This window comes from Halichoerus grypus, chromosome 12 (assembly GCF_964656455.1).
Source record: "Halichoerus grypus chromosome 12, mHalGry1.hap1.1, whole genome shotgun sequence".
Taxonomy (NCBI): domain Eukaryota; kingdom Metazoa; phylum Chordata; class Mammalia; order Carnivora; family Phocidae; genus Halichoerus; species Halichoerus grypus.
Window position 1 is genome coordinate 106,247,913 of NC_135723.1, and position 144,179 is coordinate 106,392,091.

The 144,179-nt window shown below is 46.8% G+C and overlaps 1 protein-coding gene across 2 annotated transcripts; it reads right to left on the minus strand.

Annotated features, from left to right (window-relative positions):
- Nucleotides 1–24,269: 24,269 nt before the first annotated feature.
- Nucleotides 24,270–90,673, minus strand: VIPR2 (vasoactive intestinal peptide receptor 2). Of its 2 annotated transcripts, XM_036067118.2 has the most exons (13): nt 90,528–90,669; nt 87,999–88,098; nt 67,050–67,157; nt 62,237–62,334; nt 43,657–43,754; nt 38,132–38,273; nt 33,095–33,245; nt 32,355–32,415; nt 30,811–30,880; nt 30,178–30,269; nt 26,892–27,021; nt 26,777–26,818; nt 24,270–26,059 (listed from the first exon to the last, which is right to left on the minus strand). In XM_036067118.2, exons 1-13 carry the CDS (start codon nt 90,588–90,590, stop codon nt 25,886–25,888), a joined length of 1,329 nt encoding a protein of 442 aa, XP_035923011.1. In that variant the 5' UTR covers nt 90,591–90,669; the 3' UTR covers nt 24,270–25,885. The 2 variants fall into 2 exon arrangements, with proteins under 2 accessions (XP_035923011.1, XP_035923010.2); XM_036067117.2 differs by lacking the exon at nt 24,270–26,059 and having other exon boundaries at nt 26,069–26,818; nt 90,528–90,673.
- Nucleotides 90,674–144,179: the final 53,506 nt, after the last annotated feature.

The following is a 144,179-nucleotide window of genomic DNA, read 5'->3' on the forward strand; positions in this document are numbered from 1 at the left end:
AAACGATCCTATGGAAAGCAAAGATAAACCTCAGAATAGATATATTCCTCAAAGGTTTTGAGAGTATACTGATAAATAAAAACACCATGCCACAGACAGAAAATAATCAGGGAATTAAGAAAGGCTCCTGGAAATCAGAAACATGATTTACAAAATGAAAAAATTCAGTAGAAGTGTCGGGAGATAAAGTAAGGAAACAGCCCAGAAAGTACAACAAAATGACAAACACTTAAAAGAACAATATCTAATTTGTAGGGATTATGGAAAAATAATAGAGAAAGTGAAGGAGAAAAATACCAAAGAAATGTAAGAAAAATGTCCCAGAGTTAAAGGACACAAGTCTCCAGATTAACTGGGCTCTCTGTGTGAATGAAAAAAGCCCCAAGACCAAAAACCAAAGCAAAAACAAAACAAAACAAAACAACAAAAACCCCAAACCTACGCAGAGATTTAACATCATTAAGTTTCCGAGCTCCAAGAGTCAAGAGAAGACCCTAACAAGTCCCAGGGAGTGGAAGGCGGAGGAAAGTATCCAAGGAGGTGAGAGATGGGTTGGTAGCAGACTTCTCAGCCTCATAGCGGCACAGAAGTCGCTGGGACCAGGCTTTGCTAGTTTTAGAAGGAATGGTTCAACCTGGAACAAAGGTAAATCACTGATAAGATGAAATAGCAGTAGTTTTACATACTCATAACCTCAGGTAACGTTTTTTCTGATGTACTCTTTTTCAGAAAGCTACTTGAGGATATAAGCAAAGAAAACAAGGTAGAAAATCCAGAGGAAAGAAGACATGAAATATCCGGCCTGGAGACAGGCCTGACGGCCCACCCGGGTCCTGGGACTCCGAGGGGTGGGCAGGGGCGCCCTGGGGAGGAGATTGGGGGAGGAGAAAAAGCTCCCCGGATTTATCGGACTGCTCAACATAGTGGAGCTTGCAGAGAGAACTATGAATACACAGGCGTGGACAGAGCGAGAGAAAGAAAGGCAACGTCGAAGCCCCCAGCCGCGGAGACTAACCCTAACGCTACTCAGCTCTGTGACGACTCTGATCATGTTCATTAAAGTCACGATTTAACGTCAGTAGGATGTGTACCAAAGCCCAATCTTCTCACCCAAACAGAAAGTCAGTATCCACTATCGGTCAGTCAAGAAGTCCCGTTTGAAGACCATTACCCAGAAACGTGGTAGCTCCTAGGATCCCGGGCGAGGCTTGCCGGTGTCCGCTCCAGGGACCAGCAGAGAAGGGTCTTTCGTTGTGTGTGGTTCACAGCACTATTTGATATTTTTGATCATGTGTGTTTCGTATTGGTCGCCATAACTTGGATGCTATGATCCGTTGTTACTTTGTCTTCGGTTCTGCAAGCCTGGCAGCAGCGTCCACTCACAGTCCGTGGCACCTGAGCCCGCGGTTCCCAGGTGCTGCGGCTGGCCTTTTCCCAAACCTGTGTCCCCGCAGTGGGGAAACCTCAGCTGGCTCTGTGAGCCTGTGGCCTGGGCGCCTTGGACAGGCACCCCTGAGCTCCTGCGTCTCCCGGGAGGACCGTCACAGGGCCTCCACCGCAAAGCAGAGCCCTTTGACCCCAGCACCTGCTTCTCCAGTGAAGCTGCACTTGAACCCCATGCCGACTCAGGCCGCCGCACTCTTGCTCTCTGCTACATCCATTGTCTTGCTCACAGGGAGATGGCCAAGCGCGCCGCCTCGTGCAGCTCCCGGCTGTGTCACTTGCTGACTGGACACTCTTGGGCGAGTTGCCTGCCCTCTCTGACTTTGGTTTCTTTGCTGTAAAATGGGGTAATAACAGCACCTACAGCACAGGCTACGGGATGATGAGTGTCTTTCCTGGTACATAGATGCCCTCGGTGAGTGTCACTGTTGGTGTTGTGGTTCTTGTGGGAGCCTGTGAATGGTAGATCGTGTGCACGTGGCTCCCATCCCCGAAGAGCCTGCAGGCCCTGGGGTCTCACACGGTACAGGACCAGGGAGGGAACAATCCAGATAGAGGCCTTCTGTGTGCAAGGCTCTGTTGGAGTACTGAGTGCCAGAGAGGGCCGTGGGCGGGCAAACTGAGGATGCACAGGCTTTGTCTGGGGAAGCCCTGTGTCCGCTGAGAGGAGGGCAGCGAGGGTGTGCCCCTGGTTCTATTTACAAACATTGCTTGCTGCCTCCCGGGCCTTGCTTCTGCTCTGGGTCTCTGCTTCCGCTCTAAGGTCTTCTAGGGGCTGTGCTGAGATCTTAGCAGCAGCTTACCCTCTTCTTCCCACAACAAACTTTCATCTTGTTTTGGGATGGAAAATTGTTTCATGCCATTCTATATTTTTCTTCACACTATGACTTATGGCACAAGCTCAAAGCTTTGGATCATCTAGACTCTTTACTTTGTGCAGCTCAAGGAAGCTGTTCTCTCTTAAGAAGCCTGCTCTTGTAATAGGAGCCTTGGATTTCAAGACCAAAAGTCTGAGAGAAGATTTGAAAAACTGATTTAGAAACCTAGTTGGCTTTGGTTCTCAGCTTTATGCGAGCTCCCCATCCTCCAACCCTTGGCTAGCAAATCCCATGACTCATTTGGTTGCTGTGGGAAAACAAGAAATTTTCAAGGAAAAATAAGTTCTCTTGGTCATTTTGTCATCTCCCCCCATAGTGAACCTTTGCACTTTTGTAAAGAACCTTTGCTTTCTCCTAGGTACTTCCTCATCCAAGAATATGAGAACATGTCTCTGTTCTGAATCTCCCCCGTCCTGGAATATTCCATCAGACACCCAGGTTATGGCTCTTGGAGGTAAGCCTTGTGTCTGGGTGAAGTTCAAGCTCTCCTCCAGTGGGCAGCGGCCTATGGCCTAGCCTGCAGAAGGCAGGAGCATTTTAGAAGGCAGTGTTCTCATACTGAGTGCATGAGAAACACTTGGGTAGATTCCTAACGATGCAGACTCCCATCTGTGTCCCTCCATTGTGATGTAGTCAGTCTAGGATAGGTCCCAGGAACCCACAGTGTTCTCAGATCCGGCAGGTGAGTCTTATCTTTGACAGACACTAATGTATCTGGGGATGACTGGCCAACCCCAGCAGAGCTTGTCTCTTATGGAGTTTGCAGACAGCAGAGTCCCAGAAGGTGAGACGTGGAGCTAGATATGGATGTAGCCAACAGTGGAGATGAGGTGGGACAGCCTGTCAGGCTGCAGAGCAGGCTGAGTGAAAAGTAGGAAGGGAGGCAGAGATGATGAGGTCACAGTGTGGAGTTCTAGAGCTACCTTTCGGTCCCCACAGCTTCTGTGGGGCTCCTGAGACCTCCTCAATGGCGGATGGCCCACGAGACCCATTTGAGCTCCTGTCACACCTGGCCGGTGGCTGTCGCGGTTGCTTCGGCCCTTAATCTCCTTGTCCTTTCAATAAACCTCTTAATTAGACCCTGAGCAGTTGTTTATTCCTTGCCACTAAGGTAGCTGCTAACTCAGAAGTGGACTGAATCTTCTCCATCAGATCCGGTGTATCAGTTACGAATGCTTTGGCTCCAAGTAACAGAATATAACAACTAGAATCCTTCAAGTTTACTTACCCAGGTAGGTGTATTTATTCACATGGAAAGAAGTCCAGGAGAAGGTGACTGCAGGCCCTGGCTCTGTGATTCGATGATGCAGGGGCCGAATCCCCTTAAGGTTTTCATGATTTCCCCCATGGGATCACAAGTGACTGCCCCAGTGCCCACGTCTTCGGCAGGAAGAGACAAGGTCAAGGGGGTCGGCCTGGTTCAGCATCTCCCATTAGCAGATGTGAAGTCAGGGAAGTTATTCTCAGTGGTGTGGGTGGGCCCCCTCTAATCAGTAGAAAGACCTTAAAGCAAACATTGAGGCTTCCTTAAAGAAGATCTTCCTCAGGATGATAGCACGGATATCTTGCTTTAGTGTCTGGTCTGCTGGCCCAGCCTGTGGATTTTGGACTTGTTGGTCCCCATAATTGCATAAGCTGATTCCTTGGAAGACTCCCTCTGCCAACATAGATGGTAAACACAGCAGGTAAGTAAACGGATACGGTTCTATCTACTGGTTGATTTGTGTTCTGCAGCTACGACCAGAGGATTCACACGTTTCTGACTGTTTTGCCATGATTTAAATGGCCCAAAGCCAGACCTCCTATGGTGATCCTTCTGAAAATCCCAAGACTCAGCTTCAGGCTAAGCCGCCTCCAAGCCTCCAGCCCCACCCTCATTTGCTCACGTGGCCATGGGTTGAGCAAAATGACATACACCAAGTGCTGTAGAAACAGCTCCTGCTCCTCGGAAGCAAGACAGGCCCCCCTTTCTGAGAAACTGCCCTCTGTGGACCAGAGAAGTCAGACCTGGGGGAGAAAGAGCTGAGCTTTTGTCGTCAGTGTTATGAAACGAGCTGTTCCAGAAAGTGCTCTGTAATGCCTTGTTGAGTGATCTCATAACAGTCAATGCAGGCCAAAACCCACTTTAGCAAATTGTCTTATAATTAGTTAATTCTGTGTGATCAAAAAATGATTTATAAACCTTAGAAGAGGGCACACTAATCCCAAAATCAACACCACAAAATCCTAGGAAAAGTACTCAAATAATACTTGAACAGAACAGAAATCACCTACTTCTAGGGCCAAGCTTTCCTGAGATGATAAGCAAATGGGTTTGGATGGAGAGACGATAGATTGCGGTGGGTTGAGCAGACCCCGTCCCCCAGATCAGGAGCGACAGAGTAACTTAACCCCTTTCCTTTGGACTTTGTATGGTTCCCAGAAGGTCTGCTCACATCGGCATTGAGACGCCCTCTTGGGGAAAGTCTGCATCTCCCAGGGGAGAGGTGAACAGGGAGGGAGGAAGCTCGCAGGTGATTCTAATGGACCAGTGTGCAAGGCACCCTTCCAACCGAGGTGCCCAATCCTGGATGCACACTGAAATCCCTGGGGAGCTTTTACAACTTCTGAACCTCAGCCCAACTGCCCGGACCAGAGGAGCGAGCTAATGCCACAGGCCACTGCCTCTTGTCTCTGCTGGCCCTACTCAGCAGGTGGGAGGGGAGCTGTGCTCTGCTTTGAGTCCTCAGGCTGGTGGACAAGCCTCTCTGTGTCTCGATCTCCGTGGGGAATAAGGGGTTAACTCGATGGTCCCTTAGGACCCTCCATGGTAGAATCAATGTAAATTCCTTTCTACTCCTGGAAGATGGTTTTCTTGCTATTACATCCCTGATGATGTTATTGTGGATGTATCAAAATTTATAGTGATAAGTTGATAAATGGTTTTTGGCCTGAGAGCATAATAATTAAAAATGAAAAGTAAATTAGGGAAAGATATTTACTTTTAGATAATAGAATCTGAGCAGTGTTTCTCAACTTGTCCTCTGAAATTTTCATTAAAATTCTGCTTAGAAAGTCATGCCTCTGTCAGTAGGTGGAGTTTAACCCTGATTGGGCTAACCGATCTGGAGTTTTGGCTGTCATGCCATTTCGTCCTTGTGTAGGATCATATGGCTCTCTTGTTCTGGAAACTGTCTTGGGTTTTATTTGCCACAGAAACCTTCCTAACTCTCCTGCCAAATACAGTGTCTGCCAGCCTGTCGAATTCTGAAGGCTCGGTAAAATGAGCCAGGGCACAGCCTGTCAGGGCGTTGCTGGGGCTCAATGTTTGAAGGGGCCGGAAGTCACCATTTATTCACAGACTCCACTGGAGCGTGGATTCCTACCCTTGTTTCCACGAATGGGCTTTAGGGGCTCCACGGTCACTTATGCTGTGCCCCCAAGCTCCCACCTACTTGTCCATTCTTCTGGGGATGCCATGTATAAGTTATGCCTGCCTTGTCTTCATCAGGGATTTCTGTTTCTTACAATGGCAGGTACTGCTGGAAGCGTCCTTGCCCATGACCTTAGAAAGGGGACATGGGTCAGAAGGACGCTGATCCTTCCTGAGTTGGGGCAAGGGTGAGTGGGAAGGTGGGGCAAAGGGAGGTACAAATGCATAAGGAAAACACAAGGAAACTTCAGAAGAATCATCTCTCTTCTTCCTCAGGACTTACACATTTTCTTTTTTCTCCAAACTTAGGGAAAAATCTTTTCCACCCAAATCTTTAAATGTTTCTTTTGCTTCAAATATTAAAATGTATAACTAGTTCAACAAATATTAATGGAGTGTCTACTGTGTGTCAGGAACTCTTATAAATGCCAGGGTAAAGAACAAAGTCCCTGCTCTCATGGACCTCCTATTTGGGTGGGTTTACCAACAAAACACAATTATTTTATGAGTAAACCAAGTAATGAATAAGAGTCATTTTTTTTTTTAAATGAAGATGACAGACTTTCTCCCTCTCTCTTCTTTCCTTGTTTGCTTTCTTTTTTCATTCCCTTTTTCCTCCTTTTAGAAATTGGTTTTAAACCTATAAACTGAACTCTGGGAGAGAACTCTCCTTTAAATCTATGAAGAAAGCTTGAAAAAGCATTGTTTAGCTCTATATCTTCACCAAAGCTGAGGTGCTTTTGAGTCGTCTTGAAGTTTCATGACTTTGGTGGCTGGGCTCCAGTCCTGGGAGGGGATCACGGTGTCCTGGGAAAGGAACAGGCCGGGGAGAAGGCCCTGGGGACTGGGCGGTGTTGGTGGTGTCCCAGCCACTCAGGAGCCACATTTCCTTCTGGAATGATCTGGAGGGAACGGCATCCTCAAGATCTGCTCCTCGTTTGGTTGTGAGGGGTCTTTGAGGAAAACACAAACCAAGGCAGACAAACCCCGCAGTAGAGATGCCCCAACAGGGCTGCGTTTCCCTGAGAACAGCTTATGTCTTGATTTACAGACCGGTGGAGACCGCCACCTTTCCCCGGGAGGCCAGAACGGGCGCCTGGTCCCCGGCACTGACCGTGCCCTCAAGGTCAGATCTCGGCTCGTGGTACCATTGTGGACTCTGGAGGGGTTCAGAGCGGTGGCGCCCCAGGCCTGCATGGGGACCGAACACTTCTGTCCGTCCGCTCTCACCGTCTTCACGTGCGGGGGCGGTAAGCAGTGACCTGTCGCGAAGCAGCGCCTCAGATCTGCTCTTGTACATAGCGGCTCACAGCGGAGCCTCCGGCCCCAGCGCGTTCTCGCTCTTCTCCCGTGCTGTTCTCTGCTTTCTGGGAAGAGGCACACAAGCCCAGACCATCCTCTCTCATGCTCTAAAGGCATGTCGGAGAAGCTAGAATTTACATTTTTTTCAACAAAGATTAATAATCATTAGATGCTTGGGGCGCCTGGGTGGCTCAGTCGGTTAAGCCTCCAACTCCTGATTTCAGTTCAGGTCATGATCTCAGGGCCCTGGGATCGAGCCCCATGTCGGACTCTGTGCTCAGAGTGGAGTCGGCTTGGGATTCTCTCTCCCTCTCCCTCTGCCCCTCCCCGCCTCCCTCTCTTAAAAAAAAAAAAAGTCATTAGATGCTTAAATAGAGAAATAAAGTACCAATTAATTAAGTCTCCGCTCAAAACTGTTTTCCCAGCCTTTCCCATCAGTGAGAAACTGGCCGCACTCTCACACTGTCAGTTAAGTAGGTCAGGCCTGCATAAAACCAACCCAAGCCTGGTACGGCTGCTGTCCCTCCCCACGTGGCTGTCCTCAGCCCTCCTAACCACCAGGCTCAGATTAGCTTTACAAGGAATGCGAGGGAGCCCCAGGGAAAAATAGAGAGGCCCGTAGGCCCAGTGGACAGAAGGGACTGTGCTCAGACGTCCCCTCTGTGAAGCTTTTTGCATGCCGGAGCTGGGGAGGACTGGGGAGTTGACCCTACTAAAACCCCCAGTTTGTGCCCGCAGAAAAAGGCCCTCAGGCACCCACAGTGGGAAACTTCCTCAGAGGCTCAGGGGCCAGCCCTACTTCAGCCAGCGTGTGTCCACGCTCCCTGGGGCTCAGGACGGCCCAACTCCCGGGGCCCCTTCACATCCAGGAGCTGGGTGGGCCCATGACTGAGAGGTGTCGTCCAGTCAGGCACACAAAAACAGTGAAAAATGTCTTTTTCCTCAAAGGACCAATCCCTTCTAAGTCATAAGGCCCCAGCAAATACCCTTGTGCTTTCTGTACACCCCTGTCTCTCACATCCCGAATTCCCAGAGCCTCCCCACCCTGCCTGCTACTCATACACCCTGAGCCTGCTGTTTGTGCTCTTCTCCCCATTCTCCCTGTAGGACTCCTAATCTGTATTTGCTTCATTTCTCCTCCGCTGGACATTGTCTTCCTCCACTGCCCACTGAAGTGTTGGATCGGCCTGGGGTCCCTCTGGGCTGTGCTTGAGGGGAGGGTGGGAGGGGCTGCAGCGACCCACATAGTGATCTTTACCTGGTCACAAATGGGTTCTCTTCAGTCAAGCGGCTGGGCCATCAGAAAGTTGCTTCATAAGCATAAAAATGAGGCAGGTAAGCTGATCCATCACTTTAGATATCTCCCTGCTCCACCCACCACCCTCCCTGCTCCACCCACCATCCCCCTCTCCACTCACCATCCTCCTGCTACGCTCACCATCCTCTTTGCTCCACTCGCCATCCTCCCTGATCCACTCACCATCCTCCCTGCTCCACCACCATCCCCCTCTCCACTCACCATCCTCCTGCTACACTCACCATCCTCTTTGCTCCACTCGCCATCCTCCCTGATCCACTCACCATCCTCCCTGCTCCACTCACCATCTCCCTAGTCATCCTTCCTGCTCCCCTCACCATCCTCCCTGACCCACCCACCATCCTCCCTGCTCCACTCACCATCCTCCCTGCTCCACTCGCCATCCTCCTGGTCATCCTCCCTGTATTACTTCTCATTGTATTAGCCTGTGTACTTTGCCAATATATAAATATGGAGATGTTTTAGTGTCATTTATTTTAGGTGTAACTTTTAAAAGTAGCACATGGTTGGAATTTGGTGTTAGGTACAATCTGAGATTTATCTTCCAACAGTGAAATCACCCTATAAATGATCCAGAATTATATCTGACTTAAACATTGTTCCATCATTTTAATCAAGGCTTGCACACTGCTTTCTTCTTTTGGTGTATGAGTTGTATTTTCTTTCTTTTAATTTCTGTCTTAGAAGCAATATTTACTATATTCAATGTTAACTAGTGAATACTTTTAGTTTTTAAAGGCATGATTTAGCCTGTATTTCCCTAAATAGTAGAGTCAATAGTGAAATGCCGTCTCTTGAATCCCCTCTGTTGAAGATGTGATTTTAGAATGTTCTTTCTCATCTTCATGCATGTGGTCTCCATCTTTATACCTACTGCTCAGCATTTATAGTAATACCTACTCTTTAAATTATTATTGTTATTTTATAGAATCTTATGTGACGCAATTCAATATTGAGGATTTTCTTACATTTGCATTTAACTTTAAAAGCACAGTGTGATTATTTAGGTCGCCTCTATTTCACGTTATTTATTACTGACAGTTTTTTTTAACACCGTCACTTTCTCATTCTTGAAAATTTCCGTTTTTTTCCTTTGTCCAACAGTTGGCATATGTCTTCATATATACAACTGATGAATCAGTGAATACTACATCACAAACTAATGATGTACTGTATGTTGGCTAATTGAAAATAATAAAAAAAAAAAGAAAGAAAAAAAAGTAAGAGTTCCTGGGTGACATCTGAGTTTATATTTGCTGAATATTCATCTTGTCCAGTTCACATATGAAAAGGCTTTGGCTAGGTATAAATCTGACATATAGTTTTGCAAAGAAATACTTCAGGTTCCCCCCCCCAAAAAAAGAACGAACGAAATACCTCAGGCAGGGTAGGCAGTGCTGTATTCTAGAGGAGCTAAGATCCGTAGCAACATTACTCCATCGCAAATGGCAAGAACATCACTTCTGCGCAGTGTGTACATTACATGATAAGAAATTGCCTGTAAGCCAGACTTTTAGAAGTTTTATTTCCATTGTGTTCCTTGTATTTTTTCTTTGTCATCACAATATCGGTGCTAGGGGACCTCCATCTGCCTGCTGGACCCATTCTTGTGCCCCTGATTTGTAGAGCAAATATGGACTGCACTTGCTGCGGTCTGTTCTGATTTGCCTCTTACCAGCCATCTTCCCTGACTGGAATGCAGGTGCTTTGTTCTGTCCGTCTGAGCTCCCAGTGCCCTAAGAACCCTGCCTGGTAAGTAGAAGGCACTTTACACATGTTGGCTGAAAGCAAGGAAGCAGGAATTTCTGAACATGGATGCCTCCAAGAATAGCCACCTTAATATCTTGTGTGTTTCTTTTTAGTATTTTTAATGTGTTTTTATATGAATGAAGGATTTTATATACAATTTAAGTGCTGTTTTTTTTTTTCCCACTTAACCTCTTAAGCATTATTTTTTATCATTAAAAGTTCGCAAACATCCTTGGTCACATGATACCCCAGGAAATGGGCACACTGGAATCTAGCCATTCCTCCCAGTTCCAGCTTGTTCTCCCAGTTCTTGCCATGTGTGCATCTTTGTACATAAATATTTGCTTAAAACCAGGTTTCTTTGCTTAGGATAAGAAGTGAAACTATTTGGTTGAAGTTCACAAACATTTTTGAAGTTATTGCTGTATTTACTGAAATGCTTTCTTGAAATTTTGGACCAGTTTAGTCCTATCAGTAACATTCTAGGTGGAATACTGCTTATTTATCTTTACAAATTATTGTATTGGGAAATAAAAATGCATCACTTTATTTTCTTGTGACGTTGAACAATTTTCACATATTTATTAGGTATTTTCATTTATACTTTGTGGCTTGGCTTTTTAAGTAATCTGCCCACTTATTCATGGATTCTTGGCAGCTTGCTTATTGACTGAACCTTAGGAATATTTACCCCTTTTCATAGTTCTTACAAATATTTTTCTATATTATTATTTGTCTTTTAATTTAGTGTATTGTTTTTTTTTGATATGCAGAACTTTAAAATGTGGTATAAATAAGAACTTTTGTGTGGCAGCAATTTTCTTTGAGATTAGGAAGAACTTTCTCAACCAATGATAGAGGAATTCACCTACATATTCTTTTAGTATTTTTTGGTTTTGATTTTTAGCATATTAACTCCTTCATCCATCTGGGATTCATATTTATCTACAATGTGAAGCACTAGCACATGTTTATTTTTTCTTTTTTGGTTTTAAAAGTGAACTTTGATTTTGTTTTCCTGAAAAGGACCCTCAAGAAGCCCCTGGTGATGCAACGCATCGTCAGCACCTGGCTGGTGAGGAGCCACGCGAAGGCCTCCGCAGCGACCTTTTCCTCCACACCTGTGTGGTTCTGACTTGCACTCCCCGGGGGGCTGGTGGGGCCTGGAGGTGCAATTTATGGTAACATGCAGGAGCAGAGCTGAGCGCCCGGGTGAGGAGGACGTGTGCAGGGACCGGGAGCACATTCCGCCCAGCACAAGGCCACCTGAGGCTCTGTGGTCCAGGCGGCGTTTCTGACTCCTGCGGAACAGTGAGCACCCGTTCTCAGCAACGGGGTAGCTGGACTGCTGGAGGGAAGCCTTATGGTCAGACAGCGTGGCTGGGAAATATGTGCTTTATTTGACATTGGCGCCAACCCAGATCCGTCTGCCATTTGAGAACAGAATGATCTTAACGGAAAGATCCCATCAAAACAAACCTAGGAACTTTTTCTCTGAGGAAGAACTCTGAAATTTCTGGATTATTTTTCATTCCATACTGGTTGCTATAGCAACAAGTATCTTGTGCTAAGGCAGATAGAAGGAGCCAAAGTGACCCGCTTGAAAAAAAGAGTCCCTTTATTTTAAATTACGTTTTTTTCCCTCATAGAATTAAATATTTTCAAATGTATTTCCAAGAAAATAAGCCCAGGGCTTATGTAGTCTTGGCCTAATCAAGTGTGAGCTGCTCACCGATAGCCAGACTGGCCAAAGACCTCTGGTGCCTTTCCCTGATGTAACCATCCTTATGGGACATTTTAATGAAAATCTTGAATCCCTCAGAGCCCCATTTTTCCTCCTTAAGGGCATATGTGAACGTTAATAAATCTGCAGTCATCATTCCTGAACAATGCATGCCAGAGGTCGCCATGCCCTTTCTCTGCAGCTTCTTTGCCTGGTTGCCTTGAGGAAAGATGGGTAATTGCACAGATCCCCCTGGTGCTTTGTGCAGGGGCCCTGCTGGCCTCTCCTACAGTCTGATCTCCCTAAGAGGACGTCTGTCCTTTCATCAGTCATAGCTGCCCAGCCTGTAAAGTCACAGGTGCTGAGGCCACATCCCACAGCCCCGGGGGCACCTGGGCGACTTGTCTTCCAGCACAGGTGCCTTCTCTGCTCACCACCACGTGCAGAACAAGCAGGATCTATGTGCACCATGACTTGAAACATTTGTGAAGAACCGGTTCAAAATTTACTGAGATCTATATTCCCTGGAAAGATCTAATGGGGATAGTCTTTAGGAAGCTTATCACTAAGTAAAGGTTTTCTACCTCTGAGCAGAGGAAAGTGTCCATGCACATTGCACTTCTTTGGGAATAAAAGAAGCAGGAGACCCTTGGCCAGTTTGTTCTTATATGTTCTGAAATATTCACCTCATGAGTTTAAATGGCCCAAGGGGGTGTGTCTGAGAGGCGCTAACTTCCAACTTGGGCCAGATCCCTGTGTACTTCTGGAGGCAGCTTGCTGGCCTCCACCATCACCCGCAAATTATTGTGGGACAAGTTAGCGGGACCTGCTTTCTGCAGTGACTTCTCAGTGCTGAGGATGCAGAGGTGACTGAGACATCATTCCTGTCTCAAGAACTCAGAGCATAGCGGAAAAGGGAGACTAGAACATCACAGTGAAACTTATCCTCAGGTATGAAGGAGGTATGCAGAGGACATCAAGAGGAAGAGCGGCACAGAATAGGGTTAACAACAAACTAGGAAACGTGGAAAAAGGCTTCCCAGGAGGCTCATTCCGACTTCGAGAGCAACCTGACATCTTGTGGAGCAGGTGGAGGAGGGTGTTCTGGCGGGGGCCAGACGGGCCGTGATGGTGCGGGGAGCATTGGCTGGTCTGTGCGCTGGGAGCAGAGGACACATGTGAGCCATTTGCAAAACTCCCATGTTTATGGTGGTGGAGGGCTACTGAAGGCCATAAGAGCTCTGAGGTACATGTCGCTGGAGTGACAACATAATGTCAACTGCATGCTAGAAAGCAATTTCTATGGCCAATTTGGGAAAGGGTTAGTGGTGGGCATGTTTGGCTGAGACCAGTTAGGAGGCTGCTGGTTCAGCCACTTGCCAAATACTGAGGCTACAAAGAGAGGAATGAGGAACAGCGTAAACGAGCCAACAGGGAGAAGGAGGTGGGGTAGCAATGACAAGACACTTGGGTGTATTGGTTGGATGAGGAAGAATTTAGAATGACTCCAAGGCTTCTGGCTCAACAGGACAAGAGGAATAACAGACTGGGGAAGAAGTTGTTGATTTGTTCTTCTCATGAAGTGGAAGTGAGATCATTGATTTTTCTAATTTTCTTTGCTAATATCTATATCTTGTTATAAATTTTCCTCCAAGGATTGCTTTAGTTGCAGCCTACAAATTTTGAAGCATTATGTTTTTGTTTTCATTTAGTTCAAAATATTTTATAATTTTCCTTGTGATTTCTTCTTTCATCTATTTAGACAGATGTGTTGCTCAACTTAATATCTGATGTTTTCTACTTCTTTTTGTTACTGATTTTTAGTTTAATTCCATTGTGGTCAGAGAATCTACTATGTATGGTTTCATTCGTTTGAAATCTATCAAGACTTGCTTTATGGCTTAACAAATGGTCAAGGTTCCATGTGCACTTGAAAAGACATACAGTCTTCAGTTGTTGGGTGAAGTGCTCTGCCTATGTTGATTAGGCCAAGTTGGTTGATATTGTTGAAACTTTCTTTATCCTTATTGATTTTTTTGAAAGTTTGTTCTATCAATTACAGACAGGGAAGTGTGTTAAAATCTCCAGTTATGATTGTGGATTTGTCTATTTCTACTTTTAATTTTGTCCATTCTGCTTCATGCATCTTGAAGCTCATTAGGTATCTGCACATATAGGATTGTTTATGTCTTCTTGACAAATCGACTCTTTATCATTATGAAATGGGAAGAAGATGAGATGCTGAGTGTGGGGTGGGATATCAGGGAGGATATCTGATATACAAGTGGAAATTTGAGTTTGGACCTCAGGAAGAGACACCAAGCTGTATGTGAAGATGTGCCTTCATCTTCATTGTAATCGAGACCACCTGTGTTAGATGGGCTCGCCTTTTCCTTTTCCAGTTTATTTGATCAAAAAGTGGCTGTCTAAATTTCATCCTTGAATATCCTTGCTAGGTGAGTAATTGGATCACATAATTTGTGTTGCATTATTAATGGTTTGCTTGGTAGAGTTAATCATACAGGGACACACAATGGTGAGTATTTCGGGTTGGACCATCCAAGAGAGTTGTCTGGGCAGTAAATGCCTCTCAGATTACACAGGGTGGTTACTTGTTCCTGCTGCTTACTTACAGGTGACTCTTTCCCATAATTCTGATCTTGTTCAAGATCCCTCAGCCTGTATGTGGCTGACTCAGTGTACTTTTCGAAAGATGGATTGGCATGAGGCACCCACGTTCCTCGAGGTACATTTGCCCAGCATGGGCCTCCCATGTCAGAATCTTCATTCAGTAGTCTAAATCACAACTTACTTAACCATCCTTAAATGATCTAATTTTTTATTGTTTTCATTTTTCTGACATTGATATTATAAATAACATCGTAATGACCATTTTTGCACATGAATCATTGTGCACAACTCTGTATATTTAATTAGGGAAAACCCCTAGAGATAAACTTACTAAATGGAATGAACATTTTAAAGTCATATCAGGTTTAATGTTTATAAAAGAAATAAATACAGGATAATAATATGCTGTATGGTATAATAGTTATATTACCTTATGGTAATACTATGATATATAATAAAACCACCAAATATAAAGTTTATAATATCGTACTACATAGTATAACTCTAATCTCACATCATCATCACTGAATAATGCCATTCTTATAGGCAATTAAGGTATCCAGTTTTTTATTTTACTTATGGGGACGTATAACATTTTCCTTATTCTTTTTGTTTTTACAAATTTTTGTTCTTTGATTATTTTTGTTTTTTCTGTTAGTCAATTTCTCAGTGTTGGTATTTTTCTTTTACGTATAAGCTCCTCATGGGGAGATTGACATTCCTTCAATTAAGAAATGAGGAACTGCTAACCCTCAGTTAGCTCTTGCTAAGTATCAGGACTGATTCTAGGGCTTTCCACAGTTAACAAGCCCATCTTCTCAGAAGTCTTGAGCTGGTCACAGGTCCAGCAGTGGGGAGGGGGTTTGGGGCTCACACCCGGGCACTCTGGACCCAGGCTGTGCCGCTCATAGGGCACACGTGTAGGGCCTCGTCGTCCCTTGTGGGAACTGCTGGAACATCTGGCAATCGTGTCTGCTGGAAAGTGCTCATTAAACCCCTCTTTAATTTTTTTTTTTTTTAAGATTTTATTTATTTGCGAGAGAGAGAATGAGAGACAGAGAGCATGAGAGGGAGGAGGGACAGAGGGAGAAGCAGACTCTCCACTGAGCAGGGAGCCCGATGCGGGACTCGATCCCGGGACTCCAGGATCATGACCTGAGCCGAAGGCAGTCGCTTAACCAACTGAGCCACCCAGGCGCCCAAACCCCTCTTTGATCAGCTGCCCCTGGAGGGGGCTGGGCCTTGGGGAGGGCTGAGAGTCAGGGAGGCTGTAGGAGCTCCTCTAACAGCAGGGGGAGTGAATAGGCTCTGGGAACCTGTTAGATTCCCATTCATTTGAGGGACAAGCTGTGCTTGGAGCCCACCTGAGAAAATCCCAGAGCTCCTGGTCAAACTGTTTCCTTTCTGCCTCTGGGTGACTCTGGTTCTCTGGAGTGTGCATCCTGCAGGGTTCATTTAGCTGAAACAGACTCTGCCTGAGGGCCTTTCTGGAAGGGTATGGAAGGACAGAGGGTGCTGCAGGATAGGTTTGGCCAACCCCACAAGAGGATGCTCCTCTGCTTTGTCTTTGGGTGGAGCACCAACAGCTCCCAATGCTGAGGCCATGCACCTTGGATGAACTCTCAGGAACTTTTATTCAGATGAACAAAGAGTCAAAAGCTTCATTTCTCTGGTTCATTTTATAAATCAAGCATTTTTTCAATTTGCTCTTACATATATTTTTGGGTTCCTTTTTTATTATTTATTTATTTATTTATATTTTTATTTTTTTAAAGATTGTATTTATTTATTTGACAGAGAGAACACAAGCAGGGGGAGCAGCAGGCAGAGGGAGTGGGAGAAGCAGGCTCCCCGCCGAGCAGGGAGCCTGATGCGGGGCTCGATCCCAGGACCCTAAGATCATGACCTGAGCTGAAGGCAGACGCTTAACCGACTAAGCCACCCAGGTGCCCCTGGGTTTCTTTCTTTTTTTTTTTAATTTAAATTCAATTAATTAACATTTAGTGTATTATTAGTTTCAGAGGTAGAATTCAGTGATTCATCAGTTGCATATAACACCCAGGGTTCATTACATTATGTGCCCGCCTTAATGTCCACCACCCAGTTACCCCATGCCCCTACCCGCCCCCCTCCAGCACCCTCAGTTTGTTTCTTATGATTAAGAGTCTCTTATGGTTTGTCTCCCTCTCTGATTTTGTCTTGTTTTATTTTTCCGGGGTTTGTTTCTTTTAGTTACCAGAATCATGCTGTATGTATTGTTCTTTGATGTGCTTGTTGATGTTCTCAGCCTAGCACACTCCTTTTATCCTTTATATATTCTACAGAATTAGTGTCACTATTTGGGTTGCTTCATTCTGCTGTTATAATTATGCCCACTTTTATGCACAAACTTGAGCATAGGGGAAGAGTGTCAGTTTGAGTCTTTGCCGATTTGTGGTGAAGGCATTTTGACTTGGCACTGAGCAGGTGGCAGGCAGCGCATGCTGACTCGGGCAGGAGGGAGGGAGGCTGGACTGTGGATTTCTGACTCACAGGCTGATGGCATCATGGGTGATGGGGACGTGGCTGGTTTTGCTCCTGGTCACGAATTTCTTTGACTTTTATTTTTCTGGGAAATTCTATCTCTCCTTCTATTCTGAATGAAAGCCTTGCTGGATAGAGTATTCTTGGCTGTAGATTTTTTCCTTTTAGTGCTTTGAATTTATCATGCTGCTCCCTTCTGGCCTGCAGAGTTTCTGCTGAAAAATCCACTGATAACCTTGTGGGATTTCCCTTGTATGTAACTGCTTTCCTTTCTCTTGCTGCTTTTAAAATTCTCTTTTTATCATTACTTTTGGCCATCTTATTTACTTTGTGTCTTGGTGCAGACGTCTTTGGGTTGGTTTGGTTGGGGGCTTTCTGTGCCTCTTGGATCTGGATTTCTTTCCTTCCCCAGATTCAGGAAGTTTTCAGCTATTATTTTTTCAAATAAATCTTCTGCCCCCTTTTCTCACCCTTCTTCTGGGATCCTTATCATGCGACTGTTATGCTTGACAGTGTCGCTGAGTTCCCTGGGTCTATTCTCATTTCGTGTATTTTTTTCCCTTCTCATCTGCTCAGCTTGTTTACTTTCCATGACTCTGTCTTCCAGGTGGCTGATTCATTCTTCTACTTCCTCTTGTTTGCTATTTATTCCAGGTGGTCTATTTTTATTTTCATTTAGTGAGTTCATTATCTCTAACTGGTTCTTTTTTAGGTCTCCTATCTCTTGGTGGAGGGTCTCGTGGAGGTTCTGCACTCCTTTCTCAATTCTGGCGAGTGTCTTTATGAGCGTTACTTTAAATTCGCTATCAGACATATTACTTATCTCCGTTTCACTTAGGTCTCCTGCTCTGATTTTGTTCTGGTTCTTTCATTTGGGACATATTCCTCTGTCTCCTCATTCTGTCTATTGCTGTGTCTGTTTCTCTGTGTTAGGAAAGTCAGCTATGTCTCCTGCACTTGAAAGTAGTGGCTTTATGAAGAAGAGGTCCTGTAGTGCCCCAGAGTGCAATATCTCCTTTTCACCAGAAAATGTTGCCTCAGGGGGTATCTCCTATGTGTGTGGCTCCAGGGGTGCCCTACCTTTGTGGTGGAGCTGTGTTTGCTTTCAGTCCAGCCTGTGATGGCTCTCTGCTTGTTGTGGGCACAGTCTGGTGCCCGTGGTGTTAGTAGGCCAGTCTGGGGCTGCCTTGGGCTTGCGTTGAGTAAGACCAGGTGTTTGCCAGAGATGAAGTAGCACCAGACTGCAGGCACTTTCCCTGTGTTGTCCCCTGAGAAGCTTTTGTTGGTGGGTGGGGCCTGCAGTCAGACCAGCTGCTTGCCCCCAGCCCACTCCTGGAGTCACAGTCAGACTGGTGTGTGGTTATCTTACCCTCTCCTTGAGCAGGACTCACTTTGGAGTTGTGCTGGCCCTTGTCTGGGCTGCGCACACACTGCCAGGCTTGTGGCACTGCTTTGATGGGATCTTGCCAAGAGCATATTGGAGTGGGTGGATCCGCTTTGTTGTGGCTTCTTGTCTACATTCGGCTGTGGAGAGTCTGTTCTGCCAGTCTTCGGATCACTTTCTGGGTTATTTATGCTGATGTGGGTGTTCTCTAGGGGCAGCACAAGGTGAACCCAGGGTCTTCCTACTCCGCCATCTTCCCAGCAGCCTCTGCTCCCTCTTATATATATATATTTTAAAGATTTTATTTATTTATTTGAAAGAGAGAGAGAGTGAGAGAGGGAACATAAGCAGGGGGAGTGGGAGAGGGAGAAGCAGGCTTCCCGCCGAGCAGGGAGCCCGATGTGGGGCTCGATCCCAGGACCCTGGGATCATGATCTGAGCCGAAGGCAGACGCTAACCCTAACCCTGTATGCTCCAGACCCTAGGGGCATTATTTTCTCTCTCAGTTCCTCTTGCATGGTCCACAGCCCTCCCCATGGGCCGTCTGATGCAGGTCACCTCTGTGCCAGGAAAGCATGCGGGGCTTCCTTCTGAGCTTTCCCCAGGGCTCAGCAGCTTCCTGGAGTGAGGGTCTCCCTTCTGCAGCTGCCCCCAGGGAGTGCTCCCTCGGGTCTGCCAGCCACCCTTCCCAGACAAGAGCAGCAGCCTGCCCCACTGCTCACGGAGGGCTCCTGGGCATCCCTGCTGACCCAGACCTAGATCACCCTCAGGCGGGTGGGAGCTCAGCAATGACATGCAGTGATGTCCTGCATCAGAGGACACCTACCTCGGCTACCTCTGGCAGACCAGCCCACTCACATGCCTTCACAGGGCAAGGGGGTGGTGGAGGGGCTGTGGGCCCCAGTAATGGGTGTGTGAAGGCCCTTGAAATAGGAAGGAGGGCTGTGAGGAGGCCACGGTCTTGCAGGGAAGATGGCTGAGGCCCAGATTATTCAAGAAGTTTACCCCAAACCACCACAAATGTTGGTGTTTCTCCAGAGCAGCCCTGACATTTTTGGAACAGGAATATCATTTGGATCTCACTCTGCTCAAAGGTCTCCAGCAGAGACTCTGAAGAAGCTGAAGCCTGTCCCCCTTCCTAATAGCCTCTGCTGGGTGTTCACATCTAGAGAACTGTCTTGCATGGAGGGAATTCATCCTGGCCTGGGCCCAGAAACAGGAGGGGACGGCATGGGGACCCCAGGAAGACCTTAGCGTGACTGGCCAGTGCGAGGCTGGCTGGGTGGCTGCAGGAGGACAGTGTTTTTATTTACTGCTTTCCTGGCATCCATCCCAAAACAAATTCAAGGCAGCTCGCAATAGCAAGCCCACAGTGGGTGGCTGTGAGCAGGGCCACGGTGGTGCCGGCTCTGGGGGCACATTCGCCTCGAGGCCCGAGCAAAGGGCGTCTGTGGGCTGTGCTGACCCAGGGTGGAACCTGTCCCTCTGTTGTAGGGTCATCATCCGGGTGAGATGCCGACCAGGGAGGCCAGGGAACCAAGGTCCAGGGGGTACCACGAGGATGTGGCGTGGCTTTCCGTGCCATCCCCAATAATCTGCTTTGGCCCAGCTGGGCAAATGTGCTGCGATGTGGACGCGGGACTTGTGTTCCCTTCTTGTGGAATCAACTGGGAATTCCCGATCACAGTGTCCTCGAGGCACCCCTGGACCCAGCCTCATGCTTTTCCTCAACAGCACCCAGCTCGGCCCAGGGGGGCACAGTGCTGCACTCCATCCTCACGGTACTGCTCTTAGACAGTTTGGGCCCAGCCTGCCTTGTGTTTGGGGCATAACTGTCCTGCTCAAATCTCCTCCTTCCTGTGGGCCTTGACCCCCGTTGCTGCCTCTGTCTTGACTTTGCTGTTCCTGACATGGGCCTGGCAATCTGACCTTAACCTTATTTACTAAACCTGGAGGGTAATTCTCAGACAGACCCCTCCCCTCACAGCCCCGCATACCCCTAATGCCCCAAATAGGATTCTGGGGTTTGACTTCCATAAAAACACATTTTGACATTGCTTATGGAAGCCTATTGTGTATCTAGCTTGACAGGTCAGGGAGGGCGGGCACGTCAGGGTCACAGGTTTGAGCTATGGTCTGTTGACCTGGAGAGCACGTGGAGCCCAGAACTGCTCTCTGGGTTTGACTCAGATTCATTCTGGATGGTGTTTCTGTGTTCTGGCCTGGATCTAGTTGAGTAGATTTTTACGCATAGATTTCTTTCTTTTTGGTTCCATAGATCGGTGAAAAGCATATTTAGAATCAGTTTGGTTTGGGGTTGTACAAACTCATGAGATCTCCAGTGTCTCTCCACGTCTCTTATGTTGTAAGTGGGTTTGAGATGCAGTTGAGCCAACATCACAGAGCAGAGGGAGAGGTACCCCCCTCCGAGGCCCTCGGGCACCTTTCTTTCTCAGAAAAACTTCCACAGGACAGGAAAACCGAGGGCTGCTAGTCTGTAAGCCAGAGTAATCCTCTAAAAAGCAATGTATTCATTTTATTCTGAAAGTGTCAGAGTCAACGGCGTGAGCGTGGCGGCCTCTGGCCCACAGTGTGCGTCACTGCCATATGGGCGTCCGGGGACTCCTCCATGATCCCAATGTCACCTCTTAGCAAACTGTGCCACCACGGGTGTGGCTCCCCTTCTCTTGGCCTCGCTAGCCGCTGTCCTCCTCCCTGTCCTGCGCAGACCAAGCTCACAGATGCTCCACGATACTTCTTCTTTCCCCAGCCGTCAATCACCTCCTGAAACGCTACCTTGGCCACGTCATTCCCCAGCTCGAAAACCTCAGAAAGCTCCCAGTCTTCCAAAGAAAGCCCACTTCACCTGCTAAGAGCATTTGGGGTCTGCCTGTCTGACTTCACCTCCTGTTGCCTTCCTTGGCAGGGCTGAGTGCAGCCCCTCAGCAAGCTGCATTAACTACATCCGTCCTATTTTTAAGTCACTCCCTTTTGTAAATTCCACATATCCCCTGTAACCTCATTTAAGGCCTGTCTTTTCCTCAAAACCCTCCTTTCCCTTGCTGAACTCTTGTCTTCTGCAGAGCCATGAGCAGTCACATGGTCAGATGTACAGACGGACAATGGATGTGTGGGTTAGGAGACACAATGCAGACCAGATACACGTACCGATCCACGATCCATGGTTTCATTCCCAGAGAAGTGTGACAAGTGATCAAAAGCACGATCTGTGCATCCAAAGGAATTTTGAGTAGTTGACGTGTTTTCTTACACCACAGAGGCCCCTCGTGGGTTGTGGTAGCTCCCGGTCTGCTTTCTCCCTTGGTTCTTGCTCTCAGCTTGGAGCTGAGCCTGGGCTGTGTCCATCAACCCCACCCAGAGGAAGGCCTCTTCTTCCTTTCTTCCTTCAGGTCCCCCATCTTAAAGCCCCAGAGGCTGTCTGACAGGGAGGGACTCTCTTTGGAGGGAGGGAAGAGAAGGGTGTGGGAAGCCAGTCAAAATCCTTTCCAGAGGGCAACAGAGGACGTAGCCAGGAGTGCTCCCATGCGAACGCATCCTATCCAAGCATCCGTGTGTGTGTGCGCTTCATACATACATACACAAAAACTGGAGTTAATTTTACAGAGATTGTGTCTTATACCTCCAGCTTCCGTAGAGCTAATGATAGATAAGGGCGTTTTCACTGCAGGTGGATAGACTTGGGAGACCACAATCTACCCACGCTATGTAAAAGTCCGTAGAATTATGAGTCACCTTGTAATGAGGCTTTAGTGTAGTGTGTGTTTTCAAATCAGAAAGGGATTGTAATTATTTATGTTATGATTTGAAAATAACAAAATTTGCACATTCTAGATTCATAATTATAATTATTTAAACCATAAAAGCTTGTGTTTCTAAGGTGTCTTGAGTTTGTAGACTGCTCCTTGACTTGATTACTTACAACCTTCAGCACAAGAGAGGATAGGTACAATCCTAAACCTTACAAAGAGAGATGGGTCCTACTTGATCTCATTGTTTTGTAATCATGCTTTACCAGTGTACTTCTCCCTATTGTTTCTTCAGTTTTGGGCGTTGAATATAAGTAGCTTTAATGAAGGTCCTGTGCTGGCTCAGGGGGTCAGTGTTCACGCTACGACCTGCCCCTCAAGGCTTGGTCTAGGACACCCCGAGGCAGGCGGAGGTGGGACTGTTTCCATTATCGAGGAGATCACCTGCCAGCCACCTCTGCCCGCTCCACTTCCCTAGGAAACCTTTAGAGAGGATGAAGGAAGCGAGTGTCTTTCTTTCCATGTTCCAAAGAACACTTTTCTGTATAAAAGATGCCCTAAATCCTTTGTAAGTCCACAAGCTAAGCGGTGCCTCTTTAAGGGCTTGTCAGTTGTGACCCAGATCATGGCGTCTGCTGAGTGTCGTCCCCGTTTCCCAGGAATGAAGAAGTCAGTCTTAAAACTGCAGCAGGACCTGAGTTCAGGTGGGGCGGCTGCCAGGAGGGGCAGGGGGCTGGCCATCTGACCGCGATGTCAGGCTCAGCATTAACTCAGAAGCAGAGAAGAGGTGCTCATGTCCCTCACGCCTCGAGGCAGGCAGACTGGGGCGAGGAAGAGAGGAAATGTCGGTGATGCTGGGGTTGGTGGGTGAGGAGCCATCATGGCCGTGGCGAGTGGGAGCCCTTTCCCAGGGCTGGCACCTGCCCCGCGTTGACTGTGCACGGCTACACCCAGCATGTCCCGTGCTGCGGGCTTATTCTGTGGGAATCCGCGGGCAAATGCACAGCACTCGTGAAACAACTCAAACATTTATCAGTAGGGGTGGATGAGGTGAACCCAGTATATTCGGGGCCATGGACTATCACGCAGTCTTGTTAAAGCACATCTGTAGGTAGATAAGCAAGATTCACACAATCCGTCTTCACTAAAGAAGCAAGTTGCAGAAGCTTCTACACAATATGACCTAATTTCCATGAAGAAGAAGAAAGGGGGGGGGGAGAGGTTTGCATAAACATAGAGGAAAATATTGGGAAGATCAGTTACTCATAATGTTTAGCTCTAGAAGGGACAGGAGAGGATGGAATTGTCGGTAATATTTGCCTATAATATTTGAACTTTTATAACTCCTCTGTATATCTTCTGTAACCTGAAAACCTGAAAAAAGCCACTTAAAAGCCGCGTTTTTTGATAAGAAAGGAGCACGACCACTGTGGAGAGGAGGGGTTGCTCACGCCTCTGCCGTCCCTGCAAGTGTTCCTCCCGTCAGCGTCGGGACCGTGGTCCTCGCGGGGCCCCTCCACCCGCCCGCAGCTGCCCGGGGGCCTGGGGCTGAGGCCGTGCGCCGAGGCTCCTCTCCGCGCTCTGCTCGCAGGAGACTCACCGGAGGCCGGTCCGCCTCTCCACCTCCCGTCTGGCTCTTGAGAGTCTGATTTTCGCAGTGTGCGGTGTTCCTCTTGAAGGGACGCCCTGGGTGAGCATGGAGTGTGTGGGACATCGATTCTATCTGCCTGTGGCACACAGGCTGGGGTCTGCTCGCAGACACACACACACGTGCATGCACACGTGTGTCAGCCCTGCCCGTTAGCAGCTTCTCAGGTTCCGTGGCTGGGGTTGGGCGTGTGCGGGGCCCCCACCCCTCTGGCTGCCGGAGCCGCCTTATGCCACAGCGACCGCTGACCAGGGTGCTCCGAGGAGGATGCCCTGGCGGGCGGCCTACGCGTCCCGGGGAGAGGTGGCTGTTTCCAGTGTCCTTGAAGGCGCCATGAGCCTTCTCCTCTCCCTCCTCCATCCAGCTCCGCTCTACGTGTGGGATTTCCTCTGACGGTGACGGCCCTCCGCTAACAAGTGTGCGTCTGTCCTCGGTTTGAGACCCTAGGACCTCAGGATGTGCAGGCCAGAGTGAATGAACCTACCAGCCTCTGGACAGGAAATCAGGTTTTATTGAAGTGCTTACACACAGTGAGCTGTGGACGTTCCACACACATTTACATTTTAAGACGACATATGTTGACTCTTCCAGCACCTGCTCCTGCTATTAGTAAACATTCACTTTCCCGCCCCCTTCCCTTTCCCAGCAAGACAGCCCAGTCCATGTCTGCTGGACCTTGGCACACGCCGGGAGGAGGATGCACCTCTAACGTCCGAGCACAACCAGGCCCACGTAAACCTGGGTCTGGCTCTCCAGCTGGTCACGTGGATCTGGTTACAGTGGCTCATCTGAGGTGGGGGCCCCGGCTCCAGGTGGCCTCTGGACACAGTCGCTCTGCTGTCCCCATTTATCCAGGCTTTTGTCACCAACGTGAGCTGTCCTGAGCTGCTCTGACCGCCCCAGCTGGCCAGGTCCTGCTCCCTTGTTCTGGCCAGGTTCTAGGATGCCTCAGGAAGAAGACGTCATGGCCTCAGTTTTGGGGGCATCCGTATCATAAAAGGGGTTGAATCGCTGAGTCCAGTGGCTGAGGCAGCTGGACGGGTTTTGGGCAGAACGTCTGTCTGTCTGGTGCTGCAGGGCCAGGCTCGGGACGGGGGTGGGCTCGCTCTTCTCACTGGCTTCCTGCTCCCTCTGCAGGTGCTCAGCCACTCAGACCTAGCTCCCACATCTGCAAACATCAAGGGAACTGGAAACCAGGACTGCTGCTTGCCGATGTTGGACAGAAGCACTCAACACAGTTTTATATTTTGTTAGAATAATTCTCCATTTAAACAGAAATGACTGTAAGATTATTTTCATTGAAAGGAGAATAGGTTTCTGCTCCCCCCAGATAAAATGCCTGGTGTCTTTGTTGCCCTGACGACCAGGTCCTACAAGCTCGGCCACAGGTCACCCAACCCTCTCACCCCTCCTGGGGGAGGAGGCCTGCCGTGGTCTCAGGGGGAGTCTTCAATGGTTGAGAAGCCCTCATAAACGCAGACGCCCTCACGGGGTGACATACCACCCGCTGCCGTTTTCATCTGACACCCTTCTCTTCACTTTTCCTGGTGGACAAGAAGGAAGAGGAAGCCCTGGGGCAGGTGGGGGAAAGCAGGGCACCCAGCAGGGACAGGTTCTGCTGCTCTGTGTCCGTGTCCTGCAGACGAGAGGGCTGGCCTAATCAGGACCAGGCAGGGGGAGGCCCTGCTGGGGGTCATGCAGAGGGAGCGTCCAGCCCCCAGCTCAGGCCTTTGCCCCCTGCCCAGAACTGGCACCGAGATTAGAAAATCCCCTTGTTTTCCTTCCATGGTGGCTGGACCCAAGTTCTGGGCCACTGTACCTCATTTCAGGGACCATTTCTGTCTCCCTATTCACTTTGAAAATGGCCCGTCTACTTGGCCAAACAACATTATGAGCAAAATTACCTACATGCTGGAGTTTAACATGAATCCGACTAAAGTCCCAGTCAGTTAGAAGGTAACCCCAGCTCCACGGATGGGATGAGCGGAGACCAGCTCTAGCGTGTTACCGCTGAGTCACCGCCAGGGCTCTCCCGCTGGGGGAGGCCCGCCTGTGGCTGCCCGCATCCCAAGGGCTCTGGGGAGTCCGTCTGCACCGTGGCCGTGCACTAGATGACCGAGGTCTCTGTCTGCAGGAAGGACGGGGCGCGGGAGCCCCGGTGGAACTGCAGGGCGCTCTCCGAGCCGTTCCTCGAGACGGACAAGCTGCCGAGCCTGTGGTCCCGGCCGCAGGACCGGCTGCGGCACAGGCTGCGCCACTTCCTTTTCAGCTCGCTCTGCACCTGGGGCGAGGGCGAGGCAACGGGGAGGTGGGGGTCAGGCAAACGTGGGAGCTCACAAACAGAAACTTGGGGGCCGGTCGGCGCTGACAGGTCTCTGCGCGACCCCTCTCCTCTGGGGTATCTGTGGCAGAGAAGGTGCGGCCCAAGCAGCGAGCTTGGGGTTTTCGTGAGGCAGGTGGGGAATCGGGACTTGGGAGCCCACTGAAGGAGGTGAAGGAAAGCAGGCTCGGGAAGGGCCTTTGAACTGAGGGAGGGCAGAGGTGCAGGCAGGAGCATCGGGGGCGGGTGGCCACACAAGGCTGGGCAGGTGAAGGCATGTGGGGAATGAGCAGAGCAGGGCAGGGCTCAGAGGGACTCGCGCACGTACATGCGGACAGCTGTGGGCAGGGAGCTCAGGGAGCAGGGTTCCCATCCACGTGCCCGCCCCTCCCCCCTGGGTTCTGAGTGTCCCTATATCCGGGGTCAAGGAGCAAGACAGTGACCATGCAGAGTGGCAGGGTCCTTCTCCACCACCCGGCCGGGGAGCTTTCTTGAGCTGGCCTGTGGGAGGGCGACCGACGATGCTTGGTGTGGAGAGACAGGCTTTGTGAACGGGGCTGGAAGGGACGGCAGGGGGTTTGCCCGGACAGAAGACCTGAGCTCTCCTTCAGGTTGGGGGGCCACATTAGGGAATCCCACAGGAGCCGAATGTCCCCCGAGACGTGACAAAGCACTTACTTCACTGTTGAGAAAACAGTACAGAACCGCCACCACCAGGCCCTGCAAGCGAGAAAGGATCGTCAGAGGCCACTCACCAACTTGGGGGGGAGGGACAGTCCCTTCCCACACGAACCTGAAATGATCCGATGCACAATTCAAACAGGATCTGGTATTTGGAGGAGATGCCAATAGGAAACACGGCAAACACCACGTAGTGAACTCCAAACAGCGGGATGAGCAGCAGTGTGGACTTGGCGAGCCTCCTACAGAAGAGAGAGGGACGCTGAGTGCCGCCAGGGAGCCCGTGGGCTCAGGAGTCTTGCACGCTGGACTCACTGGTCTGAACCTTGTTTCTCACAAGTTTAAGTAAAACCAACCTCCTCCACCCAACGATGGGCAGAATGTGCCAGCATGGTGATAAAAATGACTGGGCCTCACAACGCAGCAAAGCTCTTACAAGACCTCCTGGCGGGTGCCCAGCAGCGACACAGGTCTGAGTGCAGTGTCCCATAACCAGCATTGGCAGGGCAGAGGCAGGCCTGGCTTTCTGATCGCAAGAGCAGACTCAGCAGGGGTGCAGAGCCCTGAGCACCGAGTGGGGCAGCAGGGCAGGCGACCTGGGCTCTGGGTGGCCTGGACCAACCAGGTGTAATTGCTCTGTCCATCAGAGTTACTACCCTCCCTGATCAAAATGCAGATTTTCTGCTCACTGCATTCTATGCTTGAAAGTAAAACAGCCGAGCTCACGTCCCCCTTTCCTGTAGCTGCTCTCCCCACGCCCTGAACAAACACCGTCTCTGTTCTCTGCCTGGTGTTTCTCAAGCTTCAGCGGCACCAGGCCACCTGGAGGTCATGTCAGAAGGCAGATTGCTGGCCCCACCTTCGGACTGCTGGCTCTGTGGGTCTGGGGTGTGTCTATCAGGTTCCTAGAGATGCTGCAGCTGCTGTCTAGGAACCCCACTTTGAGAATCACTGCTGCACATTAGAATCATCCAGGGAACTTCTAAAACTTCTCAGTCCAGCATGCCTCCTCACTCCAATTAAATCAGGTCCCTGTGGGCGGGCGGGACCCGCACTGGTAGCTCTAACATTTTCCTGGGTGATTCCAACGTGCGGCCAGATTTGACCCTCGCAACTCCAGCATGGACGGGAGCATTGGGGTCCCCTGGGGGCTCGTCAAGGAGGAGCTTGGCCCCCAGGCCAAGTCAGGCCACCTGGTGATGTGTGTGCACGTCAAGTCCCCCTAAATGAACATCCGGTAGCCTGTGCAGTGACCCTGCAGCCTCATCCCGAGGGAACCCAGTGAGGAGGCTCCACTCTGCACCTCCCTCACTTTCTCTTGTTCGTTGACCCTACCCAGCGCTTAGTAAAAGTCATGAACTTCTTGACATATTTTTGAGGCACCCGCCTCAAACCTAGCACTCAGAGCCTGGGATGTAAGTTCTAGAAATGTGACCATTTCTCTTGGTTTCCCTCACAACAAAAACCATGTCCTGTGGTGTTTACAACAAGTGGGATGTCCCGTTTCAGGCAATCTGTGCAAACCCCAGGAGTCCAGGCCATTCTGCAGCAGAGCATGACCTGGGCCTCATCAGCAAGGAAGGCCCGTCAGTGAGCATCACACTGCGGGCTGCTCATAGATCCAAACACTTAACCTTACGGGGCATTTCATAGCCCGGCTCAGCGCTAGCCTGGTGAACAGAAGTGGGTTGTGTAGGGAGCTGAGCCCTTTAGTTCAGTGCGAGACAAAGAGTCTGCCTGAATTCCCTTACGTACATCATGCTCACTTCTAGAGAAGAGTTTCTAGTGAGGCTGGGCCTCTGGGACCCTGTTCGGGGGGTTTGTTACGGTTATAAAGACAGTTGCCGAGAAAAGACATCAAGATACAGCCAGAGGGCGGCACCACAGACAGGCTCTGCCTCTTTTGTCATCCTGGAAAAAGAACAGTTTCTATTTTCCTACTTAATTGTTTCTAAAATAAAAGCATATATCTCCAAGACCTACTGAATGAACACTCCCAAAAAACCCAAAGAAAAGGTCAGCATGGAAGCTAAACAAGACTAGCCAAAATCAAACTTGATTTTGAAGAGCAACTGAGAGCAGTCCTGTCCCTGAGCTGCAGGTGCGAGTGGGTCCCAGGGACCAGTCAGGTGCAGTCCTGTCCCTGAGCTGCAGGTGCGAGTGGGCTCAGGGACCAGTCAGGTGCAGTCCTGTCCCTGAGCTGCAGGTGCGAGTGGGCTCAGGGACCAGTCAGGTGCAGTCCTGTCCCTGAGCTGCAGGTGCGAGTGGGCTCAGGGACCAGTACAGATGCTGCTCAAATGGGGTAACATGGCTTTGTCCTTTGTGGTCTGATGTGGAATCCCATCACTAGGTCTGGCCTTCTGTGCAGCCTCCTTGAGTGGACTGGGCAGAAAAAGGGATGCCTTGGGTTTTATGTGGCCTAGGGTGTGGTCAGAAGGATCCGTGCACCAGACTTCCCCACACTTACTGGTGCCGGGACTAAATGTCTTTCAAATATTAACTGTATTAACCCTCCCAGCCTTAGAGATAATGACTACTATTTCCACTTTACGGATGAGGACACTGAGGCCCAGAACAGTGAAGTCACATCACTCAGGCTTCCAGCTGGTGTGTAAGCCCAGCACTGGGCCCCTGGCTATGAGTGATGCTGCCTGTCCAGCTTCCAGGTCCACACCTGGCCATAGTCAGGTCACCTGCCCAGGGTCACACAGCTCCAGGCGGCCGTGATTCCAAACTGGTCTATCTGAACCTGAGGCTCCCACTGGTAGGACCAACTATCCCATGCTAAACTAGTTCTACTTCATAATAAAGTTGTGGGCTTTACTTTTTCTTTATAAATTCTTGACAGAAATTTATAGAATCTTTAAATTCTTTCATAGAGTCTTCAGGTCCTCATTAATGAGCTCGATGATTGTGGCGTGTTACTTAACCTCTGTTCTCTTTCCCACTGAATCGATGTGACGATAACCATCTTCATGTAATCATTCAGCCAATAAACATGAATTATTATTAAGTATAAGGCCTGGCGTTAGGTGCCTGCACGAACCTTGTGGTCCGATGGGGAAAAAAGAATTAAGCATAAAATACAAATAATGTGTGGCCAAGGAGAAGAAGTCAGATTACAAAACAGGCAAGCGGGCAGAGTGCTTCCGTAAGCAAGCCCGCTAGAGGATAACCGTGCTGAAACCAGGGGCGGGGGCTTGGAATGACCACCGTGGCAGCACCCTCCCTTGGAGAAGACACCAGCTGCCTTAGCCACGAGCACAGTCCTGCACCCAAAGGAGGCGAACTTGGGCCTTTGCTGCATGCGCAGACCCACGTCCTCCCTGACCCTAGGTTTCCAGGCCATGGGAGGGTAATGAGGGCAGCTCGGCTCCCAGACCCACACACATACTCACTTATACTGTGACTGGTCATTGCCACCGACATCTGGGGACGTCAACTTCTGCAGTAAAATTCGTATGATACTAATAAAAAGGACAAAATTGACCTGCACAAATAGAGACCACATGTTTGTGTGGGATTTCCCTGCAGGGAGGGGATGTGGCCGGGACGTCTGTGGCTCAGCCCCGCCTGAATCGTCTCTCGTCCCCTCTGTGACAGAAGTGCAGGAGCCCTGCCCAGCCTGCGGCTGCCCCCCAAGTTGGAGCTGACTGTGTCCCCCGACAGCATCGTGTGTCTCAGGGCCCAGGCTACAGGAGCAAGCCAATTCTGAGATGGGAGGTGGACAAATGACAGCGTGATTCAGCTCCGACCCTGTGCGGTGCGTGGCTGTGACTTCCTTGCAGGGTTCCTCCCCGAGCCAGAGAACACGCCTCTCTCCCTCCACCCCTCCCCCTTCACTGAGCCTTCATCCCGACCGGGCCCGAGTCTAGGACTGATGGAAGGAGCTGGGTCGCTGTGTGTGGGTCTTCTCTCAGAAGGCTGAGCAGAACGGGGCTATTTATATTTAATACAGGGAAGTGGGCTCCCTCTCTACCCAAGTGTGCAACCCAATGGATAGCTCATGTTTCAATACAGAAATTACTTACTAGGATAGATATTAAAATTGGTGTCCGTATAACCCACCAGGGAACACTGTGGTCGTTGGTATCCCAACAACTATTGAGAAGAGAGAAGGAAAATCATGTTACCTCTGATTCATCCACAAACCAAGTGCATGAGGGCAAGCTCGCTGCCTCTCAGCCCTACGCGGTCCTGGCAAAACCAGCCGGCCCCTCCCACCGCACGCGCTACACGCCTGGTGTGTTACGTGGCCCCCCCGAGGGCCCGCGAGCGCCGCCGTAAGGGCCGAGGTGCTCCGCACTCACAGATCTGGATGCAACCCGTCCCTATCCAGTGACTTTGTTTCATGTTACTCTTCCTGACAGGACAGTCTGCTAATGGAGAGACGGAGCAAAAGCAGAACTCCAGGCCATGGGAGAAGGGGGAGACCAAGCCCCAGGGAAGGCCCATAACCGGGGAGTTGGTGTAGCTCATGCTCACTCTGGCCAACAGAGGGGAGTTTTTCTCCTGAAAATTAATTTCCTCTCATCTCCTGAATGGTTTGTATTTGTACCTTGAATGAAGGTTTGAAATGTCTTTGGAATAACTGAGGCAGGCACAGCTAGGAATGTCTGTCTGGCAATGTTTTCACTCCTGGTTTCCAGCGTAAGCGCTGTCTCCGGTAGGAAGCTGGGAGAGGGCGCTTGCAATGTCTCCATTATTCGCCCCCCAGTGAGGCTCTGCAGCCCCCCGAGCAAGGGCAGAGACCAACCCTCGCCTCTGAATCCTAGCTGGTTTCGGCAATAGGATGTGGAGCGCTTGGAACCCGCAGGACAGAAAAGAGCCTGCCAGTTGTGCGATCTCAGACGTGCCAGTCCTCGGCCAACCCAGCAGGTGCCCACGGTGCGTGAGCAAGCCGGGCTGAGGCCACAAGAATGCCAGGGGAGTCAGCCCAAGCTGCCAGTGCGCAGAAACACACCCTATGGACTCTCCAGTATGTAAGCCACTGGGTTTAGGGGGTGTGTTACCAGTAGTAGGACCCCGAGAGCCCTTTATGAGGCACAACATTCATGGTGGGAACTTGGTACCTGAGTCTGGGGCCATGATCCAGCTGGTATACATGAAACAGAAGAGCTTTGGACCCTGCTCATGCTGCATTTTAGAGAACTTTGTCAGAGAGCGGTGCTGCTGGCCATTTTAACCTGGTCTTCAACTGGTCACCTCTCTGCACTTGGCCCCAGGCAAACAGTGTTCCCTTTTGTGAACGCTGCTTCCCCCACCTAAGGTGCCGAGCCCCTCTGCCTGGTTTCCCCCAATCCCAGCTCTGCTGTAGGACCTGGTTCAGTTCCCATCCCTCACATGGATCTTCTCCAAATTCTGTCCCCCGCACCAACAGTGGTGAAGTCGGAGGTCTTCTCATATGTGGGGTGTTCTGTGTCACTCTCTGCTCGGCTGCAGCTACAAATGCGAATCTTCCTCGCAACTGGACAGTAAGCTTCTTTCTCGTTTCCGAAGACTTAAGGATGCCAGCAACTTGGGCCAGGATTGCTCGACCTCATTTTAAAGGCAGAGCTATGGACCCAGCACTCACCCTGTGTCTTCTAAGGAGAGTCGGGCTGCAGTCCACGCCCCTGTGCAGACGGTGGGGATACCTGCAGAGAGACACCTGGTTACCACGACCTGCGCTGCTTAACTGGGACAGCACACGGACTCACGTGTGCACCCTCGTTCACCAGGGTCAGCAAGGACAGGGGCTTTCTGATGGAAGGACCCAGTGGAAATGCTTCATAAACACACGGAAGTTTATGCTCATGCCTTACGAAGCACTGAAGATAAACGTGTGCGGGAAAGCTAAAGCTTCACAGGTCTGCAAGGCGTCACCGTGCATTGTGAGTGTTGTTAGCGCAGTGTGGGAGCATGGCAATTACAGTAAGGGGTGCTCCTCACTGTGAACCTGGGGGGCCCACTGCTTACGCCCCTTCCCATTCTGGCTATCGAAGGTCCTGCTAACTGGCGGGGAAGCCCTACTCCTCCATGCCACTTCTTTCTGACTTTCCCACCACAGGGTATGCCCCAGGAACGGGACTTTATAGCAGTTTTAAACCAGGTTCCTGGTTCCTAGAAATATGAGGGTGCTGCCTATAGGAAACTCTAGTCGTGCTAGAAAAGCTCTTCCTAATATGACCGGAAGTGCATCCTACAGGGGTAGGAAAGAATTTTTCTGAGCTGAAAGGTCTGCATTTATAGGTGAGGGGGTGGAAATCAGGGACCTGGAGGGTTGGTGGGGTGGCTGATGGGCATCGGGCATACACAGGGGAGGACAGTCCTTACCCCATCCAATCAGGAGATAGACTGCGAAGCGTCGGCTGGGGGAGAATATGGCCACCAGCAGGGTGTGGAGGTATAGCCCCTCCACCAGGAGCCAGTAGAAGTTTGCCATGATGCAATACTGGAAGAACACGAGGCTCAGCTTGCAGCCAACCTGGAATGTCGGAGACAGAGCAAGAGAACACGGCCCCATTCGGATAAAACAGTTCACCGTGGGCAGAGTAGCTCCAGGACATGAGGCATGCACGTGTTTGTCTGAGGAGCCAAGGACACCAACACAGTGGTGTTGGCTGGAGATGCGCACGGTGTTAAAGTGAGGCCCTTGGCACCCACAGCCTGGGATCAGAACTCACTGGAAGATAAACAGGGGCAGGGGGCAGATGCACACAGCCACCTCTGGGAGCAGCGGGCTGAGGGAACGTGGCGGTGAGCACACCTGCCTGCCCCTCTCCCTGCCCCTCCTCGGTCTGCGTCCTCATCCTCTTCCCACCCCGCTTTCGATTCTCCGTTTGTCCTCGCCGCCCGCTCAGCAAGAGACAGAAAAATAAAGGGCAAAACAAGAGAAACCAGCAAGCACGTTATGTCCCCAGGCATTTTGAAAGAGTTTTCACTGGGAAAAACCAGGTGGGATATAAAACAAATATATTTTAATCTCTCAGACCTTCATATAAACATACCAGGTATTTTAGCCTCTTGAATAAACATGAAACTGAGGCTTTTAATTGGCAAGTGTGTGTAAGTGTGCTGAAAAAGAACAGAACTTCATTTCTATTCTTCTATATCTTTGCTGCCTCCCCCAAAATATGTATGTGTACAGGTAGATATCCATACACACTTACATGTGGATAGATGTACCTTTACATACGTGGATATATTTTTATATGTGTACGTGGATATATGTCTGTAGGTGTGGATATATTTGTATATATGTGGATACACTTATCCACGTGCATGTATTTATACACATGTGTGCACTCCCTCGCGAGCTCCGTCGGACAGAAATGAGAACAGTGCACGGAGACGTGTGTGCAGGGAGGGGTGTGGTGCCCGGGTTGGTCGAACGGTTAAACGCGTGATGTCTCAGCTGCACACTAGGCGATCGTGCCACCATCCAAACTGACGCAGCGGTTGGCCTGGACGATTGCCATGATGTCGTGCTGAATGGGGACGGAAGATGCAGAAACAGCGTGTTGCAGGTGACTCTGTTTTCTTGGTAAAACCGTGAAGCCACCACCCGTGCGTGTCTTTCCAGCTGTCCGTTCCCCACCAGCACCCTGTGAGGACAGGAGGTCTGGGGGGGGACGAGCTCTCTGCTGACCTCCCCTTCTCCGGCCGTGGTTTCAGACTGCATCCCTCGGGGTCGAGAGCACGGAGGGAGGGCCTCCAGGGCCTGCTGCCGCCCAGACGGCACAGCACAGAGACGCAGGCCGATCGCCGAGGGCTGTCCCCTGGGCTGGGGGCCTCCCACCGCTGCACGCAGCCAGAGTCTAGGGCATCAAGCCCTGCCTTCAGCTGGGGCTCCTGCTGAGGGTCGGCTTCCAGGCGGCCACCTGGTTGTTTGTTTTCTCTGGACTAGAATATGCTTTTCCAGGGGTCAGACGAAAGCCAACCAAAGCAGTGCAGAGAAGGATGCCCAGTGTGTACACAGCTGGGCGAGGGTGGGGACCGCAAGTAGGGTGCGGCCCCGTTTGGTGCTACCATCTAATACAAGACACTTGGCTTCGAGGCCCACTCCCTGAAAAGAAGATGGAAGTCTGCGCCCACCTCCAGGCTGTCAGAGGTAAAACTGGGTAACATACCCCACACCCTGCAGAAACAGAAGGTGTTTCCCTAGTCCCTGGAAGACATATGGCGTCTGTAGTGTTGATTAAAAACAAAAACTGGGGCACCTGGGTGGCTCAGTCGTTAAGCGTCTGCCTTCGGCTCAGGTCATGATCCCAGGGTCTTGGGATCGAGCCCCACATCAGGCTCCCTGCTCCACGGGAAGCCTGCTTCTCCCTCTCCCACTCCCCCTGCTTGTGTTCCCTCTCTCGCTGTGTCTCTGTCAAATAAATAAATAAAATCTTAAAAAACAAAAAACAAAAAGCCCAGGATATTTTATTTAAATGTGTGAGAATACCACGAAGCAACGGGCTACGAGACCTCACCATACAGCGAGCGGCAGAGCTGTGTGCCCATGGGAACACCCGCTTGTGCGCCTTCACGTGTCCTGGGTCCGCAGCGGTGCCACATTTGAGGGTGTGGGGCTCCCAAAGCCCCAAACCAGCCGTCCTCCAGGCACAGATCCAGACACAGACGGAATGAAGTCTGATGGTGTGTTCCTGTGTGCATGTGTGTCTGCACACATGTGCTTGTGTTCATGCCTGTGTGTACCTCTGTGATCATGTGTGTGTGAGTTTTGGAGGCATGTGCATGCAGGTGCACACATACACGTAAGCATGTTGACGGGCTCTCACTCACCTCTCTTCTTCCTGACCCTCTGCCATTCTGACCTGGGCTGTGGGCTGGCTTGGCAGCTCGCTGGGCCCAGGACTCTCCATGACGTGCAGGTGCTCAGCCTCCAGCCTAAATCTTTGCCTCTCATCCCCTCCCCAGCCCACCTGCGACAGCAGGCAGTGGCCAGGTCCGAGCTTAGCTTTGGGCTGGGTGCGTCCCTGCTTAGATGTTCTGGCTTCACCGCAGAATTCACGGCTGCCACAGTGTATATCCCCACTCGACCCCTCCCTGGGCTGGGCGGCACTCAGACCCTCAGGGAGTGCTTTGGAAAGCCTGAAGGTAGGTTTTTGAAAATCCCAATTGACCCTACATGTCATTGGGCAGCCAGGAGGAGACACACTGAGCCCAGGACTCACTGCTATGTCCAGAGTATGTGGGAAGAGGGGGCCAGTGGAGGGAGAAGTTTTCTTTTGAAAGGAAATAGACTCTGTCGAGTTCTTGGCCTCTCCAAATGTCTTGAGAAATAGATCCTTGGACCCATTTGGGGGAGATTCCCCCAGTGTTCTGCTTGGGAGAATAATGTTGGCTTGATACCCAGCTGAGAGCAAAAACGTCCAAAAAATGCAACTGCAAGAAAAGATGTTTTCTCTGTTCCTCATGCTGAAGTCTGACTGTCTCTCTGACTAACTTACTCAAAACCTTGCCTTCTCTGGGGACAAGAAGAAGGAAGACCCAGTCCTCCTTCTTTCTCTCCTGCCTCCTTTTCTCCTGCCTTCTGTCCTCATCTTCCTCCTGTCCCCCCACCCTTCTTCCCTCTGTTGGTACACGTCTTGGTGACATCCTGCTGGAGGGGTGCAGCTAGGTCCCTTCCCCTTTGCTCTCATGCCTCTGGGGACTGGGCAGGGGAACGCTGCACCTGCTCCCTCCTTCTCACACTTCAGCCCTCAGACCTGAATCCTCGGGCATTTCCATGCCAGAGTGTGCGGTGCACCTGCAATTTGAACCCTGACCAGAGCCCCATCGAGCCCTTTGAGCTGCCGGGCTTCCCTCAGCTCTGTGTCCTCATTCACAAATGGGCAAATTGCTCTTTTGAAGGTCACTGGGCACTCACCAACAGTGTCCAGCCTGGCACTGGAAGACCCTCAAGAAATGGCTAGGTGGATGGGCAGAGGGGTCGGTGATTTCCAGCATAGGGGCAGGCGGGGCAGGGTAGGCATGGCAGGGAATTTATTCCCCTGGGTCCCTGTCACTCCCCTGCCCCTCAGTGGGGAGCCCGCCAGGTCTTGTCTATGTGGCTGGGAGCATGGCCCTGGGTTGGGTGGCTGGTGTCTGTGGGCCCACCAGGGTCACTAGCCCTTTAACAAGAAGCTAAGGAAGGAGGGCTCCTTTGAGCAGAGTTTTGAGACCCCCGCCCCCCGGAGAAGTGAAAGGAGGTTTCCCAGCAAGAGGAGACCCCAGAGTGGCATTAGGGCTCAGCCCTTGTCACCCACGTGGGACACTCCATCATGGGGCAAGAGCCTCAGGGGCTCTGACTCCCACTTGGGGGTGAGGGTTTGCCAGGTGAAGGATCTTGTGTTACTTTTATTATTACAACAAACTCCTTTTATTAATTCAGTCCAAGTATGTCATGAGTTGATTATCCCCAGAAATCTATTTACCCTACAGGCCTATGGATCAGCTGATGTTCTGTGGTGTCCTAAAACTGAATTAATTCAAATCTGTTCAGCCCAGAGCAACAGTGTCAGCAGATGAATCCATCTGCTTGGACCTTGAGAGGAGAGCGGCCAGCGTCCTGGCTCATTCTGCAGAGAGGAGCCACCCTCGGAAGCTGTGGTCAAATCGAGAGCCCAGATGAACCGGAGCCCAGATGCCCGCCAAGGTCCTGAGGTAGCCTTATGTGGGCGGCAGAGAAAGACTCGGCAGAGCGACCTGCATCTCGGAGGGGCGCGGCCAATGCCCTAAAAGAACTAAGCACTGCAGGCCCACTATCACCACCAACACAGAGGGGTGAAGAACAGCCCAAGTAGCGTCCATCTATAGAAATAATCAGCATGGTTTCTCCTCGTATCAGAGAGCTGGGCCCAACATATTCACAGACATGCAGCTGGGCTCCTGGCAGCTGCTGCAGGGAGCTCATTAGCTGCATAGGTGATTTCCTCCCCGCAATCCATGGAAGCATCTATTACTCATAATCTGGGAGATCTGGGGTGAAGACAATGGCAGTGTGCATCTCCATCCAAGTCAGGATTTTTCAGCCCAGAACTGCTGCTGATCACTTCGGGCAGGGCCCTCGTGTTGCTCTGGCTCTGCCTGGGGGTCAGTGCTCAGGGCCCATGACCTCCCAGCCCCTGGAGGTGCCTGGGACACCATCCCTATCTCACCTGCCAACCTGGGCCTGCTCTGAGCCCCAGCCTCTTGGCCCCTCTGCTTCTCAGGCCTAACCCTTGCCTTTAGCCCTGTGCACTGGCTGTGGGACTTTCCCACAGTGTGAGGTGGGGAGAGAGACAAAGCGCCAGGATGGTAGGAGGGAGGTCTGTGGGGCTGCAGTTCACACGGGCCACCCTCCCCTCAGTGAGAGGACCCTGCTCACAGGGACAGCCTTACCCAGGAGGATGGCTGGTCGGGGCAATGCAGTGCGCCCGAGCTGGAGTATAGCACATCGTCCTTGACCAACACTGAGATGGCTCGGAGGATGAAGGAGAGGAACAGGTTCAAGTGGATGTAGTTCCGGGTGCAATGCAGCTTCCTGTGGTGGAGAGAGGCAGGGATGAGGGGTGGAGGGGTGGGGAGGCAGGGATGAGGGGTGGAGAGATGGGGGAGGCAGGGATGAGGGGTGGGGGAAGGGATGGGGTGAGGTGGGGTGGGGTGGGGGTGGGGGAGGCAGGGATGGGGAGGGGTGAAAGGGGGTGGGGTGGGGGAGGGATGAACACTTCAATAATTGGATTTAATATTAAGGCTTTCTTCTTTTTTAATGGAAGTTTCTATTCCTTACTGTACGTTTAGGATGTTTTCAGTTTTGCATTATGATAACTATCTTTGTAGGTAAACTTTTCATTTATTTCTATCTCCTCAGGTTGCAGTCCTGGAACAGGATTTTAGGATAAGAGTATAAAGCAAACAGTGCTGAGTTCCGAGTCTGCAATGGCATGTGTCCACTTCACAGATGTGAAGACTGAGTATCTTTGCAGCAAATTTCCTGCAAGACCCATGTCAAATGATCTGCCTTTGAACTTAACTTTATGTGATATCTTGCTTCTCTAAAAAGTGCTCAGAACATTTTGTTTCTAATTCACTTGTACCACTTAGATTCTGCTCTGGAGAAAACTTAATCGGTATTTGATTTGACTTTTAATTCAGAGCCATCAGGAAACAAGCTACTCCACACAAGTGAATGCTAGCTCTTTCAGTTTCAATAAAGTTAAAAAATGTTGAAGGACATTAAAACACATTGTAAGGAAGACTTCTACGAGAGGCGACAAAGAAGCAGCTTATCTGACTACCTCCCCCCAGGGGGCCAGCGTGATTTCGGACAGCTGCCTAAGGACCGGGAGAGCGGCCAGAGTGGCCAGGACCCGAAGCACCGAGACCCCGGTAAGAAGAGAGGCCCCAAGACATGCCCTCCCTCCAGCCTCCGCCTCGGTCTCGTCTTTCGAGGCCACTACCTACACAGAGATTAGAAAGAGATTCAGATACTGGCATCTTAAGATATGGACTCCCTTACTCAGATTAGTATATTCAAAATAATTGATGAAGAGGTGGAGAATTTTATTAAAGATGGAATTGATTACAAAAATCAAATGGAAAGTTGAAAACTCAAAAAGAACCCTGAAATTAACAATCAAAATGGCTGCGTCTAATATTAGATACAATAAATGAGAGTATTATGAAATAGAAAATAGATCGGTTGAATACGTATAGACATCAGTAGAGAGAAACAAAATAATGGGAAGTGATGTAGGGTTCGAAGCCAACGGCCAAGAAAGAATTCTCGAGACGTTTTCAGTGCAAAAAAGGTGGTTTTATTAAAGCAGGGGGACAGGACCCGCGGGCAAAAAGAGCTGCACTGGGGTTGTGAGGAGTGGCCCATTATATACTTTCAAGTCAGGAGGGGGTTAGGGACAGCGTAAGTCTCTAAGGAATTTGGAAGCAAGGTTTCCAGGACCTTGAGGAGGCTGGCTGTTGATAGGAAAGGGCCATTTACTACTGTCTAGTCAAACCGTAGTTGTGAGACCCTTCAGATGTGTACGGGTGGGCCATGTGCTTGGAGGATGATTGCCAACACGTATCTTGGGGGGGTAGAGATAAAGGAAGTTTCCAAAGTAATTTCTTTTTAAAAAAATTTTTTAAAAAAATTTTATTATGTTATGTTAGTCCCATACAATACATCATTAGTTTTTGATGTAGTAATTTCTATATGTTAAAGTAGACTCAGGATCCTGGGGGTTGGGCTCAGATTGCCTTTTGCCCTTAGCAAATATTAACATCCAGTCTTCCCTAGAGGAAGGTCACTCTGCCTATTTCAAGGACTTGTCAGTGGGCTGTAGGTGGTAAGGAAATATAATAATTTTTCTTCTGCCTTTGTTTCCCACATCAGGAAGTATAGAAACAGAGTAGGAAATATATGGGGAATGGTGAAAACACTGTTGAACACATGAGAATGGAGTTTCAGAAGGAAAGGAGAGACAATAAGGTAAAAGCAACATTTAGAGAATACTAGCTAAGAATTTTTGGAAACGAATAAAATAATGAGATTAAAGAAATGCCATTAACCTCAAGAAGGACAAATACAAAGCAAACCACATTAAGTCCCATGATAGTGTCACTGCTGAAAACCAAAGACAAGTAAAAATAGCTTCTAAGCACCCCAAGAAAAAAGACACCTTCCTTCAATGAAACAGTGGTGAGATTGGCCGCTGACTTTTTTTTTTTAAAGATTTTATTTATTTATTTGAGAGAGAGAGAGAGAGAGAGAACAAGCTGGGGAGAGAGGCAGAGGGAGAGGGAGAAACAGACTCCCCGCTGAACAGGGAGCCCGATGCGGGGCTCGATCCCAGGACCCTGGGATCATGACCTGAGTCGAAGGCAGATGCTTCACCGACTGAGCCACCCCGGTGTCCTAGGCAGCTAACTTCTAAAAAGAGAAATGATGTTCATTTTTAGTGTGATGAGAGAAAAAACTGCCAACAAAGAATTCAATACTCTCAAAAATATCCTCAAATGAGGCAAAATTAAGATGATTTCATGTGATCAAAAACCACGAGCCCTCATTGTCAGTAGGCCTGTGCTGAAGGAAATCCTACAGGGGGTCTGCTGGCAGAAGGAAGATGACCCCGATGGAGACACAGGAGGAAGGGAGAGCCTCGGGAAAGATAAACACATGGCATCTCCAAGTAACCACTGACTGTAAACGACAACTATAATGCATACGGCCTTAAAATACACTTCGGATTAAAATACATTACAATAACACAAAAGGCATGAGGGGGTAAATGGAATAAAAATGTTGTCTTGAATTGACTGGGAAGTGGTAAAAATAGTGATTGGAGGTTAACTCCTACGAGACAAGGACGTGTGGCAATTTTGGGAGATGCCTAGAAGCAGCAGAACAGAATGTATAACTGACAACCTGAAAGGGGAAAATTGGAATAATAAAAGGAAACATGAGATGAGTGTGAAAGTCTGCCCCTCCCCCCAAGAAGCCGGTGTCTGTCCCCCACGCTGGCCTGTTCCCACTGCTCCTCACGGGGGCTGGGCTCATCTCTCAAACACCTCTGCTCTCTGCTTTCTCCTCCTCACTCTGTGCTGCCCATGTCTTCCCCTGAGTGGAGTCTGGGATTTATGGCGGTCTCTCAGACATGAGCACACACTCATTCCAGTTAGCAAGCAGTCCAACTAAATTATGTTTGCTGAGTTTCTGAGCTATGTTCTTCATCACTCATTGCTCATTGTAAAATCTCACTTCCAAGTATGGATCTACACAGGATGATGGATGTAGCTGAAATTGGGGCTTCCAGAGAAACCACGCTGGAATCTGCTCCTTCCTGGCAGCTGGAAATGGAACACCAGTTCCCGAAGGTGAGACGGTGAACAGAGGTGTGGGCAGCGCCTTTCTGGGCTGTCCTGCTCTAACTGGTAACACGGGGACAGGAACAGCACTGACCTGCGGGAGCTGCCGTAGGGACTAAGTTAATGAACACCTATAAAATGTGCGGTGTGGTATGTGTTGTTAGCAATCTGGGCTTGTGGGGACCGGAGCTGCGATGTCAGGTGCCTGGACATCAAAGACGGTGGCTGCAAGGACTGCCCAGCGAGTCCCACGCAAAACTAGGTGGTGTGTTTGTGATCCAAGTCTACACTGAGATTTGGAGCTGCCTTAAGAGACAAGTTGCTCTGTTTCTCTGTGTGTAAAATAAGAGCGTGGTTAGCTATGGGGCTATTATGGACAGTAGATCCCTCATGATTGTAGAAAGTTGTTTCCTGGGTAGAACTTCCAAGATGACGGAGAAGTTATTTTTAGAATACGGAGTTTGGAATTGACACTTGTAGCATGGGACACGCAAGCACAGCTGATGGACGGAGGCAGGGAGGTTCGAGTCTCTGTGGCCCAGGAGGAAGGCAGACCCACGAACCGTACACCAGCTCCCGGCACTGATCCCAGCAGCCAGGACACACCGACCACGGCAGAAGGACATCCACAGCAGGTGTCACCAGGAGGTGACTAAGGATGTGCGCGTATGGAACATTGTTTGACATTCATGAAACCATTTGAGATTCTCTTATAGATCAACATCCACTTTTGCAATAATTCAAAATGCCCGTAGGCTGGCTAATTAAATATGTCACGCATCGCAAATCCCAGGTAAACTGCCGATGTCAAGAACATGGATTGTTCAATATGGGGGCTCTTGAAAACCAAGCTGTAACTTTTCTAGTTCAAGTTACCCTGTGCCAGCTTACCTCCCTAAAATTTTCCTTTCTTTTTTTTTATCTTCAACAATTTGAAGATTTAAAAATACATAGTAAAATACAGAAGATAGTAGAATAGAATAGATATTAATGTTGCACAAGAGTTTCTATTCTTTTCTTTCCAGAACAAGAATATGATGGACTGTCCCCACGTTTTCCAAAGCATAGCTCTTCCTTACAGCTGCTGACTTACTCTCCCTGAGGATTCCCACCTTCCTGATGGAACTGAGATGCCTGGAAAGTATATTACATTTGATGGGTTTCTCAGCTACAACAGTCTTTACTTGTTTATTTCCAAGTATGGGTCTCCTAATGGATTATCTGTTAGTTTCTGAAATATTCCATTTGTTATATTTTTGTTTTTATCTGAATACCGGCCAACATGTGAAATATATTTGTGTAAAGAGAAATAAGACCTGTGGTGATCAAATCCCTGTTAAAATAAGAGGAATATCAACTGGTTTATTTAGTACTGGGGATATTCAAGTCACAGATTTAGTCCTGAATATACTTATTAGCTCTTCCTAGACAGATGCTTCTGTTCTGAAACCAAAGCCTCTGCCTTTAACCCCAACCAACCAGCTCTATACACTGCATGTCATTAGTTACCAAGAAGACCTACCGGAGCTTCGGGTGGGTGGGAACTCTAACTGCACACCAGGGAAAAAAACAGCAAAATGCAGAGGGCTTCCCACATGCCACATAGCTTCATCAGCACCCACACTTTGTGGATCACAGAGAGGTTCAGTAATTTGTCCAAGGTCACACAGCGACTAAGAGACTGACCCAGGATTTGAATCCAGGCATCCGGCTCCTGCCTTCATACTCTTGAACACATTAGAGTGTCTCTTACCACTCTTAGCACCAACGGGCAAGATCATGTTGCTTCCGTATTTTCAAAGGATTTGCATAATGGCTAAGTATTTAGTGACAGCAGTTGAACTGAATTCTTATAGCCAAAGTCCGTATTATCTCTTTATGTAAGAAATGCAGAGTATTTAAACAAAAATGTAAATATTAGCATCATATTTCACACTAGCATTCTCCAAGGGAGTGTTATTGGTTTAACACAGGGAGAGAGGGCTTGGAGACAGCGAATTTCTTTCCTCTTCTGACGGACCTAGGTGGCTTAAATAGCAGAAATGCTTATTTCTGATACTTACCTGAAGACGCAAAGAATTATGCTTCCGGTTGTAAGGGAAATCAGAGAGACACTGTAGCCCAGCGTGTAAATGGCCTTCACCAGAATGTAGAACGTAATCTACAAGGAGGGAACAAAACAGCTGTGAGGTTTTGGTGGTCAGCACTGGACCAAGCAATGCTTCCTTCACGCGGCCCTCGCTGCCCGTCTCGGGGCACACCAGACAGCGTCAGCCCACCTCCATTCTGAACCCAAACACTTTATTCTCCTCTTTAAACGCCCACCTATTTCCCTAAAATTCATTCTGAGTGACTGTGTGGAGCAGGGAGAGGGATGACCTGGGGGGTCCCCAACTTCGCTGTCTGATCACTATTAAATATGTCATGCATCACAAATCCGAGGTAAATTGCTGATGTCAAGAATATGAAATAAGCTGAAATTTTTCTAAAAAATATTTTCTAAAAATAAGCTGAAACCAGAGGGGGCTTGGGGGGGGGTGCTTCCCATGAGAGAGCCCCAGAAACCACAGGGGACTGCTTTGAAAATATGTCCTGACCTAACTGGGTTTTGCTGCTCTGGACCCCGTGAGGAGTGAGGACCCAGGGGACATTCCGCACTGGCCCTGATTTCTCCATAGCCCTGTTCACACCAGCTTAGTGTAAACTCTAGAGAGGGGATGGTGCCCACCGAGCTGATCCCCAGCCCTGGGGTCAGCCAACAAACACGGGTTCAGGCTGGGGTAGGAGGGACGGCCTTGCTCCTGTAGCTTCGTGGGGCTTGGCAGCGTCCGCAGGTCAGTGGGCCCCTGCAGGCTGGTCTGCACCCATGTCCAGCCCCACTGTTATTCTTTACCGTCAAGTGATGCCCTTTTGAGGAGGGCTTTCCCTCCCTTATTACCCTTATTATGGAGACTCAAGATGGGTAATGACAGATTTCAGAGGTAAACTACAAAATTTGGAAAAAATGAATTTCTAGTTAATATTTAATGATAAAATGAAATTAATTGGATAGCCTCTCAAATAGTTCAGGCAATCAAGGTTAGCATGAAGCTTGATCTGGCAAGCTAATGCATTAATCTGATTTTAGAAGGGTTTTTCCTTGTTAAACCTCAAGGCCCTGTTGTCATTCTTTTTAGCCCAAGAAGAGAGGAGGTGTCATGCTGGCATTCTGAAAACGTCCTTGAAAACTCTAATTTTAAGTCTTTGTCCACATTCTATGTTCTATTCTGAGTGAGACATTATAAATAGGACTGGGGCATCCTGAGCAGCTTTTTACCATTTCTTCTTGTGATCAGAGCTCACGTTAAATAACTGGAAAAGGCAGTATTTCAAACCTACCAAAAGCACAGAAAACAATATATCTATACTTAATGAGTACATATCATGTATCTAATATACCCATCACATGTAATACATACTATACATGTAATGACAGATAGTATCTATAATCAACAATCTCCAACCAGAGGGACAACTGAGCAAGACTGCGGGGAGACCCCCGGGAGCCGCCTCCCTGACGCTGGGACGCTGGCCCCCGGGACACCTCCACAGCGCATGGGCACGACCTTGCACCGCTGCGACCTTTCTGATGAGTTCTCCTCTGCGTGTGGATGGCACGTAACTTTTATCACCCACCAACTGTGTCGTCTCTTGTCCAGTATTGGCGTCACGTGTTTTCAGCCCCTCGGCCTAATTGTATCACCGCTCTAAACAGTCAGTCTTTGCTGGGTTCCCTTGTTTGTTCATTCTTTGATTGTTGCTTCATCCATTCTCGATTCTCAGTTCTTTTTTCTGGCTTCATTTTACCCCTGAAGCCCATTTCCTGGGCATTTTTAATGAGAGTCTGCTGACTGTGGATCCTGTCGGTTTGTTTTCTGACATGTCTCTTTCCCTCGTATTTCCGAGTGGACATTCCTCTTCTCCAGGCCCTGGGAAGGTATCTGCCGCCTGCCCTGCGGCTTGCACGTGCGTGGGCCATCGGCCTCGATCTCTGGCATCTTCTGGCAGCTGTGGGGTTCTCTATGTATGTGGGGTGGTCAGGCTCTCCGAATCGGATTGGTGCCTCCCTCGAGCTGTCACCCACTGCATTTTCTCCGGCCAAGCCTGCAGTCACACTGACCTCCTGCCCCGAGCGGTGCTGTCTCCTGCCCGTCCTTCTCCCTGCTCTTGGAGCCCACACTCCCCATCCCAGAACTCCGGTACCTACGTCTGAGTTCCTGTGTAATGTATCTTCTCGACTTTCATGTTTAGGTCTATTTTTTCCCATATAAGGTCTGGTAAGAGCATCTTGTTCCAGGTTTATATTTTTAATTTCCACTTTTTTTAACATTTCAAATGCACTTATTTGCATTCCATGTTTGATGACTCCATCATCTGAAGTTCTGAGGATGTAATCTGTTTGTCATCTGCTGACTTTCACTCACAGCGGCTTTTTCTTGGTGTGGTCTGTGCATTTGGAATATAAGCTTGTCTTCCGAGTGGACCTATGGGAATTTGTAAGGTCTTGGCAAAGATGCTTCCTTCCAGGAGCACCTGTGTTCACTTCTGCCAGGTACCCCCCCCGCTGCTTCCATTCAGGACGCCTTACATGAGTGTCTCAGCTCAGAGCTGCAATACCACACACAAGACAGAAATGGGAAAACCCAACCTGCAGGAGGGCATGCCCGTGGTGACAGATTTTTAGATTTTCCTCCTGGAAAGCGAAGGCGGGTAAGAACAGTTTCCCTGTCACCTCCATGGCCAGATTTTTGGTCTAGCTCTCAACTCCAGACGCCCAGCACCATCCACACCTGCATGCTCTTCATAATGATCCAGCAGTTGCCCCGGAAACCAGCGGCCCCTGCTGCCTGGCACCTGATTCTCAGCTCTTTTATTGAGATTTTTTTACTTTCTTGAAATCTCAGCTGTGCATTTTAAAGCAACACTGTTATACTTCAGCATTTTTGAGTGATTTGTACTGGGAATTTTTTACCTCCAATTTCTTATAGAAGACTTTCATTTCTTGCTGAACATATTTGGTATTACTGGTTAATTTAATTCTTTCTGTTCAACACATTTACTCAGCACTTAATTGGAACCAGACACTGAGCAAGGTGTCTTGGGAACAGGATGAGTGAGAGAAGGGTCCCACCCACGAGGAACTCACAGACATATTTTCACCACTGGACTGACTGTCCCAGGAGATAATGCATGAGCTAGAAATTGAGATAGGTATAAATTAAAACATTTTTCTCTGTGTTCACTTAAAAAAAAGAATATCCACATTTCAATTTATATTACCTTGCTTAAAGATGGTTTAGATTTTACATTTCTCATGTTTTCAATCATTTAAGAAGGCTTAATCTGGTTATTTGCAAATTGCCTCTGTTAAGGGCTTTTCGAAGCAGAGTACACTCCAGGGCAAGCTAGAAACCTCAACTAAAAGGCAGCACTGGGGAAGTCTTACCAGAACAGAGAGCAAAACAACCACGTAACAGCGGAGCCACGCCAGAACCAAGGCTAACGGCCGCAGAATTACATGCAGTGCTTAACAGGAAGGAAACTTGCTCACAGCCAGCTTTTAAGAGAATGAGGCATATCACAAGAAAACAATCTGGGGTCTTTGCTCAAGGAGGTAGGAGGAACAACTTTTGGGGTTTTTCTGTGTACATCTAATCTCCTGTATCGCTACCTATGTGGACAGAACTGAAGGATAAGAATTACTGTTTAGAACAAGAGCCCTAAAAAACTGTGTGGAGTTCTCCATCTTTGATGCAAGTTTAAATTTATTTTCATTAGAAGTGGCTAAAACCAGCTACGTGGTTTCAAGAACTGCACAGTGGGTCTGCACGGTGCTTTTGTCTCTGGGCTCCAGGACCTTCCCAGCCTCTGCCTCCTGATCCAGCCTCCTTCCCCAGGGTCCCCCACCTGCAGAGACCTGCTTTCTGCTCTTGGTGAGGCCATGGTGTTATGATCCATACCAGTGGTTCTCCCAGTGTGACCCCCAGACCAGCAGTGACAGCATCACTTGGGAACTTGTCCAAATGCAAACTCTCAGACCCACCTGTCCCTGCCTGCCCCAGAACCAGAAGCCTGCAGTGACCTTCAGAGGACCGGCTGATGTGGCTCATTCCAGAACCTCTGGTCTACACCACAGACAGAGTTAAAATGTACACATGACCTTTCCTGTGCTGCTAAAACCCTCCACAGAGCCCTTTTGCTTGTGAGCAAAGCTGTGTGCCACAGCGAGGCAGCTGCGGGCCCCTCCTCGCACTGGGTCCCCTATAACGAGAGGGCAGCCTCCGCTTGCTCCCTTCATTGCTATGAACAGGCTGTGTCTTAGCATTTCCATCCTGATTCTCCTACCCACCGCTCAGCGGTCGTACAGGGGTCCTTCCTCTGGGGACCCGCCCTCCCAGGCTCTGCCGTGCCCTCACCAGGTCACACTGTGGTGGCTGGAGCTCCCTGAGAGCAAGCACCAATCTTGTCCCCTTTTGCACCCAGCCCCCAGTGGGCCGTGGGAACCGGAGACTGCAAAGCTTTAGTTTTCAAATCTCTCCTGACCATGTCATCTGATCTTCAAACTGAGGTGAACCAGGAGGCTAGCATGATGGCCTCTGCCTAGCAGAAAGGGCAGTCACAGCGTAGGGGCGGTGGATGAGTGGGAAAGCACATCCAAGCGTTGGGGGGATCCAGGTTTGGACCCCTGGCGCTGTGTCATGTCTCTGTCTTTTGCCCATAAAACGGGAAAGACAATAGCAACAAAGTTCCTTTTTGTTAAGGACACTTTTACTTAATACTTGTCCAGGAAGCTGACAGTAGAAGGCCCTGACCTTCGGGGCTTCCCCTGAGGTTTCTCACAGGAGTCTCTGGGGGTTACGTCAGGGTGAATGGAGAACTCATTAAACACAGCAGGTAGATAGGCGTGAAGTGACTCAGCTTGGGGACTCCAGGGCAGAGGATGAGGCCATCCTCTCCTTGCCTAGTGGACACAGACTTCTTCCAGAACAAGGTCTCTTGGGGGCTTTGATCGCTCAGATCCTGCTTCTTGCACCTCTTCCCGACTTTCCTAAGACTACAGAGGGGTCAGGCCCACTCAGCTGCAGTTCTGCTCTCTGAAGGCCTCTGTTCACGGGGCATTGATAGGAGAGTAAGGACGAAATGGTATCGCTCCAGGAGAACAGCCTCTAAATTATTAAAACCCTGCCATCCCAAAACAAGAGTGGAACCTAAAAACCCAGCTGCTCGTGGATCTAGCCACTGTGGGTCAATCAAGGGGGTTAACTGACTTTGTTTTTTTCTCCAGTGACTAGATGTAATGGATTTCCTACTCTTAGCTGCAAGCACGGTGCTGGAACCGAACAGCCCGGCCTGATGCAGAGCGAGAGCTGGGGGTCAGGGGGCCTCGTGAGGGACGCGACCGCGTCCGAGGCAGCTGTGCCAGGAAGCTGGTGGAGCTGAGGGCACAGGGCCCTGGCTTGCTGCCCCGGGAGTGCCAGGTGCTTGGCGACTAGGGGGCCTCTCCATTTAAAGAGATCTCAGGTGAAGAGGGCCTCGATGTCTGATGCTTCAGGAACCTGTGATTTCATTTTCCATCAGGAACAAACACTCGCTTTTATATGTAATTTTATATGTATCTTTAATGTTGTATTCTTTCCCCCTTGGACAGTTCCTGCGAAGCACGGCCGTCATAGGTGTGGAGGGAAAACCCCGGCAGGAAAGCCTGGCCAGTGCAGGTATTTTCTCCCAAGCAAAGAAGTCGTGATGCTTTCTTGCACAGAAAGGGTTGTCAATACTCCTCGGGTCCTGAGTGCCACAGCGCAGGGTGACCAAAAGGCCGAGTTCCACACCCCTCAGCCAGAGGACCGGACAACCCTGGGTCCCCTGTGGATGCAGAGCCACGTGTTATGATCACATGTCTGAGGCTGATTTACTTGGACAAGACTTTCATCACCATCATCACAAATCAGGAAGTAAGACAAAACAGTCCAGGAACGCTTCCCCTTTTCAATACTTCTGAGGGGCCTGCATGGCCCCTGAGGCCCTGGAGGGGCGGGTGGTGGGAACCCTCCGCTCTGAGTCACTTCTGAGTTGGGCAGGCAAACTCTATGCTCAGCTTTCAGTTGGTGGCCCTGCCTGGGAGGTGGCAATGTCCCAGACAGAGGCCGGGCTGGTCCTTCTCTGCCAGCCCGTCGCGGGGGACTGCTTCCTGATCCGCGCAGCGAGCCTGTTGGCCAAGGTGACGTCTATACCCTTTTCTCATTTCCATGAATGCACATCTGTACTGGGGCTGCAAGGCAGACAGAGCCCTTCTCAGGGAGCACTGAGGGGCCAGCCGATGTTTTCCAAACAGTGAGTCATAACTAGGGTGACCACACACTCCGATTTGCCCAGGCCGGGCCTGGCTTGCATCTGGTGTCTGGAGTCATTATTAATAGCTCCTCCTTTCTCTCTCAAGAGGCCAGGTTTGGCTGACATATGATACAGTCACCCTATCGTAACCCATTAGTAGGTTATGCAATCAATTTAGTGGGCAGTGACCAACATTTAAAGAAGAGTCGCATAGATAACGTGGTTCTGTGCAATGTTTGTGCTGGGTTGCAGTGTGAAATGGATTTCCAGCTGTGCACTTGAACCAAAGGCATTGAAAGACTGTTGGCTAGACCAGAGACTCCTGACCCAGCCCAGCACAGTCTTAGAGGCTTTCTGGTAAAAGCCGTGCCCACCTATCACCTCTCCCTTCAGCAAACTCAAGAGACAGACACTCAGCTGTGTTCTCCTCTTCTGAACCTACGGATGCCTTCATCACACGCATCACTGTCTGGAAAACAATGGTTTCTCCCAGAACCCTCTTAATAATGATTTACCTGCTCATCAACAAGTAGCCCTTTGCATCAGGGGCAGAAAAAACACCACTGAAGCTCAGATAGCTTCTTCTTAGGATAGGTCCCACTTGAATTAGAAGGCACAGTTCCTGTCCTCAGGGCGTGTAAGGTCCTGTTGGGTGAACAAGACCAAAACACACCTGGAAAACGCACGAGTAAGAGCTAACCTGCATTTCTAACTCCGAATTCAGACTGAATGGCCAAGGCACGAAGAGGTGGGTGGGGGGAGCTGGTAGAGGAGCACTCGGGGCGGGGGAGGAGAACTGTGTTCTCCAGGCTGCAGGGGGTGGGGTGGGGGCCACTGGCCAGGAGGAGCAGGGCATCCAGGCCCCCGAGAGACAACACCAACACTGGAGACACTTCTCCCCGACTCCAGGATGCACACACGCACGCACACACGCGCACGCGGACTCACACAGTCCATCTCCCCGTGTGGCGGCGGGCAAGGGTTGAGGGCTGTGCTTGCTTCACGCTAAAGGACATGCAGGGGTATGATGGCCAGTCCAGGGGCCTTCACTTTGGGGTGGTTTCTGGGGTTGCGGCAGGATTCCAGGAGCCCGTGGACCAGCAGCCCTGTCAGATTACAAGGAGGTGCTTGTTCTCACCATAAAAAGTGGAAGCCTGAGGCTTTCTTTGTTTTATTATTTATTTATTTGTTTAAGATTTATTTATTTGTTGGGGGGGGAGGGGCAGAAGGAGAGAGAGAGAATCCCAAGCAGACTCCCGGCTGAGCACAGAACCTAAGGGTGGGGCTTGATCCCATGACCCCCAAGGGTCAGACGCCTAAGCGACTGCACCACCTAGGTGCCCCAAGGCTTTCTTTGAAACAAATGTGTTAGAGATCGTTAGAAACTACCACCTATTTATGGGGAATGTGGTCCACGATTCCATTTATTTCCCTAGTGCACAGCAAGACATCAAAGCCCCATTCCCAAGACGTACACCTGGTCTCAAGATTCAGGATGAAGCTCACAATCACCCGTTGTAAGTTTCCTCTTGCTAGTTATTGGCAAAATATCTTTTACGACCCAGGTTTCTACTAAAGCCATTCTGCTTAGGGGACTGTAACAATTCTCAAGACAGTGGTGGCGTGTTCTGCAATTTACAAAATGTAACACAAAATTTATTCACTTCTCCCAACAACCTTGGGAAGGAAGCTGACTGAATATTATCACCATGTTCCTATTAACAGACAAGGAACCTGAACCCCAGGAGGGGAGAAGCAAGTTTAAGGACATGGGACCCTCAAATTGTGGAGCCGAGACTCTAGCCTAAACCCCATCGTGTCATCCCCCAGGAGAGACCACAGTTACTCTTTTGTTTTGATTTTTTTTTCTTTAAGAGGAATCAGTTCTGCATGTAAGGAGTTTGGAAGTTGCCACTGAATCCTGGTAACGAATGAAAGTCTGAACAAACTGAAAAACCAACCACTTTTCTTGGATCTGCAAGACAAGGGAGGACATAGGACCCGCGGCTGCCCCACAACCGGAGAGACAGACGGGTGGTCAACGGGAGTCCCTGCTTGCCAGGGCAGAGTCACGAGACTTACTACTGATTCAGCTGCGGCCCTCGAGCCAGCCTGGCATTGGCAGGCAAAGGGCTCAGTGGAACAGAACGGAGCCCGAACAGAGATCCACATAAGTACCGGCACGACATTTGACGACGGAGCAGAGGCAGTTCAGTGGCGGAAGCACAATGTCCTTGTCACATCTACCAGAACCAGTGGGCATCCCCATGCAGAACAGGAATCGAGACTCAGGCTCACAGCTGCACAAACGTTAATGCAGATGGATCACAGATCCGAATGTAGAGCGCAAACCTAGGAAACTCCTGTTAGACGCGGAGGAGAGAACGGAGAAGACCCTGGGTGTGGCGAAGCCTTCGAAGACACAGCACCAGAGACAAGGTCCACGAAAGAAAGAAAAACTAAACTCCTGCTCTGCCATCGACCATGTCAGAGAGTGAGAAGACAAGCGCAGACTGGAGATGCACCTGATGAAGGACTGTCAGTCAAAACACACAAAGAACTCTCAAAACTGAATTGTAAGAGAAGAAACAACCCCATTTAAAAAAAAACAAAACGGGCCAAACACCGTACTAGACACCTCCCCACGGGGAGATGGACTGTGTGAGTCTGCTTGCGCGTGTGTGCGTGCGTGTGTGCATCCTGGAGTCGGGGAGAAGTGTCTCCAGTGTTGGTGTTGTCCCCGAAGAACACGTACAGTGGTAAGTGAGCTCATGGAGAGACCTCCCCGAAGAACACGTACAGTGGTAAGTGAGCTCATGGAGAGACCTCCCCGAAGAACACGTACAGTGGTAAGTGAGCTCATGGAGAGACCTCCCCGAAGAACACGTACAGTGGTAAGTGAGCTCAGGGAGAGACGCTCCACACCTCCCCGAAGAACACGTACAGTGGTAAGTGAGCTCAGGGAGAGACGCTCCACACCTCCCCGAAGAACACGTACAGTGGTAAGTGAGCTCAGGGAGAGACGCTCCACACCTCCCCGAAGAACACGTACAGTGGAAGTGAGCTCAGGGAGAGACGCTCCACACCTCCCCGAAGAACACGTACAGTGGAAGTGAGCTCAGGGAGAGACGCTCCACACCTCCCCGAAGAACACGTACAGTGGTAAGTGAGCTCATGGAGAGACGCTCCACACCTCCCCGAAGAACACGTACAGTGGAAGTGAGCTCAGGGAGAGACGCTCCACACCTCCACACCTCCCCGAAGAACACGTACAGTGGTAAGTGAGCTCATGGAGAGACGCTCCACACCTCCCCGAAGAACACGTACAGTGGTAAGTGAGCTCATGGAGAGACGCTCCACACCTCCCCGAAGAACACGTACAGTGGTAAGTGAGCTCATGGAGAGACGCTCCACACCTCCCCGAAGAACACGTACAGTGGTAAGTGAGCTCAGGGAGAGACGCTCCACACGAGGGCACAGACCGTGGTGCCCTGGAACTGTGTCTGCGCTCCTGGGATCAGCACCCACGGCGCACAGGACAGTGGGCGCTCCCTCTGGCTCAGGCCTACGTCCCGTGAACACACAAGAGCGCGGGCTCATTGCCTTCTGCGTCTGCTTCTCCGGCCAGAAGTGCTGATAACAACCATGCTGTGTGTCACAGCTCGTCGGGGGATTAAATGAGATGGTCCACAGAGAGCTTAGTAAATGCTCTTGGTAAGCGATTTATGTTGCTTGGTTTGATTTTATAATGAAAACCATCTTTATAATGAAAGAGGTTTTAAAGACGATTAATCCAATGACCCAAGTGGTCCTCATTCAGGTGAAGAAATACTTCTCAAGCTTCCTCTGTACACGTGCTGCGTTCACAGAGAAGGTCCGCACACGCTGGAGAGGCGTCTCCTCTTCCCCATCCAGCCCAGACTGGCCCTGCAGTGGAAGGGCAGGGGCCCCGAGCCAGAGGCTCCCGGCGGCTGCTTCTGGGTGGTCAGAGGCACAGCCCCAGCCTGCGGAGGAAGCAGAGGAGCCCTGAGCTGTAACTAAGGGCCTCTCTAGTCGTGATGCTTCACTTTCAGGGTCATGGGGAGACAGGCACGGGTCCCACCTGGAACCATCAGAGACACCTGGGCATTTGGGACAGGTGTTGACTCCACGTGGGGGCTGGGCTCCACAGCTCGGAGGGCACAGGAAGGCGCCGCGGAGAGCTCAGTGCTGACGATCTAGGAGCTGCCGCGTGCGTGTGTGCGTGAGCGTGTGCGTGCATGAGACCAGCACCCCACGCCCTCCTCCTCTCCTCTGTGAAGTCGCCAGCTCTCCTGAGGAAGGAGCAGACACCTGGAAAATGCCTCTTGAGAGCTCCGATGCCCCGTGGAGGGGCGGGTGTGTCCAACTCTGTCTGAGACCCCTATTCTGAATAAAGGCTGCTTTCCCGGAGAAACTCCGCATTGTTATTGCGCTTGGAGCCCGCGGTGATAATGGCAATGTGATTTTGCAGCTTGCTCGCGTGCGGCTGTGGGGTGACATTTTAAGGAGGAGGGGCGCTGGGGGGAGGGGCCGCCCCTTGGTTTAAGTCACTACATGGAACGTTCCTTTGTTGGTGTGGAGGGCTCTGAGGAAAAAAGTGACTTTCTTTTAAAATCCAAATATGGCATTTCTGAGGTAAACAGCCACAGATATTTTGGAGGATTTTATCCACTGAGACCTGAATGTCGTTGTGAGAAACATCAGACTAACCCCAACGGACAGCCGCTTACAGACTCACAGGCCCGTGTTCTTCAGAGACACAGTGTCATGTGAGAGAAAGACTGAGGAATGTTCCAGATTGGAAACCCCTGAAGGGTCACGACAAGGCTGTCCCGGGACCCGGACAGGATTGGGGCCCAGATGGCAGATGGCGTAGCAGCAAAAACGTTACATTTCCTAAACTGGAGGACAGTGCTGAGGCTAGAGAACGTCCTCACTTTTAAAAGACTCACGCTCACGTTTGAAGAGTAAGAGGGAGGGTGCACCACCGGCGATGGGTGGTGACGTGCCCACACACCCACAGCTCCCCGGGGCACAGGCCGCCGGGTGGGACCGCCTGGAGACTCGGCTGGAGACGCGCCGGTCCCCCGCAGCTTCGGAGCATACAGGGCGCCACAGAGACACGGTGTGACGGTTGGGTTTCCTCATTGTTCTGACAAAGTCCAGGGTTAAAAGGCAAATGTAACCGAGAAATGATTTGACAAACTTGGCATAAATTTAAGAGGCTTTTTTTTTAGACTAAAATTAGATTTTATTTGAATACAAAAGTAGTATCTGCTTACTTCTGAGAAAGTCGTAAATATAACAAAGAGATTTTTAAAAGGGAGCACATAGCTATCACGAGGACATCCCCGTTCCGAGGAGCTTCTGTCCTTTGTCAGTGGCTCTCGTGGCTGTGGCCCGCGTCCAGCCACAAATCCCTCAAAGCCCGCCCAGGCGACTGACAGTCAGCAGGGGAACTTTGTCAAAACTTCATCTCCTTTTGCTGGGTCTCTGATAGAGCTCCCTAGTCCCCAGTAAAACAAATATTGCTAGTCTCCATCCTTTCCTCAATTATTTCAATTAGTCCTAAAATTTGTACACCAAATGGAGAAACTAGTCGGACTGCTCGATGAATAGCCTGCCAGAGGACCAGGGCCTTCCCTCCTGTCCCCACCTGAGGGCCTGGCCAGGGCAGCCAGCACTCCAGCCTTGCAGACTGCTGCTGCCTGAGCCCCAAATGCCCGTCTCTGCGGGCAAGGCTGCTCATAGACAAGCCCACGGAAAGCGGGGGATCAGGGAGGTCAGACCCTTCTCAAGAGCCCCATTCTGGGTTGAGACCAGTCTGGTGCTGTTCAAACTTCTGCCAGGGCCCCAGCCTGCAGCCCTGAGTTTTGCCCGATGTGCCCCGTTCTGTGGACACACCCGGTCCTCACCTTTGTTTGACGAGAAACAGAGGCATTGTGCTCACCAGAGCAGGGCCCTGGGCTCATGGTGGAGCCTTCCCACCCCTGTGAGACTCCATGGGTCTCCCTCCCCAGTGACAGTTTTTTCTTTGTATTTCCTTCTTAACTTCTCATCCAGATTCTTCTTTGGCCTTGGAAAGACTCATTCCTTTATTGGGCAAGTATTACACATCATTGTCACAGGTTCAGTTAAAACTAGCATAAAAATAGCTCATAACTGTGCCTGTCTCATGAATCTTCTGAATCATGTCTCTGCTCGTGGTCAGATTTCTGCCTCGCATGAGTCAGCCGGCTCATGCGAGCCCCGGATCTGCCACGGCAGGCTGCGGCGTCGTGTGCTCTGCTCACGGCGTTCTGACCCAGTCTTCCTGCTCATGTTGCCCCCCTCAGCTTAGCTGAGCCGGCGCCTGCCTCGCTGTCCAGCTCCCAGTGTCCCCCACTGCTGATGGGCAGTCCACCTGTGCTGGACTCACATGCCCCTGAAAACCACAGTGGGAAGCTCCCTCCTGCCATCTGATGTGAAACGAAGCAGACACAGCCCTTGGAGCTGGTTCAGAAGCTGGATTAAAAGGGCAACTGTAACAGAAGCAAACACGGGGTGGAGGTGTGCCCGATCTCGGGTTGGTTGGCACGCCTGGAGGCGCACACTTTGCCGCGTTCAGGGCTCTCATCCTGGCTCCACGTCCCACAGCGGCTGCTCAGCACGTCCCTGAGGGACCCCTCCCTGAGCAGTGGGGTAACAGCATGCGCCCTCAGTCCTTGTGAGGACTGAGCGAAATGCCAAAGTGCACCTGACCCAGTTGCCCCACGGACACCAGGGCGGCCGTGATCTTTGTTGTCGGGGTGGGGAATCTTGGGGAGACCACACCAGCGTTTAGGCAGACAGAGTTACTGGTGTGTCTGAAAGCCGAGAGGAGAGTGCAAAAATATTTTTAGGAATATGTCATAATATGGAAGAAATGTGTCCACTTGATGCATGGGGAAGCTGAGATGCCAGACAGTTCTCTTGGTTAAATTTAGCTGAGGCGCTCTTTATTTAAGAACTCTGTTAGCAAATATATAATATAGGAGACACATGGAGTGCACCACCTTGCGTGTCTGCTGCACACGGGATGCCAGCGTGTGGCTGGGGGGCGCCCTCTGGCCGGGCAGAGTGTTCAGCTTTAGGGCAGAGTCACGCATGACGACTGAAGCAAAGCCAAGGTGGGGGGTGCTGCCCTAGGTCCTTCTACATTCATCTGGAAGACTCCTGATACTCAGGAGAAAGGAGGCACCTGTGACCCCATAGAGACCTGTGGCTGCTAAATTTCTAGGCTTTTCCATGTTTCACCAGCTCTCAGCATCCCTGGGAGACGGGTTGGGGCCCTGGCCTGAGGGGGTGCCCCGAACCAGAGCCTCAAAACAGCCTTCGCTGCAGGAAAAACGCCAAGAGACTGCTATGGTCAGGGGAGCCCCGGGGTGGGGGCCAGGCCTGGAGGAATGGACGACCAGGCAGATAACTCCAGGTAGAATGGCTCCTGCTGGCAGTCCCGCCTGAGGCTGAGAACATGACCCTAGGACAGCTTCTTCAGCCCCATGAGTGGGGACACCCACATGTCCCTGGAAGGGTGGGGCACGGGAAAGGACAGAGGGCAGCTCCTGGCGTGACCCTTGTGGGCCCCTGGGAGTGCTCCTTAAATCCTTAATGGGATGAAGCACTTCATGCAATGGTTCAAAGATCAAAGTCCCGAGAGGAAAATGCTCCTATGGCAAGGCACGTGCCCGAGGGTGGTTTTGGTGGGAGAGGGTCATAGACAAGGAAGATTGGACACAGAAACCAGGACCTGGTGACAGAGAGAGTCTGAGCCAAGCCTGGCCAGCTTTACTATCTCACTGTGAGACCCAGAACATAAAGGCCCAGACCACCGCCAAACTGGGCTGCCTTGGTCCAGATTGAGAAGCAGCTTCACCATAGTGGTTCCTGCCATCATCTGAGAGGCCCTCTGGGGTCTTCGGACACTGTTTTCCTTCATGGGACTCCCCATTCCTGAATTTATTTTATCTTTCGATTCCCTTGCTGCATGTAACCAAGCCTGTGGCTTTTGTGGAGGCTAATTTTTTTCTTGAATTTAATTAATTCTGAAACCAACAAAGTTTGCACACACAACACCCAGGGCAGAGTCTGGCTGTGTGAGAGCAGGAAATCCAATTAAAATCATAAAACCAGGAGGATAGTGAGCTGCTGATGAGATGAGGAGTGACATCAGAAGCAGAGTTCGCTGGGCTCATGGCCAGGGTTGCAGCTCCCCTCAGCCGCCCGAGGAGACCCAGCTGGGGCTGCGAACCCTCCGGGCCCTCTGCACGTCTGCCACACCGCGTGGTTCTTGTCTTCCGCAGGATCCCTTAAACAACCAAGTATTCAAAGTATGTGAACAGCAGAAACTGCAAGCAGGAAGAAAAGTTATTCACTTTGGTTTTGTGCCTTCATTCTTTTCGCGTCCACATGTTAAAATATTTTGACTTTCTAATCCATTAGTAGGGAATGTGCATTCATGATATTTGTAGAATCTCTGAAATGTTTAATTAAGAAGACAAATAACTCTTCAAACTGGATGGAAAAGCAGAGACACTGTGCTTCACGAAGGCAGGCTCAGTCACACGGGTTTCCGAGGGCCTGGAAGAGTCTTCCATCAGTTTTCCTGGGAATGCCACCTACGGTGTGGCCCAGGGGAAACGTAAGGAGGAGGGGCCGCCGGCTCTGACTTGTCAAGGGTGCCAACGCTGCCTCGAACGTCAGCTCTCAGCACCTGCCCCCGGCCACACTGAGTTCGTGATAACAGGACAGACTCACAACACCGGGATTCCCAAAAAGCGACTGTGGAATGAATGAATGGGGACGGGCCCACCCTCGAATAGGGACCCACAGCTGGCTCTGGGAGGTCTGGGGACCCTCTGCTTCCACCCACACAGGCGTCTGGGGTACCTCAGACGGTGGAACCGGGGGCGTGTCAGAACCCCACCCCCTCACTGCGGGCCACAGAGGGCCAAGACTGCTCCGGTCGCCGAGGCCTGCCTTCTTGCCTCTGAAACGGCCTGGTGGCACCCATTAGGGTCACCTGGGAGGCAGGTGTCATGTGGCAGGGTGCCCTGAAGCCACTCCTGGAGCCCTGGTCATCGTGAAGAAGGGCAGTCCCCACTCCTGGTCAGCCTGCGGGCTCAGAACAGGGCCTGTGAACACTTCCTGCTCCAGGACAGTCCTGAGGCTTCCGGTGAATTCTGTACCTGTTCAAGGCTTATTCTTAGAAAGCCAATAGGATGGTCTCCTGCTTTGGTCCTATTAAATAGCTGAACAGCAGTTTGGGACTAGTCTAGAACCTGAAATCCACAGGTTATCTTCCTGTGAAGACGTGTTCTGAATTCAGACTCGACCTGAACAGGTCACCGACTTCGGGCCACACCTGGGGGCTCAGCAGACACGATCATGGCATTAAACCTCCGTCTTCCAGCGGGAGCAGCTCAGTGGCTGCCAGAGCCGTCAGTCCCAGTGTTCGGGGCTCTCTACCACCTCGTGTTTCCTGCCCAACAGGCCACTCACGAGAGGCTGACATCTCACGGGGCCTTCTCGCAGAATCCAGTCAGTACAAGAAGAACGACATGAAGTCTCACTGTGCCGTGTAGGACAGCCCCTGACCAGTGTGCGAAGCCCGATGTGGTGAGACTCCAAAACCAGCAGGCTGATCTGGAGCCGAGGAAAGACCAGAGGTAGGAGAGAAGGCAGAGGACCTGAGAGGACATTCTGTGGCATCAGATTCTGAATACGTGTCCCTTTACTGATGCCCTGGGAGCAGCTCTGCATCCGTGCTTCCCTGGTCACAAGCCTGGCTGAGGGTGCAAACGACCCCCAGTGTCCTTCGGGACATGCGGGATGGAGAGCAGCAGCACAGGCTCCCTGGGGGACACCAGGTGCGCACAGGCCCCCGAGCGGTTCCCTGCTGGCCAGAGAGAGCGCAGGCGCCACCCCAGGATTCACTGGCAGCTCAGGTGACCGCACGCCGAGGGGGAAGGTGAATACTTCTGACACAGAGAAGCTGAATCTCAGTGATTGCACAACAGAAACAGAGCTGGGGCCCCGACAACGTCATGTCACACCCGAACCTCAGTGTTTCCCTCTGGAAGGTGGGCTGTCACCAGGACTAAAGAAGACAAGGCGTCGGGGACGTGGGGGATGTTAGTCAAAGTGTAGAAACTTTCAGTTATAAGAGGAATAAGGTCTGTGTCTCACCAAAAAAAATAAGTAAATAAAAGGTAAATATGTGAGGTGATAGATACTTAGCTTGACTGAGGGGATCACTTTACAGTGTAGGTACATACACACGTCAGAACATCACGCTGCATACAGGCATATGCCGTGGACATACTGCGGGCTTGTTCCAGACCACCGCGGGGAAACAAACACGGCCATGAAGGGATTCAAGCGAATTGTTTGGTTTCCTAATGCTTCTAAGAGTTACGTATACACCATCCCGTAGTTTCTGAATGTACAACAGCATTATATCTAAGAAAATGATGTACATACCTTAGTTAAAAAATACTTTGTTGTTAAATAATATTAATCATCATCTGAGCTTTCAGTGAGTCCTATCACTGATCACAGATCATCCTAACAAATATAATAGTCATCAAAATGTTAGAAATATTGTCAGAATTAGCAAAACGTGACACAGAGAGACGAAGTAAGCAAATATCGTTGGAAAACGTCCCCCACAGAGAGTGCAGCATTGCCCCAACGTTCAGTTTGTAAAACACAGTATCCGCCAAGTGTGATCCTGTGATGTACGCCCGTACCTTAAATATAAACAGTGTTTGCATGTCAGTCACACCTCAACAGAAAACGACTGCCTGAGATGATGTTGGTAATTGATGTGGTTCATAGTGTGCACTGGACAGCGCCAGTGATCCCACCACCCACCACCATAATCCTGACAGTTGGCCAGACGCCCTTCAATTAGTGAGAAACTCGCTAAAATGTAAGGTACTTCCTTTTCTAGGGTTTAATAATTTGGTGGCAAAAGAATTGGCTTTATACTATAAATCTTGGTGAGGGGAGCAAAGACAGTCCCTCTATAAAAAAGGAACATGAAAGATGTGTTAATCCCCCAGGAAAATGTATCTGACAGTGACATTCGTACCAGTCTCACTGATGGTGGGGTGGCAGGGCCCAAGGTTGGAGGGAAGTGAGACCAACATGCATGAGTAGCTAGGTATTCCCTAAGGCTCTTTAAAAGGGCCTCAAGTATGTTCCCACACAGCGGGTGTTTGCAGGGGATGGGGGCATGAAACGCATGGTATTCACCTGTCATTAATATGGCATTGGGGGGGTGCCGGGGTGGCTCAGTCGTTAAGCGACTGCCTTTGGCTCAGGTCATGATCCTGGAGTCCCGGGATCGAGTCCCACATTGGGCTCCCTGCTCAGCGGGGAGTCTGCTTCTCTCTCTGACCGTACCCCTTCTTGTGCTCTCGCTCACTCTCTCACTGTCTCTCTCTATCTCAAATAAATAAATAAAATCTTTAAAAAAAATACGGCATTAGGGGGTGAAGGAACGCGGCCCAAGGGGAGGACGGTGACCTGGGTTTCTGGTGGTAAACAAAGTAAAACCACAGTCATACAATGTTGCAGGGTGAACATGTGGGAAAGAACAGCCATCCCAGCCCTGGGGCTGAGCAGAGCTGAGCGGACTTGATTTGACACATCACTTAAACAATCACGTTCCCAGAGAAAGGGCTCATCTTGAGCGCACCTCCGTGGCCTCCTTACAGCACGCGGACCAACACTGCAGCCCTTGCCATAGGCGGAGTCCCCAACACGCCCTGGGCACTGTTGGCCAGGGACATGCTCAGTCTCTCAGTTTGCAAACACGCTCCATCATTAGTCCTGTCTCCTGCTGCTGGCCCACGGCTAAAAACACGGCTGCACGGCTTCTGGACGGCCCGCTTTGCGGCAAAGTCCTAGACAGGCTAAAGAAACCTGTCGGCAGAGTGGATGCTCATTAAAGCTCATTTCAGGCAGGCAGAGCTGTTCAGGCTAACTGAAAGCAGGCAAAGAGAATCAGGCTTCCCTGCCTCCAAAATGACGGAACCACGAAATGAGCCAAACGCGGGGCACAGAACTGAAATAGGGACTCTGCCCAATTTGGCCATCAAGAAGCAGCACTGCTCTTTGCAGGAAAGGACATGTACATAATTCTTGTCGGGCAGCACACGGACGCTGTTTCGCGTGCACTTCCAGAAAAGGGACTAGAAAGTGCGAGAGTCACACGGGGGCCCTTACCTTGCTCTCGTCCTCGGCATCATTATAGCCACAGGCGTCTACGAAATCTGGAAACATCTCTGACCACCCATCACTGGTACAGTTTTTGCTTATGTTTCCTGGAAGATAAGATGTAGGCGTTAGGCTTGCAGGTCCACAGCAGCTGGCCTCGGTGCTGACGAGCAGGCTCGCAGGCGCATGGCCCTCGATGCTTCCTCTCTCTGGTCAGCGAGGAGCGGAGTGCAACCCACTCAGCCACTTCACGGTGTGTGCATTCATCCCCCCGGAAGCTGGGTGGCTCGCGGGAGAGCTTCTGTGTCATGAGGCATGGTGCAGTGGTAACCGTTATAATGGATGGTGGTGTTATTATTAAGGAGCACAATGAAAATTAGCAGACTCGTATTCTGTCCAGGGAGAGAGAGTGATCGCCAAATCCCAACCATTCCAGAGCCTGCTATCCCATTCCATCCTGTTCTGTGCCAGTTCCCTCACTCAGCTGCCCTGGCGCTGCACTGGTCACTGATTGGACGAACAGACTGTGGGTGTAAGATTTAAACTGCATGAAATAAAGGCCGTTTTGATCTTAGAGCACCATTTTTTTTTTGCTCTTAATTATGTAAACGTGTATGTTAAACTCAGGAATGCAATGTTCCCTCTATTTAAAAGAAAGTATCAGGGCGCCTGGGTGGCTCAGTTGGTTGAGCCTCTGACTCTTGGTTTCAGCTCAGATCATGATCTCAGGGTCATGGGATCGAGCCCCGTGTAGGGCTCTGCGCTCAGGGCAGTCTGCTTGAGATTCTCTCCCTCTGCTCCTTCCCCTCACCCGACACACACTCTCTCTCTCGCTAATAAATAAATAAATTAAAAAAAAAAAAAAAAAAGAAAGTGTCCTCAGTAGGTGACCGTACTAGGTGCTGAGTGGTGCTGAGTGACCTAAGGGCAGGGCACTGATCACCTGTGACAGGGCTGGGACTTGCAGGGCAGGCTTTGGGAAGCTCAGGCCTGGGAAGGCACTTCCTGCCCTTGGTGCTGGGAGGCTCAGCAGCGGATCACCCACCAAGCTTCCTCCCTGACTCACAGCCCCTGGGGCTTTCAGAATAGCAGACATTTTCACTCACGTCATCTCTTTTTGCTTTGGGCCAACACTGTGAGGCAGACTTGGTGGGCATTACTGTTTCCATTTTACAGATGAGACTGAGGTTCAGTAACACCCGCAAGGTTCTGTGATGACTGAGTGGCGGAAATAGGTTTTCTCACTCAAAAACCCTTTATGTTTTCTACACGAAGGTGGCCTACGTGATTGATTAATCAGACAAAATCAAGAGCAAGGTGCATTCACATTGAGGTGATAATATGCATAAGCAATTCTTGGCATGCTGCGTGGAGGCAGGTGGGAGGGCCCAGATCCTGAGCTTCTGGCAAGAAAGTGGGGTTAGGGGGCCTCAGCAAAGCCCCTGGCAGCATCATGTGGGCTTGCTCTGCCACTCTCTAACACTGCCGTCCCCTGCGTTTTTCTGATTCCAGGCCCCAAACCTCCTCCTGCTCTAACCCCAGGGGTCCTGGAGGGCGGGGACCACAATGGACAGTGGAGGCAAGACAGAGTCCTGAAAGGGGCAAGGCTCGGGGGAGGTGAGAGAGGGCCGAGGGAGGTGGGGGGGGCTGGGGAGGTGAGAGAGGGGCTTGGGAGGTGAAAGGGGCTGGAGAGGTGAGAGAGGGGGCTGGGGATGTGAAAGGGGTGGCATGGAGGTGAGAGAGGGCTCAGGGAGGTGAGAGAGGGGCTGGGGAGGTGAGAGTAGGCTCAGAGAGGTGAGAGAGGGGCCAGAAAGGTGAGGGGATTAGATGAAGGGGGACCTGGGAGGTGAGTGGAGGGGGGAGGCCTGGGAGGTGAAAACAGGACCAGGGAAGAAAGGATGGGGAGGCCACAGCTTTAGGACTCAGGAGCCTGGGTCCTCTTCTCCCTCCTCTGTGAGTGGGCCTTTTCACCCTGACTCTGTGGGGACCTCCTCCATCTGTGGGACCATCTGCTCTATGGGAACCCTCACCACTTTGTGGGGACCCCCCCAATCTTCGTGAACTCTCTCTGCGGTGGCCCTAAGTTCAGCCGCAGTGCCTGGGGGCCCTCAGCAGAGTGGTGACAGGTGCCTGTCTCCCCTGCTCCCCGAGGCTGACTACAGGCTCCCAGTCCTTCGCTCACGGAGTGTAAGTCTGGGTGTGATTGTTCGGAGGGTCCTCGGCTGTCCGTAGAGGCAGGAAGGGTGGGTGTGCCTGCACGGCACTGTGCCTATCGGGGCGAGGGGGTCCCTGCTCTCCAGACGACCCATCCTTGTGAGCTCCGTGTGCCAGGCTTTGTGTTAGGCAAGCTCTACAACCCTCTGCGGAGGGTCTGACTCCGCTGCCCAGCTCATTTCGGGACTTGCTCTCGTCCTCCCAGGAGAAGTCGGCATGGCCGGAACGCAGAGCCCGGCTGCCTGGCTACGGGGCATGTGCTCTGGACCATTTTGTCCCCGACGCAGGGCACATCCGCCCTCTCTGCTACACTTGAAGGCAGCTGCAGCACCCTGGGGCTTCAGCGCTTCAGAACAAACCTCCCTCCTCTCCCAGCCTGCCCCCGCTCCTTCACTTGATGACCTGTTGCTGTCTCTTTCAGAGGCTCATTCTTGGTGCTGTAACGAGTCCCCACAGCCTTGCTGTCACAATGGAGGCAGAGTCCCTGCCTGCCTGTGGGAGTGGACTTGCACCCCATATCCTAGCACAGCTCAGAGGAGCCTCCCCAGCACGAAGACAGCAGAGACAAGGTGTTGGCTGCCAAGACACCATGCACGGCTATCAGGAGAGCCCCCCAGCTTCCCACCTACTGGAGGTATGAGAACTCAGAAGAGAAAACAACTTTTTATAAAAACACAGACTTATTTCTTGAACATTGGGTCTGTGGGCTGAAATGATCACAAGTCACTCTGTGACCGGGCGCTCCCCACGGGTCACTGTGAGGAGCGACTACCATATCTGTAAAAGCTTTCTGTAAACTGGAACATACCACACAGATTCAAGCCCTACTGGTTCTTAATTGTATTTCAAGACCACCCTTTTATCTCTGCCTCAGAGATAGACAGCCCAGCCTCAGCCCATTGTCATCTGATGCCTGTTGGCCCCGGCCCCAGCCCTACTCAGCCCCCAGCTCTGCATTATGTCCACGTTTCTCTAAGTAATTGCACAAACACTCCAAGCATTCCGTGTGGACAGCAATTTGTCAACAGTCTGTGTAAGGACCTCCTGGCTCACATTTTTGTGACCAGTTAAACAAGTGGATGCATATACATTTCAGGTCATCTAGCTGTGATATACAGACTTAGGGACACTCCAGCAAATTTTCTAGTGGTAGAGATGCTCCCCACAATAACAAGGCAGTGTCATGCTCCCTGCTTGGACAAAAAAAAGCATCAAACATTTAACCCAAGACATCCTGGGAATTCTCATTCCCCAAAGGAGAGGATGCACAGTGATTCCAAGCCGAGCCAGATTCTAAGCTGACCTGGGCACTGTGTGTCCCAGATGGCTCCTGTCTGGTAGAGGCTGGGTGCTCTTGCAGATGGCCCAGGAACCAGAGATCTTGTGTTTGTCAATGTGAAACCCCTGCTGCCCCCAGAAGGATTCAGAGCCAAGCCATCTGATTAGGGGAAGCTTAGGTCTATGCTAGTTCATTTGGGATTTCTGGGAGAATATTATAGCCCAAACCATTTGGTAGAAATGTTATTGATGGGACAGGATATTTTTTAAAGTTCAGATTCTCTAAAATGATTTAGCTTTTCTGAGTTGAAGATGACCAATGACTGAGCATGACTTCAGTCTGCTCAGACTGCTTCATTGACTAAATCACGAAGGAAAACGTCTCACCTTGCAAGTCACAGGGATGAGCAAAACCTGTTTCTTTTGAATCTCCTTTTTTCTCCATCCCAATCTGTGCCACAACATTCTGCTTAAAGTACTTCAACAATTCTAGTTCTCAGAGTTTTTACCCTGTAATGTTTGCTCAAGATGAAAATAAGTTCTCTATAGTACTCCAAAGTAACACGCCTTTCTGATTTCCAGATGTATCTTCTCTTTTCTATTTTTCCAGATAGATTTCTTCATATTATGAAAATCTGGATCATTTACAACAAAACAAAACGAAACAAAACACAACAGAACCGCCTTCTTGGGAACAAGCCAAGAGACGCTGCAGCGTTGTGCAGAGAGCCAGCCGTAGGGCTGGTGGCACCCCCACCCGGCCAGCCCCTTCCGACCCTGGAAACAGAGACTGTGGGTCTTCAGGCCACATGGCGCTAGTTCAGAAGGTGGGGGCTGGGAGCTGGGGAGGGTCAGTCCAATGAGCAAGATGTTTCCTGTGGACGAGAAACTGCTCTGGACTCCAGGAGAGACTGGCTGCTGTCCCTGAGCATCAGGGCTCCTCAAAACCTCTGGGGAATGCTGAGGACTCACGGGCAGCCACACACGGCAGGGAAGCATGGAACCACATTTACGTTCTCGGTGCCTAAAGCCCGCCGCCCCTCGTGGGCATTGCCACCTCCCCCATTTGGGTGCTCAGGCCCCACCTGTCATGTACCAGGCTCATGCGTCCACGCTTGTCTGAGGCCTGCTCTCCCCGGTGTTTGGTTTCAGGTGGCTGACCTGGCAAGAGGCCTCTCGTTCTCCTGCTCCTAAAACCACTCAGCACACGATGGCACAGCTGTTCCTGACTCCCTTAGTAGAGGAAACCAGTGAGCTGCTCCTTGTGGCCTTGATGGGGAATCCAACCCACAGCCTGTGCAGGGGCTTAGATGATGCTGACAGACAGTACCTGGTTTGCTGTAGAAATTGCTGAACACTTTAGGACAGGGCACTGTGACGGTCTCGCCTACGTCCGCAGGGCGCCAACACGTAATGTTGTCCCAGACACCAGTGCAGGCTGGAGGGAGAGAGAAAGTGTAAGAAGGACTAACGCAGCGCGAGGGAAGCACAGGTGTTGCTGCTTGTGGGGACGCCCAGGTTAGCAGGAGCACATCCGTTTAAAAGCTTTGCAGGTAGGGCGCCTGGGTGGCTCAGTCGTTGAGCGTCTGCCTTCGGCTCAGGTCATGGTCCCAGGGTCCTGGGATCGAGCCCCGCATCGGGCTCCCTGCTCCGTGGGAAGCCTGCTTCTCCCTCTCCCACTCCCCCTGCTTGTGTTCCCTCTCGCTGTCTCTCTCTGTCAAATAAATAAATAAAATCTTAAAAAAAAGATTAAAAAAATAAAAGCCTTGCAAGTAGATAGCCCATTACTTAGATAATTATCTTGCAAATTACATTTTTGTGAAACAAGTTTGCACCAACAATATTATTGAGAATATTCTTAGCTTGTGTGTTCATTTTAATCAGGTTTGGAGAAATAACCAGATGTGTGGTGGAAAGTACTTGAGTATTCTAATGTGTACTGTGCACTGTTGAATTTTCATAGAATGGTCAGTTACTCTTCTACTGCTGATATGCATCCCCCAGTGTGATCACATGGGTCCTACTGGGGATTTGTGTAAGTCCTGGAAGCTTAGGGTTCCCAGGATGAATGTATACTTGTGCTTTTAGGGCATCTGACTTCAAGGGTAATTTGCAAATTTAAATATGTGATAAGTTGGCTTGATTTTAACAGTTAAGACGGCATCTAAGTGATGAAATCTTAAGTTACCCTCATGCAGTTATCAGATAACCTAATTTGTATAATGTTATAGCTTAAACCATTTTCCAGATCTCTTACTGGGCCTCAGCAACCACCCACCCTGTGCAAGGTGTACAAACATGCATCCGTCATGCCAGATGAAAGGCAATGACCTCTCAACGTCACACAAACCGTGACTGAATCCACACTTGAACGCAGGGCTTTTTACTACAAGTCCAAGATACTGCTACTCTATTTTGTGACCTCTAAAGTGCTATATTTCATTTAAACTTCAATATTGGAGGAGCAATGTGCTAGCCTAGAGAAGAAAGAGCAAACAACGGGTCTGCTCTCACGAGCCACCGAGTCCTGTGCAGCGACTGCACATGAACACCAATGGAGTCTCCACGGTCCGGTTTGACCACAGGAGTGTTTATTTCAGGAATGCAGATACTTCTGATAAAGTGGCTGTAAGTCAAGTTTTGCAGATGAAAATACTTTCTAAAGGTTTTAAAATAAAAATGAAAATATATTTATTCTAAAAATTCTGTTACATGTCAATAATTAAATGAGTGCATACATTCATACCATATTAACATTCTTACATATTTAAAGAAACATTGCTTTTGAAGAAATATTCAGAAGAAGTCATCGAGTACAAGTGACTGACTAGCTACTCCAGGTGCGTGCCTCGGCTGCAGAGACCAAGCCGGTGAGAGGCCCTGCAATGACTGTCCAATCTCAGCACAGGAGACAGGTGGCTGCTGAGGCTCGGACGAGACCAGCCAGGGCCAGGGTTCCCCACAGAGAGCCACCAAGGGGGCCAGTCAAGGTGTCCAGGTCTCCAGAGAAACAGAGGCGGAGGCTGAGCCTCTCCACCAATGGGGAAGCAGCACATTCTGACCACTGGCCATGGTTTTTGTGAAAGTTCAACTGTCTTCACCACAAAAATGACAATTTCTGCTTTAATAATGAAACCTTAATGGAGACATATTAAATCCATGGGTTCATTTCAGTCAATCTTCACATTACAGCAGGGTTGGATTCAAGTACCTAGAGTCCGACGGATCATCCTTTCAATCGCTGGCAAGCCTTCTCTTTATTTGTGCATTTACTGGAGCCCCACGCGGTGGCTGTGCAGGACTCAGAGGCCACTCAGAGGTTACTCAAGAGTAACCAGCCTTCCTACCTACAGTCCAGTGGGGAGGGCAGTGTGCCCGGCCCAGGGATGCGTGCAGATGAGGGCCAGAGGCTGGTATTGAGGCGTTCACATATGAGGCGAGTCTGAGGCCAGGAAACAGCCAATTAGGAGTCCATAAGCTCCTCTCTTCCACTTCCCAAATCCCACGCAAATGACATCAAGAAGTGTGAAAGGGCAGCAGCCAGAGATGTCAATGAACTTGGACGATAGAAAGCATACGTGTGTGCTTGTGCTAAGGAATGAGGGAGAGCGGAGGGAAACACTGGCAAGCCAGCAGGAGGGCGAGGAGCAAGACAGGCGACGCTTGCCCACTGGAGGGGCTCTGGACCCAGGACACCAAGCACAGGGTGAAGGAAGAGCACCCCGTCAAGTTTGACTTCTGAGCATGGAGACCTCCACCTTTCCTTCCCTTGCCAGGTTTTTCTGGAGGCTGAGCTTACGCCACCTAACCGGAACAGAACCGTGGGAGGCGCCACACCAGCCAGGCGAACTGAGGCAGGGGGATGGAGCACCCAGGAGGAGATGCTCTAAGAGAGAAATAGCACTTTGTGATGAGAGTAATTTGTTGTTCTCGTACAAAGTGTGATGCTTAATTACTGCTAGATATATAGAAAATGAAGGAACAGAAAATGAGGTACTTATTGTTCCAGGAAAAGCATAAAGTTATATAAGAAAGGAAATATTGATTGTTATATGATCAACTGTGGTAAACCAACAATTGTGACATGACTCGGAGGGCAGATCGGAGGAGGGACAGAAGTGTGACAGGCAGGGGCCATTCCTAATAAAAGAACAGTATGAGCAAAGACATTACACTTGGGAGAAAAGTCTAGTTTGAGAAATGGCGAGGAGTCTAGATGGTCTAAGTCAGAGTGGCTCAGGCGAGGCCATCAGGCCTGCATGAGGAACTTATTTTTGTGACGCACTGGCAGAACCCTCGGTATTTAGGATGGTGGTAACGAAGCCCAGAGTCAGTCTGCAAGGAGAAAAATTTGTTCGTATCAATAGACTCTGAAAAGTTACCTGATAAAATTTAGCAACCATTCCCAATTTTCAAAAACTCTAAGCAAGAAAATAATATAATGAGACTGCTTTAACATAACAAAGACCATTTGTTTAAAATAGCAAGTATGATTAGAAATGATTAAACACAGTGTGCAACCAAAGTCAGGAACCTGACTGGACCCTTGCTATCACCACTGTTATTCAACGCAAGTCAGAACTCTTAGCTAAAACAGTAAGTAAAAGAAAATGAACCAAGTGGAATACGTTGATGTAAAACTGAGAAAAAAATCCTAGAACTGCACATTCGAAGACGGCAACCACGAGCTACATGTGACCCTTTCAATTTAAATCTGAACTAATTCAGATTAAATACAACAACAGTTCAGTTCCTCAGTTGCACTAGCCACACGTGGTCTGTGACGATGACAGGACAGCTCAAATACACAACACTTCATGCCTTCAACATCTGTTAATTTAAAACACAAAAGTGTGTATTTATTACTTAAACTTGGAGCACATAGCCAAAGGCTTTCCCTTGAGTATGGACTTGTTGATTGGGCCTCTCGGTGTTTCTCCGGTGCAGACACACCCTGAAGCCTTGCCTCGCGTTCCCACTTTGAGAGTCTGGACGTGTGCTCACAGACTCCCGCCAGGCTAGATTTCCAGAGTGACCCCAGCTGTCATTCTCACCTCCAGCTCAATCGCTGCTCAGCAACTTGCCTCTCTAGTGTTCCCGGAGCACACACCCGCGTTTTCGCAGAGACGGTGCCTTCGGTACTCCATCGGCTGGCATACCACTTGAGGCGGTTGGGTAAGGAACAGATGTAGGAGGCATCGGTGTGTTGCAGCCTCCCAGAGGCTGCAGGAGGAGGTGACAGGTGGGCAGGGAGAGCCCTCAGCGGGAGCCTAGCCAAGCTGCCTGGAGTGAACCTGCCAGTTTCAGGGAAAAGCAAGTACGGGTGCGCACTGTAAACACTACTCTAGACCAAGCGGCTCAGAACACTCAACCTTCTTTGCGTGCTGCACACCTTTCTTAAACTTCACAGCATTGTCGGCGGGAGCACACGCAGGACACTGATGAACAGGGTTCAGGAAAGGCTGCCATTGGAACACGCTCCTGGGAATGTCCCTGAAATATGGGCACAGAGGACAAACTCCAAGGGAGGCCGTTGTAATTCGACCTACCTGAGATCATCTTGACAGAGGGGAGAGCCTCACCAAGTGGGGAGGAATCTGCCATAATTAAAAGGAGACTCATCCCCCTTTACCCAGTTTTCTCTCCAAAGTATTTCCAGGCAAGTCGGGCCTCTCGCAGATGATGCTGCATGTGTTGTTTTTGGGTTTTGTTCTCATTATCTCAATGACATAAACATCGACTAATTTTCAGGCAAAGCGCAACATGAACCTCATTCCTTTCATGTTACACTTTCTCTGGGAAAGAGATTTGTGAATGCTGAGCTTCATCCTCACGGCCCTGACCCTGCACTCCACAGGGAGGCTCTCCAGTCCAGAGCTGGGACCAGAACACGTGCTCATCTCTGCTTGTCACTGGTCTCACCCCAGAAGGCCACCGTCCTCACCGGCCTTCACAGGACCTGAGGTGATATGCTCTCCTCACTTCTGTCTTCCACGTTCAAGATACTTTATGATGAGAGCCCTGCATGGAGCCAAAAGCACGTATCTGAGTCTTCCTCCTCCTTAAGCCTCAATGTGACAGAGATAAATCCCCCCACTTCTGCGTGTGGACAGTGGGGTGACTCTCAGTGCTCGTGTAGCAAACGCCCCGGCTTATGTTTCAGACGAGGCTGTGACCATGCCGCACATATGGATGCTGCCCCTCTGTGTGAGGATCCTGGGGTACTGCAGGCAGTGGCCAGGCCCAGAACCATCGACCTTTCTACCCTTCGAGAAATCCAGTCCCCTACAAATATCAACTCAGAGACAGGCAACTTAGGGAACCCTGGTGGGCCTGGCTCTTAGAGTCGGACTTCGTGGTTCCCACATGCATCGAGCGACAGAGGTGTGTCCCCAAAGCGGGTGCCGGGAAGCACTGAGTAGTGACAGGGAGGGAAGGGACTAACCCTGCCTGTGGAGGAGAAGCTGGGAGACCTGCATTGGGCGGCCTCTCCATCCCGGGCTCCTGGCTCTCCACAGAGTGTGGGGAACGGGCTGCAGGAACAGGGGAGTGGGGAGAGGACAGACAGAAAACTCTAGCACTTAAGTGTCAGGCTGGGCAGTATTTGGCAGCCTCCCTCCACGTTTAAGAGCAAATATTACCAATAGCTTCCTCCATTCAAAAGCTTAATCTAAGTTTAAAGTCACAAGTGGCAAAGCTTCTTCCAGAATCAGACATTGCAGGGAAGCCGATAGAGTGCTCGGGAGGTCCCGCCCAGAGCCGCCTCCGCATGCAAAGGGGCCTTTCTTCCTCCCTGCCCGCTAATGAGGACCCCTCAACCAGGCTTGGTGGGAGGTCAGTGCCTCTCCAAGGGCGGTTCCTGCAGGAAGGTAACAGCCAGAATCCTGAGGAAAGCAGACAGGAGTACAGTCGCACAAGAGGAATTTCCATGGCTGGGTGTGAAGGGTTACCCTTGTCCTGGTTTCCACGAGCCGTACGTGAAACTCAGATTCACCACGTCCGTCTGAGGGACGACGCCCAAGACACAGTTTGATGCATCAAGACAGAGCCCAGCCAGGAGAGCCCCGCACACACTTGCCTCTTCTCCTGACGCAGGTGGCTCGAGAGTTCAGTGGGGGCGTTTTCATGTGAATAAGGAGATGGAAGGGGGTGGACGGGAGACACTGAGAAGTAACTGCTATTTAGTGGCCGGAGGACAAAGTGTAAAGGCCTCCAGTGTGGATCAGCTCAGCTCAACAGGCCTCCTTCAGTCCTTAGTGAAAACACACCACCAAGTCCAAGGACCTTCATTATAGACAGTGACTTCTAATTTACTTTTAATTTTTTAAAACCTTGCTCAAGAAAGACCAGAAAAACAACACATCCAGCTCTGCCCGAGATCTTTCTGATGCATACCCTTTCTGAACCTCAGTTTCTCCTTCTGCAAAGTGGAGGTGATCCCCGTCAGCCACTGAGCAGAAGACGCTGAGATGGTCAGGCAGTGAGCCCGTGAGAGGTGGGGCGGCGCCTCCCGTTCTCCCAAGGATGCCGAAGCGCCTGTCACCTGGGCGCTGAGCTGGGCTCCTGGACTCCTCACCTGATGCTCCTCCTCTGGCCCTCTGTGAACCCAGGAGCTGCACCCAACCAGCCCCCTCAGGTGGGACCATTAAAGAGAAACACATGGTGCCACAGTGTTAATGCTGATCGTGGTCGAGCTGACAGAAATACCACCTCCTATGGGCCAGGCAGCCCACAGCACTTTGGACACAAGAACTCATTTAATCCCCGGGACACCAAAGGCCACTGGTGCGTTTCTCACCAGGACCAGGCCGGCCCAAGAGCCCGATTCCATGGCCTGTGTGTTGCCCCAACCCCTGGCCCACACAGCCTCTGAGGTGACTTAACTGGGGCGGCTGGGGTGCAGAGAGCTGGGCCACCCAGCCTTGGGAACAGCAATCCACCAGGCAGCTTTTGTGCTTGGGGTCCCTGGAAGTGCCAGGCAGGCGGGCTCAGCTCTGACCACACTGGGGCCTCTGCAGGGGCTGCCCCTTTGGGGCTGCTCTCCGGGGGTGAGCCCATCGCAGGTGGAGGGTGGGGGCTCAGCGTCACAGCTGCCCCCGTGGCCTGTATTTTGGTCTGGGGTCACTGGACATCTCCGAATGGGAAATAGCACTCCAACAACAAATGTCCCGATTCGTCATTCCCTTTGCCATTTCCTTCATCAGTCCCTTAAACTAAGCACCAGTGCTCTGCCAGGAGAAAAGGGTAAGAAGTGGGACGATTCACAGGGTCAGCGGGCGATCATTCTTAAAGACAGCAGAGTTTCAGAGTCGGGAAGAAACTTACAGCTCATCTGCGAAACACTCTGCTTTGTGGACGGGAGGTCCTGCCTCCAGAGGCTGCGAGATTGTCTCAGGTCGTGAGACCCTCTGGAAACACGTCCAAGCCCTCGCCGAATCCTGCTGCCATCTGCCTGCTCAGAACTTCTCATTACTTACTGTGACAATAAAAACACCTAATCGAAAAATGTGTTTAAAATTCTACATGTTTTACCAAGTGTGCATTCTTAAGTAACAAAAGTGACATATACCCACTGGACACACGTTTCCACGCTGCATCAGCTCCCGCGAGAGGAGAACAGAGACGTGGCCCCAGCTAACCTCCAGTGCGGCCGGCCGTGCGTGCAGGGAAACCCACAATTCCTACGTTTGTTATTTTGTGTACCAACATGTCTGTGCCAGACCCAATCTGAAAGAGCGCCGTTTCTTCCTGGCTGCCCCCTGGGCAGGTCTCTGTCCCTGGAGGAGATGCACGCTGTGCCCCTCAGGTTTTTGACCACTCTGGGCTCAGGCATAGTCTGGTGTCCCCATCCGACGTGTCTCGTTCCTCTTGGGCTCACGCTGAACCAGCGGCCTGCAGCGGGTGGAGGCTGGGAGGACAGGGTGCACAGGGAGCCTTCCTCAGTGGCTCCGGTGGGGATCTGCCCGTGCTGCCCCCGGGGCTTGGGAGGCTTGGAGCTGACCTCCTCAGAAGCACTGGTGGTCTTCCCACAGGTTCTCTTGGCTGAAACCTCCACCCCCACTTCTCTGTGCAATTGGACAGGGCCTCTGTCTCCCAGTCACAGCCCCCGATCTCCGCGTAGCCCCTGCTCTGCGGGCGGCTCCCAGGCAGAGGACAAGCACAAAGTCAGAGATGAGAGATGTGGTCTTGGCCGGTGCCCTGACGGGAACTGATCTCGGAGGCCCGGAAAACGCCTCTGAGGCAGTTACTACCTTCTGTTTCACATGGCTCACTCATTTTTATTCCTTGAAGACAAGGACCCCCGCTTGACGCTCTGTGTTCTCGTACGAGAAGAATGAACCCAATAAAAACTGAGACAGGAGCAACACAGAGCTGGTGTTCTCACCACGCTGTCGGCCACCAGGAAGGTCTGGATGGTGTGAACTGTATTCTCAGTCCCTTGAATTAAATTAAGAACCAGAGGAGCCCCGACAGGCACAGCTTTGCAACCACCTAGGACTTGTCCGTGGATCCTCTGAGCTCTAAAATTCTAATTTAATGGTCTTTAAAAAAATGAATTATCTTCATTTTGGTCATCAAAGCCATTGATCTATTTCCCATTTCTAGCCCCCCTCCATGCCTGTTATCAAATTAAAGAACTAAAAGCTCAATGGAATGACTCACCAAGTGAGTTGGAAAAAACCCTTTTTACAAGAGCTTTGTCTGTGAGCCCAGCCGTTTGTTCTGACCTGAATCCCCAGACAAGCCGACTCCTGCCCAACCCCTGTCTGCTGGTCCCACAGAGCTGGCCCCAGGGCCATGCTGCAGACAGGCTTCCTGAGGGGACACTGGCTTATCCTTTTTCACCAGGTAGGTGCTCACAAACAGGTGAACACAGGACGACTCTGTGATCAGAGTTCTCCCCTCACTCTAGACGCCAGACACTGGTGGGCACCCAGGATTCAAAAGACCAGACGTGGGCCCTCTGACTTCTCCCAGTGGTGATCAGCACATCTGAAGCAACCCTCTGACCTCGAGGTCTCAGGTCACTATAAGATTTGTCGCGTGTCCTGTTGTCACTTGGGCTACTTGTAATTTCTGCTCTCGGCCCGAAGTCTGCTCTTGGAGCTTTCAGAGAGCAGTTGCCATTACAACTGGCAGCAACTTAAAAATATTCTTAGCCCTACCTTGCTTTGACTTTCTGCTCAGAGACCACCCCAAAATACTACCATTCCTGGACACTCAGGCCATGGTTTCCTGGTGGCCTGAGCTGAGCACACAGCATAAGAAGGACCCCAGGGTCTCTGTTTCCTGAGACATGGATGTCGTCCCCCAGCAGCTACCAGGAGCTACGCAGAGAAGCAGAGAACTGCTGGGCCAGGGTTCTCTGCCTCAGCGTTTACTGTAAACAAGAGTTCCCACTGAAGCCAACAACGCTCTCCAGAAAGCTGCATGGTGATGATGAGCAGGGTCCAGAGGCCCAGCCCCATGGACAGTGAGCACGATCACCGGGAAACCCTCCACTGGACCTGACATCTCCAAAACACACTCACACTCCTAAATTTCCCCGCCAGTCCCTCCCTTGGTTTTGGATTTCGTCTTTGGCTATCTTTGATGCCACCTTTTCGGGTGGCCAATTACAAACGTCCTGTTACTCTAAGTCCTATAGAACCCCAGTCAATCTGAACATGAACAGTGATGATGAAGTCCTATTAGATGAGGGATTCCTTCTTCCTGTTGTTCTAAGGATGCGTATTTACATCTTGTTCTTAAAATATTTACCAGTGAGATAAGGCAAGCTACCTCCATGTTTTCACTGAGCTGGGTATGGTGCCAAATGCTGTTTTAAAAATGCTGCAATCAGGAATGATGAAACGAATGGCTGTTGGCAGAAGCAGAGTGGAAAGGAGCCTTTTGAGGGGAGACACCCAAAGCAAGGACACATCAGAACGAACGCACGTGCTCTTCTCAGAGATGTTAGTGCGGGTGAAAGACAAGCCCATGCCAGAGGGTGTTGCTGGAAGGGTCAGCAAGGCAAGCTGCTAGAACCTGCATGGGGTGTCATGACAACCTAGTTGTCCACGGGGGTGGAAACCAGACAACGCACTGTCCCATCATAAACTGCACTTTCTTCCTGACATAGCATAGCTTGCAGGTGAGATGAGCCAGGCCCTCTTAGCATCCACAGTAACAAGTCATTTCTTCCACCAATGTTTACTGAGCACCTGCTATGCCCCGAGGCTGCACTATCATGGGTCACCCATGCCAGGAGGGCCCTCACCGAGAGCAAGATTAACTACGCCACCAGAGACATCACCCGAGGACCGGCTCTTCCGCATTCCCTTGACTCGTACCCGGGTCCACAAAGCAGGTCAAGCCTCGGGTCCCTGAGATAAACAGTTAAGTAGGCTTGGACCGAGGCCCCGGGACCAGGCTGCTTCCTCAGGGGGCGTGTGAGATACCTGGGCAGCAGCAAGGCCAGGCCCCGCAGCAAACCTCGGAGTCCAGAAACATTTAGGGTGCTACAAGGAATATATTACAAACAATGCCAGGGAACCCCAATATTCTGCCTAATTAGGGTGCTGAATGAAGTAATCCCCGCTCAGTAGCCGGGAGGTGAACCACAACTAAGGTCTGGAAATACCATTTGCTGGGACATTGCCCCTGGCTGGCACTTTGAAAATGGATCACTTGGAAATTTTGCATCTGGAAGCAAGAAAATTTTATTTGGGGTGGCAGTACAGGTGGATTCCATGGGTGAGAGTCATATTCTGGGATCTGAACTCACATTAAGCCAAGACTCAAAATCCAGAATTAATCTCTTTTCAAAAAAGAGGTCCAGTTTGAACCTATATATTAAAAAAAATATGCCAAATCCAGTAACTCCCAAACATGAAAACGTCTTCCAAGTTGAGCCTGAGCAAATCTGATGCCTGTGGGTGGGACTCCTGGCCAGCCCTGCTGCCCAAGGATCGGCTGCCACTCCCTCAAAGGCAGGAGCAACATCCACACCCCTCCTCAGACAGCCGTGCACATGGCTGGCCTCGGGAAGCCTGTGTAGGCCCTAGATCGGCGTCTGTTTAGGAACACTGATGGGTGCACTAAACCGTGTGCAACATGCTTATGCCTTTCACTCACTGAGATGTTTGCTGCCATGACCTTTCATAAACAGCCTCTGTTTCCTCTTTTTTTCTAAAGATTTTATTTCTGTATTTTTTTGGGAGGAATATACGGGTGGGGGGTACAGAGGGGGAGAGAGAGAATCCCAAGCAGACTCTCCGCTGAGTGCGTGGGGCTCAATCTCACCACCCTGAGATCACGACCTGAGCTGAAAGCAAGAGTCGGGCGCTTCACCAACTGAGCCACCCAGGGGCCCCAAAACAGCCTCTGTTTCCTTCAATGTTCAAAGTTCTCAAAACCCTTCGTCCCAATGTCTGTGACAACTTGGGGCCATGGGAACGTCCGTGTGGGGCAGAGTGGCAGGGGTGAATATGCTGGTCAACGCTCAGGGAACCCTGCCATGTTTTTCCCGGGATAATCTTCCATAGATTTATGATCAGGACTTGGGTGACTTCCCGGGATCGCTCCAGGACATGGATCTACCAGTGTTATGATGAGCGTGACAAATCATGCTCATGCATGGCCCAGCTGAGTTTGAGCCCGTGTGTGAGAACCAACGCAAGCACCGAAACGCCTGGTCCTGGGCTTACGTGCCATGGTGCCTCGGGCTCTGTCTGCGACCGGCCCTTGTGGGAGGCCCTCCTAGGCTTGGTGGGGGGCACGGCTGTGAGCAGGGTCTGCGGGACAAGAAGACGGGTGTGGCACAGTCCCCCAGGCCCCAAGAGGGTCCACCAGTCAGTGCCCTGGATCCCGGTTCTAGTGACCCCCCCACCCCTGTCCCCCTAGGAGTGCGGCCTCCTGTGGGTCCCCAGCACAGAGCCCTCTCCATCCTCATCCTGCCCTCCCTGCCCTCCTCTCACTTCAGGGCTAACCTTGGGCTCACCTCCTCCTGCCTGCAGGGCCTTCTGCCGAAAACAGCCCCTCCGCCTCTCCCTCTCCCCGCTCTTGCCTTGTGCTTCCACACACATTCGGTGCTCCCACCCAAAGGTACCTCTTCCTCGGAGAGAAGCCCGCTGCCTGTCTGGCATTGCTCCAGAGCGCTTGCCCACAGCGTCCCGCCACGGGACCTGCTCAGTCACCACCGCCCTGCAGTTTGGCGGCTGGTTGCATTGGTCTGTGGAAACGCTTCTTCTCATCGCCCTCCACAGCAGACATCATCATCTCCCACCTGGGATGTTCCTGAGCGGCTTCTCTGTTCCTGGGGCCACCCTCATTGTTCCTCTCAGAAGCGTCTGTCTCTGGAGCCTTCCTGAAGCACAGCTTGAATCACACACCCCACTTTTCAGAATTCCTCAGTAGGCTCCTTATTCTCAGCAGACCAGGCTGTGGATCAACTCTGCTTTCCTTTCCCTGTTCCCAGCGCCCCCCACCCCGCCCGGCCTAAGGCTCTGTGCACCCAACAGGTGCTTCTCCCCCTTCGCTGCATGTCCAAACCCTGCATCTCCAAGCTCCGGCCCCCCAGTGGAAACAATCCCTCCTCCGGATCCCTGTAGTGTGTTTTGGAGCCAGGAGACTGTCTTGCGGGGATCCTTTAGTGTCCCCGAGCACTGAGCCCAGAGTCTCATAGGACAGAACACAAGTGCTGGGGGGACAGTAGGAAGAACATGCTGCCCTTGTCCCTAGGAGCTACGCAGCCTGGCCTCACCCCCACTGTCCTCTCAAATAGGCCTCTGTCCTCCTGCTACGGGAAGGACGGAGCTGCAAAGAAGTCACGGATTTGAAAGGCTGTGTGACTACTGCCCGGGAGGGGAGGAAGGTGCCTTGTCAGTAGCTCTCGGGCTGCCGGGGCAGTGCTGACTGCAGTCACGGTCCGCGTGACATCCCAGGGGGGTGCAGACGTCTGGGAATGCTCTGCACCACGGATTTACCGTGCCAACTGCGTGGTCTCCACCTGCAGACAAACTGCGGCTGCCTGGGACGGGTCCGTGTTCACACACAGAAAAGCAGAGAACTGACTCGACACCGCCAGGGGTGTGATAACTCAGGCCAGAGGTACAAGGTACCAATCACGGTCCTGTCCTGAAACCTCAAAGCCATTGCTGTAGGCCAGCGGAGAGGAAGTGCTGGTTTCACAAGCGGTACAGTAAACGAGTGGAAATCCTTATCCGAAGAGGTAGCTCAGGCTGCACGTGCTGATGGTTAAAAATGACCCTGCAGGCGAGGTTGGGTACCACAGACGGTGGACTGTCAAAGGAACTTTCCTTCCCTTTGAAGCAGACATTAAAGAGAAGGAAGTCCTTTTCTAAAGCATCTTCTCTCTAAGATACCAAATATGGCTTTGTAAAAAGAGCATTTGAGTAGGAGTCCAGGGACCTGGGCTCTGTCTGCCACCAACTTGGATGAGATACTCGGAATGCTCTCTTGAATGTCTGTACTTTGATGCGTCTTGACAGGGTGGCTGATGATTACTTTCCAGATCAAGACGGAAGGCTCCCCTGCCAAGTGCTCTGTGTACATCTCCCTCCCCTCCACCTCTCAGGGGCACAGCACGCTGGCTGGCTTCCTTCTGCCCTCGGCGCTGTGTGAGGTTCGCACAGTCTGTGCTTCTCAGACAGGTCTGTGCTGGACAGGAAGGGTCCCTCCAGCAGAAGCTTGTGTGCCAAGAAGGTAGGGGCCCCGCGACGGGACCCCCTGCCTAACGTGCATGAAGGCCTGTGTTCATTGTCATGGCAAAAGCAATACCAAGGTGCAAAAGGAGCTGGAAGGGAGACCGCAGGGCTTCGCCAGGTGGGAGCGAGCACAGGACACATGAGACCAAAAGGAAACCAAGACCAAGGTCACTGAGCAGGACCACTGTGCATAAGAAGTTTATAGTAAATTACCACACTACTGGTCACCGATTAGCTTATGATCAAAAAGCACCCATTTTTCTTGGTCATTTTCCTGCCCATCCTGTTTCTGCCTTATCTCTGAGGAAGGATACCCTAAGTCCTCACTGTCGGTTTCTGGTTCCAAGCAAACTGATGTTATTGTATGTTCACATTCTCTGGTTACCCCTCAGAAATCCTACTGTCTCTCGACTCCAAGCCCTGTTATCCCTGCTAACCCACAGCATTGCCACTGGGGACGTGATTCGGGGTTCCCAGGGGGTGATCATGCCCCGACCAACTTCTCTTCACACCTTCCCTCTTGGTATACACTTAATAAAAACATGCTGCAAAAGTTAATGCAAGACAGAATCAGCTGATGCCTCAGCAATGACAACAGCACAGCCTCGTTCTCACTCATTCTACGCTACAAGGCAACCACTCAAAACCAGAGGCTCTGGTTTTGACCACATTTTGAGGCAGTCCCTGGTGCTTGACCCAGAAAACTCTAGAAAGTCTTGCAACGGAACAGCTCCTATCTCCAAGTCCCTGTCAGGAAGGGCTGCAACCTGCCCAAGCAATCAAAAACAGGCAAGACCGAAAGCCAGCAGGAAGGTGAGAGAGGTCATGTGGTAGCGGAACCCATCCTCCACACGGGAGCACCAGCCCCGCGGCCATGGCAGCTGGTGCCCGGCAGCCGGGGGAGCCCAGGAGGAGACCAGGGCTGTGTCTGCCATGCAGTGTGCACGCAGCAGAGGTGCCTGGGGCTCGGAGCCTCCACACGGCGCCCCCCCTGCCAAGGGAGGAGGCCCCAGAGGTGGCAGGCTGGAGAAACTCCGGCCTGTAAACACAGCACAGGAGATCACAAAACATCGGTGGAATGAGAACCTGTGCTGCCAGGGGTCATCTAAAGAAGAAACCCAATTCCCACTAACCCGAAAAGCAGCAGAATGTGCCCCCACTGCGGTGAGAATCCAGAGGGAGGAGGAAACCTGAGCTAAGGAGGGAGCACACAAAGCGAAGCGGCAGAAGCAGTGCAGATCGTCAACCAGCCGCTGAGCTGGGTCTTGGGGTCACCGGCAGCAGAGACTTGGCCGGCCTTAGAAGAAAGGACAGAGGAGCTAACCTGGTCCAAACCAGGGCAGTGTGAGTCCACTTGGAAGTCCCTTCCTGTGATTTAACAGAGTGTCAGGTTACAGCTTTCTTCTTCCAAACAAGATCAGCAATCACCGTGGCTTCTAGGTGTGCAGACGCCCTATCTGCTAGAAATGGATTTCTTGTTTATGATTCCTGGTAGGAGTCTAAACACAAAAATTTAATTCAGGGTAGAATTTTTTTCAGTGAGATTCATTTCCCGTAAAGAGTAAATTTTAAGTCATTACTTTCAGAAAACTTGATAAATAATTATTGGTTATTTAAATATCCAAGGCTACTAGTTGATTTTAAGGAGTTTAGAATTAGGAAAAACCTAGTTACAAAACAAAAGACCCAGTCCTAAGGGAAAAAACACATCAGTCTCTTTAACTTATTGGCCAGAGAGATGTTTGGCCTAGAACAAGGGCCTACTTGCATCAGAGGGAAAGGGAAAGGGAGGAAACAGGCGTCTGGCATCACCCTGACTCAGAAGGGCAGCTGCCTACTCCTTGGCCGTGCCCCTGACTCCCAGCATGGCTCCCTCCAGACCCACATGGATAGAAGACGGTGGGTACTCTGTTTATGCCTCGACTTGCGTGTCCGCTGAGGACCAGGAATAGAAAGCGATCGACACAGCGCTTGCTTTTCAAGAGCTCATGCTCCACAGGGAGAAGGACAATCTCCGAGCAGACGATGCACGCGAAAGCAGGGCTCTGCACGGGCCAAAGTGGCAGAAACAGGCACCCCCGCCTGGTGTGCATCCAAGAAGAGTTCGCAGGAGACACCTTCCCCACTTGATTTTCTGAGAGGGAACCCATTCATGAAACTGTCTAGTTCCCTTTGTGATGAAAAGTGCAGGGAAAGACTGGATGTAAAATGGGATGTAATTACTTTTATTTTATGTGACACAGCAATCACAGAAATAAGAACGCTGTGAAAATGATGTTATTTGGTGATACGATTTCGTGATCAGTGGCTTGAAGTCCATCCTCAAATGCTGGTGAAATATTTTATTCACATAAACAAATGCCGTCACTAGAGCATGGCTTATAAGCTACCTAAAAGCCCAGGAGCCTGGGACAGATAATGAAATATGTTAGAATACTACACAGCTCTTAGCAGAATATTTAAACCAATAAAGAATCGTCTCCAAATATACTGCTGAAGTTAAAAACAAAAAAGAAAGACAAAGTCCAGACCGGAGCATAAGGGCGTACGGTACGTGGCTTCCATTTGTAGGAGAGAAGCGAGGAGCGGGGTGAGTGTGTGTCCTGTGTGTGCATGCCTCATCAGGGGGATAAGGGAGAGGCTGTCTCCAGGGAGGGCGCTGGAGGTCTGCAGTGGGAAATAGCTGTCATTAGATATGTGTTTGAATGGTTTTTCTCCCATGTGCATATATCACTTAATTTTTAATTTTCATTAATGTGTTCAGCAAAAGCTTATTCAATGCCTTCTTAAATGCCAGGTACTGTGTAAGACTCGGGGCTGTGATGGGAGCAAGATGCCATCTCCCCCTTGAGGACCAGCACAACACGGGACTGTGAGCAGTGGCCACAGCCGTCATGCTGTGAGAATCAGAAGGAGCTCAGCCGTGCGGAGAAGCCACTCTGCTGGTGCTGGAGACAGTTCTCTCTGGGCGTGTCTCGGGAAGAGGACGTCTGTGAAAGGGGCTTGTTGGACAGAGACGGTGCTTCCGTCTGGCCTGAGCACAATAAATGAGAGAGCATCGTTCTCCGGAGCAAAAGCTGGGCAGGGGCACCAGCAGCCTCCTTGGGACAGTGGGGGCTCCTCAGCTGTGACATGGACGGCCGTGGGCACTGCATCACGTGGCCGTTCTGCACCGCTCCCGTGGGACTTGGGAAAAGGGAACTATGTGAACATGGCTCCCAAGCTGCCCGTGTGCCAGGAGCAACCAAGTCTGTCTCTGACCCAGGGTCCCACGTCTTTGGCATCTATGAAACTGTGCAAGCTGACTTGTCAGCTTGCAAGGAGGGCAAGTCCAAAGCCCTCACAGCGCTTGACAAGTAGATCCAAGTCAAAGAAAAGGAAGTTTTTTAGTCTAGCCCCTCCCATGGTGCTGGTCCTAAGCTAACATTCGCCACCATACCCCGTCCAGCCGTGCACCTTAATGGGACAGCTCCGAATATGGAGCCATCAAGAAAATACGGGTCCCCCTCTGCTCCGCCCAGACACAGGCCACAGCCCCTCCAGATCTAGGCGTAAATAACACAAAGTCACATAAAAGTTCCTCTCCACTCTGTGCACAGGCAGGAAAACTGGGCAAAGCCTGCGTGGCTGACTCACTCCCTCCCCTCTGCAGGTCAGCGCAGGCTGCCGCTAGGGAACAGTGCCGGATTTTAGCTATGTTTTTAGGCATCGGGGCCTCGGAGCGCCTCATACATCTATTAGTAGGATTAAGTTAGTCTTATCCATGAATCAGCATTAAATGACAAAGCCTAAATACCTCCTAAGCTTTTCTTTCTTATACAGTGAATTCTTTAAAAGCATTTAGAATTGAAATTGTCTTTTGACTGGATTTATGTGTTTGCATTTGCTTTAGATTCAGCACATAATAAAAAGAACTCCTCGTCAGATTTATACGCATTACCTTGCTAAATTGAAAACTAGTTTTTCCTTGTTTCTGTTTTCACACCAACTTCTTAATCCTACAGAATTTAAAAGTATGCACTACAGACCCTCTCGCTTTTAATTTCATGAAGCAAATGTACACTCTCCTCTCATCCGGTCAGAATGCCTTCACTTACTGCTTCTGGTTTACCTCGTCTACAGTATCTTTATTTTGGTAACTTATTACTATTTATATCTCTGGCATTTGAGCCATGCATATTCCAACGAGTAAAAAGGAAAAAAAAGGAATTTAGAACACAAGTTGTCCCTCTTTACAGAAAGCTGAAGGGTGGCCAGGCCTAAACCCAGTCACACTGCCACTTTTCTCCTGAAAGGCGGCTGGCCTGGTAGCAGGCTCTTCCTGTAAGTTGAAAGGTGAAATGAGTCACATGCAGGTATTTTGGCTATAGAGCTAATATTAGTAATAAGAGCCTTCAATATAAGAAAATATCTAGGACTGATACTTGTCATTGCAAGAAAACTGAGTGACATCATTCTCCACCACTCCAAACAAGGAAGATCTTTTACAGCCTTCATCTTAAACTACCATGTTCTTTCTGCTTAAGCTGATGTCAAGGTGAACTAGTGATTCTGAAAGACTCTGCCCTTAGATATTGCCATCCAGCTGTCTGATGTGGGTCACATACAGATCACCCCTGAGAAACTCTGAACCGAGGCAGGAGGTACCTGTGACAGAGACTCTACTGAATATCTAAGATGTCCTGACCCATCTTTGTACTATGAGGTGCTGTCCAATGGTGGGGATAGGCCTGAGTGGTCCAGCCATCCCGGAGAGAGCAATCGGCAGCTCACAGGATCTGCCTGCCTGTCCTGCAGGAGGTCTGCCGGTCTCCTGCAAAACTTTTTTTAAAGAACTAGTTGTGAACTTTTAAGAAATTGGAATATTTTAGGTAAAGTTTGCATTTTGGATATTCTCTGAAAATACAAAGCTGGGCAATTTGGAACCTGCATTTCCTCACGGTAACAGCTGAGGGTTGTAAGGAGACAGTCCCCAACATCCCCACTGCCCCATGTGTCACCCCTGCCCAGCCCCAAGGCCATCAGCTCTCCCATAGGCCTACACCTTATCCTCATGAAGGGTTGGCCAGGGACTAGGGGTGAGACCTGTGCCTTTGGAACAGAGTGAAACTAAAAGGACATTGTTTTGAGTGAACTAATGCTACACTCCATCTATGTGAGGTAACCGGTAATAAAGAATCTTTCATGTATAAAAAAAGCCCCTGATTGTGGTGATCCTAACACCCTATTTCATAATGGCAGAAAACTTAACTTCCCTGAACTCATCCCATTTCTCATCACACAGCACCTGTCAAGTGAGTCACGGGCACAAGGCCCCTCCGCCTTGCGCTGTCCACTCTCCAGCCAAGCCCAGGCCAACTGTGAGGGGATTCCTCTGAGGGAAAGTCATGAGCCATATGCTGTTTTTTAAGTGTTAAGTATTCCTTGTTGCCCACTGAAATAGTGCCAGTGTTCTACTTGTTAACAAAACGTTCTTGATGAATGTGGGAAATAAAGAAGAACAAGAAAGAAGCACGAAGTATTCCAGGAGCTTTTCCCTAAAACATCAGCTGTGAGAGGAGCAAGGGAAGGGGAGAAGCTGTCCAGCTGCAGGCTAGGGACAGGCGCGCTGTCTGTAAGGGATCCACCAACGGTAATAAAACCGAGTACAGCTTGTCTGCTTTTTCTTTATGACCACATGCCAGCAATGTCAATTGCACTCTTCCTCCCTTCCCCATTTTGGGAGCGTCTGTGTGTGTCCACAGCTTGTGGCAGAGGGCCTGGGAAGTATGTCCGGGAGCAGGTGGCAGGAATGGGCAGCGTGAGGTCCCACAGAGCCTATGAATGCCCTTCGGACACTGGAAGATGAAATCCCGTGAAGAAGTGGTTCTGTTCACTGCTGCTCCAGGGGCACAGTTAATGCCAGTGAGTGAACACCACTTGTGGGCAGCCTCAGAGCACGTCAGCGACCTGACCAGCAATGATGGCATGAGGGGTAGAGTTCCCAGTCCCCAGGAGTCTTCGGACGGCCAAGGGTCACCTACTGAGGATGTAGCAGACAGCATGCTGGCCCACCCGTCTCCATGCAGGAGGTCTCGTGGATGGTGCTGCTGGGATCTGGGTTCACTGGCCACTCACCAGACGATTCTAAAGTCTGGCTCCTCTGCATTTATTTTTCCTAAGTCTCTTAATTTTCACTGAAGGTAACAGACCTCAGTGGCCATGAAGATTGTTTGGTCTCAAGGCCCTGGTTGGCAGGACCCGTGTCTCATCTCTCCTCAGAGCTGGCTAATGGTCAGCACATGGCTTTGCATAGGATTGACACTCGGTCCACCTTAGCTGTGGAGCTGATCTACTTCATTTGCCTTTCCCTGGTCAGAGCTCTACCAGACCATTTGGAAGATGCGGTGTGGGGACCGTGTATGCATTACAAAAATCACAGATCTTTAAGGCTGGAGGAATCCTGGGGTCAGAGACGTCATTTTTCAGCTGAGGAAGTGGAGGCTCCACAGGGGACCAGAAAGGACAGGATCCCTATTTCAGTAGCCGTCTGAAGCCCTACTGTCCAGCGTGGGAGCCACTGGGGGCTGCGAGTCCCTGAAACGTGGTGGGTCCACATTGTGATGTTCTGTGAGTGCGAATCAAATGCTGGATTTTTAAGACCCAGTATAAAAAAAATTCAAAATTTCTCATCCATGTTTTATATTGATTACAAGTTGAAATGATAACGATTTGGATATTTTTGGATAAAGTATATTAAAATTAATTTCACTTTTTTTTATTACTTTTTTAATGGGGCAACTAGAATATTAAAAATTATCTATGTGGTTCACATACTATTTCTTCTAGGCAGTGCTGGTCTAGAACAAAGCTTATGTGTGTAACTTCTGGTCTCAAGTCCCTCTGCAGGACAATAAACTGTTTTAACACATAGTCTTACTTTGATTTTAACTTTTGTCTTGAAAATGAATGGAGATGAAAGACAAAAGGTTTTTGCTACTGTTATAATTTGGGTGCTATCACAGAACCTCTGAATTTATAGACTTGTGAATGTGCCTAGCTGGAGTGCATGTGGTCCCAGCATGTGCTCTTTGACCTGGAGAAAATAAAATGAGCAAATTCACTGTATTCACAATAGGTCTGTCTTCAGGAAAACAAAAGTCTCATTTCCCTGTTTGATTTCTGATGTTTCCACCATTATTAACTGGATTAAAATCATCTGTGATGTGACTAAAATTTTTAAGTGCAAGAAATCAGATAAATACTCTTTCCATGGAAAATGGAGTTGCTTTTGCAAAGCATAACAATGCCCATGAAATTATTTTAGTAACTGTTGCTATTATGTCAAACCATGGATATTGTTACTGTTAAGGATAAAAGCTTTCTTTTAAAAGGTTTATTATGGGAAGGATTCCCCGGCCCCCAATATTCATATGAGTTTTACCAGCAGTTCATTAAAAAACAGTGGAAACAGACTTTTTTTTTTGAAAATGCAGGTGACCTTAAAACTCAATTTTTAGAGTGAGGCGTGAGCTATTTGCCTGTCAGCTTATCCAACTGAGACCGCTGTACTCACCAAGCCACTACCTTACCTTTGTATTTTTCTGTTTGAGTCCTTAGAAGCTCTGCACATTTTGTCTCTTCCTCCTGTATTTCCAGATGAAATCGACATTCTGGGTGAACACTGGTCACCTGGTCAAGGTTTAAAAAAATGGAAGTAACTAAAAATTTCACTGTAAGAGGAAAGTTAAACAACACTTCTACAAAACAAAACAAAATAAAACAAAACAAAACAGCTCATGGTTCTAAGCTGTTCCCCAAATAACACTTATTTAAAAGCAATCACCTTCATATTTCTGGCATGGTTATTTAAAAAAAAATTACTTTGTAAAGGACTCATAACACAAATATAAACCTAATAGAAAAATTTTTTTCTGAGCAGGAAAACAACTTACTAACATAATACATTGTATGTTGTTGGTACTAATTTGGCAGCAGTAGAGTTTTTTAATCCAATGATCTTTCAATATTTGAGTCCTCCATTTCATAGCCCTTGATTTAATTAAAGTACATACATGTCTACTCATAAGACTATTTTTAATGACCACATGCTATCCCCAGATGCCAGCGCGCCTCATGTAAGGACAGCCTCTGCACTCACTGAACAGGGCTCTAACAGGATAACTTTTTTTTTTTTAAAGATTTTTATTTATTTATTTGACAGAGAGAGAGACACAGCAAGAGAGGGAACACAAGCAGGGGGAGTGGGAGAGGGAGAAGCAGGCTTCCCACCGAGCAGGGAGCCCAATGCAGGGCTCGATCCCAGGACCCTGGGATCATGACCTGAGCCGAAGGCAGACGCTTAACGACTGAGCCACCCAGGCGCCCCTCTAACAGGATAACTTTATTTGTAGAGCCTGCAGGTCACATCTGAAACTTCAGAATTTCGTGCGAAGATTTTCAAAAAGATTAGAGGGGTAAGTAGGGAGAGGAAGAGAGAGCTGGGTGTTATCACCACGGCTGCCACTAACAAGAGGTGGGTGACTTCCCATCGTGATCTGTCATAGGAACTAAAGTTGTGGCACAGATAGTGATTAGTGTTGCCTATTAATGTGTGCAAAAGACAAAACTGCACATTTCAGTCTTAGAAGAAAATAGTCTCTGATCTCTGTTTTTACGAAAATCCAACATTCTTTTTTTTATTTCTCCCCACCCCAAGTACTCACCCCTCCTGTGTCTGAACAAAATTTTACTTTTCCTGTAAGACTATCATACTACTGGGCATGTTATGGCCACCTGTATTTAATTACCCCACTATCAAAATGCTTAATTAGGACTCTCACCAGGAATAAAGCTCCTAAACAGAATTAAAAGAACTAAACGCTGATACTTTTGCCACATTTACCCTCATTTTAAAAAAGACACCAAGTTCCTCCCCCCAGGCTCATTACTGGACAACCACTAACTGTTAGAAACTCCTGGTTTCAAACAGACTATACTTTTCCTATATGAACAAGTCAATGGTCTTTAAGTTTCAGAATTGGGAAAATTATGTTGACTTAAAAAATGTTTGTCAAGGTATAAAAAGACACTACAGTTCCTGATATTCTTTAATATGCAGAGCAATGACTTACTTTGGGAACTCTTAGAAATCAAAGCTGCATTAGCCAGAATAATGCCTGGTACGTCTAACAAACTAGATCTTTCAAAGCATTAAAATTACCAACAAGGGTCTTCTTAAACCTCCATTCCTCTGAGGGAGGACAGACCTGGTACCCTTCATACCAGGCAAGGGAGTTTCGCAGGTTCTCACGCCCTAAATAACGAGACACGCTCAGCAACGACAACCGCCCTACACAGCTCCGTCCCTCGCTTCACAACCGCAGAGGGGCTGAGTCCGGAGGCCGGTGATGCGGCTGCGGCTCGGGCGAACGAGCAAGCCCGGCTTCGGCGTGGGAGGAGGGCAAGCGACCGGGCTGACGATCTCCTCGCGGACAGGGAAGAACTCCCGGCGCGCGGCCCTTCAACAAAGCCCTGCCGAGCGTGCTCTCTGTCCCCTGCTCTGCAGCAAGGTGGAGGAGGCAGAGTATTCCCGGAAGGAAACTTTCTTCGGCCACGCCGCGTCCCTCCGAAACACACTCAAGCAGATACAAACCAGTGACAAGCACCAGAAGTGGCCGCAGGACTCGGCGACAAGGCGGACTCCGGTTTCTCCCGCAACGCGCAGCCCTGAGCCCTGCGTCTCCCCCGGGCGCCGCGACGGCCCGCACGGCCAGCCTCACGCCTCGGGAAGCGGCGGCCGAAACCAGCTCCTCTTTGACCAGCGTCTTGGAGGAAACTGGATCCTGCTTCTAGCAAACCCAGGGAGGCAGACGGAACCGACACATGCGTGCTCCCTGCCCGGGTCCTAGCTGTGACCCGCTCCCCAGACGGGACCCCGATCCGGACCCCGCTCCCGACCCCGGACCCCCGACTCCGGCGGGCGAGGGTCCCCGGGCCCGCCCCGAGCCCCGCGCCTGGACGCGGGAGGGAAGCGCAGCCCGCGCGAGCCGCGCTCCTCTCCCCGGAGGGAGGACGCGTGTCGGGGTGGAGGGAGGGCGGGGGTCGCGGGACGCACTCACAGGGGCGAGCAGCCAGCCACAGCAGGTCAGCAGCGCGGGCGGCAGCAGCGCGGGCGCCCTCATCGCGGCTCGGCCGATGCCAACATGGGCCGAGCCGCGGGCGCGCACCCCCGGCTCCGGCCCCGCGCCCCCGGCTCCGGCGGTCGGAGCGCCACGCGCCCTGCAGCTGCCGCGGGGCTGCTGGAGCGCGGGGCCAGCCGCCTCGTTCCCCGCCGGCCCTGGGAGCACCCCGTGCCCGCCGGCTCCGCCCCCCGCGCCCGCGGCCCCGCCCCGCGCCCCTTCCTCCCCACGGACCCCGGGTCTCCCTTGGTCTTCCTCCCGGCGCCCCCAGCTCCTCCCCTCCCAGCCCCGCGCGCTCTACCCGCCCCCCTCCCCCGGGCCCCCGGGCTTCCTCCCTCCGACCCGCGTCCCCGCCCGGCGCCCCCTCCCACCGCGTACCACCCCCCTCCAGCCTTACCCCGCGCCTTCCGCGGCTGGAGGAGCGGTGAGGAGACGAGCACAGGTAGGCGAAGGGCTTGCAGTGCCAGCCAGACGCCAAGTGGAGAGGTCAGGGGAAGAGCGACTTGGGAGTGACCCTCTTTGGGAACGGGGAAACAGGGCTCCAGGCGTGAACCTCCATGGGTTAGCACCTACTTATGTCCTACTTGTTAAATAATAAGCTAAAGACGCCCAAGAAAATGTCAAGAAACCCAGTTAGGGTGGGTGTGCTGCCTTCGAAGCCAGTGGGGTTGGGTTGGAGCAACTGAAACTTAAGAAGAAAATTAGAGTGCATTTGGGTGTGGGCAGACTCCCCGTGGCCGGGGGGGTCCTGCCTGAGTCAAGCCAGCAAAGCCATTCTGTCCTCCAGAGTGGCTGCTGCAGAGGGACCTGAGACAGAAATGGGCATTTCCGGAAGCATCCTGTCAGCTCCTAACATCCCAGAGGATTACTTTAGCATTAGAGCTAGTTGCTATCCAGCAAATGGAAAAGCACCTAGAAATGAAAAGTGAAACAGGTAATTTTTGTTGTGGTTTTAACTTTCCGTGTGAAAATAATTTCAAACTTACACAAAAGTTAGAATAAGAAGAGTACAAAGAATACCCTTTTACCCTTTAATTAGATTCAGCTATTAAAGTTTTACCCCATTGGCTTTTTATCATTTGTGTCCTCTCTGACCACCCTTACCCCTCCCCACATGTATCCATTAATATCTATCAGTCATCTATCTATCATCTGTCTACCTGTCTATCATCTATCATTCTGTCTGGTGGGGAGCAGTATTAGAGGCCAAGATCCAGATGCTCTAGGTGGATGCAGTGTGGGGTCTGGAAGCTTATTGACCTTGGGACCAATTTGGTAAAGATTCCTTTTACTCACTATTCAACCCTGGACAAGTCAAGGGACTTCTCTGAGCTATATGTCTATTTGTAAATGAGAATAATGATACCTGCCTTCCACCTCAGAGGGTGGCTGTAAGAATCAAGATCATTGCTGCATGCATACATGTTTTGTTGTTGAGGGCCCACACTCTAAACATTACTACATTGGGTTCAGGACAAGACACAAGCTGTGTTCCCGTGTAGGAGTTCATATCATGGGAAGTAAGTGTGAAGGTAATGAGACGCAGGCTAATGGGAGAAGGAGGAGTTGGCTTCCTCTGGGAGACACTGGAGGAGTAGACACCTACATGTGACAGGTTAAGAAGAATGGTTATGAGTGAGAGATCAAGGATGGAGAGAGGAAGCATCTCAGAAGCACCAAGGAAAAACAAATGTGCTGAGAGCATCAGAGAAATCAAGAAGTATGGCCAATTTGGGAGGCTTGAGAACCTGAAAGATCATCTTGACCCAGTGGAGGACAAAATCAGTATTGTATGAGAGGCAGAATTATATACCCTACAGATGGAATGAATGCACAACAAAATGTTCTTTAATTCTGACTGTTCTTACCTTGTTCCAAATTCCCACTGATGTTGGGATGGGCGGTACTGTCTATTTTGGGTAAATGCCCACTCTCCCAGGAATTTTCCCACTTTCCTTGTGGGGGGGCCTATGTGTTCTCAGGGCTGGAGGAGGGGTTCTTCCGCGGGTGCCTGGTATGGTAGACCAGCGGCCTTGTTTCTGCACCTCTGGCACTGGCCTTGCTTGAGGTGTGGTAGCCCCCGATGGGCTGTGCTGACACCTTGCAAAAGCCTTGGTCCCTGCCTGGCAGTGGTGGGGCCCTTCTGGTCACAGGGCCCCACCACTGCCTCCTGCTCTCGAGAGCGCTTCTGACCACACCTGCCCTAGCACCTGCACCTGCCTATGTTCTGAGGCGTCTGGGAGGGGGCGGGGACTGTGGGACACTGCAGCTGCCCTCCCCACCTCCTGCCGGGACACCCCTTCTGCCAGGACCCCCTTGCACACACAGCACACACTTCCTGGCACTGTTTTTGCCAGTGTCTTCCCTGGGTTTTCCTGGCTCAGCTCTGAGTGGAAGAACCAAATCTCCCGTGGTGGAAGCTGAGCAGATTAGAAGCTCAGAAACCTATTGATTGAGTGAAGGGAAGCCTTAAGGCTTTGTGGTTAGAAGAGAGTGAAATTGCTCAAAACTAAATACTTTCCAAAAGAGAAAAGTAAGCTTTGAATACATGACTCTGAGGTCCTTCTGGTCCTTCTGCCGAGACTAGATGGGTGACTCTGGGGACCACATCTGCTAGGGTGGAGGGTCAGGCCCACATCCCATAAGGCCATTGTTAACTTGTACCTATGAGGAAACTCACTGTTTGCTGTATCCCAATTTATGTGTATTTTAAAAGCCTGGACGTTAGAATTCAATAAAACATCTGCTTTCTCTTCCCTCCTAAAAAAAGCCTGGGGTGTTAGAGAATGCTTTAAGTCATTTGCCCACTCACAGCTGTGTGTTGGGGGGATTAGCAGGTGCTCACAGGAATGCCCTTCGGGACCTGAGCCCTGGCCTTGCACTTCATCCGTAGAGCACATCTCCTGTGGTTGTGTTCTGAGTTCCTACAAGCACACAGCAGCCTGGCCCCTCGGTGCCCGAATACTCAGGGAACCCTGGAGCACAGATGCTCAGTGCATCGTGTCACACAAGACTGCATTAGTTTCCCAGGCTGTGGAGTAGAATTCCTAATATGCGTGTGGCCTACTTCTCAAGATGCTCATAAAGATAAAAATCAAATATGAGCCATGTACATGGATGTGAAGTGCTGCCTTAGGGATGTGCCCCACCCAGCCCCGCTGCCGGCTCCAGCTTCCCGGGTGGACAGATGCATGCAGGCTCTGGCCCCAGGATGGGTCAGTGGCATCTGGGCCGCTAGTATGCCCGTGCCGTTTCTGGCCCTTCCTATTTTCAACCATAACCAACCTATCCAATGAGATGGATTCATTCGAGTAAATTCCCCTTATGCCTGTGACTTTGTAAGACGCTGGCAGTCCTCGGTCCTTTTCCGGTGAGGATCACTTTTCCAGAGAGCAAAGGCCCAGTGCCATGGGATAGCAAAACTCCCAGCTGCTTAATTTAAAAGGTCTCACTACCCTACCCTGCCCTAGCCCAGTCCTGCACCAGGCCCTGAACGTGGGGCCGGGAGCTGTGCACAGCATGGTAGGGTAAGAGTCTCCTCTCCCACAGGCTTGCCTCCACACCCCCTCACCACTGCAGCTTGGGCATCCTCCAGGTCAGAGGGAGGGGGCAGGGAAGAAAGCCCTACTTACTGGCCCAGCACGGGCTGCCTGTGAGGTCCGCAGGCCTCCCCTGCTCCCGCCATGCTCTAGACCCTTCAGCTGTAGCCCTTTGGATGCAAAGGATGCCTCTCAGGATTCCTGCAGCTTCCACAGGTTTCGCTTTGACTGGGATTATCTTTCCTCTCCAGACTGTCCTCCCGAAAGAAAGATTTTGAAGATGGTCCATGGGAGTCGACAGCTGGCTAATGGGAATAAAAACGCACCCTTTGTTTTGCCAAATGGAGGCAGCCAGCCAGATGCAGCCTCACCATCAGACTTCCCAGGCATCAGAGTCACTCCTGCTTCCTTTGGAGGACACAGGCCAAGCTCCCCAAATGGATCTTGAGGTGCTTCAATTGGGTTGAGGGAGGGGAAGCACCCCCTAGCTCCCTGGTGGAGAAGGGCGGCGTTGGGCACAGTGGGGTCTCTCCTCTGAGTCCTGTCCTGCTGGCCTCCTTCTCTAACTCAACTGGGAACAGAGCCTTTGGGGTCACTCCCTTGGCACATCCTCTGTCGATGGCCTAGCACCTCACTTTGAAATGTGGGGTACTTTTCATACCTTTCTGGCCTTTGAGTTTAAATGCTGACATAACTGGCTGAGTCGCCTTTGATGTTCTTTACCTAGCTCTCAGCTGAGCTTGGCCCAGAGGCCTTCAGAAGAATCTGAAGAGGGTCTGTCCCTTGGGAATCCCCCAGAGTAAAGGAAGTCTGGTGGTGGTGTGTAAGATGCATCTGGAAAGATGTGATTTTGTAAACAGAGCATATTCTTTCAAGCAGTTACATGCTCACAGCAGAACTGAGTGGGAAGGATAGAGTTCCCGTGTCCCCTTCACCTTTGCACCCAGTGTTCTTTTTTCCCCTTTAAAATTATTTTTATTGAATCATAAATGTACAATAGCTTCTTAACTCTACACATGCACCTACATTTTTTTAAAGGAAAAATCTTATGTCTTATTATGCCATGATCCTGGCTAATAGCTTTTCAAAACTTTGAGAAAAATCTTTGAAAAGGTTTCACATGTCACCTGAAATATACAAATTTAGCATTATCAAAGAAGGAATGCTTCTACACTCTTACAAAGATCACTAGAAAGAAACAATAATTAAAAAGCTAAGGAACTGTCTCAAAGGCATTTTTTTTTTTTTTTTATAATCCTTCCTCCACAGTAAGGTAATATTATGAATCCAGTCCATTCACAAAATGGCTCTCTGCATCTGCTCTGGTGTCCTCCGTCATATCACTGCATACTTACGCATGACTGAGATAAGAGTTTCCTTCACATTGTTATTTCAGTAACCTGAATCTGTTCTGTTACCTCTGGGCTCTCATCCTCTCCTATGTATACAGTGAAGCCCATACAGATAGGGAGAAGCTCAATATCGGCTTCTCCCTGCATAACCCCACATCTTCCACTGCCTCCAGGACCCTAGTTTCCTCCACCATATGGTCTTCCCATGTTCCTGCTACCACCAAAGCTTCCACTCTTCATTGGACCATCGGTAGAAGGTTGCTGGTTATAATTTCCAAATTCATTGTAATTCCCACTTCCATAATTTCCTCCTCCAAGGTTGTCATAATACACCCAACGTGGGGCTCAAACTCACAACCCCGAGATCAAGAGTCACATGACTGAGCCAGCCAGGTGCCCCGGTTTTCTCTTCATTAACATCTTATACTATTGTGGCACATCATTGAAACTGGTTAAACAATGTTATTATTAACTAACATCTGTAGTTTACTGTCTCCATAGTTTTGCCTTTTGCAGAACGTCACATAGTTGGAATTATACAGTGTGTAGTCTTTTTAGGTTGGTTTCTTTCACATACCAACCTGCATTTAAGGTTCCTCCATGTTTTTTGAGTCTTGGTAGATCATTTCTTTTTAGCACAGAATAACATTCATTTGTCTGGCTGTACCACAGTTTATCCATTCACCTATTGAAGGACATCTTGGTTGCCTCCAAGTTTTAGCAATCTGAGTAAAGCTGCTATAAATATTCATGAATAGATGTTTTGTGTAGACATGAGTTTTCAACTCATTCAGGCAAATATCTAGGTGTGTAATTGTTAGATCATATGGTAAGAGTATGTTTAGTTTTGTAAGAAACTGCCAGACTCTTCCAAAGTGGCTGCACTATTTTGCATTCCCACCAGCAATGAATGAGAGTTCCAGTTGCTCCACATACTGGCCAGTGTTTGGCATTGTCAGTGTTCCAGATTTTGGCCATTCTAGGATGTGTGTAATGGTATCTTATTGTTTTACTTTGTATTTCCCTGAGGGCATATAATGAATAAAAATAAGAATTTTTATATGCTTATTTGCCATCTGTATATCTTCTTTGGTGAAGTGTCTGTTTCAGATCTTTTGCCAATTAAAAAAATGTGTTGTTTGTTTTCTTACTGTTGAGTTTTAAAAGTTTCCTATACATTTTTGTATTCTAGTCCTTTATCAGATAGGTGGTTTGCAAACATTTTCTCCTAGTTTGTGGTTTGTCTTCTCAGTTTCTTAATGTGTCTTTCACAGAGCAAAAATCTTTAATTTTAATAAAGTCCCACTCACCAATTTTTTCTTTCTTGGATTGTGCTTTTGTTGTTGTATGTAAAAAGTCATCACCAAACCCAAGGACATCTAGATTTTCTCATATGTTATCTTCTAGGAGTTTTATAGTTTTACATTTTACTTTAGGTCTATGATACATTTTGAGTCAATTTTTGTGAAAGGTGTAAGATATGTGTCTAGATTCAGTTTTTCTGCATGTGGATGTACAGTTCTTCCACTACTATTTGATGAAAAGACTGTCCTTTCTTCATGAATTGCTTTTTCTCCTTTGTCAAAGCTCAGTTGACTATATTTGTCTGGGTCTATTTCTTGGTTCTCATTCTATTCCACTGATTTATTTGTCTAGTCTTTTAGCTGTCTTGTCTTTTAACATGTTCTTTCAACACTGTCTTTTTTTTTTTTTTTTAAAGATTTTACTTATTTATTTGACAGAGAGAGAGATAGTGAGAGCAGGAACACAAGCAGGGGAAGTGGGAGAGGGAGAAGCAGGCACCCTCAACACTGTCTTGATAACTGTAGTTTATAATAAATCTTGAAGTCTTACTACACTTGTATTAGTCCTTTGACTTGGTTCTCCTTCAATACTGTGTTGGCTAGGGGCGCCTGGGTGGCTCAATCGGTTAAGCATCTGCCTTCGGCTCGGGTCATGATCCCGGGGTCCTGGGATCGAGCCCCGCATCGGGTTCCCTGCTCAGCAGGAAGCCTGCTTCTCCCTCTCCCACTCCCTCTGCTTGTGTTCCCTCTTTTGCTGTGTCGCTCTCTGTCAAATAAATAAATAAAAAAAAGTCTAAAAAAAAAAATACTGTGTTAGCTATTCTGGATCTTTTGCCTCCATATAAATGTTAGAATCAGTTTGTCCATATCCACAAAATAACTTGCTGGGATTTTGATTGGGATTGCATTGAATCTATAGATTAATTAGGGAAGAACTGACCTCTTGACAGTATAGAATCTTTTTAATCATGAACATGGACTATCTCTCCATTTATTTATTTCTCCTTTGATTTCATTCATCAGAATTTTGTAGTTTTTCTCACATAGATCTTGTACATATTTTGTTTGATTTATAGCTAAGTATTTCAGGGTTTTTTGGTGCTAATGTAAACAGTAAGTTCATCTTCCAATTGTTCATTACTGGTATATAAGAAAGCAATTGCCCTTTGTATATTGACCTTATATCTTGCAACTTTGCTATAATCACTAATTGGTTGTAGGAGGTTTTTTGTGTTGTTGATTCTTTGGGATTTTCAACATAGACAATGATGTCATTTGTGAACAAAAACAGTTTTATTTCTTCATTCCCAGTCTGTGTACCTTTTATTTCTTTTTCTTGTCTTATTTCATTAGCTAGAACTTCCAGTATGATGTTGGATAGGAATGGTGAAAGGCGACATCCATGCCTGCCTGATTTTAGCAGGGACATATCTAGTTTCTCACCATTAAGTATGATATTAACTGTAGGGTTCCCCCCTCCCCGGATGTTCTTTTTTAAATTGAGGAAGGTCCCCTCAATTCCTACTTGGTTGAGAGTTTTTTTTTTTTTTTTTTTATGTTATGTTAATCACCATACATTACATCATTAGTTTTTGATGTAGTGTTCCATGATTCATTGTTTGCATATAACACCCAGTGCTCCATTCAGTACGTGCCCTCTTTAATACCCATCACCAGGCTAACCCACCCCCCCACCCCCCTCCCCTCTAGAACCCTCAGTTTGGTTGAGAGTTTTTATCATGAATAGGTGTTAGCTTTTGTCAAATGCTTTTTCCACATCTATTTTATGTAATCACATGATTTTTCTTCTTTAGCTTGTTGATGTGATACATTATATTAATTGATTTTTAAATGTTGAACCAGTTTTGCATACCTGGAATAAATCCCACAAGTTTGTGCTGTGTAATTATTTTTATAAATTGTTGGATTTAGTTTGCTAATATTTTGTTGAGTATTTTTGTATCTATGATCACGAGAGATATTGGTCTGTAGTTTTCTTTACTCACAATGTCCTTGTCCAGTTTTGGTATTAGGGTAATCCTGGCCTCATAGAGTGAGTTAGGAATAGTCCCTCTACTTCTATCTTCTGGGAGAGATGTAGAGAATTTGTATAATTTCTCCCTTAAATGTTAAGTGAAATTCACCAGTGAACCCATTTGGGCCCAGTATTTTCTGTTTGGGAAGGTTATTAACTATTGATTTAATTCATTTCATAGATATAGGTTTATTCAGATTTTCTATTTCTCTTTGTGTGAGCTTTGGTAAATTGTGTCCTTCAAGGAATTAACTCATCTTACCTAATGTACTGAATTTGTGGATGTAGAATGGCCCCTCTTTCATTTCTGATATTAATAATTTGAGTTTTCTCTTTTTTATTCTTAGTTAACTTGCCTAGAAGTTTATCAGTTTTATTGATCTTTGCAAAGAACCAGCTTAGGGTTTCATTGATTTTTCTCTAATGTTTTCCTGCTCTAATTCTTCATTTTCTTACGCTTACTTTGGACTTAATTTGCCTTTCCCCCCCTAATTTCCTAAAGTGAAAGTTTAGATGACTGATTTTTTATCTTTCATCTTCTCTAATGTATGCATTCAATGCTATAAATTTCCCTCTAAGCACTGTTTTTCCTGTATCCCACAGATTTTGATTAGTTGGATTCAAGTCCACTTTCAAATAACACTATACTTGAAAGAGGACACATCCCTGTATAGATGTAGTGACAAGACAGTCAAAGAGCAGGAAAAGAAAAACCACTGAAGTCAGCAGCTCTGGGTTTGCATCCCAGCTGGGGACTGGCATTGCTTTCTCTCAGGCCTTGAAGTCCCCATCTGTGAAATAAGGAATTTGGCCACGACAATATCTCAAGCCCTCCTCTGGTTCTAACTTTAATGTCTTTTGGGGAATCTGTTAATGTATGGAAATGTCCTGGTGAGTAAAATTTTCTTTAAAGTGAAAAAAAAAAAGTGAAAAAAACCCCACACTATACCACTTTATAGGTAGAACAAATACTTTATAACAGAGTATCCTCAATAAATCCTTCTGTCCTTTATAATTTGTCATTCAATTTGTGTGTCCATAAGCTATAACAAAATGCACTATTCTATTAGCATTTTGAACAAATTTCCTTCTCTAACAATCTTCTTTATGGAGATCCAAGTTTCTAACCTACACCATTTTCATTTTTTCTGAAGAATTTATTTTAATATTTCTAGAAAGGCAGGGTTACATGCAATAAATTCCCTCAGTTGTATTTGCCTAAGAAAGTCTTTATTTCTCCTTCACTTGTGAAGGTTAATTTTGGTGGATACAGAATACTATATTGGTAGGTTTTTTTCCATTAACACTCTAAAGCATTTCACTCCTCTTCTTTTTGCTTGCATGGTTTCTGGAGAGAAGTTGAATTCAATTCTTTTCTTTTTTTTTTTTTTTTTTAACACTCCTCTATATGTAAGGTTTCCTCCCCACCCCCCTTCCTCTGGCTTATTTCAAGATTTTCTCTGTTCTTAATTTTTTGCCGTTTGAATATGGGTACTTCCACCCATATCAGAATAAAGCCCAAGCTCCTTAGGGCAACATTAAGTCTCTTCAGGACATGGCCTTCAATACCTCCTCAGGCTTAAGGAGACTATGGTGCAATGGGGAGAGTGTGGGCTTGAGAGTTAGATGCTAGACCCTTACCTCTCCTGCTGGCTTGCTGAGTGTTCCAAGATTAACTATTTAAGGTCTCTGAGTGTCAGTTTCTTCAGTGTCCTATGAAAGCAAAGAAGTCACACTGACCTTCCTTGTGAGGTCAAAATGTCTCATACCCTTTCATACCTGCCCAGATGTACCCTTCCTCTTCCTCCCTTCCTTCTCTATATATACATATATATATGGGGGGAGGGGCGCAGAGGGAGAAGGAGAGAGAGAATCTTAAGCAGGCTCCACACCCAGTGCAGAGCCCAACTCGGGGCTCCATCTCACAACCCTGAGATCATGACCTGAGCCAAAATCAAGAGTTGGATGCTTAACTGACTGAGCCACCCAGGTGCCCGCTCCCTTCCTTATATTCTATTACTTTTATTTCACATGGCTTTTCTCCCTCATACCCCTCCCATCAAGGAGACTGAATGTTCAATAGGGGTGTGAGCTGCGTGTCTCCCTTGCCCCCACTTCATCCCTGTGTCTAGGTGTAGATTTTTTTGGTACTTATTCTGCTTGGTATTCTCTGAACTTCCTGGATTTTTGGTCCCCACCATTAATTTTGGACCATTCTCAGTCATTACTGTTTCAAATATTTCTTCTGTTGATTTCTCTTTTTCCTTTTATTCTTTTTCCCCACTATGTGTATGTTACAGCTTCTGGAATTGTGCCACAGTTCTTGGACATTTTGTTCCATCTTTTTCATTCTTTTTTCTCATTGCATTACAGTTCTGGAAGTTTCTATGGATATTTCCTCAAGTTCATTGATTCTTTCCTCAGTCATATCCAGTCTACTGCTGAACCCATCAATGCATTCATTTCTGTTAATAGTGTTTTAATTTTCTAGCATTTCCTTTTGACTCTGTCTTAGAATTTCCACTCTCTGCTTACATTATCTATGTGTTCTTTTATGTTGTTCACTTTTCCCCTTAAAGTCCTTAACATATTAATCATAGTGTTTTAATTTCTAGGTCTAATAATTGCAACATTTCTGCCATATCTGAGTCTGTTTCTAATGCTTGCTTTGCCTCTTCAAACTGTGATTTTTGTCTTTTAGTATGCCTTGTAATTTTGTTGTTGGAAGTTGAACATGATGTGCTGGGTAAAAGGAACTGAGGTGAACAGGCCTTTGGTATTAGTTTTTATGTTTATCTGGCTAGGAGTTAGGCTGTATTTGCTGTTTGCTGTAACTGTGGATATTGCAGGCTACAATTTCCTCTGGTATCCTTGTTATTTTCTGCTCTGTTGTCTTTGGATTTCTTAGAGACTTCTTAAATAAGGTCTGAGATGTGCAGTTCTTTCAGTGTCTTTCCCTGTTGTTATACAGGAATCCTACTGATGTGCAGTGGTGAGGTGGGGGAAGGGAGGGTTTCTACAATCCTAGTGTCAGGACTCTGTCTTTAAGTGAGCCTGTGCCTCTGGACCATGAACTTCACTAGAACTTTTCAGTTTTTTCTTCCCCTTAAGTGGGATAGAATGGCTAGAATGGGCTGCAGTTGAGTATTTCCCTTTCCTCTGGGTAGGTTAGGCTCTGATAAAACCACAGCAGGTTAGGGTTAACTAGTTGCCCCTGAGGCAGGTCTTACTAAGAACAGAGTGCTCTTGTGTATTTAAAAATGGGTTCTTTTCTTCCCCCCACTGCTGGAAGCATGAAGGGATTTTTCTCTGATTTTCACTGTGAGAACCTGGTCCACTCCTGGAGGTAAAATCATAAAACTGTGAGGCCCCCTAGGCCTGGGTCCTCCTGCAGATTTTAACTTGCAGATTTGTCCATAGTGAATTCATCAGTTAATCAGTTGCAGCTTAGGGTCTCCCACCCCTGCACTGGTTCCTGCAAAGGTTTTTGCTCCTGGGATTCTGCTCCCAAAAGCTGTGATTCTCTGCATCAGCCTGTCTCTCCAATTCTGGGAGCGGTGGTTTGCTCTCTGACCTCAATTCTGTGATGAATCTAAGATAAGTTTTTGATTTTTAGTTTGTTCAGCTTTTTCTCCTTGAGAAGACAGGAGTGATGCCTTCCAAGTTCCTCTCATGCTGAATTAGAAATTAGAAGTCTATTGACAACTGTTTTCTTTAAAAAAATACAAGCCAGAGGTAAGGTGGAATGTAGCATATTTTTATAAATGTACTGGATTACTTTTCAAAGTATTTTCCAGAGTATACATCAGGTGGACTCCAAAATTTACTCAATATATGGTTAAGTTTAGGGAGAATAAACCAGCTGATTAACTGGTCAGCACATTAGCTGATAAATCAATGACAAGATTTTCTGTACTTTTTTAAAACCAGGAAAGCCTCAATAGTTATAACCTTAATATTTTACATGGCAGGCTGACTTTACAGAGCTGATAAATTCAACCCAAAAGACTGAAGATTAACAGCTTGGAGAGCAGAGTGACCTCCACTGAATGATGCCTTTTACATCTGCTGTACTCACTCCATTTGGTCTAGAGTCCTGGGAACTAATACAGGCTGCACATTATTTCCAGCAAAAGCGAAGGGGAAAAACAGAGCAAACATTTCAACACACCTTCTAACTTTATTTGGCTTCTACAACCCACGCTCTGCAATCCTGTTCTGTGTTCCTCTTGCCTCTTGATATAAATTATCCCTAAATGGTGCAGTTATTGTTCCGAAGAAGCTGCCTGCTCACATCACACAAGAGCTGCTTCAACTCCAGCAGTGAGCACAGAGGGCAGAGCCCAAGGTCTCAGGCATGGCCCCTCCTTGTCTTGTCCTTTTCTGCTCAGACCTCTCCCGGGTCACTCTCAAAAAGCAGTTTCCTCCACGTTAAGCGAGAATCTCCCAGTGCTTCATCTCATCCCTGGCTTTTCAAAAACCTCACAGATGGGTGGGGGGCGGAGCAAGATGGCGGAGGAGTAGGAGACCTGGATTTCGTCTGGTCCCAGGAATTCAGCTGGATAGGGGTCAAACCATTCCGAACACCTACGAACTCAACAGGAGATCGAAGAAAAGAAGAGCAACAACTCTCTGAACAGAAAAGTGACCACTTTCTGGAAGGTAGGACGAGCGGAGAAGTGAATCCGAGGCGATATTCGGGAGGATAGACGGCGGGGGAGGGGCCTCCGTCGGCCGCTTCTGGCAAGTGATAGAGCCGCGGAGCACAAAATCGGGACTTTTAGAAGTCTGCTCCGCTGAGGGACGTCGCTCCAGTGGCTAAGCAGGGGGTGGAACCCTCGCGGGACAGTGTGGTCTCAGGACCCTCGGGGTCACAGAAAGACCGGGGGTGCCTGAGTGCGGCAGAGCTCCCAGGGATCGGAGCGGGGAAGCCGGCTGCAGAGACGGAGCCCAGGTGCGGGCTCTCAGCTCGGGGTTGTCATAGACCGTGATCCGGGGCACAGTCGGGCCACTGCTCCTCCAGCAGGGACCCAACAAGCGGCAGATCCGGGGAGACTCACCTTCTTCCCCCGGGAGGAGAGGTGTGGGAGCGCACCGCGGGGATCTGCTGGGTTTGGAGACTCCACACGGGGTCGGGTGCCAGAGATAGAAACGCTAGGTCACAGGCCGGGTGAGCGCGGAGTGCGGCCGGAGACCGGGGAGACGGGAGTGACTGACGGCTTTTCTCTGGGGGCGCACTGAGGAGCGGGACCCCGAGTTCTCGGCTCCTCCGGGGCGGAGATTGGGAGGCCGCCATTTTCACTCTCCGCCTCCAAAGCTGTATGGAAAGCTTGCAGGGAACAAAAGCTCCGGAGAGCAAACCCGAGCAGATTACTTAGCCGGGACCGGCAAGGGCGGGGCAATTCCGCCTCCGGCAAAGACATTTGGGAACCACGGCAACAGGCCCCTCCCCCAGAAGATCAGCGAGAACAGCCAGCCAAGACCAGGTTTACTGATCAATGAGAACGGCAGAACTCCAGCGCTAGGGGAATACTGCACATAGAATCCATGGCTTTTTTACCATGATTCTTTAGTCTTTCAAAGTAAATTATTTTTTTTTAACTGTCTTTTTTTTTTTTTTAATTTTTCTTTTTCCCTTTTTCAACCAACATCTTATCAATCCCTTTTTTAAAAAAAAACATTTTTATTTTTTCATTTTTAGAGTCATATTCTATCCCTTCATAGTAGTTACCCGTATTTTTGGCATATATATATAAGTTGTTCTCTCTTTAAAATTTTGAGATAGTTTCTTCTAACAGATCAAAATATACCCTAAATCTCTAGTGTATGGTTTTTTTCTACTCCCCTGCCTGATCACATTCTCTCCCTTTTTTTTCTCCTTTTTTTTTTAAATCCTCTTCTTTCTTTTTTCAAACAACTTCTTATCAATTCCTTTTATAAAATTTTTTATAATTTCCATCTTTACAGTCATATTCCATCCCTTCATCATATCAACCCTTATTTTTGTACATATATAAATTTTTCTTTCTTTAAAATTTTGGGAGGCACTTTCTTCTAACAGACCAAAATACACCCAAAATCTAGTGTGTGGCACTGATCTATATACCAGCCTGGTCATATTTGATCACATTCTGTTTTTTTTTTTTGTTTTGTTCTGTTTTTGTTTGTTTTTATCTTTTTCTTTTTCTTTTTTTTCTTTTTCTTTTTTCTCTCTTTCCCTTTCTTTTCCCACTGCTTCAGATCTTTTCTGATTTGTTTAGAGTATATTTTCTGGGAACGTTGTTACCCTGTTAGCATTTTGTTCTCTCATTAATCTATTCTCCTCTGGACAAAATGACAAGATGGAAAAAATCACCTCAACAAAAAGAACAAGAGGTAGTACCGACTGCCAGGGACCTACTCAATACGGACATTAGTACGATGTCAGATCTAGAGTTCAGAATCATCACTTTAAAGATACTAGCTGGGCCTGAAAAAAGCATGGAAGTTATTAGAGAAACCCTTTCTGGAGAAGTAAAAGAACTAATCTAACCAAGTCAAAATCAAAAAGGCTATTAATGAGGTGCAATCAAATATGGGGGTGCTAACTGCTAGGATAAATGAGGCAGAAGAGAGAATCAGTGAGAGAGAAGACCAAATGATGGAAAATAAAGAAGCTGAGAAAAAGAGAAATAAACAACTACTGGATCATGAGGGCAGAATTCGAGAGATAAGTGATACCATAAGACGAAACAACATTAGAATAATTGGGATCCCAGAAGAAGAAGAAAGAGAGAGAGGGGCAGAAGGTATAATGGAGCAAATTATAGCAGAGAACTTCCCTAATTTGGGGAAGGAAACAGGCATCAAAATCCAGGAAGTACAGAGAACCCCTCTCAAAATCAATAAAAATAGGTCAACACCCCGACATCTAATAGTAAAACTTATGAGTCTCAGAGACAAAGAGAAAATCCTGAAAGCAGCTCGGGACAAGAGATATGTCACCTACAATGGTAGAAACATTAGATTGGCAACAGACCTATCCACAGAGACCTGGCAGGCCAGAAAGGACTGGCAGGATATATTCAGAGTACTACATGAGAAAAATATGCAGCCAAGAATACTATATCCAGCTAGGCTGTCATTGAAAATAGAAGGGGAGATAAAAAGCTTCCAGGACAAACAAAAACTAAAGGAATTTGCAAACATGAAACCAGCCTTACAAGAAATCTTGAAAGGGGTCCTCTAAGCAAAGAGAGAGCCAAAAAGCAACATAGACCAGAAAGGAACACAGACAATATACAGTAACAGTCACCTTACAGGTAATACAATGGCACTAAATTCCTATCTTTCAATAGTTACGCTGAATGTAAATGGGCTAAATGCCCCAATCAAAAGACACAGGCTATCAGATTGGATTAAAAAACAAGAGCCATCCCTATGCTGTCTGCAAGAGACTCATTTTAGACCCAAAGACACCCCCAGATTTAAAGTGAGGGGGTGGAAAACCATTTACCATGCTAATGGACACCAAAAGAAAGCTGGGGTGGCAATCCTTATATCAGACAAATTAGATTTTATTTTATTTTATTTATTTTTATTTTTATTTTTTTTAAAGATTTTATTTATTTATTTGACAGAGAGAGAGATACAGCGAGAGAGGGAACACAAGCAGGGGGAGTGGGAGAGGGAGAAGCAGGCTTCCCGCGGAGCAGGGAGCCCGATGCGGGGCTCGATCCCAGGACCTGGAATCATGACCTGAGCCGAAGGCAGACACTTAACGACTGAGCCACCCAGGCACCCCGACAAATTAGATTTTAAACCAAAGACTGTAATAAGAGATGAGGAAGCACACTATATCCTACTTAAAGGGTCTATCCAACAAGAAGATCTAACAATTGTAAATATCTATGCCCCTATAATGGGAGCAGCCAATATATAAGGCAATTAATAACAAAAGCAAAGAAACACATTGACAACAATACAATAATAGTGGGGGACTTTAACACCCTCCTCACTGAAATGGACAGATCATCTAAGCAAAAGATCAACAAGGAAATAAAGACTTTAAATGACACACTGGACCCAAAGGACCTCACAGACATATTCAGAACATTCCATCCCAAAGCAACAGAATACACATTCTTCTCTAGTGCCCATGGAACATTCTCCAGAATCGATCACATCCTAGGTCATAAATCAGGTCTCAACCAGTACCAAAAGATTGGGATCATTCCCTGCCTATTTTCAGACCACAATGCTTTGAAACTAGAACTCAATCACAAGAGGAAAGTCGGAAAGAACTCAAATACATGGAGGCTAAAGAGCATCCTACTAAAGAATGAATGGGTCAACCAGGAAATTAAAGAAGAATTAAAAAAATTCATGGAAACCAATGAAAATGAAAACACAACTATTCAAAATCTTTGGGATGCAGCAAAGGCAGTCCTAAGAGGAAAGTATATAGCAATACAAGCCTTTCTCAAGAAACAAGAAAGGTCTCAAGTACACAACCTAACCGTACACCTAAAGGGACTGGAGAAAGAACAACAAATAAAGCCTAAACCCAGCAGGAGAAGAGAAATAATAAAGATCAGAGCAGAAATCAATGAAATAGAAACCAAAAGAACAGTAGAACAGATCAACGAAACTAGGAGGTGGTTCTTTGAAAGAATTAACAAGATTGATAAACCCCTGGCCAGACTTATCAAAAAGAAAAGAAAAATGACCCAAATCAACAAAATCATGAATGAAAGAGGAGAGATCACAACCAACACTAAAGAAACACAAACAATTATAAGAATATATTATGAGCAACTCTATGGCAGCAAATTAGATAACCTGGAAGAAATGGATGCATTCCTAGAGATGTATCAACTACCAAAACTGAACCAGGAAGAAATAGAAAACCTGAACAGACCATAACCACTAATGAAATTGAAGCAGTCATCAAAAATCTCCCAAAAAACAAAAGCCCAGGGCCAGATGGCTTCCCAGGGGAATTCTACCAAACATTTAAAGAAGAATTATTACCTATTCTTCTGAAACTGTTCCAAAAAATAGAAATGGAAGGAAAACTTCCAAACTCATTTTATGAGGCCACCATTACCTTGATCCCAAAACCAGACAAAGACCCCATCAAAAAGGAGAACTACAGACCAATATCCCTGATGAACATGGATGCAAAAATTCTCACCAAAATACTAGCCAATAGGATCCAACAGTACATTAAACGGATTATTCACCATGACCAAGTGGGATTTATCCCTGGGCTGCAAGTTTGGCTCAACATCTGCAAATCAATCAACGTGATACAATACATTAACAAAAGAAAGAACAAGAATCATATGATCCTCTCAATAGATGCAGAAAAAGCATTTGACAAAGTACAGCATCCTTTCTTGATCAAAACTCTTCAGAGTATAGGCATAGAGGGTACATACCTCAATATCATAAAAGCCATCTATGAAAAACACACAGCGAATATCATTCTCAATGGGGAAAAACTGAGAGCTTTCCCCCTAAGGTCAGGAACGCGGCAGGGATGTCCACTAGCACCACTGCTATTCAACATAGTATTAGAAGTCCTAGCCACAGCAATCAGACAACAAAAAGAAATAAAAGGCATCCAAATTGGCAAAGAAGAAGTCAAACTCTCACTCTTTGCAGATGATATGATACTTTATGTGGAAAACCCAAAAGACTCCACCCCAAAACTGCTAGAACTCATACAGGAATTCAGTAAAGTGGAAGGATATAAAATCAATGCACAGAAATCAGTGGCATTCCTATACACCAACAACAAGACAGAAGAAAGAGAAATTAAGGAGTCGATCCCATTTACAATTGCACCCAAAACCATAAGATACCTAGGCATAAATCTAACCAAAGAGGCAAAGGATCTATACTCAGAAAACTATAAAATACTCATGAAAGAAATTGAGGAAGACACAAAGAAATGGAAAAACGTTCCATGCTCATGGATTGGAAGAACAAATATTGTGAAGATGTCAATGCTACCTAAAGCAATCTACACATTCAATGCAGTCCCCATCAAAATACCATCCACTTTTTTCAAAGAAATGGAACAAATAATCCTAAAATTTGTATGAAACCAGAAAAGACCCCAAATAGCCAGAGGAATGTTGAAAAAGAAAAGCAAAGCTGGCGGCATCACAATTCTGGACTTCCAGCTCTATTACAAAGCTGTCATCATCAAGACAGTATGGTACTGGCACAAAAACAGACACATAGATCAGTGGAACAGAATAGAGAGCCCAGAAATGGACTCTCAACTCTATGGTCAACTAATCTTTGACAAAGCAGGAAAGAATGTCCAATGGAAAAAAGACAGTCTCTTCAACAGATGGTGTTGGGAAAATTGGATAGCCACATGCAGAAGAATGAAACTGGACCATTTCCTTACACCACACACAAAAATAGACTCCAAATGGTTGAAAGACCTCAATGTGAGACAGGAGTCCATCAAAATCCTAAAGGAGAACACAGGCAGCAACCTCTTCGACCTCAGCTGCAGCAACTTCTTCCTGGAAACATCGCCAAAGGCAAGGGCAGCAAGGGCAAAAATGAACTATTGGGACTTCATCAAGATAAAAAGCTTTTGCAAAGCAAAGGAAACAGTCAACAAAACCAAAAGACAACCAACAGAATGGGAGAAGATATTTGCAAATGACATATCAGATAAAGGGCTACTATCCAAAATCTATAAAGAACTTATCAAACTCAACACCCAAAGAACAAAGAATCCAATCAAGAAACGGGCAGAAGACATGAACAGACATTTTTCCAAAGAAGACATCCAAGTGGCCAACAGACACATGAAAAAGTGCTCAATATCGCTCGGCATCAGGGAAATCCAAATCAAAACCTCAATGAGATACCACCTCACACCAGTCAGAATGGCTAAAATTAACAAGTCAGGAAATGACAGATGTTGGCGGGGATGCGGAGAAAGGGGAACCCTCCTACACTGTTGGTGGGAATGCAAGCTGGTACAGCCACTCTGGAAAACAGTATGGAGGTTCCTCAAAAAGTTGAAAATAGAGCTACCATATGATCCAGTAATTGCACTACTGGGTATTTACCCCAAAGATACAAAAGTAGGGATCCAAAAGGGTACGTGCAACCCGATGTTTATAGCAGCAATGTCCACAATAGCCAAACTGTGGAAAGAGCCAAGATGTCCATCGACAGATGAATGGATAAAGAAGATGTGGTATATATATACAATGGAATATTATGCAGCCATCAAAAGGAATGAGATCTTGCCATTTGCAACGATGTGGTTGGAACTGGAGGGTATTATGCTGAGCGAAATAAGTCAAACAGAGAAAGACATGTATCATATGACCTCACTGATATGAGGAATTCTTAATCTCAGGAAACAAATTGAGGGTTGCTGGAGTGGGGGTGGGGTGGGAGGGATGGGGTGACTGGGTGATAGACACTGGGGAGGGTATGTGCTCTGGTAAGCGCTGTGAATTGTGCAAGACTGTTGAATCTCAGATCTGTACTTCTGAAACAAATAATGCAATATATGTTAAAAAAAAAAAAAAGAAGAAGAAGATAGCAGGAGGGGAAGAATGAAGGGGGGGAAATCGGAGGGGTAGATGAACCGTGAGAGACGATGGACTCTGAAAAACAAACTGAGGGTTCTAGAGGGGAGGGGGGTGGGAGGATGGGTTAGCCTGGTGATGGGTATTGAGGAGGGCACGTTCTGCATGGAGCACTGGGTGTTATGCACAAACAATGAATCATGGAACACTATATCTAAAACTAATGATGTAATGTACGGGGATTAACATAACAATAAAAATTAAAAAAAATAAAACAAACAAACAAACAAACAAAACCTCACAGATGGCATTTAGTGGTTTAGATGCTTGACTTACATGTATTTCTGTTCTCAGGGACCAATGCAGCCAGCAAAGGATTTAATGCTATTTATACCCAGGATGGTGAGTCCAGGGGGCCAGCCTTTCAGATGCGTGGTACCCTTACAGGTAAAACTTGCTCTGGATGCTTCCCCTCCCTCAACACTCACTTCCTCACTCCCCGCCTCAGGGTTCCACCCTGTGAGACTAGGCTCTACTCCCCAGTGCCCACCACAATCACGAACTGACTGTGAGCTGTTGGAGCGAGCAAAACGTGCCTCGGACTAGTACTGTCTCTGCTGGTGTATGGAACAGAGAAGGGTTTCCGATTGTCAGCTCCTGGACACTGAGTGCCAGGGAGACCAGATACAAAGTATCCTGCAATGCACACAACAGTTCTTTACCACAAAGAACGCCCCTGACAAAACTGGCAACAAAATGGCTTGGGACTACCTGTTCACAGTTAGAAACATGTGTTTCTAGGGTGATGATGGTGTGGGCTGAGTGAAGGGTGTCAGAGGTTTTGAGGCCCATCTGACGTGTTTTTTACAAAGGCAGCCCTGGCCACAGCGTGGAGAGAAGTTACATACACAGGGAACTCTGCATCATTAGCAGAAGTCAGGATTTGAAATACTGTGTTGCCTTTCAAAATGGTTTGTGTCTGTTTTTTAGGGAGAAGAGAAGAAAATGAACAAGTCTGAAGGAAAACAGAATAAAGATCTCCTGTTTTTAACCACATATTCAGCAGAAATGAGAATTAAGAAGTAAACTGGTAAATGGAACTTAGTTTAAAAGTTTTCTTCTAGAATGAAGGGGAAGGATCATTAATTACTCCAGTGCCCTTGAATAATTGATAATATCTCCCCAGGAGCAGCGGATAGACCACAGGACAGGGAGGGTTTTTCTAAGCTCACCCTTTTATAACACAAAACCAGAGGTGTTAATGGAAATACCAAACATTTCTGTCCTTGTCCTTTCATTACAATAGTGTTGCATAATCTCTGTCCTTTAGTCTTGCCCATACTTTTCATCTATTCTGTGGGTCCTTTCTGTAATTCCACATGTACTTTGGAAAGAGGGTGAGGGGACAGGGGCCAGTGTATGAGTTTTGCGCTGAGCACAGAGCGCTCCCCAGTGCTGCACCATGCTGCCTGAGGTGACGCTTCCCCCGATGTCACGTAATAGCAGCAAAGGAAAACTTCTCTCTCTGACTCAAGCACCCAACTGTTATTTTTAACCTGTGATAGCTGAGGAAAAAGAGCCTTGGGAGCCTAGGTTTTACCAAAGCCCTGTCACATGACCCTGCATGATCATTTTACCTCTTGGGACACAAGTCTTCTCATTTGTAAAATGAGTTAGTGAACAGGCTAGTAGACTATTCTGACTGCATCTAACACTCTGAAAGCAAGCTAAATTGATATTTAAAAATTAGAGTTAGCTGCATATTCATATTTATTGCAGTCTTTAAAAGACCAAAATGAGGCTTTTTACCTACTCTGCTGTCAAAGCTGGAGATAATTTCCTTTCTTATATATTAGGCATCTGTAGAAGAAAAAGCTCGGGGCTGGTTTTACACCTGGAACCAGTGAAAACAGTCTGTTACTGTGGCTGGTCTTACCCTCACCTGCAAACCAGAGTCAGTTCTTTATCTGAAAGAAAAAAGCATCACAGTGACCATTCACTTACCCGGAGATGACCTTTCCAGGAGAATTGCTGCTGTGTGGCAAATGCCAATGGCAGGAAAGCTGGTAAACGCCCTCCCTGTAGCCCTGCTGGGGCCGCGCTCAGGTCCGTTTTAACTGGATCTGAAGCTTGCTTATCTGACTCTCTGGTGGTTAAGTTCAAAGCAGTTCAGAAACTTTGAGTCAAGTTTACAAACAACCATAACAAATTAGAGGAGCAGATATTACATTAAAAAAATGACACAGGAAATAAAAGATAATGCTGGTGGGGTGTCATTGTAGGTGACATCATGCGATGGTCACGAAGGCATGGCTGAAGAACTGAGAAAATGTTATGCGCATGGTATGTTTAGAAAGCTGAGAAGTGAGAACATTTTTTTAAAAAAGATGGTTAAGGTGCCCTCAAACCGTAGGCTTCGGCAGGTCAGTAAGACATTTACTCCTGTGCAGCACCCTGCTAATGGCTAAGGCTGGGCAGGCGAGGCCGAGTAGTCCTGTTTAGGAAGGCAAGGAGGAAAAACTGCTCTCTGAACTCCAAAGGACCCAGGAGGGGCTGAAAGGCAAGATGCTGCCAAGCTACGGTCCTTGGGTCAGGGGCATCTTACATCTGTTTTAGAGTTGTTTAAAACATATTTGTATTTTACTCTTCAGTTGGCATCAAAATGCATATATGGAGATGTGTGGTCACAGTTGTGCATTACTATCAAAACCATTTAAAAATGGGCTGGACTGCTTTCTGAGTGGCCACGTCCCGGGCCTGGGCAGCCTGGGAGCCCCTGTCTCTGTCAGGGCATGATGGACCTGCCTACCTCATTGCATGCGTGCCAGGTCAACATTTTGTCCTTGATTAAAGAAGGTTGGACTCATTTTCTTAATTTCCAGAGGGGGAAAAGCTGACTCACACAGTCTAGAGGGGTCCTTAACTTGGGCATTTTGGTTTGGTGGGGACCCCTAGTCCTGCTGCTAGGTGGACTCTATACTAGAGATTCGAGGCCTGGACCAGCCCTGCCTGAGTGGGCCTTTATGAGCCTACCAGGGTCTAAAGAGCATCTGATGGGTGTCAGATGGCTGCATATTGATGGTCTTCAAACCACAGATCCAAGTTTTTGAGCTATTTTGACAGCTTAATTGATTTAGTTGATTCTTGTATCATTAGCCAGAAAGATGGCCAAATAAGCCACTTCTTAACCATAAACTACTAGGGGACACAGCCAGGAGTGACCCCAGGACCCTACTCACCCACCATCCATTAGTCCTTTCCGACTTCACAGCTGGTGCCTGGAGCTCCTTGGGCAGGGTTTGGGCTTCTAGCCCAAGGTCAGCACTCAGAAGCTAGGTGGGGAGGGGGAGCTTTATATTGGATAGTAGGGGAGGATCGTGCAGAAAAAATGGGGAGTGAGCCCGGGAAGAGTGGGGAGAAGATGAGGAGATAAAGGATCTGAGGATAAATTTGTCAACTTCGACTTCAAAGTTTTGCTGTGACTTTACTCTCAATTGAGCTAGTTTTGTGATTGCTAATTTTGTACACTAAAATACAGAGCTCTGATCTGGGTCTTTTGTATTTTTTTTCTATTTCTGTGTATTTTTGCTAAAGTTTCTAAACAATTACTTTATAAACAAAAATTAAAAGTGATTTTTGAAGTTTTTAATAGAACAATATATGTATACCTGTAGAAATACATTTTGTTTGGTTTAATTTTTTACTTAGTTTCTACCTATATTAAGTTTCATAGTATTTATACACTTGTTAGTACATCTACTGTGCCGTGCACCAAGCCAGGTGCTGGGAGATATGAATCACCAGAGGCCTGTCTCTGCCTATCAGGGACCGGCACTTCGGGGGCTAGCTCAGCCTTTTAGGAAACAACATGCATGCACACACTTGTACATACACAACATGCCTCATTGGGAAGATGCACAATTTTATCCCTCATTTTAGTGCTGAGATTTTCAGAAGATTCTGGGACTTCCTATTTCCAGCTGACACAATGCTCTTCAGCCCCAGTTTGTAGGCAACAGGGACTTGCATGCTTTCCCTGGAAGAGGGTCAAAGAATAAAAGTGTCAGAAGGCAAGACTCATCTTCCAGGTATTTAATTATTCCATTAGTGACAAATTTTGAATTTAAAAGTATCAGATGAAAAATTTCCTACACAAATGGATCAGAGACAACAAATACAAGCTTTTCAGGCAGGAAGCAACTGGCAGTGCGTTTTCCAGAACCACCTCTGTTTCCTTGCCTTCTCTAGCTCATGATGATACAGCCAGGTGCCAGCAAAGCTGTATCACCAGAAATACACAAGTTTCTGGATTCAGCTAAATGGTGCACGTCTGTTCTTTGAAGCACCTTTTCCCTCTTTACTCTCCAAAGCTGAGTCATAAGTTGCACAATGTGTGTTTTACGTACATGTCCACCAGTAGAACCAGAGCTAGAACATTTCCAGAAACCAGGGGCCTCCATGGCACCCCCTCCCCATCACGGTCCTATTTCACCACCCAGCTTAGTTGTGTCAAAGCTACAGTGTGGCAGTGAGGAGAATACTGGTTGGGCCTGGTCTGACTGACCGTCCAGTCCCGAGTCCATGGCTGGAGCCTCTGTCACTCATTTTGATATTTCATCACATGCTGACGTGTATGGAGCGGTCTGTTTTGTGGCTTCACTTTCCAGCTGGGTTGTAAACTCGTCAAGTTTAGGCCATGACCCACATTTCTGTTGTCCCTGTGGTGCCAGGTAGAACCTTCAATATGGCCATATTTGCTGCAAATTAATCTGCAACATTCCACCACCTACCGGCCCGTCTTCAGATGATCACAAAGATGGAAAACCTAGTTGTCCAACTGACTCTTCACTAACGAGCAAGTATTTAGTTAGCGCCCAGTATGTGTGAAAGACATCACTGAGAACCAGAGACTTGCTGCCAGCCCCACAGGGCTTGCCATCTGCAGGGGAGGACAGACGTCCAGTAATTGCAGGAAAACCACACTTTGCTCTAGTAACTTAACGAGCCCGTTACACAGAATGAATAGCTAGAGAGGTGGGTAGATAATAAACGAAATAAGTATTGAGCTTTAATTCAAATGTCTTTATGGGTCAATATAACAGTTAAATGCATCAACCTGGACACCTTGTGACTACAGAAAGGGAAGATTTGCAATCCACAAACCAGCCCATATTTCTCCTGAAAAATGTTCCTTCTTATAATTGAGAGCACTTTAGCTGATTACTTAAAATGTCTCATCCCTCAAACAGGTCATATCCTGCTTTAATTTTCTTTCTGGAGTGAACTGTCCTTCCAGCTTGTCGAATATGTTTGAGAGGATTAAAAATAGAATGTGCAGAAACTGGAAGAGTTCCTGAAAAAGCAAAATGCAGAGAGGATGATTAAATTGCCCTTGTGTTGATTTTCCCACGCTGTCCATAGGAGGCGGGCAGGGGAAAGGTAATTTGGTTTGTTGCTCTGGAGGCACTGTGGGGGTGGCTATGGTTGGATTGTACGAGATTGGTGGACTCCATGATGCTGTCACCTGTCTCAGGCCCCCCAGGAACTCTGCAGCGGCACCCCCAGAGAATTAGCCACAGGGGCTGCAGGGCCATCACGCCCTTGGTGCAGACCCCTGCCGGCTGATGGGTGGGGTGCTGTCTGGAGAGCGCAGGATTCCAGACCGGTCTCCCTGACCCCATGCGGCCTGCTCCCCTGACCGTGGGGCGTGAGGGCCTGGAGGACAGTCACAACTGTCCAAGATTTCATCTCCTCTGCTGTTGCCATCTGAGACTGGCTGGTTGCAGCTTCCGGGAAGGCTGTGTTGAATGGATTTGAAGACCCACCCCAGGACAGCGCTGAATTACCAGTTTCTGCTCCGGGCAAGAAGGAGTGGCAGCATGCGTGCTCACAGATGTCGTTCATGGGGACTTTTGACTCCAGCACCTCAGCTCCAGGCACGTGCAGAGCAGGGCAGCACCCTTCCGAGAGGGGACTGTCCTCCCCAGCCACCTGCCGCCTCTCCCAGGCCCCTCCCCCTGGGCCCTGCCCGAGAGCCAGAAGGTCAGACACTGTGCACAAATAGTTTATTAAACCCCATTACACCCTATCAAGTAAATGTTACTAGTATTTCTGTTTTAGTGACAAGGAAACTGAGAAGAGAGTAAGAAACTGAGATATTAGGTGGTAGAGCCTGATACAGAGTCCCAATCCCCTCATTTCAGGGACTATGACTTTAATGTCTACCTCATATTCCCTCCTTGTTTTAAGATGTCTCTTTTCTGGATTCAGAAAGGCAAGAGCTAGTAATCTAACACGGCGGCAGCTGAACTTCTGTCCTCTGACAGACCAGAGCGAGGCTGGGGGCCTGGAGAGGAGCTGATCCCGGCGGCCAGCAGGCTCATCCAGCCACTTTTGGGTAAATGTGGAACAGACTAACTGTGGAGGGGCACCTCCCAGCCAGGCCCTGGTCTTGTCTGTTCTCAGGAGAGAGAATCCCGTGACTCCACATGCAAGTCCTTGCCTGGTCATCAGAGAAGAAAACCTCAGTTATCCAGAGACCATCAGTATAGTTTAGAAAACATGTCATTTGTTCATCTAGAGACAAGGCCCAGCCCAGCCTGTTACCAATACCATAAACCTGTTTTGTTTCCTTCCTCCCTCCCTCCCTCCTTCCCTCTTTCTTTCCTTTCCCCCTTCCTTCCTTCCTTTCCCCTCTTCCCCCTTACCCCCTTTCCACTGCCCCCCTTTCCCCTTCCTTGTCTTGAAGAAAAAGACTATTTTTAAAAAGAACCATTGATTTCATAGGCACCCAAATGGATGAACCAGCCTGTGGGAAGCCCCTTAATTTCAGGAAAGGGAATCAGAGTAAATTAAGGATAGATTTAGGAGATTAAAGAAGTCCATTAAAAACAGGTCAATATGACCTTTATTAATGCAGTTTTGCTGCTTCACATTCTCTTCTCTTGAAATAAAAAATATTTCTTTCAATATTTCCATTTCCTGACAGTTCTTTATGAACCGAAGCAGATAATGGTGTACACTGAAGTCCATTTGGGGAAAGACTAAGATCTCTAACATTTAACTTTTTGGATTCTTTTCAACCAGTTGGTGGATTTTCTTTTATATTTTAGACATTTCACATGACTTCAAGGGGCAGCGAAAATGGTACAAAACCAAAAGCCAATCAAAATACTCCTTGAAGAAAATAGCAGGCATCATTTCTCGGCAGCTCTGTTCTTGGCTCCATCAGTGGGGAGTTACAGCTTTCTTTCCATATCACAAATAACTGTGCGGCCAACTCTGAGCAAGGGGCTTAGTCGGGAGGTGCTGAACTGCTAGCAGGGGGCAGTGGGCACCAGAGACGGGGAAGAGAAGGTCATTTACAAGCAGATCGCCGCCGTGGACAACTGGGGCTCAGTCCCGCTGGGCGTCTCTGGGAGGTGATATAGAACATGCCTCAGAAATGTCTCATCTGAGGGATGTGGATGCCAAGTATTCACCTTCCGGGTCCCATGGGCCAGTGCTGCTCCTGGGGTGGTAGCTCCCCACTAGAGTCCCAAGGGAAGACTTGGAATTTCTTGAGGCAGACTTGCCCTGGAGAGGTGAATGCTGAGGGCGTGTGGGGGACACGATGGCGTTTACTGCCCAGCATGTGCTCAGAACATCAGAATTGTTTCTACGTTACATTTGAAAATCAAAATAGATTCTTTTTTCCCGTTAGCATTTTTTCTTTCGTCGTGAATCTGTTTAAAACTAAAATGAAGTGGAGACAATCACTCAGGTGTTTCAGAGAGTACCTCTGGACTCCTGATGTAAAAAATTAATTTATTTTGGTTCAGATGAAATCCTTTCCTTTATGTCTCATTTACTGGGGGATAGTCTGCCTTTTTTCTCCCCTTTGGGGTCTTCCTCCCTTCACAGCCCCTTCGGTTTCACACAACAAGGTTAAACCGTTAGGACTCAGTGAAGGCCTTCTCACAAGCTCAAGTTTTATTTATTTCCAGTAGAGAGAGACATTTTGAAAAGAAATTATTATTCTTTTCTGTTTGAGCTTGCAGCCAAAACAGTTGAGACACCAAACGCACGCTGTATGCAGAACAGGGCCCTCCTGTGGTGTGTCTGGCAAGGAGAGGGGCCAAGGGGAAAAGACCAACAAGTAGAAGCAACTGTTCTGAAAGTTACATCTTTCTGGCCAATATCTACAAGATGTTTGGGCGGCGGGACCGTGCAGGAATGTGGCTGTTGGCCCTAGGAGATTTATTGTTGTCCATTCCTGGCATTGTCACATCCTGGGATACATATTGGGGAAGCATCTAGTAAATGAAACCAATGTGATGCTAAGCCTGGTACTTAAGTATGATTTTCTCCTAGTGGAGATGGATTTGCACTATACCAAATATATTCCTTCACCTTGCCCTTCTTATGGCATTGGCTATCACATCGGATGTCACTGAGAGTCATTTATAAAGATTTTTCTCAGGGAGACTATAATCTACAGAGTTGGCAATAGGGAAGATCATCAAGTTTGCACTGCTTTGGCAGTAGAACATAGTTTTTGACCCAGAGCATAAACCTAGGTTTACCCCAACACTGTCTGGTCCCTGTGTGTCATCTTACTGAGGTTTCTTAACCTCTAGAAGGCAGAGGAGGTCCTTGGCAGCATCATGAAATAATAACAGTGTCATTGACACAGGTTAGTGTGAGGACTAAATGAGATGAAACATACAGAACATCCAGAACGGGTCCAGGCACAGTACCGGCACTCAGTAGCCGTTAGCTGTTGCTGGTGGCAGTGTTGCTTCTGCTCCTGGCACCAGTCAGTTTCCCCTAAAAGGTCTTTGTCTCACCTTCTTTCTTGCTACTTGTTAAGTTCTTCCCTGTGGGCCAGCCTGGTCTTCCCTGCACTGACCCCCCACTCCCTCAGAGCACTTAGCCTTCCCTGTCCTCTTCCCCAAGATCCCTCTACTGGGCAAGCTTCAATCCCACAGAGTATTAAGCTGTTAATGTGTGGTCACAGTTTAATGTGGCAGGCCACTCAGGTGACCCTCTACTGCTGGCTTTTTATATCAGCCTCCAAGGGTTTAACCCAAAGGAGTGACTTAAACAAACAAACAAACAAACAAACAAACAAACAAAGTTACTCAGGGACAGAGAAGGCTAGCCCTCCTAACCCTGCTAATGTGTTTTTTAAATGTTCACCTTGATCTTGATAAACCTCTCTTACTAACCAGCCCACTTACGTCCAACACAGCTTCTACTGAACAGCAAACATCTCAACTTTCAAGCCTCAAGGCCACATGTTGTTCCTGGCTGGATGCAATGCCCCTCCTTCGTTCTACAGACTGAAGGACCTTGCTTGAATTGGCGCCTCATGCCTGGGGGATTGTCAGCAAGTCACTTTGCCTCTCTAGGCCTTGTTAATAAAACAACGGGTTTGAGTCTTGGCATTTTCCCTCTTCCTGAGTAACTAGGAGTCCCTAGAAAGCACTATCATCCGGAACCCTCCTCTATGCCAGAAGCTCCCGCACATCAAGCCAAAGAAAATGCTCTGAATCTCCTGTGGATGGACTGACAGGCACAACCAGGATTTATAATTTTATTTTCCAGACAGAAGAAAGTCTAGTTTCTTAACATTTGCAGATTTTCAATCCAAGAATGCAGGGAAATCTTCGTTTATTCCAGGGTCATTCATGGGCACAATTTTGAAGCAGGTCATTGGGACTTTTTGTGTTTCTTTCCTTGCTTTTTCCTCTCTGAGCTGTCTGGGGCCCCCAGGGGCACACTTCACTGTCTGAGTGCCCTCGATGCAAGGCATGTTGTCCCCGAGGGAAGCCAGCCTGCACATTTCACTTTCCCTCTCCCTTCTTTGAGTGTCCTGTCAAAACTCATCGGTCCTGTATCTTATTTTTTTAGAAAATTGTGACCGGCTTGTGAACCCTCTGCAAAAGCAATCATTGCTGAGGTACAAACATCTGATAATGACTTAACACTATAATTTCTGATTAAGCCTCAGTTGGCTTTGGCCGCAATGATTTAAAATTTCTCTGCCTTCTTTTTTCTTACCATGTTAATGTAAAGGTAATAGACGCAGATATAATTCTCAGGGGAATTTAGTATTAAACAAGCTGTGGCTATTTTTAAAATATGACCATAAATTCTCCACATTTTTTCTATTGAGAAGTGAGATCCATGTTTCCTCCCCTTTAATTTGGCTTGTAACTGCTTTGACCAATTGGAGTTAGTGGGAGTGATGTATGTGACCTCTAGGGCCGGGTAATAAAATGCCATGCAGTTTCTCTCTGGTGTTTCCTGTGAGCAAGTTTCTTCTTGGGGCCCAGCTGCCATGCTGTGAGAAGCTCAGGCCACATAGAAATCCACCAGGTCTGGGGCGCCTGGGTGGCTCAGTCGTTAAGCGTCTGCCTTTGGCTCAGGTCATGATCCCAGGGTCCTGGGATGGAGCCCCACATCGGGCTTCCTGCTCTGCAGGAAGCCTGCTTCTCCCTCTCCCACTCCCCCTGCTTGTGTTCCCTCTTTCGCTGTGTCTCTCTCTGTCAAATAAATAAAATCTTAAAAAAAAAAAAGAAAGAAAGAAATCCACCACGTTAGCCCAGTTTTGGTACCAAATATGTGAATTAAGAAAGCTCCTAATGGTTTCAGCCCACAGACTTTCAAGTCAACCCAAATGCTTGAGTCTTCCCATTGAGGTCCTTCCAGACAGGATGAGCTGAGACTAGTCATACATGCTACACCCTGTCCACAGTCTGAACCACAGAATGGCTGAGCAAAATAAAGTGCTTTATTTCACTAAGTTTGGGATAGTTACTCAGCAAAAGAAAACTGAACCTTAAGTCCAAACTTGAATCATGGGTAAAGCAAGTCATCCTTGAACTTAAACATTTGGGAAAATTTGGGGTGCTTGGGTGGCTCAGATGGTTAAGCGTCTGCCTTCAGCTCAAGTCGTGATCCCCGGGTCCTGGGATCGAGCCCCACATCGGGCTCCCTGCTCCGCGGGAAGCTTGCTTCTCCCTCTCCCACTCCCCCTGCTTGTGTTCCCTCTCTCGCTGTGTCTCTCTCTGTCAAATAAATAAATAAAATCTTAAAAAAACAAGACAAAATATTTGGGAAAAGTTTTACATTTCCTGGAAGGAACCCATCTATCATTTCTCATGGAATCATTGATTCCTAGAGTCTGGGACATGCCAGTTCTGAAATAAATACTTGACAGAATCATAAAGCAAATATGACTAAGGGGGTTTAAAAACAGCCTTTTACAAAAAAAAAAAAGTGACTTATATCTACCCAGAGGTGAAACTTAGGTAACGAGGCTAGAAGTTTGAAACAATGTGGGGAACATCTAGGTAGAGATAACAGAAGCTGCACATTGGGGGTGAGTTGGCTGGGAGACAGACTTCAGAGAATCGGTTCAGCCAAAGCACTAAACAATAAACAACTTAGCAAACAACAACCCCAGGGAGGGAGAAATCAGTATTGAGTGTTGCTATGATACAGTATTTAAAACTTTTTTAAACAAAAATTCAATTTTTAACAAAAAAATTGTGACATATGCAAAGAAATAGGAAAGTGTGACCCATACACAAGGCTAATAAAACAGGTAATAGAAACTGCCTTTGAAGCGGCCCAGGTGGTAGACTTAGAAAGACTTCAATGCAGCTATTATAAAGATGTTCAAAGAACTGAATGAAACCATACTTAAAGAATTCCAGGTAATATTACAACAAAGTCTCATTAAATCGGGAATATGAACAAAGAGAGAAATTATTGGAAAGAATGAAATAAAAATTCTGGAGATGAAATTACAATAACCCAAATGAAAACTTTACTAGAGAGTCTCAGTAGTAGATCTGAGCTGGCAGAAAAAAGAACCAGCACACTTGAAGAAAGGTCACTAGAGATTATATAACTGCAGAAGAGAGGGGGGAAATGAAAAAAAATAAACAGAGCTGCAGAGAAATTGGGGCTCCATTAAGTGCACCAACATACATGCAATGAGATTACCAGAGAAGAGAAAGAGAAAGGAAATGAGAAAATATTTAAAGAAATAAAAATTGACAACTTTCCAAACATGAAAAATATTAATCTACCCATCCAAAAAATTAAAGGAAATGAAAGAAGGATAAAAGCCAAGTGATCCACACCTAGACACATCACAGCCAGAATACTGACAACCAAAGGCAACAAAATCTTGAAAGCAGTTAGAGAAAAATGACTCATCATGAACAAGGGAACCCCAGTAAAACTAATAGTTGACTTCTCTCAGAAACAATAGAGACCAGAAGGAAACATGATGGCATATTCAAAGCGTGGAAACTAAAAAAAAGTCCAGTAAAACTATCTTTCAAAAATGAAGTCAGGATAAAGACATTGTTGGATAAACAAAAACTGAGAGAATTTGTTGCAAGAAGACCTGTCTACAAGAAATAAGTTCTTCAGGCTGAAAACGAGTGATACTGGATAGTATTTCAAATCCATACGCACAAAAGGAGCACTAAAAAAAGATAATTATATAGGTAAATACAAAATAGTGTAACATTGCATAGTTCTTCTCTATTCTTCTTTTGATTGATTAAAAATAATTGTATAAAATAATATGAGTATATTATTATATTGTTGAACTAATAACATACTGAAATGTAATCTACTGGACCTTAACTGCACATTGGACTATGGGGAAGTATGTAGGACAATGCTGTATTGGAGTAAGGAAATGGCACCAAACCATAGTTCCAATCTGCAGGAAGAACTTAAGCAAACCAAAAAGAATAAATAAAAAGGTTCATATGACCAACTCTACACATATGTACTTGTATTTCTTTCTTTTCTCAGCTTCAATAAAAAGGCATAAGATTATATAAAGCAATAATTATTAAAATGTACTGCTGGACTTGTAACATATGTATATAATATATATAACACTAATAATCACAAAAAAGGAAAGAATGAAGACATATAGGAAAAAGTTTCTGTATTTCATTAGAATAAATTCAGTATAAATTAGGATAAATCTGAAATAGATTTTGATGAGTTACGATGTATATTGTAAGCCCTAGAGGAACCATTAAGAAAAGAACACAAAAATTATGTTTTAAAAAATAAAGGAATTTAGGGGTGCCTGGGTGGCTCAGGTGGTTAAGCATCTGACTCTTGATTTCAGCTTAGGTCATGATCTCAAGGTTGTGAGATTGAGTCCCATGTCAGGCTCCACACTAGGTATGGAGTTCTTGAGATTCTCTCTCCCTCTCCCTCTGCCCCTCCCCTCTTAAAAAATAAATAAAAAATAAAGGAATTGAAATGTTACACTCTAGAGTATACACTTAATGCAAAAGAAGGAAATAAAGGAGGAATATATGAACAAAAAATAGGAAACATAAAAATAAAATGGCAGATGTAAATCCAACTATTAATGATAGCATCAAAATAATTGATAAAAAACAAGATCCAATCATATGCTACCCATAGGAGACACACATTGGATTGAAAAATACAAACAGGTTACAATTAAAAGAATGGTAAAAAATATACCATACAAGAAATATAAAAGAACTGAAGTAGCTCTACCAATATTAGACAAAACAGACTTTAAAACAAACAAAAAGGTTACTAGAGATAAGGAGAAATGTTGTATAATGATTAAAGTGTCAATCAACCAGGAAGACATAGGAATTATAGCATATATTCACATAACAACAGATCTCTAAAATACATTGTATAAAAACTGATAGAACTGAAGGAGGAAATAGACAATTCAAGAATAATAGTTGGGGATTTCAGTATTCCACATTCAACACTGGACAGAACATCCAGGCAGAAGAGCAAAGGAAATAGAAGATAGGAACAACACTGTAAATCAACTAGTCCTGATAGACATCTATAGAATATTCTATCTAACTGCAGCAGAATCCATATTCGTCTCAAGTGAACGTGGAACATTCTCCAGGTTAGACCATATGCTAGGCCATAAAACAAGCCTGGATAAATTTAAAGTGATTGAAATATACAAAATATCTTTTCCAACTACAATGGCATTAAATTAGAAATTAATAACAGAAGGAAATTTGGGAAATACACAGATGTGTAGAAATGAAAGAACATACTTCTAAACAACCAATGGATCAAGAAAGAAGTCATAAGGGAAATTAGAAATACTTTGAGATAAATGAAAATAAAAACACAAGATACCAAAACATGACAGCTAAAATATGTCTTAGAGGGAAATTTATAGCTGTAAATGCCTGTATTAAAAACAAAGATCACAGATCCATACCTGGCCTTCCACCTTAAGACACAGGGAAAAGAAGAAGAAATAAATGCAAAGCAAGTAGAAGGAAGGAGATAATAAAGATTAGGACAGCACTAGCACTACAGGGAATAGACAATAGCACAGCAATAAAGAAAATAACAAAACCAAGAGTCAGGACTTTGAAAAGACCAACAATGTGACAAATCTTCAGCGGGACTGACTGAGACAAAAAGGAAGAAGACTCAGGTTACTGAAGTCAAAATGAAAGAGGGGACACATTATTGACCTTTCAGAAATAAAATGTAGTGTAAGGAAGTACTATGACCAAATGTATGCCAACAAACTGAATACTTTAGATGAGGTCTACAAGTTCCTAGAAAAACAAAGTATCACAATTAACTCAGTGAGGATTCTGGGAAGATGGCAGAGTAGGAAGCTCCAAGAATCTGTCTCTCCACATAGACAACTGTACTGACATAATTTGTCTGATGTAACTATTTTGGAACTCTGGAGCCTATTGAAAGCTTGAACATTTTTCTCTTTTTCCCCTTTTGGGGGCCTGACATTAAAGACCAGGACATTCAAAAACAACTGCATATATAGGGAAAATTAGAAAGTGGCCATGCATGCCCAGGGAAAGGCATAGGCTCAGAAAAGATCTGAGATCTCAATTTATGCCTCAGGCTTATCCTTGGCACAGAGACAGCTTACAACAATAAAAAAAAAAAAAAAGAAAAGCAATAAACAAAATAATAACTAAAACAGCAAACCTTAAGGAAGGGGAAAAATCTGATTACCAGATTATTAGATTCAAATTTGCAACTTTCAACAAAAACAACAAAAAATCACAAAGCTTACAAAGAAACAAGAAAGTATGGCACATTCAAAGGAAAATGAGTACATCAACAGTAACTGTCTCTGGATGTACCGTAGCTACCTGATGAGAGATACACCAGAACCAGAATTTAAAACAACTCTCTTAAATACGCTCAAAGAACAAACGAAGATGTGGAGAAAGTCAAGATCTTACCACTTCTATTCAACATTGTACTTGAGATCCTAACCAGAGCAGTTGGGGAAGGAAAAGGAATAAAAGGCCTTCATAGTGGAAAGGAAGACGTAAAACCATCCTTATCTGTAGAGGACATGATCTTGTATATATAATATCCTAGGAAATCCATGGAAACTATTATAGCTAACGAACATGTTCAGCCATGTTGCAGGATACTTAGTTAAGTAGGCTATTGATATACAAAAAAATCAATTGTATTTTTATACACTAGCAACAAAAATCCAAAAATGAATTTAAGAAAACATTTCCACCTCATCATGACCACAGCATCAAAAAGAATAAAATACTTAGGTATAAATTTAACAAAAAAGTGCAACACTTGTACACAGAAAACTAAAACACATTTAAAAAAATTTAAAGACCTAAATAAGTGGGAAGATATGTAATGTTAATATATTGGAACACTTAATATTATTAAGATGACCATACTTCACAAAGTGATCTACAGATAAGGCAATCCTTATAAAAATTCCAGTTGCCTTTTTTTGGGCAGAAATTGAAAAACTGATTTCAAAGTTCATATGGAATGCAAGAGATCAAGAATAACCAAAACAATCTTTTAAAAAGGAGAACAAAGCTGGAGAATTCAAAAACTTACTAAAACTACAGTAATCAAGACAGTGTGAATTTGGCTTAAGGATAGATATCAGTATCAGTGAAATAGAATTGAGAGTCTAAAAGTAAACCCTTACATTTATAGTCAATTCAGTTTTTACAAGGATGTCAAGAAAATTCAATAGGGAAAGAATAATCTTTTGAACAAATAGTTCTGTGACAACTAGATATCCACATGCAAAAGAATGAAGTTGGAATCCTACTTCACAGTATACACAAAGATTAACTCAAAATGGATCATATAGCTAAATGGAAGCTAAAGCTACAAAACTCTTAGAAGGAAATATAACAGTAAATCTCCTTGTTTCTAAAAAAACTAAATAAATGACAAAAGAAAAAAAGTAGATAAATTAGACTACTAAAATTTTTTGTGCTACAAACATCACCATAGCAATACCATCAAGACAGCAAAAAGCCTACCCACAGAAAGAGAGAAAATACAAGTCATATATCTTTTCAGGGCCTTATATTTAGAGTATATAAAGAACTCTTACAACACAACAATAAAAAGACAAATAATTTAATAATAGGCAAAGAATTTGAATAGACAATTTTTCACCAAAGATACACAATGTGCAATGACCAACCCACGAATGAAAACATGTTCAGTGTTATTAGTCATTGTTATGGAATGCATGTTTGTGTCCTCCCCAAATTCATATGTTGAAACTGTAACTCCCAGTGGAATGGTATTAGGAGGAAGGGCTTTGGGATGTGATTAGGTTTAAATGAAGCCTTGAGGATGGACCGTCCCAGATGGGATTAGTGCTCTTATAAGAGGAGAAAGAGGCTAGAACTTCAGGTCATGTGAGGACCCAAATAGATTATCTTTTTTCTATGCATAGCATTTTGAACCTGCATAGCCTAAAAGGGGGACAGAATTTAGAAAATACTTCCTTAATATAGTGGCTTAGTTTGCAAATCTATTATCTTATTTCAATTCTCATTTTTTTCTGATTTACTTATTTTTGTTTATTTTTTAATTTTTAAAAATTTTATTTCCATAGGACACCTGGGTGGCTCAGTCAGTTAAGCAGCTGCCTTCAGCTCAGGTCATGGTCCCAGGGTCCTGGGATCGAGTCCTGCATTGGGCTCCCTGCCTGCTTCTCCCTCTGCCCCTCCCCCCCCACGCTTGTGCTCTCTCTCTCTCTCTCTGCCAAATAAATAAAATCTTTTAAAAAACTTTACTTCCAGTGTAAGTAACACACAGTGTTATATTAGTTTCAGGTGTATAATACAGTGATTCAATAATTCTATACATTACTCCGTGCTCATCATGATAAGTGTACTCTTGATCCCCTTCACCTAGTTCACCTGCAATTCCCATTTTTTGAACTAAAGGAGCTGAATATTTCTTTGTAAAAATTCTACTACTCTCTCCACCATTCCAACACAATCTCTACTGCATGAAGAATGCCTTAGTGTGATTAGGGTAAATATCAGATATTGAAAAAGACATAACAAAATCACAAAAAAATTTCAAGGCATTATCTCTATTATCTCTATACACATACTAATGGGAAAAATCTAGGAGAAACATTTGCTGCCTTTCTCCCCTTCTGAGTTACATATATGTGTGTTAACAGTGGTCTCGTAGTACCTTGTCCCCACTCCGCCTCGGTTTTCTAATCCTGGTTGTGGATATGTTAGAAAAGACAAAAGCAGGCCAAAGAGGTAGAACTGATCCTCAAATCGCGTGATGGTTGGGCAGTTGCATGGAAGTACAGAGAGGAAGTCTGCAGTGAGATAGCAGGTGAAAGTCTAAATTCTTCAGATTCCTCTTTCCATCCATTGCTTCAGGCTCAAGAGCACGTTGGTGATGCATGAAGATCATGGCAGTTTTTCAGGCACACGTGGCAAATTTCCTTTGGCTTAAGAAGCAAATGCTGGTCTAATGGGAAATGGAAAACTAAACACAGGACAAGGGCATTGATAAAGTAGCTATGGTTGCTTCTTAAGAGTTGATTCATCACTATTTTAGTTGATTCATCAGTGTTTTTTTTATAATCTTTTTCTGACTTTTTCATTTTTTTAAAGATTATTATTATTATTTGAGAGAGAGAGAGAGAGAGAAGGGAAGAGAGGGAGAGAGAGCGCACACAAGTGGAGGAGAGTGGCAGAGGGAGAAGCAGACTCCCCGCCAAGCAGGAAGCCCATTGCAGGGATTGATCCCAGGATCCTGGGATCATGACCTGAGCCTAAGGCAGATGCTTAACTGACTGAGCCATCCGGGTTCTCCTCTTTTTCTTTTAATCCAAACAAATCTCAAAATATCCCCTCTCCTATCAAATGTCTGTCATGTCTGAGGTTCACATGAACAATCACAAGGGGTGCCGTAGCTCTCACTGTGCCCTCTGTCGAAGGGGTAGATGCACACACGACAATCACGGCGTTAGTAGCATACTGCACCCTCACACCAGGCATAACCTGTAGCTTATGGTGGAAGGGAGGGAAAACTGAATGGGAGGAAATCAGAGAGGGAGACAGACCATGAGAGACTCCCACCTCTAGGAAATAAACTGAGGGTTGCTGGAGGGGAAGGGGGTGGTGGGATAGGGTAACTGGGGATGGACATGAAGGAGGGCACGTGATGTGATGAGCACTGGGTGTTATATCCAACTGATGAATCACTGAACACTACATCAGAAACTAAAGATGTGCTATATGTTGGCTAATTGAATTTAAATAAAAAAAAAAAGAAAAACACCTTGCAGCTTATGGTAGAAACTCTACATGGTCCCATGATTTATATGCAGATCTTTCTTCCTTAGATTAATTAGCAGAGAGTAATCCACAAGGGAATGGACAGTGAAGAGAAACAAAGTGGGGGAAGGAGAAGGGAAACAATTTTGCTAATTGGAATGTATTTAGAGAAGCATGCTCACCAGTGTTTAAGCTGAACACACTGCAAGTACAGACTCTTAGGACAACTCAAGTTACCTACTCAGAAGAAGAGAAGCCTTAGTTAAGGGGCATGATGGTTAATTTTATGTGCCAACTTGCCTGGGCCACAGGGTTCCCAGACATTTGATCAAACATTATTTTGGGTGTTTCTGTGAGGGTGTTTTGAATGAGATTAACATTTAAATTGGTGGACTTTGAATAAAACAGAGTGGCCTCCATAATGTGGTGGACCTCATCCAATCAGTTGGGTTTGCCAGTCTCCATAACCACATGGCCCAATTCCTTATAATAAATCTTTTTCTCTATATATGCAATGTCCTATTGGTTCTGTTTCTCTGAAAAACCCTGATACGAGGGGCACTAATGATTTGTTTTCAAGCTGTCATTTTAAGTGGTCAAATTGAAAGGGATTCAATTCATTTGGTGCAGCATAAGAAGGCAAGTCAGGGAACATGGTGGAATCACATTTCAGGGACCCGCATGCTTTGAGTGTCTTCTTCCAAATTTTCTAAGTCCTCTTTGGTGGTTCAGGCGGGTGCCCTGAGCCCAAACAGGACCGTCATGGATCTTGGTCCTCACCTTCCCCTTCAAGGCACTCTCTAACTTACTACCACAACCCCTTCCCCCGACCCCAAAATACAAACCCACGTTGACTAGATGCTGAGGATCTTTGAAATTTGAGTTTGTGGGTTTTGCTGGGTCCCTGAGGCCAGGCCCTGGTTCTAGGGAGGTGACCTGTGAAGCAGATCGCTCCTGTATGCTTCCTTTTGTTATCTTGATTCGACATAACCATGAAAGCCCCATACTGATGCATCTTCTGTACTCCAAATATACAATTAAACACACAAATGCCCGCTGGCTTGCCAATAAAATGTGAAGCCAGGCCTCCCCATCCCATAAACTTCTGTACAAAGGCAACGCAAATAATTGAAACTACTGCCGGAAACCCAGTGACAAGAGCTCAGCTGACAGCTTGAGGAGTTTCATGGGGTAGAACCTTATTGGTGAAGTACCACTAGTATTTGTTGATGTGGCCTTGTTAGTAATTAGAGAAACCATTTTGTCTCAGTAAAATCTCAGTTCCCCTGGTGACACAGGAATTCTGAGTAGATCAAGGACCTCATTTCTGAAGACCAGTCATCAGCCCCAACACATCTAGTCACTGCCCTGCCATTCATAAGACACACTTCTGCCCCAGGAGCCCCTGTTGCCCAGGCAATTTGCGTTCCAGTGTCCGCGTGTTCAATGCACCCTCTTCCACCCTACCTGGGATAATTTTGTACTCTGATGCCACTTCCAACTGATGAGGTTGTCCTTGATATTGTTTTTAAATTCATTTTTTTCCATAATCATGGAAATAATAAATGTTCACTGCAGAAAACTTGGTAGACACAAAGAAAATAAAAATTTCCTGAATTTCTATCTTTCAGGGATCATCTCTGTAATGTTTTGATCTATATTTTTCCCATCTTTTCATATATATGCTCACTATAATTCAATGTGCATATAATTATTAGGGGCTTATTATGTGTAATGGACAATCTGAAGGTGTGGGAAACACAATCAAGTTCCTCAAAGGAACTTAAATAAATCTAGCTGAAAGACATCACGTGCCTATATTCTTTCATTTTACAAGCATTTATCAGTATCCTTTAGGTGAGTGTCCTCAAGTAGCTCAGGGTTTGGGGTGATGGTGGATGTAGCAATAGGATAATGGGATGTGTGTGCAAGGTGTTGTGAGTCCATATAATAGGTGTGTTACCAAAAGCACGTTTCAAGTGTGGATAACAGAATGAATTTTTTGTCCTGTAGTTATACTGCTCTACAGTGTTAAACTATAGTCTAAGGTAATCATGCAAGAGATGTCACATGGCCAAATGTTATTAACTGACAAATAGATGATAAACATAGTACTTAATTAAAGCTGAGATTGAGATTTTTGACAAGGGCCTCCAGGAGGTGAAAAGGCAGAAATTGCCAAGTGAATAAGGAAAAGTAAATGGTAAATGCATCGTGATATTTTGTTTAAATGTAACTAACCCTAAGAAGAACTATGAAGTTCTTGGTCATTAACCCCTTCTTAGGGTTTATTTAACCGGCTAAAGAAAGGCTCCAGCTGGTATCTCTGATAGGTTGGAAAGATCAAGAGTGAGGGACAGCTGGGAAGGTGGGGTTTCTGGGGAGTGGGAGTTTGAGGAGAGGGGGAGAAACACAAGGAGGACTTGGGATGCTGAGACCCCTGGGTCAACCTTATCTAAATGCTTGTTCCAAGGTGTTTGCCTAACAATATAAGGCTATGAAACAACAAATCAGTGTTTAAAAAATTCCTGAAAACTTTATTTTGGTGAACAGTGTGTCCATCTGGGCAAGCAGCTTTCCAATTTATAGGTTGTTCACTTAGACAAACATCAGAATTCCTTTCAAGACCCTTGCTTTGCTGTGGACATGGCCCCTAAAGTAGCATAAAATAAAATTCCTCAATTTCAATCAGTTCTCAGCCTTGGAAGGTGTACTTTAAACCACTTGAGTGTAGATCAAAACCCCATGAACCCTCTTCTGACTTCCCACCTCTGAAGTACTACAATGTCTCCTGCTTCTGTCCAGCTGGTGTTTCCCTTCACTGCACGAAGTCTGATACATTCACTCTGGCTTGATCACCAGGTTTCTTGTGGCACTTTGGAGAGTTGGCACTTGACAATCCTCAAGTTCTCAATCCCCTTGTTGTCATGACCCAAGACCCTTGACTCAGAAGTAATGAGACCCACAATGAGATAAGTCTTGCAATAAGCCTGAACTCCCAAATGCTGAGTGAGAGGGCCTCACTTCTTAGGAATCTTTTCACTATACAATCAGATTTTAAACTCTTCATTGGTGGAGCCTTGTATCTTTACTAATAATACTACATCTGTCTTTCTCCTCCTTGTCACTTCTTGTGTGTCTATAAAGAGGACATCCATAGGGAGAGGATGGACATACACCTGATAAGATCTGGCAAGGACTGATGAGTTCAGATTTTCAGAATGGAATTCTTTGGGAAGAATTAAACTTGGCCACCCTTTCAAACCTTATAAGTGCTGTCCTTCAGCTTATTTTATATTCCTAGGATCTGCTTTGTTTAGTTTTGTCTCCCTACAGATGATGGGTTGGCCCCATTTGATGATGACTGGATGTTGCTCTGGTTCCAGGGACATGTAGTTACAAACAACATTCTTACTAATGATTGCAATTCTTACAGTTGTCACAGACATAATTCACACCTCTTCTGGGCAGGACCCCTGCTTCTTACATGTATTCATGCTCCAACTCTATTCTTTATAGTGGTCCTATTTCACCATGGATAATTTATGATTACAGAGACCAATTTGGGAAATGTTCAATCTAAACAAAATTGTTCATTTGAGCATTGCCTTAGAACAAAAAGAGAGCAAAATCCTACACATCCATGGGTCTCTATTTCTTGATGGATGAAGGAAGATTTTAACAGAAATACAAATGTTGAAATGCTTCCTTAAACTATATTTCTTTTGGATCCCCCAAATCACAACTTGAACTTAAATGCTGTTGTCTATTTCTCCTTACCAATCTCTTACTTTCATTAAAGGAATTTGCAAAGTGCAAAGTCTTCCCACTTACTCAGAAATGTCATTATTCCCATCAATCTCAATCTTCAAGAAAAGTAGGTAGAGCTGAGACCATATTAATACTCAAAGAGGTCAAACTATGTGGCACTCCTGGACTTCTCTGGACAACAGTGTCACTTCCAGCTCTCATGACCATGAGCAGCACTGCCTCCAGCACTCAGAATCACCTCATAAAGCATAAATAAACAGTACTGGTTTTTACACATGACAGGTGGATTTTCTCCTGGTTTCTCTTTGTTTGGGTTGCCACCAGAGCAGGGGCTCTCCATCCTTCACCTGCCCCTCAATCCATTAGGTTCCAAATCTCCTCCCAGATCCAGTCCTAACTCCTCAGGTCTCTCCAAATTTCTCCAATTTTAAATACAGTACAATTCAGCTCTTGCCTCCTTGCCTCCATCTCTACATTTATCCCTCCCCACTCAACACACTTGAGGACTCTGGTACCCAAGACTTGCTACTTGTTAGAATTACATAAGGTAGTACTTATGAAGGGATTTTCACCTGTCTGGCATAGAGTAAGTTGAATAAATGCAAGTTGTTGTGGTTAGGCTGTGTCATTAGCAAAAAAAAAAAAATTATTTTAATAAAGTAATTCTGGGATCTGGGGGGATGACAGATACATTTTCCCCCAGAAGTTAAACATGTCATGTGGTCCACTGGGGAAAGGACTACCTGCTCTGCATACAGATGACTAGGAGGCACTGTTTATGTATCCTTGGGGATGGGGCAGCAGGGCTTTGGACAGTGAGAACATAGCTATGTGGAGAAAACTGTCCCTGCGCTCAGCATGTGGTAACCAATTTCAGCCAATTTCACATCTAGGCATTTTATGGAGTCTGTAAAATAGAAAATACTGCAGGATAAATGGACCAAAAGGGCAGATTTAATATTTTAAATAACTCTTCTTTCCTGCCCATTTGGCATAAAATTTCAGTTGGTTTTCTTTAAGGTTTGCTAATCCTAGAAACATCTTAAGGCACTCATCATTGAATCCCCAAGCAAATGGAAATTTGCTTAAAGATAAGGAAACCTAGCAATCTTATGAAACTTAACAATAATGATATAATATGGCCTGCTTCTTAACTAAAGAAATTGCCATATTAAGATATTCTACAATATCTCACTGTCATAGGATAGAGTTCAAATTTAGATTTGAGAACAAAGGAATAACAAAACTAAAACCAATTTATGTGTTGTTCTTGTGTTTATTCTGAAAAAAATTAAAAACAGAGGAGGAGGAAATTTCTGTTGAGCTGAAAAAAATAACATTTAATTTTTTTAAATTTTAATGTGGGGAGAATAGTTAACGTGAGATCTACCCTCAACAAATTTTTAAGTGCACAATATATTGTTGTTAACTATAGGTACAATGTTGTATAGCAAAACAAACAAACAAACAAATAAAAAAGTGTTTTTGCTGAAAGGAAAACTATGGTTAAAACAGAAAATAGAGACATAGTTAACATAAACTCAATGAAGCAATGGGTCCTAATATGATATTTTGTTTTGTTAACCCAGGTCCTCTTGTTCTCCAATTGTTTAAAAGCAATAACCCATAAAGTCTCAAATATAACACTGGAAAGCATTGAGAATACTGTCACAAGAGCTAAAGACTTTGGTTGAAGGTGAGACCACCCAAGAAATCTCTTTGGCAATGAACTCCATCTTTAGAACAGATATACTCTAATCACCAGTAAATTTTCACTTGGATAACAATAGAATTATATTCAGATGGAAATTAAGAGAACCAGAACTCTATCTATATTTAAACCACATGGTCTGAAATGAAATGAGAACAGACCTCCTGACAGATCTATGTTAGGAGAGTGGAATGAAAATACAAGGGCTTTTCACCTAACTGAATTCAGAAGGAGATGCATCTGGGCTGTAATTCAGATTCTGGCTTTCTCTCCAGCACTGTTTATACCTGTATCTTCCAATGTTTCTCCTTCTTTGTTGACATGCTCTGGCTAGAGGCATTCAGGCTGCTGTCCTCTGAAAAGGGGTTCTAAGAGGAACACATTGAGCAAAGATTGATTTGGCGTTTTTTTTTGTTTTTTTTTTTTTTAAGAGAGAGAGGGAGGTGGCAGGGAGGGGCAGAGGGAGAGAGAGAATCTTAAGCAGGCTCCACGCTGGGCATGGAGAGAGGGGCAGCTTGATCTCACGATCCTGAGATCATAACCTGAGCCAAAATCAAGAGCCGGATGCTTAGACAACTGAGCCACCTGGATGCCCCTAGATTTGGTTTTGAAATTAGATTTTCCTAAAGTTCTCATTTGCTTTTGAATTTTTCCAGGCATAGCTGATTTAGACCTGAATTACTGTTTATTACCTATGCTCCCCTATGCCATCTACTGTTTATTACTTATGCTCCTCTATGCCATCTCTTGCCATTACTCAAATCATGAGTAATGGAGACCATGAAACATATATCAAACTCAAAAGAACAGCTATAGTTATAATTCTTTTCACTTTTCACATTTTTACAGTTCTTGCAGGGGCTATCTGCCCACAGGATTTGCAGATGGTTGATTATTAAGTCTCTCAGAAGACTAGGGAGGATGGAGTGTCCTCTGAGTTCATCAGGTCATCTTGCATTTCAGTCCATGACTTTCTCTCCCTACGGGAACCCTTTTCTTCTGTTTTGCCCTTCTCTCTGGAGACTTCAACATTGCTTTCTCTGTTAGTTCTTTACCTCAGGCTGTTAAGGTGCTTAAATCATTTACATTGCAAGAGGAAAAAAATAAGAAAACAAATGAGTGTAAAACATTCTCAAATGTACTCTCAACCTTTCTCCTTAGCTCCTCAGCAAAGCTTTCTGAAGAAGAACCAGAGCTCACTGTCTTCTTGCCTCCCCACACATGCTCTTCCCTGTCCAGTGAAGTTAACAAGCTATGAAACTGGCAGCACAATCCATGTGACCTCTACACTGCCGAGTGCCCATGGTCAGTCTTGCTTAACTTGGCTTCTTGGTGGCCTTTGGCATGTGGGCCAACACTCCTGGAGGCTCCCCTCTGTGGATTTTTTTAGTTCATTGAGGCTGGTTTAATCACAGTATCATGGGCTGTGTGGCTTAAACAACAAACACTGATTTCTCACTGTCTAGAGGCCAGAAAGTCCAAGGTTCTGTCTGGAGAGGGCCTGCTTCCTGGTTCATGGATAGTCATCTTCTAGCTGTGTCTCACATGGCAGAAGCAACCAGAGCTCTCGGGGTCCTTTGTATATGAGCATTAATCCTACTCATGAGGGCTCCGTCCTCATGACCAAATACCTCCTAAAGGTCCCATCTCCAGATACCATCACACTGGGGACTAGAGTTCAACATACCAATTTTGGGGTGAGGGGCAAAAACAATCCATCTACAGCAGCTTCTTTTGCTGTTCACTCCTGATTCTCACCCTTCATCCTGGACCAGATCTTCATCCCCTGTGGCCTCCTTTCCCACTGATATCTCCTACAGAGTTGGTTCCAGGGTTCTCTCTTCTTCTCTTATCTAAACTAGTTCTATATATATATCTCTTCCCTTGTGCTTCTTTGAACCATATGTGTATTACATTATAAAACTATCATACTACAATATGATTTCACCCCCAAATTAAGCCTTTGACTTGAGTTACTTGAGGGGAGGTACTGTGTCATGTCTCCAGGTCTCCGGTGGTAGCTCAGGACCTGGTTGGGCTAGGCTGAGAATGAATTTTATGCACTCCTATGATTTTAGTGATCATTTACATCTCAGTGACTTCAAAATCTACATCTCAGCTCACACTTCCCACCTGAACTTCAGACCAGCACCCAGCTCTTTGGCAGAGAGGTGGTATGTGTCATGATCAGGGCCAGAGACTCTGGAGCCCAGTAGCTGGTGTTCAGACTTGAGTTCTGCCTGGACACACCCACCTATGTTTCCCAGTCTTTTGATCTGAACAACCAGGATAATAACAGCACCCAGTGAAGGTTTGGCCGTGAAGATGATGTACTGCCTGGCAGAGACTGAATGTGATCAATATATTACCTGTGATTGCTTTTATTCTCATGGGAATATTCCAGCCCTAACTTACCCTAAACTGATCGCTCATCTGTGTTAGTGGCACCACAGTCTGGGAGCTACTCGAACGATCATAAATCCATCCCTCTTTCCCTTCCCCTGCAGACAGGCAATAAGCACCGCCAGCCCTGCCTCTCAAATGTGTCTCTGATCTTTCCCTCTGTCTTCATTGCCTCAACGGACCCCAGCCTGACCACCAGCTCAGCTCACTTCATAATTTGTGGGTCTCCTTGCTCTTGCTTCTCAGCTTCCAATCCATGTTCCACCAGCTACCAGGAAGGGCTTCAGAAACAAAGTTCCAGTCCTGCCACTGCTCCACTTACAATTCTACAACAGCTTTTATTACCTTCACATAAAATCCAAACTCAGTGCAGCATTTAGGGGTCTTTGCCATCAAGCTCCTGCCTTTATCTTGAGCTTTGGGCTTCGCTGAGTCCCTGTTGCATGTTTTACAATGTGGCAGTTTGCTCTTGCCTGCCAAGCAAACACCTATTTGTCCTTGAAAATCTATAGATTCAGGTTGTAACCTGAGAAGGAATTGATTAGCTCACCATCCAGGACAGATTTAACCATTCTTCTCCCTGAACTGTGTCTATACCATATACACTCTTCTCTTCTTGGATTTGTAACACTGCATAACTATCGTCCCTACTATTTTCAGCTCCCTTAAGGTCAGCTCCATACGTAAATCCTCTTTTTACATCTAGTATTCAACATAGTACTTAGAGAACATAGAAGGTACTTATAATGATTTTTGAATTTATTCATGAAAAAGCCTGAAATTAATACTGCTCAGAAAATTAAGCCATTTTCTACCGTGTTAGGTTGGATTTACCTTTCCTCTCTATTTTAGTTTCCAGTGCTTCACTTAGTGAGAGGGGAAATATTCTTATGAGTCTGGAGACCCCCGCCTATGGAGGGAAAATGTGGAAGTTCCTGGTATCTTAGAAGGATGTGGAAGAGGAGACTGGGGCCTTCTCCATTTGAAAGAAGTCTTCCTCCTTCCCACACTCTGAGCTTCCTGGTCCTCTAGGTCTCAGAAGGCCAAATGGCAGCCAGTGAGGGCTCTGGCAGAAGGAAGCATAGAGCTGATGCTCTATACCAGCAGCCTGCTGGATGCATGGAAGCAGTATGCAGGTGGCATTAAGGATCAGATGCAAAAATGGTGCAAATGTCCCCTCACATGCTGTGTCACCAAGCACCTTGTCAAATGGCCACACCCGACTGCATGGGATCTGGGAGATGCGGTCAATCTGGATAGCTATACTCTCAGTTAAATTCCAGTAGCATGAAAGAGGGGGAGAATTTTGGTGGACATGGATTCTGTCTCAACTTATGGCTTTTGTTGGATTTGTTGAAGAAGTTGGCCGTGGCTTTAAGATAGGGTGTTCATGTTTGCCTCAAAACACAGTACTTTTCATAATAAAGTTCAAAATTAGATTCCAATACAAACCAAGTGAACATTTTCATATTTTTTATGCTTGTCCAAGATTCCATGACAATAACTGTTATCTCTGCTATATTCCTTCATAAAGACACACACTACAACACAGAGACCCATGGGTCAAGTTGTGTTTTTTTTAAATCTTTTTTTATTATTATGTTATGTTAGTCACCATACAGTACATCATTAGTTTTTGATGTAGTGTTCATTGGTTCATTATTTGCGTATAACACCCAGTGCTCATTACAACATGTGCAGAGCTACCCTATGACCCAGTCGTTGCACTGCTGGGTATTTACCCCAAAGATACAGATGTAGTGAAAAGAAGGGGCACATGCACCTCAATGTTCATAGTAGCAATGTCCACAATAGCCGAACTGTGGAAGGAGCCGTGATGCCCTTCAACAGATGAATGGATAAAGAAGATGTGGTTCATATGTACAATGGAATATTACTCAGCCATCAGAAAGGATGAATACCCACCATTTGCATCGACATAGATGGAACTGGAGGGGATTATGCTAAGTGAAATAAGTTAAGCAGAGAAAGACAATGATCATAGGTTTCACTCATATGTGGAACATAAGGAATAGGGGAAGGAAGGGAAAACTGAAGGGGGGAAATCAGAGGGAGAAACGAACCATGAGAGACTATGGGCCCCGGGAAACAATCTGAGGGTTTCAGAGGGGAGGGGAGTGGGGGGATGTGGTTCTAGGTGTGTTAATTGTAATGCAGTCATTGAGGAGGAAGAGAATGTGCTAATTATCAAAATGATAGAATTGCCTTATGTTCATGTGATGATTTCCAAAATAGGCCCTTTCACACAAACCAGCATTTTTCATATTTTTTTATGATAACAAACATTCTGCTTCTTCCTAATGAATTTTAATTTTTTGATGTGTGTATAAGCAACTTTTCTATGAAAACTTTTTTTTTTTTTAAGATTTTATTTATTTATTTGAATGAGAGAACACATGAGAGGGGGGAGGGTCAGAGGGAGAAGCAGACTCCCTGCTGAGCAGGGAGCCCGATGCAGGACTCGATCCTGGGACTCCAGGATCATGACCTGAGCCGAAGGCAGTCGCTTAACCAACTGAGCCACCCAGGCGCCCTCTATGAAAACTTTTTATATGAGGAGTTGGCTTTCTTCTGGCTCCATTTTTCAAAGTTTTCTCTAGTAATTGGAGATTATGCTTCAAAGTAAAATTTATAAGCAGTATAAATTTATAAGAATTTATAGTAAAGTAAAATTTATAAGAGTAAAATTTATAAAGTAAATTTATAAAGTTAAATTTATAATCATTCTCTCTCTGCATCTCTAATGCTAGCTTTCTCCTCATGAAATTTCCTTCTTAAAAAAAAGTCAAAATTTTGTAGCAAATACTTTTTCCATCCTAATAATGTAATGATAAAACCCATTGGAGGGATAGAAAAAGTGTTTAAATCATCATGATTTTCCTCTGCGTCAAAATTCCTGGTTTGGTTTCTGACTCCCCCTAAGGCAATAGGTTTCACCGACTAAGTTTTCTTCATCATTTTTCAGCTATAAGAGATGCCTCTGGGCAGTTTTTTCCATACCAAGATCTGGAAGTCTTTTATCTTGGTTCTCAAACACTTGACAAGCTTGTTAATATAGAGCATACTAAAATAAAGTGAGTTAGGCTATAATTCATGCTTTGCCTCAGTCCTTGAATAACTTTAATTCTCAGAATAATTAAATATTTATCAGGTTTATTCTTTGTCTGTAAGTTTTCAACAAATAGAATCCAATCATTTCCGGGCACCTGGGCGGCTCAGATGGTTAAGCGTCTGCCTTCGGCTCAGGTCATGATCTCAGGGTCCTGGGATCAAGTCCCACATCGCTTCTCCCTCTGCCTGCCACTCCCCCTGCTTATACTCTCCCTCTCTCTCTCTCTGGCAAATAAATAAATAAAATCTTAAAAAAAAAAAAAAAAAGAATCCAGTCATTTTGACTTGTTTTCAAGGACCTCTCCATATCTATCACATATGGTCTCATAGTCACAATTCCCTGCTATTCTCCAGCCACAGTCCTGCTGTTTGTGCTGTCGGCCTGGTCAGCTACCTGGTCATGAATATATCTTTAATTTTTTTTTACATCTGCTTATTGCTGCATTCATTCCTTTTTGCATATGTAAATCACATCTAGCTTCTGGTAAAACTTAAATTCTTCTAATCTTACTAAACCTTCAAATAACTTACAGGACTCTAGGTGCCTCCTGTGGGTTTTAATAGTAATGATTATACCACTCATTTGGCACTTACCAAGTGCTGTCTTATATTAGATATCCTTTTAGTTAATGCATATAGATAAGTAACAAGTAACAGAAAGCAGTAGAGGCTTAAACAAGGTAGACCTCCTTTATTTGTCTATAACATTCCAGAAGTCCAGAAGTGGTCAGTTCACATTGATGTGATGATCCATGGAAGCAGGGATCCAGGCCCTTTCCATTTTGTTGTCTTGTCTTGTAGGACTCCCATTGCCAAGTTCATCTCATTGCCCAAGGTGGCTCAAAGGAGCTCCGGTCATTTTGTCTCCATTCCAGACAGCAGTATGGCAGAAGTGAAGGAAGGCATGCCCTCATCTTTAAGGACACTGCCTGGAAATCACACATGCATCCCACTGACCAGACATCACTCAAGCATACATAGTTATCACAAGGGCTTGAAAACTTTGGCTATATTTTAGGTGGCCATATGCTCAGGAAAAAAAAAAAATCCAGATATTCTATTCCTGCAAATGAAGGGGCAAATGAATATTGGCTGTCTCTGTCACAAAGGGCTAGGTCCGTTTCATTTTTTCACCACAGCTATGTAGTTAATGCAGAATCTTTTATCTAATTTAATTACTATATATTTAGAGGTTTCCTGAGTTAAATTTAAAAGTTATTTTGGGGGAATTCCACTTTTGTGGGTGGTAAACTAGTTAATTCAGAAAAAGCCTACTGATGATGACAACTAGAAATGCTGCACAAAGATAAAAACATTTGCTGGAAGGGCTGAAGGAGTCATTAAGGATATGGGGTCAAGACTGGGGAAAAGAAGAAAATCCAGAGATGTTTTTTATGGAGGTATTTACTGATTCCTGAAAAGGCAAAGGCAAATGAGAGACTGAGAAGCTTAACAGAGCTTTTCAGGGGGAAAGGGATGAAAACTGGGATCTAGGGTCTGCCAAGAAAACTAGGGACCTGATAAACCATGGATTTACCCAGGACAGAAGAGAGTCAGAAATAGACCAGCCCTTGAATGGCTGAAGCCAGATTCAAATCCTCTCAATCCTTAAAAATGGATTAAAGATTAAGGTGTATGGTGAACTAACATAATAAAAATAAAATAAAATTTAAAAAAAATTAAAAAAAATTTAAAAAATGGATTAAGGTGATCAGGAATTGCTAATGCTTGTAGCCTAGCTGACTGTTAAAAATAAACAAAATTCTGAAGAGATAAAATTTCATTCTAGGCCTTAAACATTCTATTTTTTCATATAAAATATATATCCATAAATTTATAAAAATAACCGGTTTTAAGGACACAATTAATATGATTGAAAGAACAATAAAGAAATAATAGACAATAGATACAGGTCCACAAGTTCAGAGGAATTATCAGAAAAGACTTTGAAATAACCATTTTTAATAAAATGAAGATAATAAAAGACAAGACTGATATTTTGGCAGAGAAATAGAGATAAGACATAAGAACCAAATGGAAATTCTAGAACTAAAATGACCCATAACCCAAACTAAGAACTCAATGGTTGAGATTAATAGAGACATAGCTAAGGAGACAATTAGTGGAATTAGAAGATATTTCAGAAGAAAGTTTACAGAATGAAGAAAATAAAAGGTGGAATGTAAAAGAAAGAGCGTAAGAGGCATAGAGGAAATAGTGATAAAACCCATTGTGGCTATAATTATAATTTCAGAAGATGAAAGGAGAGAGAATGAAGCAGAAATAATACCTGAAGAAATATTGCTGAGTACTTTCAAATATGTTGAAAGACATTAAATCTCACATTCGAGAGTCACTATGAGTCCCCCCTAAAAAACACATTTAAACACATCATAGTATAACCTGCCAAACATAATGACAAAGAGAAAGACTTTCAAGCAGCCAAAGGGAAAGACAATTATTAAATTGAATAATAATTAGAAGATACTTTACCTCTCAGGAAGAAGAGCCAGAAGAAAATAGAACGCTAAATTGTAAAAATTAAAATACCACATTGGAATTTTATATCCACTGAAAATATTCTTCAATAATAATGACATAAAACAATTAAAACATTTTTGACAAGCAAAACTAAGAAATTTTGTCACAAGAAAGGCTAGTTCTCTAAAGGAAATATGTAAAGTCTGCTTAAATATTTTAAGCAGAACAGTGATACTAGATGACAGAATCTCAGAAATTCAGGGAGGAATAAAGAATAACGAAAACAGTGAATATGTGTGCTAATTCTGAATGAACATGGACTTTATAAAATAATAATGGCAACAGCAATAATTACTGGGGGAGTTTAAAATATATATAATATAAATAGCATATGATTTTTGAGGTGGCAAATGAAGTAGAAAATGTTATAAGTCCCTTGAATTTTTAAGAGAGTGATAAAACACTGACTTAAATTTGAATTTTCTAGTAACAGGTACATGTAGTAGTCTCAAGTATAACCAGAAAGAGAATAAAAATAAAATGCATAACTACCAAGGTAGTAGTTAAAAGGAAAAAAGGAAAGAACAAAAAATCAATCAAATGGAATGCGAATAGAGAAAAAGAAGAATGTAGAATATAAAAAACAAATAGAAAGCAATTAATAAGTTGGCAGATTTCAACTGAAATATATCAATAATTACATTATATGTATATGAAACACGTACTTAATGATAAGACAAAGATTAAACCCCCAAATTTATATGCTGTTTCTGAGATACCATAAAATATAAAGATTAAAAAAATATAAAGATAAAACAAATTGAAAGTAAAAGGATGGAAAAAAACACACCATGTAAACATAAATAAAAAAAATTATGTACTATATATCAATGTAAACTTTAAGATAAAAAGTACAATTCACTGGAAGTTCTAGTAATGCTAAATATGTATACTGCAAATAAACAGCTTTAAAATATATAAAGAAAAAGTAGAAAAAGCTAAAATACAGTAACAACAACAACAACAAAAACCCAAAAGACCTGCAGCAATAATGGGAGATTTTCATGCATCTCTCTCAGTACCTGATAGAACAATCAATTGAAAAATATCATAATATAGTTAAATAAATTAGGTCTGTTTGATATATGTTTGGAGGGAAAATAATTCCCCAAACATCAAAATACATATTTTTATGAAGTACGCATGGAACAAAAATTGGCATGCCATAAAGTATGCTGAATAGATTTTGAAGAATTGAAATCAGATGAAATATTTTTTAGATGAAATATTTTTATGATTACAGTACTATGAAGCTAGAATAAAAGAAGAAAAACATAACTAGAAATTCCTTTGTGTTTAGAAATTAAAAATACATTTCTGCACTAACTCGATATTTATTAGTTTTAATGAGTTATTTTAATTTTTAATGTATAATATGTAATTGTGGCTATATTTTTAAAAGGTTTCCTATCTTTTAGAGAATCATGTTGAAATAATTATGAGTGAAATTATTTAGTGACTGGACTACGTTTCACAATCATCCAGTAGAATGTGTAGGAAGACAGATATGAGACTGACACGTTACTTACTGTGCTAACGAGTCACCTTGTAAGAAGACAGATAAAACAAGATTGGCTCTATAGGAGCTTGGCTGATAATTACCAAAAAAAGTGATAGTTA

Excerpts from the sequence above, each read along its gene's own strand:
- VIPR2 (XM_036067117.2), bottom strand. The coding sequence starts at position 90,590 with ATGAGGGCGCCCGCGCTGCTGCCGCCCGCGCTGCTGACCTGCTGTGGC. Across the intron at positions 38,274-43,656 it reads ATAATTCTTTGCGTCTTCAG|GAAGCTGCATTGCACCCGGA; the intron begins GTAAGTATCAGA and ends TCTCCACCACAG. Across the intron at positions 30,270-30,810 it reads CAATTTTAATATCTATCCTA|GTCAATTTTGTCCTTTTTAT; the intron begins GTAAGTAATTTC and ends CTATTTGTGCAG.